General features: G+C 36.1%; 9 protein-coding genes and 2 long non-coding RNA genes across 13 annotated transcripts; 8 read left to right on the top strand and 3 right to left on the bottom strand.

Moving 5' to 3' along the window:
- The first annotated feature begins 1155 nt into the window (after positions 1–1155).
- LOC116205571 (fasciclin-like arabinogalactan protein 10) lies at positions 1156–2690 on the top strand. Its single transcript, XM_031538202.1, has one exon. It carries the CDS (start codon positions 1235–1237, stop codon positions 2501–2503), a length of 1269 nt encoding a protein of 422 aa, XP_031394062.1. The 5' UTR covers positions 1156–1234; the 3' UTR covers positions 2504–2690.
- Positions 2691–11477: 8787 nt separating this feature from the next.
- On the top strand, positions 11478–13611 carry LOC116205489. 2 transcript variants are annotated; one of them, XR_004156515.1, is made up of 4 exons: positions 11478–11619; positions 11813–11910; positions 12016–12117; positions 13216–13611. It is a non-coding gene; the product is annotated as an uncharacterized LOC116205489 (long non-coding RNA). The 2 variants fall into 2 exon arrangements; XR_004156516.1 differs by having other exon boundaries at positions 11706–11910.
- Positions 13612–15610: 1999 nt separating this feature from the next.
- On the top strand, positions 15611–18212 carry LOC116202242 (peptidyl-prolyl cis-trans isomerase CYP18-1). Its single transcript, XM_031533702.1, has 5 exons — positions 15611–15851; positions 15952–16026; positions 16535–16696; positions 17276–17434; positions 17864–18212. Exons 1-5 carry the CDS (start codon positions 15849–15851, stop codon positions 17945–17947), a joined length of 483 nt encoding a protein of 160 aa, XP_031389562.1. The 5' UTR covers positions 15611–15848; the 3' UTR covers positions 17948–18212.
- A 4631-nt stretch (positions 18213–22843) lies between these two features.
- On the top strand, positions 22844–25165 carry LOC116202936. The gene is made up of 3 exons (XR_004156171.1): positions 22844–23636; positions 23741–23894; positions 24274–25165. It is a non-coding gene; the product is annotated as an uncharacterized LOC116202936 (long non-coding RNA).
- A 1220-nt stretch (positions 25166–26385) lies between these two features.
- Positions 26386–33323, top strand: LOC116204460 (myosin-11). Of its 2 annotated transcripts, none has more exons than XM_031536553.1 (13): positions 26386–26839; positions 27054–27202; positions 27287–27390; positions 28093–28173; positions 28821–28924; positions 29022–29108; positions 29550–29752; positions 30118–30319; positions 30415–30465; positions 30567–30665; positions 30774–30833; positions 31086–31207; positions 31696–33323. In XM_031536553.1, the coding sequence occupies exons 1-13, from the start codon at positions 26543–26545 to the stop codon at positions 33089–33091; spliced, it is 2955 nt and encodes a 984-aa protein (XP_031392413.1). In that variant the 5' UTR covers positions 26386–26542; the 3' UTR covers positions 33092–33323. The 2 variants fall into 2 exon arrangements, with proteins under 2 accessions (XP_031392413.1, XP_031392412.1); XM_031536552.1 differs by having other exon boundaries at positions 31083–31207.
- A 4750-nt stretch (positions 33324–38073) lies between these two features.
- Positions 38074–41006, bottom strand: LOC116205412 (4-hydroxy-tetrahydrodipicolinate synthase, chloroplastic-like). The gene is made up of 3 exons (XM_031538022.1): positions 40525–41006; positions 39417–39500; positions 38074–39186 (listed from the first exon to the last, which is right to left on the bottom strand). The coding sequence occupies exons 1-3, from the start codon at positions 40608–40610 to the stop codon at positions 38259–38261; spliced, it is 1098 nt and encodes a 365-aa protein (XP_031393882.1). The 5' UTR covers positions 40611–41006; the 3' UTR covers positions 38074–38258.
- Positions 41007–43980: 2974 nt separating this feature from the next.
- Positions 43981–52934, bottom strand: LOC116206278 (brefeldin A-inhibited guanine nucleotide-exchange protein 2-like). The gene is made up of 11 exons (XM_031539106.1): positions 51760–52934; positions 50539–50856; positions 50090–50435; positions 49576–49998; positions 49195–49481; positions 48464–48737; positions 47727–48232; positions 47299–47620; positions 46502–46880; positions 45551–46233; positions 43981–44873 (listed from the first exon to the last, which is right to left on the bottom strand). Exons 1-11 carry the CDS (start codon positions 52932–52934, stop codon positions 44256–44258), a joined length of 5331 nt encoding a protein of 1776 aa, XP_031394966.1. The 3' UTR covers positions 43981–44255.
- A 9198-nt stretch (positions 52935–62132) lies between these two features.
- On the top strand, positions 62133–64795 carry LOC116202238 (pentatricopeptide repeat-containing protein At1g01970). The gene is made up of 2 exons (XM_031533700.1): positions 62133–62760; positions 63895–64795. The coding sequence occupies exons 1-2, from the start codon at positions 62335–62337 to the stop codon at positions 64687–64689; spliced, it is 1221 nt and encodes a 406-aa protein (XP_031389560.1). The 5' UTR covers positions 62133–62334; the 3' UTR covers positions 64690–64795.
- A 24855-nt stretch (positions 64796–89650) lies between these two features.
- LOC116205822 (LOB domain-containing protein 18) lies at positions 89651–94186 on the top strand. Its single transcript, XM_031538496.1, has 2 exons — positions 89651–90264; positions 93554–94186. The coding sequence occupies exons 1-2, from the start codon at positions 89896–89898 to the stop codon at positions 93956–93958; spliced, it is 774 nt and encodes a 257-aa protein (XP_031394356.1). The 5' UTR covers positions 89651–89895; the 3' UTR covers positions 93959–94186.
- Positions 94187–104051: 9865 nt separating this feature from the next.
- LOC116205825 (LOB domain-containing protein 19) lies at positions 104052–109888 on the top strand. The gene is made up of 2 exons (XM_031538498.1): positions 104052–104521; positions 109358–109888. Exons 1-2 carry the CDS (start codon positions 104204–104206, stop codon positions 109718–109720), a joined length of 681 nt encoding a protein of 226 aa, XP_031394358.1. The 5' UTR covers positions 104052–104203; the 3' UTR covers positions 109721–109888.
- A 132-nt stretch (positions 109889–110020) lies between these two features.
- Positions 110021–112613, bottom strand: LOC116205823. Its single transcript, XM_031538497.1, has 7 exons — positions 112347–112613; positions 112189–112245; positions 111529–111654; positions 110723–110795; positions 110516–110608; positions 110297–110410; positions 110021–110209 (listed from the first exon to the last, which is right to left on the bottom strand). Exons 1-7 carry the CDS (start codon positions 112523–112525, stop codon positions 110156–110158), a joined length of 696 nt encoding a protein of 231 aa, XP_031394357.1. The 5' UTR covers positions 112526–112613; the 3' UTR covers positions 110021–110155.
- Between the last annotated feature and the right edge of the window lie 9283 nt (positions 112614–121896).

Genomic DNA, 121896 nt, shown 5'->3' with positions numbered 1-121896 from the left:
AAAATTATTCGAAAGTGCACACTGTGACTGACTGAGCAGTGGCCATTCCATTCCCTGCATGCATCTCATCTTTTGCACCCGTATCATATCATATGATCTCATGACTACTTGGGAGAACAAATTTCCTCTCTCCAATGTCAATCAATACATAACTTGGCCCAACGGCTCTGCCAATTACATCTTGATGTAACAACACTCTAGAATACCGGATCATCGAACGACCCGTTAGATTGAGAATGCAACCCCGATTATCAGAACAGTTCGTGAATGATTAAATTGTGCCCCCAACTCGATCTGTGATTGAGCTCGTCGAAATTCTTGGAATGTTCTAAACCACCTAATATATAACTTTCAATCATTAATGAGGCAGGGGTGCACCAATTAACAAGACAGAAACGAAAGTAGCATGATTGCAGCTCGGGTAAAAGAAGACAGACAGAAACGGGAGGATGAGACGAAGAAAAGGGCAAAAGGGAGAAAGCAGACAAGTACACGCTGGGGGAGCATCAGTCAACATAAAAACAACCACTAAATTAACAATTTGCCCATGAATATTGACGTAATATCAAATCAGATCTCAAAATTTTTTTTATATTAAATCGGATATAAATAGATTAAGCATACATCACATGACTCATTCAAACATTTAGTGACATTATTTTTTATATTTTTATATCAATTTTGATTTTGACTTATTAAATGTACATTATATTATCCTTTTCCATCAAAAGATTCTATCGAGTTTTTCACGACAGACGGACGGAATGAACAATATGATATACATTAAATAGATTAAAATTAAAATTGATGTAAAAAAGTTTTTGAAATAAAATTTGATATAATATCAATATCTCGAGAGGTAAATTATTAGTTTGCTAAAAAAACAATAATAAAGAAGCTTGGCATCAATGGCGAATTGAATGGTGGAAGATGGAGATGATGAAGAAGCCATTTATACGTACGTACCAAAACGAACCAAAGTCTTTTCATTTCCAGCTGTGTCCCAAACCAAAACACCACTAGGCCACAGCCTTCGATGCCACCTCACGTGGGACCGACCCATCATCCTTGACCATAGTTAACGTTCTTAACCTAACCATGGATAGGTTAAGCCCTCGTACGTACCCTTCTCCTTCTTTCCCTTAATAACTCCCCCACTCACGGTCTTGAGCATCACTTCACTGTCTTCTTCTTTCAGCTCTGCTTCCTTCTCAGCCTCCATTAACGCCCGACAATGGCCTCGGCTCACCTCGTCGCCGTCACCTTCGCCCTCCTGGCCACCGCTATTTCGGCCCACAACATTACCGACATACTCGATGGCTTCCCCGAGTACTCCCTCTTCAACTCCTACCTCAGCCAGACGAAGCTCGCCGACGAGATCAACAGCCGCCAGACCCTCACCGTCCTCGCCCTCGACAACGCCGCCATGTCGGCGCTCGCTGGCAAGAAGCCCCTCTCAGTCATCAAGAATGAGCTCGAGATCCACGTCGTCCTCGACTACTTCGACCCCCAGAAGCTCCACCAGATCCCCGACGGTTCCACCCTCTCCACCACCCTCTACCAGACCACCGGCAATGCCCCCGGCAACATCGGCTTCGTCAACATTACCGTCCTGCAGGGAGGCAAGGTCGGGTTTGGCCCCGCCGCCCCCGGCTCCAAGCTCGACTCCACTTATACCAAGTCAGTGAAGCAGATCCCGTACAACATCTCCATCATCCAGATCAGTGCCCCCATCGTCGTGCCGCAGATCGTGAACGCCCCGGCCCCGACTGCCTCGGGCTCCAACATCACCGCCCTCCTCGAGAAGGCCGGCTGCAAGACGTTCGCGAGCCTGCTCATCTCCAGCGGCGTCATCAAGACGTATGAGTCGGCCATTGACAAAGGCCTGACGGTTTTCGCCCCCAATGACGAGGCGTTCAAGGCCAAGGGCGTGCCGGATCTCGGCAAGCTCACCAATGCCGAGCTCGTCTCCCTCCTACAGTACCACGCCGTTCCCTCGTACACTCCGATTGGCTCCCTGAAGAGCAGCAAGGACCCGATCAGCACTCTCGCGACTAATGGAGCCGCCAAGTATGACTTCACTGTGAAGACCGCCGGCGACTCGGTGACACTCGACACCGGGGTTGGCTCCTCCAGGGTGGCGAGCACCATCATCGACTCCACGCCGTTCGCCATCTTCGCCGTAGACAACGTCCTCCTCCCGACCGAGCTGTTCGGGAACTCGCCATCATCTGCGCCAGCGCCCGAGCCCGTCAGCGCGCCATCCCCGGCGCCGGTCGCCTCGGCTCCAGGCCCAGCAGTGGAGGCTTCCTCGCCGCTGGCAGCCTCGCCTCCTGCACCGCCAATGGACACGCCGGAGGGATCGCCCGCCGGCGCACCCGCGGCGAAGTCGGAGAACAGCACCTCGGATAACGCCGCGGTTCACGTGAAGGCACCTGCAATGCTCGCAGTGCTTCTTCTCACAGTGTCTGCCACTGTTATTTCCTCTCTTTTCTTGTCCTGAATGGTAATTTTACCACGAGATTTTTCTTGCCTTAATTAATTATTATTGTCATTAATTATCTCATTTTGTATCTTGATTTTTGTTTTTGTTGGAGAGAGATTCTAATTTTTATTTCGTTTTATTTATTTAATTCATATATTGTGGTTCGAGCTGCGTATTATTTATGGCCACCACCCCTTTTGGAGTATGCGACTGTTGTCGGTGCCTTTCTTAATTTTTGTATTGAATTTATAAATTTTTTTGTTTATCGAATTTTTTTTTTCTGGGCGAATACAGTTATTGAACTGACATCTTAACTCATGTTATAAATAGATGAAATAGATAATAATTCAAAGAGTAATTTGACAAATTGGTCCTTCACATATGCATGTGACGTTAAATTTGATCTCAAGAAATTTTTATATCCAATTGAACCGTAAAATATTAAGTGTAACATCAAATTCGATTTCAAAATTTTTTTTATATCAAATTAAATCTCGAGAGATTAAGTGCATATTAAATTGAACATTGAGAGATTGAGTGTACATTAAATTTGACCTTTCGTTAGAATGCTGTAAAAAAATAGATGGAAAAATATGATATGACATTTAATAGTTGATGTGGTATTATTTGATTGTTTTTTTTCATTTTTTTATATCAAATTAAACCTTCAGAGATTAAGTGTATATTAAATTGATCATTGAGAGATTAAGTGTACATTAAATTTGACTTTCCGTTAGAATGCTGTCAAAAAATGGATGAAAAAATGACATTTAATAGCTGATGTGATATTATTTGATTGTTTTCTTCCATTTTTTTCTTATTTCTCATTTTTATTTGACTTAAAAAAAATATTTCCTACAGTTCTCTCACTTTTTAGTCGAAGGTGAGAAAAACTTCCTCATCTCGGCGCGTCCTCCTCAATCGCTAGTGTTCTCGGCGTATACTCGCCAATTGCTATCGCCGTAATCTCTCAGTCACCCTTTCTCTCCTTGACTCTAACTCTCTATACTTGCCCAGCCTGACTGTATCGTGTGTCCCTACACGCCTTTTCGTTGCACCTCTAACTCTCTATGTTTGTAGGGACACACGATATAGTAAGGCAGGGCAAAGCATAGAGAGCTAGAGGCAAGGAGATAGAGAGTGACGGAGTGATTACGGCGGCAGCAATTGGCGAGTCTACGTCGAAAGCACCGGCGATTGAGGAGGACACGCAGAGAGGAGAAAATTTTTCCTGCCTCTGACTGAAAAGTGAAGAAACTGTAGGAAATACTTTTTTAAGCCAGATGTAAATGGGAAATAAGAAAAAAAAATGGAAGAAAACAATAAAACAATGCCACATCAGCTGTTAAATGCCAAATCAGATTTTTCAATACATTTTTTGATGGTATTCTGATGAAAATGTCGGATTTGATGTACACTTAATCTCTCAATGTTCAATTTGATGTAAAAAAAAATTTTGACGTTAGATTTGATATATATTTAATCTCTCAAAGTTCAATTTGATGTAAAAAAAATTTTGAGGTCGAATTTGATATATACTTAATCTCTCAAGGTTTAATTTGATGTAAAAAATTTCTTGAGTTCAGATTTGATAATTTTTTAAAGAATCAATTTGTCAATTTACTCTAACATATATATATATATATATATATATAATGTTGTAGTTAATGCATTGAATAAGAATGAAAATAAAAATGTTAAAATAATATAAGAATAAAGTAGTAAAATCTTGATTAATTTATATGTTAATATACTATATGCCTGGTAATTTCGGACACGACACGATAACATGCAAAATTAAACAGGTTTGGTTTTGCTTAAATAGATTTTTGGTCTAAACGGGTCGAATTACCTAACCAGTTTAAATAATTGTGTCTTAACGGATTAAACTTTCGTAACCTGTATAGACATGATTAGAGACGTATGAGTAAGCGTGTTTCATGTTAATTTGAATTTTGAAGTCATGTAAGTTATGAACTTGTCTGAGTTGTGTTTGGAGAATATTTAGTTAATGATGGCTTATGAATAGCTTACCCCAAGTATGATGTAATATTTTCATCGGATAATGGATTCTGGATGTTTTTTGTTATGCTTAATTTACTTTGAATGTAGTCTTGTTTATCGTATTTGTCATGTTTAATCGTGTGGGTATATACATTGTACACAATTAGACACGTTTAATTATACAGGTTAAGCAAGTTAATCGTGTTAACATAGATGTAAATGGATCATGTTCGTGTTTATGAAATCTGACACATATAATAATCGTGTTTTATCTGGGTTTAGACTTCTGTGACAAGAGACTATTTAGACACGACACGTTTAAACACGATACGATACGAATTGCAAAATCTAATATACTATATATAGTATAAAAATAATTTTCATCACTTATCACCATGTCAAATAAATATATTTATCGTTTTAAAATGATAAATAATAATTTATATTTATATAAATTTAAAATAAATTTTGAATTATTTAAGCATTATAGCTAATGTTATAAAAGCTTAATTAAGCAAAATCCTTATTCAATTGATTGGGTCATTTTATTTAAAAATGTTCAAATTTTTAAAACTCAATATCTAAGATATCAATTAGAATAAAAGTGCACATGTAAATAATGAAATTTAAAAATTTTAGTAGACTCTAAAGTTCGTATTCTTTTATTAAATAAAATTAACGATTATATATTTAAAAATATTTAAATTTTAAATTAATTTGATAATTGCAATTATGTATATATTACGTGAATTCCTTATTTAAGAACTTTTAATATTTAATATATATTCAATATATATTTTTCTATTATAAGTTTAAATTTACTATATAACTTTTTACATGCTAATAAATTATAAATTCTAACTAATGATTGTTTATATATTTAAATTTTTTCAATATTTTTTTTTACGAAATTCGTCCAATATATGGGCCGAATAAACTTATAAGTAATAATAATTTGGCAAAAATTTGATGGGGGTAAATAGGTGAAACTAAACGGTAACTATGAGATGTTATGCGATGTACCAAGATTTTGTCGGTGAGTGGAATGATGAGGATTGAGGTCCTGAGGATCGCCTTGTTGGATACTAAATTAACGGAGAGGCCACGTGGATGGATGCCCGCATGGACGAGGGATGAAATTTGGGCCCCATAGAAAGTGAGTGCGTCTAATCCTCATAGTCCAACTTCAGATTTTGGATGTCTCCAGAAACGAGATCTTTTCGTTGATGTTGTTCTGTATGTGAAGCAAAGTTGGTTAATAATCGGGGTGGGCACGAGACGGGACGTTTCCATTATCAGCGCTAATTGTAATCATTTCAAATTTTCGAGAATAAGATTTTTCTAATCGAAGCTAATCTCGAAACCATATTAAAATTATAAAATTATTCTGAAAATAAATTATTTTTCGGTTCAATTAATTGAATTGTCTCAAATTGGCAATGAGACTTCTTGCTTCTTGGTGCTACTTGGTGCCCAACAAGTTTCTTCAATTTTTTTTTTGGTTGGATCGATGAGTTTCTTCATTTCTCAGAAAGCAGACAAGAAGAGAGGCAAGTTATGTCGAAGGGAGTCGAGAGGAACGAAGAAGAAGAGGGACTAGGGTTTATATATTTGTAATTCTAATGTCATGTTTGGATTCAGAGTTTTTTTATTTTAATTTTAACTTTAATTTTAATTCAACACACTACACATTAAAAATACACATTTTTCAATTTAAAAATTTTAACTTTAACTTTAACTTTAACTCAAGACACTACACAATAAAAACACACGTTTCCCAAGTTAAATTTATAATCACATCTCATCTGTCATTTTTCATAATCAAAATTAAAATCAAAATAACTTTAATTATAAATTCAAACAGTCCCTAAATTTCTTTCAATTTTTTATTTAAAAAAGGGAAAGTGCCGGAGATTAGAGTTTCTGCCTTACTGGAGTGCACATTTTTTGCCGCACTTATGTACACAGCAAATTATATATTATATATATTTAGAACGGGACCCATGATTGATCGTAATTTTTGGAATTTGAAAACAATAACCGTCCTGAAACCGAATTAACTGAAAATCTAGAAACCGAATTTTTCTGAAACCAAAAATTCAGTTATTTTTTGATAATGGAAGGGACGATTATCGGGACAGTTTGGTTATCACTTTTTTTTCACACCTTAGTTAATAGTCTTGATCAAGTAATAAGTTGGGGATACAATCCCATAAAAAAGAATATAAGGAACCATTTGGTTCGCCGATTGTTAGATTACTGAGAACGTCAAGATTATTAGAAAAATTGACCCGTTTAGAATTTTACTTGGAATATAGGTCGTATTTGAAGATTGTTGTGTTTAGCAAGTATATTAGATTACTGGAAATATGAACGGCAATATAATATTTTGGTGTTTGGTAAACAAATTGAAGGGAAAGGAATGCCAATTTACAATAATATCTCTGCTTGCTAACAAAAGACAAATTAAATGTAATATGTTGGTGATGCTGATACCCAATGAGAATGGATCTGACACGAAGCGGAACCGAATTTGGTGATGGGATTGGTGAAGAACTTCGAACAACTCAGAGGATGGGGATAAAGAAGACGAACTTAGACAGAAACGAACGGCTCGAGGCACGGAGGGAACTCTTACTTAGTGACCATTTTCAAAGAATAAAATAATTACCCATACAATCTACTGCACCAGGTGACTGTCAACGGATTCTATACCAGAAATAAAACGAATCTCATACATGAAATTAGGAAGAAAAATATCCTAATTAGCACAAAAAACGAATCACATACAAGAATTTAGGAAGAAAAATACAATAAATCACTAATCAATATTCCTTTCCATAATTTTGCTAATGCTAACACTTTCATATTAGAATTCTATATATTTTGGCAATGGTCCAACTAACCCCAAATCAAATCCCTTAAAAATTTTTTCTTTTAAATTTCACATCACAGCCTACAAACAATTATCAATGTTGAATTACAAAACAAGACTTTCAAAATGATGATAGAGGCAAGAAATAGCACAATATCATGACAATTGAAGCTAATAATGAGTGGATTACAATGATAATAGATCGAGTATCAAAGGAAACGAATCCTACAAATAGAAGAAATAGAACAAGAATCATAACAAAGAGCCAAATTTTCAAAAGAAAGCAAGTCGGAGACATACCTGATGACGAATTGAGTGAGAGACGAGAAGTTGTCGACCAAGCTGAGGGCAATGGAGGAATAGAAGAAATGTGGAGATGGATGAGTAATTGGGAAAGCAAGGTTTGAGTGGTAAAAGATGAGACGTGAGATGAGGCAATGGAGTATATTGGAAAAGAACATAGATTTTTTACTTTACAATGGTGGAGTTCAATTTGGTAATTGAAAAATACCATGTGTGAGGGTGGGAAAGTTTTTCCCTGGACTCGCACGTTATTTTTACAGAGGAAAACCCGTGAAGCCAAACACTTTCCTAACAAACATTGTATTTTAGGATGTAAAGTTGGAGGATTCCCGGGAAAATTCAAACTTTACATTAATCCAAACAGCCCGTGAGGGAAATTCTACCATATGGCACGATTTTCACTTCATTTATAGCACAGTTTGATTTAATATCACTCTAGGTGTACTTGCACTATGTACAAAGTAATAAATAAAACTTGATATTTAACTGTAAATTTCAGAATATAAGCGATAGCTATGTTATCTCAAGTAATTGACAATTGAAATTTAATCAAAATAACATAATTTATTATTCATACAAATATGGTGAAAGTTGTTCTCTATGTGCTTTTATTTTTCCATTGTAATAAGGAAATGAAAAGGTAAGCGTGTGAGAAACTGCACCTATATGGCTACATATGACTACGAGGGCTGTCTCAAAATCATAAATTGAGTGTAACCGAAAATGAAAAATCATGAATTGTGATGAATTGAGATTATTGTAGGAAAAAACATAATTTTTTTTATTGTGGAGAGCAATAAGATGAAGTATCACAGGAAAAAGGAAAACAGAAAAATGAAAAAAAGCTTCAAGATTAGCAACTCATAATTGCGAAAATTTTATTTTTCGAAGGGCGGGTCCGTCTCGAATCAATCGGTCAAAGTCTATTGAAATTTTCAAATATTAGATTTTTTTAATTAAAAAAAAGCTCTGCCGTGGTATGGTGCGCCAGTTCACGTGGGGTCCTCCAATTGAGGTTTGTGACTGGTGCTGAGTTGGGAATGGCCCTCATGTGGTTGCACTTTCAAAGCCTCCACAATCAATTTTCTTTTTTAATATTTTTATTCCTTGGAAATCAATTCATTTGCAAATAAGATTTTATTTTTAATTCGATTTTATTTTTTATTAATTTTTTTTCTAATCATGTGCATTGGACATGCTATTTTTGTCAATTTTAACTACATAAGTAACCATAGGAGGGACATTTTCATTGGGCCTTCCTCGGTAGTAAAAAATGTGCACAAAATACTTCAGGAGGCAAAAGTGCCCCAAATTGATACTTGAGACTATATTCATTTATTGTCTTTAATTTAAGTCTCTAAAGTGGCACATCTTAACCACATAATCATCATATCATTTAAAAATACATTCAATAAAAGAATAAACTCATTGTCCCGACAATCGTCTTTATTTTTTAATCACTTTATGGGTCCATGTACATATTAAATAAAAAAAAAGCCAATGACCCATTTTTCAAGATTCTTTTTAAAATAAAATAAAATAAGGGAAAGGGTGGGGGCAAAAACAGCTTTTCCTTGCATCTCTCATTTGAGAGACGCCTCGGCCGGACGGCATCTCCACCCCAATGAATTTAGTCTTAGGGTTGAAAGATATTTTTCCCTTAAGGTTAAAATGGAATATTTGTCACAATTAAAAGAGTTGCATGTGAAATTTTTATTTTCACTTCTCTCCTCCTTCCTAATATTTTAAAGCTTGAAAGCTCCATTTCACTTTCGTCTTCCGAAATTGCCCGTACCTAATCTATATAAGGTTAATCATGTATAAAGACGCAATATTTGTTCAAATTTTCAATTCAAGCACGACCTTGCGGAGATTGCATAGAAATGCAGAATTTTCGTTTTAATCACAAATCTAGTACGACCTTTGCTTAAATTCCTAATTCTACTAGGACCTTTCAGAAATAGTATAGAAAGGCACGACCGTTCGTTTTAGTCTAAAATTTTACATGATCTTTTATTTTAGTCTCAAATCTAGCATGATAAGAAGACCCCATATATTTTTATTTAATTCCACATATCATCAAATAATGTTACGACGCGTGACATCATTAATGCCTAGTCAGCCACCACCTTTAAAATTGATGAAAAATTTAACGTCGTGCTAGATTTGAGACTAAAACGAAAGGTCGTGCATTTCTAGACTATTTTTGAAAGGTCATGCTAGAATTAAAAATTCAAGTAAATGTCATGTATTTTTACGTGATTAACCTAATATATATATGTATGTATAATAATTTATAGAGTACTCTCATTAAATTCTCTCATTTGTACAATAAAGTGAATCCACATAAATGTATTGGACAAACTCTCAACTTGTAGTCAAACTTTTTTTCAGAGTTTTTCTATTAATATATACTCGAAAATTTATTTTTTGATCCTTGATAATATATTCATACAATTTTATTAAATGTTTTCAAGGAAATAAATTACCAAATTTTAATAATAATGAATTTATGCTTACACAAACCGAGGGATTTCCATTCTCCTACCCAAGGCATCGCCATGCCACCCCCGATATCCTTCATATATATTATATGGTTAATCACCTAAAAAAACACAAACATTTATATTTTTTCCTAAATACAACACAATCTTTAGAAAATACGACATAAATGCACGACGTCTGTATTTTTTCCTAAATATAGAACATGACCTTTCGAGAGTATGGCGGCTCAGTCTAGTATATATTACCTTTAATGCATACCTGTGGTGTGACTTGATATCTCTAAATCCATGACCCATGAGACTTGGTCATCAATCATCACCACACTGGTCTTGCTGCGTTACCGTCGTCCTTCTCAACGATAATACTTCGACCAGGGGGCGTTTGGATATAGTGCTAATCATTGATAGGATCTCACAATTCAATCATACTTGATGTCTATCGAACCTATTATTACAAGGATGTTATCGTTTAAAATGATAGTCTAACCACTCGATAACAACAATGCCTCATGGTATATTAATGTCATAATATAGAATCGATGACATAATACCTTTAGGACACGTATCAATCCCAACATATTTCTCAAAGGGTTAATCTATACTAAATTCCTCCTCCTTCACATTTTTACCCCCAAATTACTCTCCACAATATTCCTACATTCCGTCTATGCCCTTCCTTCCATTTTGAATGCGCCACTCCTCTCGGGCATTACCAATGATGGTCGAACTGATTCTTCCGACCGCCACGTCCTGCTGCTCCCACATGAGAGATATATAAGTCAACTTCTCCCCCCAAAATCAGTTAAAAAGCAACGCAATTGCATTACAACTTCATTTTAAGATTAAATTTACATCACAATTTACTTCAATATTGATAAAGAAATAAAAATCGTAGAAGATAATTTCTAAATATCCTTGTAACTAATAGTTGTTAATATCCTTCGATTATTAGCAGCTTCACCTATTATTTCCTTGTGTTCGTTTAGAACTTGCGCCCATTTAGACTCGTGCCTTCCTTCAAGACCCTAATTGATACCCCTGTGCCTCTCGGACACTAATAGTGCGTTTAGTTTTAAAATTAAAGTAATTTTGATTTTAATTGTGAAAAATAACAAATGTTGTGTAGTGTGTTGAGTTAAAGTTAAAGTTAAAATTTTTGATTTGGAAAATGTGTATTTTTGTTGTGTAATGGATTGAGTTAAAGTTAAACTTAAAATTTTTGTGATTTTAACCTTGAAAACAAACGGGACATAACTGATGCTGTTGAGTTAACACTTTCTCGCCCTCCTTCGCCAACCTTATCAGCATCTTCTTCCCCAACGCCAACTGCCCCTTCCGAGTGGAATTAGTCCCTTCAATCTCCCGGATAACGCTTCCCTTTGCTGTCTCTTCCTTTCGCCTATCTTGATTTTTGCCCGATGTCAATGCCCTGCTTTGTTCTTCCATTGGTAGTTTCCTCCTTTCTTCTTGATTTTGCATATCATGCTCGCCTCTTATGTATTTTTCGCCTTTTGGTTTCTGCTATGGCAATTAGACTACTCTGCCATCATGGTCCTTTTACTCCACCAAACGACAACATGCCCGACTTGTCCCGTGAGCCTCACGATGTGCCCTAACCACCGACTTACTTCCATTGCCCAGTGATCAGGCCCTAAGATGGAGACAGGCTAAGATGCTTCAATCAACACAGTTAGCCACTTTCACTTCCCCAAGCAGCAGTACTTTTGTTGCAATACTTGGTAATACCATGGCTTAACTTTTGTTGCAATAAATTTTCCTTTTTTTTTTTTGAATGCATTAGCTTCTCCTTGATTCCTTGAAATAACTTCTATCAACTATTGTAGGTCGTCAATATAATGATAATGGAGGTTCTTGAAGCTGCTAAAGATATGTGAATGGATAGTCTACTGGTCCAATTAACAAGAAAGCCATAGCTATGTTATTCGGTACTTATTTTGTCTGCGTTTTGGCATGGTCTTAAAGTTGAGAAAATTTTCTTAAAAATTAATTGAGAAGCGATGGGAATGACGGAACTTATGAATATAAAAGATTCTATTGAAAAATGAATCCTAATAATTCATTGGGTGGGATGGCGGAACGAACTGGGGCCAATTCATTTATTCTGAATGGAAGTTCAACTATTCTAACACGAAGAGGAGTTATCATTAGATGATTGCTGCCCTTCGTGATAGGCATTTCAAGATGACCTAGAAGAAGTTAAACCTTCTGTTACATAAAGCAATAAGATAAATCTCTTGAATCAAAGTATTTTCACGAGTACTCTGACAGGTATGTAAAATCCATTTTCTTGTGTGTTGAATGGGTTAGCCATTACACTTTCGGGCACAGCTGAAACGAGAACGAAGGGCTATAATTGGTTTGTGTTGGAATTGCATGTCTCGGGTGTTGCTTGGTAACATTTTTCGCTCGGGGTAATTATAATCAGCTTACTTAAGAATTGAATTTCCATATCAATCAACCATAATCTTTCAGTCAAATAACTGCAAATGTTATCTATGTTGAAATCTCAAATTGGTGTATGGCTTAACTAATGCTCACATTGCAGTTTTAATTCTGAATTAGCTCGAACACTTTTCTTCATATATTTTAGTTTTAAGTTACGTTTAGCTCACTTGGTGAGAATAAGACTTGTTTTGTTATTCTATTGATCAATGTAACATTTTTATACTGAGAATCAAAATTGTTCGCTATATATCAATTAGGCCAGAAGAAATTTTTCTAGAGATTAATGTCTTGTGGGACCATTGGAAAATATAATGAGTAGGTCATAACTCTTGATTTAACTTTGCATTTATATCAGCAATATATTATTAGGTCGATAGTATATTTAAAGATTAAAACACATGACTCCGTGGGGGTAAATGCAGAATACCATATTTCTATTCACCAACCAAAAATAAAATAAAAATAAAAATAAAAGCCCATATTTCTACTCTTTCCTGAAAATGGCCATTGCACTCTACATGTATGTGTTCCTTCTTGATTATTTTGGAAGAATTTGACGCCAAGTTTTAATCTTGCAGAGCTTTGATTATGATATATACCTTAGGGGGAGCTATCATTGTATGATACCAAGGCAATAAGCTTCAGTTAATCTTTCAAAGTGCCTTCATCACCGTCCTTCCCATTGGTTGTTGCCTTCTTCTTCTTTTTTTCCCCCCCTGTGTATCTTCGAAGTGTTTTTGCAAGAGTATTCACCTTTCCTTTGCTTAAGACATGAAGATAAGTGTGATTAAGACCATGGATGATTCCACCTCACCCCTATAAATGTACACTTTTTTTTATTTGTCCAGTGTCTGTCGCTCAGATTTTTTTTTCTCCTTTATGCTCTTGTTAATTTAATTACTAGAAAGTTCATCCGAGAGCTAGAAGAACAGCTTATTGAAGACCAGGATAAATTAAGTGTCATAGAAACTTTATTCGCCTTTTTATAGAGTTTATTTATTATATTTATACTTATAATTATATATAATTCTTATTGTTTGTTTATGATAAAAAAATGTAGCAATATTTATTTCAATGAATTTTTTGTTCTTTTTATCAATCGTCAATGATATATCTAAGCCCCGTCAGCAGAGATTACAGAGGGGGAGAGAGAGAGAGAGGGTGGATGGGCTGCGCAAATTTCAAAAGATGAAAAAGATTTGGGCCATTTTGAAATTGTCGTGGAAAATGCTAGCTAACTTGACAAAATTTAACGATTGCATCAGCAATTAGTGGCGGTTTCTTGACGGATTATAATGGTAGGGTAGATTTGGGACAATTTTGAAATGTTGTGATTTTACATAAATTTTTTAAAATACGTGCAAGATTTAGAAAAAATTTTATGGTATGTCCCTTTTTAAGTATTTAATCCAATATTTATTCATAATATACACAAGAAAATTGGAAAAATCTAATGATTATTGTGCTTTATGCATTGTCAAAAACATATGCTTGACTTTAAATAAAATAAATGGATGTATTAGATAATTGTGTATAATGAGATTGTGTGTTTGAATAGGATATGAGACCCACCAGTTTGACTTTTTAAATGTGTATTTTGTTATGTAGTGTAGAGTTAAAGTTAAAGTTAAAATCATGATGATTTTAACTTCGAATCCAAACAGGGCTTAAGTTTGCCCATGGATTTAGTTTGTTAGAAAATTTCATTTTTCTTGTTCGGTTGCTTTAGTCTCGACTCTCGGGCCAATTAGTTGAATAAATTATTTGAGAGATGCAATAAATATCAAATTTGAAAATTATGTTACTTTTCCGATTCTAATTAATATCACTTAACCAAGAATCATCATTTATATATTATCAATATCAACTTTAAAAAATTACTTATATAAATTATTTGAGAAATGTAATAAAATGAATCAACTATGCGTATATACGAAATGTACCATTCACACCACTAGATTGTGCAAGTTCTGTCAATGAATTTCATATCACTAGATCATTGACTTCAGGAACAAGGAAAATCTCAAGGTATACTACTACCAGTAATAGGTTTGGATTAATTAACATGTCCCTATATATACTCTTGAATTTTCAATTTTCTGATCTTGTATTATGTACCCGAACTTCTTATCCGTATCTATATATTGTAAAACATCTATATATAACGCATACATAAGCCTTAAATTTAAATTTTAAGAGCAAAATGAAATGAAAATTTGAACAAAGATGATTTTCAACCGCAACGTGCGTGCATATATACTAGTTGCCTTAAAAAACTCAAACTTTTCACATTTTTATCAATTTTAACACGAACTTTTTTTTCTTGACTTAAAAATGCATAAACTATCAATTTGATAATAGCATGCATCGATTTTTCCATTAATTTAAATGAGAATTGCTGGTCATCACCTTTCGCTCAGGATAGCCAGCGACCCTGCAAGAGTGGTGGCGGCAGCCTCTGGTGGGGCTCGCCCATAATTTGAAAAAACAAAGTAAATTTGAGAAAGGAAGGAAGAGGGAGGTCAACGGTAGGAGCCTCATCGGCGGTCACCATCCCCCATCGGGATCGTTAACGACTTTTGTCGTCATAGGCGACCCCGATTGTGGGGTTGCGGCCGCCGTTGAAACCCCATCAAAAAAAAAATGACGCTGTGCTAACATTAATATCAAATTAGTAATTTGTTCATTTTTAAATTAAGAAAAAAAATCATACTAAATTAATAATTAATAAAATGTGAAAAATTTGACTACTTTTCAAAACCCGGACTGACCCGCAGACTTGGTTATGTAGGATCCACTTCTTCAAAAGATTGTGTTGTGGGTCTTTAGCCCAACTTCCTATATGTCAAAGCCCAAATTCTTAGCCATCTACACGAAATCCCGTCCCTTGATTAAGTTGACCCCTGCACCTTGATCCGACGGTATAAGTCATACCTACCCTTACTCCTAAACGCCGACATTTCCGTCTCCCCCACCGGCTTCCGGAGCTGTCTTCTTCTCTCTCGTCCCTTTCTTCCTCATCTCCTTCTTTGCTTCCAGAGAGTCTCAGCTCTCCCTTCCAGTTCTCTTCTGTGAAGTTTCCTCAGCTCTGCTATAAATATTTCTGCTCCCCTCATTTCAACGGAAGCTTCTGGACCTCTTCAGTAAGAAGCAGCGGTAGCTCGGTCTCTCTCTCTCTCTCTGGGTGCGACCCATCACAGGCGCGACGGACATGGCAAGTTTTCGAGAAGCTTCTCTTACCACCTCTTGTTTCCTCTCTCTTACTCCGCCTCTTTCTCCATTTCGCTCAATTATTTGCTTTCTTCTTTCCGCAGTCGGTCACCCTTCACACCAATCTGGGCGACATCAAGTGCGAGATCGCCTGCGACGAGGCCCCCAAAACTGCCGAGGCAAGTATCCCGATAGTCCTATTCATGTATTCCGACAATTATGCTATGGCTGATATAAGTAAATGTCCTTTGAAGCCTTTAACTGGTGGAGGAGCTCTTATTGTCCCCTTATACCTCCATTTGATGCTTTCGCTCTCGTTAGTTTTGAGTTTGGCGGGTTAGTTTTGCCTTTGATTGTCGGCCTTTGCATCTACCGGAAGATCTAGAGTTTGGGAGAGTTGAGGTTCAGTATCAAATTGTTGCGATTAAGAAAATTGTATACTGCAGTGAGTTCTTCCACGAAGTGTTTCGTAAGCGTTTTGCGAGTATTCGGCATTATGAAGACAATTTTGCTGATATTTCTGTTACTTTGAGATTGCGGCGACTGTGCCGGTGCATAAAAATCTATGGTTGTGTTTGTAGAATGCTCATATTGTGTTGGAAAATATTAAGTGAGGCTGAATTTGAAAGCTTTTCAACTCATTGAGTAATAAGATAAAGTTGGATTGCTTGCTTTGTTTGGATGCAGAACTTTTTGGCCCTATGTGCAAGTGGTTATTATGATGGAACCGTATTCCACCGGAATATAAAAGGTTTTATGATTCAAGGTGGAGACCCAACAGGAACGGGAAAAGGGGGAACGAGTATTTGGGGCAAGAAATTCAATGATGAGATAAGAGAGTCTCTTAAGGTATGTGGTATTTACTCGAGACTGGAAGCATTGTTAGGCCAGATTTACTTCACCATTGCCTCCTCATAGTCATCCTGCTTCCTGAAAGCCTCTATAGTTTGCTCTGTGCCCCTTCACCTCATTCAGGATGTTCTCTTATTTAATAGGTTTTTTTCTACGTTTTTAAATGGGATGGGGGAGAAAAATAGGACCTTGTTGTGGGACCATGAGCAGGGGCTTCAATTTTGTACGATATGACGCCTATGCTTGCAGTAATATTCAGTCTTTGGGATGCTATGCTTCAATGCACTATGTTCTTCTAAACGACTTTCCCACGTTCTTATTAGCTAGGCAAAAGCTACCATTATATTTCGGTGGATTATTCTTGTTGCTTGATTGTGCCTGCTTCAATAGATGTCATGCTTTGCTGGCCCAACAACTTGGGGCCTTTTTTCTTATTAATACCTGAGCTCTTTGAATTGCATGTAATTTAATAAAATGAGCTGGATGGAGCTGGATGGTAGTACTGATAAAGTTTTCAGTATAATGATATTATGTTCAAGGATCCTTTGTGTTCACTGAATTTTCTTTTTGGTCCAGCACAATGCAAGGGGAATATTATCGATGGCAAATAGTGGGCCCAACACCAATGGGAGCCAGTTTTTCATAACCTATGCGAAGCAGCCACATCTCAATGGACTGTACACGGTGTTTGGAAGAGTGATTCATGGCTTTGAGGTCCTTGATCTCATGGAGAAGGTATGCACTACTAGCTGTCAGCTGTACTGGGTATTATTCGTTTCAGCAATCTGGAAAGAAAAATATCCCAATTTAGAATCCAATTATGCATATAACTTCATGCAAGCACATTGTTACTCGGCAAATTTAAACTATTGGAAACACTTGGGACTAAATTGGTGGAAACACTTTGGACTGCTCTGCATATGGTCCAACGTCCTGGTTCTGTAGAGTCCTTGCGATTTCCTTTCCTTTCGCAGCTACTGCTTGAGGTGTCTTCACAAGTAGCAAAATCATGTCACTGTTAATCCGTTAAACTGACTGAAAATAGGCTCCGCTTTATGGTTCTGATCCAAATGTAGAACCAATAGTGCTCTTTGTGCTGCTTCCCTACTTTCTTATTGTGTCTAGTGAACATCATGATTCATCAACTTCTTCATCTTCTCACAGACTCAAACAGGACCAGGAGATCGGCCGCTTGCTGAGATCAGGCTTAATCGGGTTACAATACACGCCAACCCCCTCGCAGGATAGTCAGTGGTGCTGCCTCAATGTATTACATTGCTGAACCAGGGTCTGTTGTATGGCAGCGTAATTATTAAGACGAAAGTAATCTTACATCTGAACGTCGAAATACCAATGGTATTTAGGTACGGACAGCATGAACATACTGCTCTCGTTCTGCAGATCTTTGTATAGAAATATCTTGATTGAGGATTGTGCCATTTTGACCCGCACCTTTATATAATCCCAGGGAAAACATCAGCAGCAGCAGCAAAACAATTGATTGTTCATCAAATTACATAGTATTGACTCTTTGCCTAGCGAGTAACATCAAGTTATATGGTGCTAGCACATTGTATAGAATGCGCCATTAAATTGTTAGGTCCTCAATTATGGAGGAAAGGCCCAACTCAGGCCATTGGGTCTACGGCACAGCTTCCTATAGGTCAAAGCCCAAACTAAAGCCGATCGACATGAAATCCCTTGCTCTTGATTAAGTTGAGCTCGATCGAATTGCCCCGTTTGGATTGCAAGAAATTCGATTTTAACTTTAACTTTAACTCAACACACTACACAACAAAAATATACATTTCCCAAGTTAAATTTATAATTACATCTCATTTGTCTTTTTCCACAATCAAAATCAAAATTAAAATCAAAGTAACTTTGAGCTTATGTTAACTATTGCCATTTCCATCTCCCCCGCCCTTCTACAGCTGTCTTCCTCTCTTGATTAGGTAGTGTTGTGGCTTATGAGAAAGTATTGACCAACTAATGTTGCAGAATAGATGCTAATCTTTATCAAATATATAAAAGCAGAGGATGAAATACATCTCTGATGGCATAATCTTTCGAGTAAATACAAATAACAAAGATGTGATAAATGTTTCTTTATTGTGTTATCACCTCGCTTGTGGAAAATGAAATGTGCTCTTTCAAAGATGTAACTAACATGTATAAGTATTTTAAGTAGCGATTTTTGGACTTACGAAGAAATAACTTCACTTCGGAAAACGACATAATGAAAGTTGAGGAAGAATCAACAAAAGTTGTGGAAGAGTAAAGATTGTGTTGAGTTTGGAGGTGAGTAGTGATTGGGCGGCTTAAATTACTAAGATTTGATCATTCGTCCATTTATCAATAAAGTATTGGTTGAGTAATAAAAATGTCTAACTTTGTAAGGAGAATAACACAAGTTTAAGTTCGGGAAGCGCACTTGATGAAAGGAAAAATAACCTCTAATACTCGATCTCTCGGAATTTGGAGAGCAACGTCTCCCATAATTTCAATTAGATGGGGTTCATGTGTCCTTGAAAATAGACCCCACAACAAGAATACAAGAAAAGTTTCCAATATTAGACCCATATTCAAAACATCATTTTTTCAATTACAGGCCGGGAGGTTTATGAACATAGTATAAGGAAGTAAAAAATAAGTACAAATCTAAATCTAAACAAAAGGAAATATATAGTCTCATTAGTGAGAATTATATTTGAAATTTCTTAATTCATAGGCGAGAATACGTCCCATTAGACTATGTTCTCTTGCTCGTTTTACAACTTTAAATACCAGTATTGCTTTTATTAATGAAAATTATTTTATCAACCTAATAACTTCATCCCGTACTCATTCTCGAGCCTTTTCTCTACTTTATATAAATTGTAGAATCTTTTGGCAAATCAACATTAGAAAGTGTTGAATCTGATGAAAGAACGTACGAGATGTTTGGCAAAGTTATAACAGAGTTACAATGGCAGCGAAGTTGCGCTTGAGCGCCAATTGAATGAAATAAAATTTTATCAACTTATACATTTTTCCACACTTATACAAGAAATTTATTTATACATGTAATAATAAGTAGAAATAAATATATAAAAATTAGGTAGCATTACGAGGATTAGTGCATTTGTCCATAATGATACTTGTTACCTATGCTCACTACAATGATTTGGCTTTTTAGCGACTAAATATTTAGCAACTTACAAGACTTAGTTACTAAATGTTATCATATAACAACTAATAATTAGATTGTGTGCAAAAAGTAAGACCGGTATCAACCATTATTTAAATGTTACCAGTGTTGTTTCGACCACTAAACTCATATATGGTTGCTAGAAATTGTAAAATTGTCGACTAGCTGATCAAGTTAGTAGATAGATCTTATATTTAACAACAAAACATTGGTTCTAGCTGTTAAAAATGATAAACGTATAAAGACTAATGCATTTCTAGTTGCTAAAGATACATTTTAATTTTTTCTTCGCTAATTTGAACCTGCGGCCGCTAATAAGTGGAAGCATGAGTAGGTATTTCATAGATTTGGCAACGAACTATTAGCAACTAAAATTAACTAAAGTTAGTTGTTGAAAGCTTTAATTTGAGATCTTTCTCGTTAGGGTAATTTCTATCTTCACTTGCTTCTTTCTTCAAAGCAGCAGCTTCATGAGATCCTTCTTCCGCCGGTTGAGATTTTTCCTCGGTTTGGTTTTATTTTCTTCTTCCGCTAACACTTCTTCAACTGCCGTAACTTCCGTTCGAGGTTGGATAGCTTCTGCTCAGCTCCTATAAATGTCTACAACCTCCTGAATTTCTTCTCCGCAGCAGCTGTTTGCCTGTTAAACCTAATATTCACACATTTCCAACAAAAACTGTAAATCAAACAGTATGGAGGTTTCCAGCTGATGCTAGGACTATTGGAAAATTGATCAATGTAGCTTGGATAGGGTTTAATACCAGAATTTTAATTATATTATTATCAACCCTAAGGGGTTTAATTGCACTACTAAAAGCAGACAATATGGACCTGTATAAAAATGAATATACAAATGGAGAAACAAAAGAATCATTCTCAATGATTATTTTTTTCGATATCTAATAAAATGTCATTTGACTAAATCTTATGAACTTATATCCTGTTATGATACACACACACACACACATATATATATATATATATTGCATGTTTTTTGTTGGATCTTACATGTGGATTACTTTTAGGCTGGGGTCGATATTGAGTGGGAGTTGCAGCATATTAAGGATTGTGTCGATGATATGATGTCTGACCGTTACAAGGAGTTTGGGTCTCGCTGCCACGCATACTATAGAAAGTGTGGTGGAGGACAAGCTGGCAGGAAGAACCCAATCAAGCATCTTGTTTATATGGCTTGTTAGTTTCACAATATTATTTTAAAATCACAACTTTAATATAATTCTACTCACAACAAAATAAAATAATTCATACAAAGTCAAAGAGTGGGTCCCATTTATATAACTTTTTTTCAATAACAAAACAAAATAACTTATACAAAGTCAAATAGTGGGCTCCATTTATATCACTCTTTTTCAAAATCTGATTTTAAAATCTTATTTTCAAATCAAATGTAGTAGTAATGATTATGTTATTGAATTATAAAAAAAATCTGAAAAAAGTAATAAATAATTAAGAGAAAACAATAATTGTGTTATTAAATTGTGAAATAAGTAATAAATAATCGAGAAAAAAAAATAATTGCGTAAAATTGTGAAAAAAAAGTAATAAATAGTTGATAGAATTTATTAAAAATTGAATTGAATAGTTAAAATATTGAATAAAAAAGGAGAAATAATAATTGTATTGTTGAATTGAAGATAAGTAAAATGAAGTGAGGTAGAGTAAAAAAATATTTTAAAATCAAACCCAGACTCTCTCTCTCTCTCTCTTTTCCTTTTCTTCTCTCTTTTTTCTCCTTATGCTGAACTCTCTTAATGAAGACATCTTATTTTTGATATTTTCGTGTCAGTCTTTTTCCTTTCCTCCCGAAAGTTAGGATTCTCCACTGCAAAGCTTCGGAACTTTGAATGAGCTGATGAAAGACCTTGGTTGCTGCCATTGTTCCTTTAAGTCGGAGTAATATATAAAAGTCAGAGCGCGAATTATGAATGCTCCGTTTAGATAATCTCAATGCTCTCAATTCTTTCATTTTTTAAAAATATTTTATATTATTCTCAATAAAATTATGACACTTGATTATTATATTAAAAACTGAGATGAAATAATTAATTTCTTAAAAGATAAGAAATTTATTAGTTTATGGACAAACATTAAATATATTCTTGAAAAATGAAAAATATTCTCGACAGCTCCATTCATCCATGTAAATTAATTTCATAGTAAATTTAACAATTTTTTGTAAATTAATTTTCTTATATTGCCACGTGTCCGCATGCTTGCACCTGATTTATTATATGATAAATATGAAACAATTAATTTTTTTGGATGAAATGAGTCAATTTATATTTACGTAATTCATAAAGTTTCTAACATGAATTATCATGTATATCCGTTTATAAAAATAAATTATGATAATTTATTCTTTTAAATAATTTTTATATTTTTTTAGATGTGTACTCTGGGCATCTAGAAACTCAACGGACCCTGACTAATTCAGTTCAAGTCAGGTCGGCTCACCAATGATAAATCTCTCCCAATTTAAGAATTTTTTCCATTCCTAATACTCGAACTTGAGATCATGATACATATAAGAAGTGTTAAACCGGTTGAATCAGTTATTCTTGATTAATTTTATATTTTTGGACATTGGCCATTTCAAATATTTCTAATTAATTCACAAAATCCTTCTAGTCAACGAGTTTGTTAACACACACACACACACACACACGCGAGAGAGAAGTCAAACTCAAAGTGGGGACGTCCACGAGAACAAAGTCCTTCTTGAACTTCTATGTCGTCTCCTTCTTGCTTTCCAGGGGAATCTCAGCTCTCTTTCTCTTTCTCAAGGCTCCAGCTTGGTCTCTCTATCTCTCTATCTGTGCAGCCCATCACCGGCCCGATGGACATGGCAAGTGTTTCTTGCTCGAAGCGTAGCTTCTCACCTCCTGCCTCCTTATATCTCTCACTCTTCTTTCTCCATTTCTGGTTCCCGCAGGTGGTCACTCTGCACACCAATCTTGGCGACATCGAGCGCGAGATGGCCGTGGCGAGGTCCCCAAGACCGCCTCGGCAAGTACTTTACTAATCCTGTCTATATATTTCAACAACTACGTTCGTGAGACGAAATATGTAATCTGATGCAATATACAGAAGATGCTACGGCTTGAGTAAATGTTCTTTCAAGCCTTTTTAATTGGTCGGGGGCTTCTCGTGGCTCGTGTACTTAGTTTGATGCATTCTCTCTTGTTAGTTTTGCCTTTGATTATTAGCTTCAGCATCTGCTGGAGGATCATGAGTTTCGGAGAGTTGGGGTTCAATGTCTGATTGTCAAAATTCACAAAAATTATATACCCAATAAGTCACTGCATTTCGGAAATTCTGTTTGGTTGTTAAGATCGGGGGTGTATGCACCTCGAGTGGCTCTTTTGTTATCACTATCATCTCTTTTACTGTGCACTCATTCGGTTGGGACTGTGGCGCCTGTGCAAAAAACATATATGGTTATGTACGTAGAATGCTCGTGCTTTGGCTTCTTCATTTTCGGAAAATTATATTCACTAAGGCTAAATCTGAATGTTTACAACTGATCGAATAAAAGCTGGATAGCTCTCCTCTGTCTGAATGCAGAACTTTTTGCTGTTATGTGCAAGTGTTTACTACAACAGGACTATAATCCACCGGGATGTCAAGGGTTTTACCATTCAAGGTGGAGGGCCGACGGGAACAGGAGAAGGGGGAACAAGACTTTGGGGCAAGAAATTTGATGCTGAGATAACGGAGTCTCTCAAGGTAAAAAATGAACTCGATGGTCGTAATGACATCGAGTTTGAAGTATAAATACTGTTATTTTGTTAGGGTGTCCTTTTAGTTCACTGAATCTCTTTCTGATCCAGCGCAAGAGGAATATTATCAATGGCAAATAATGGGCCCAATGCCAATGGGTGTCAGTTTTTCATTACTTGTGTGGAACAGCTGCATCTCGACAGGCTGCACACTGTGTTTGGAAGAGTCATTCGTGGCTTCGAGGTCCTTGATCTCATGGAGAGGGTAAGCGCCATTAGCCGTCAGCTGCACTGGATATTATTCGTTTCAGCCACTTGCAAAGCAAATCCCACTTCAGAATCCAATTATGCAAATAACTTCGTGCAATACAGTGAACTCAGTTTAACACTTGGACCGCATTGCGTATGGTCCGAAGGCCTGGTTCCATAGAGTCCTCGCAATCTCCTTTCCATCCGCATTGAGCTATTTCTTCAAGAAGCAAAATCATGTCACAGATATTCCCCTAAACTGAAAGAAAAAAGGCTCCAATTTATGGTTTCCGGGCAAATGTTCAACCAATTAGAGCCTCTTTGTGCTACTTTACTACTTCTTAATGTGGATATGTGATTTACCAACCTCTTTTTCGTCTGGCATACTCACACAGGATCGGGAGACTGGCCACATGCTGAAATTAGGCTTACTCGAGTTACTCCACATGCTACCCCTTTTGCCGGATAGTGGGCCATGTTGCCTTGATGTATTACTGTTTACACTCATTTTCTGCATTTCGCGGTAAATGGGCTTAGGGTTGTAAGGTCCATGTGACCGGCTCAACTAGGAGCGGACCATGATCAAAGACTCGAGGACCCGAGTCGAGGATCCACGGCACTACCCGATTTGGACAGTTGCTGGCGGGAAGGTAATTCAAGAAAGAAGTCATGAAATGCTCTAACTGGGCTGATCAGATCAGTTAGCCGAGAGCTAGCTATTAGCTCGTATTAAGGGAGGAATTCTGATTTTTTCTTGAACGGCATTATCGCACGAATTTGGACGTGCACAAGGACAAGTACGTGATTCTACATGACAACGGGAGTTATTTCCTTGGCTTGCACACCAGACATGGAGAGTTAGCGCGACACACAAGGTCATTAGCCTAATATGGAAATTAGTTCGATCTTTTTTCCTTTTTGGGGTTGATGCATGCGAATCAAGGCAGAGGCACGGCCGATACCCTAAATCTGACGTGTAGGGAGTCTTTCCTTAGAGGAAGATTGCGTTTACGGAGATTGCTTAGAGGTTTAGCAAGTAAATTATTTTAGCTAGGCAATTTCATTATCATTAACTAGGTAGAATATTTTGTTTTCTTGTTTAGCTGGCTGCTTGGGCAGCATGAATTTTATTACTTCATGTTGCTTATTTCCTTAGAATAAGGCCGATATTTGCTCTTCAGGGTTTCCTAAGTCCGCCCTATAAGACTGAGAGGTGCCATTCGATGTAAACAACCCGACATTAATCACAAAACGGCTCTGCGCCACCTACTTTTATCTTTATCTTTACTTCATTGCACTCGCACCTCACATATATATTTTTCATGCATCATTTCCTTATCATGCAATATCCTTCCGAGGCAATCTCGTTGATCCGTCAGCATATCCCTTCTACCTTACTTGGTTCTCGATCAATGGGGTTTTCATGAGCCAAGGTTCCGGTCTCAACTCATCCTTTTCAGCTAATCTAGCCAGACCCAGCGCTTCATTAAATTTTCGGCTAATTCAGTCGCGAAGCCACACAACTCTCTCATGAGCCAATCCCCGCTGTGAGCTACCAGATTCAAGATCGACTTCTAGCCGTCTCTCGACGTCATCTTATTGTTAACACTCATTTATATTTGGGGAGAATCCTAGTGGCTAAATCCTTGAGCCGCGTAATCGTCTACGCTTCATTCGTCATCCACTGCTTCCACGATATTTCTCATAAACCCAGATACTAACTAGACCTACGGACTTCCGAGCCGTGGCGCTACGTTTTAGCATGGTGAGGTCGGCTGGTGGTTTCGCTATCAATCATTGGGACTGCACTTTGGCATGTTTGGCAACGCTCTGATCTAGCGATAGATCCACCAAGCGCGTACGCCAAAAGTGGAATTGCGTGATTCTATGCTAAACAACTACCAATTAGTTGTACTTGGGTCAATGGGTTTTTCTGAACATCGATGGGCGCGTGATCTGAACAGTCAGATGGAATTCATCCGACGTTTCATCAGCGGACTACCAACTGTATTTGGGCCGTTGAAAGCATCATGAACAAACACTGGTTTTAGATTTGCACGTTTTTGTATAGAAACATCTCGACGAGGATTATGACATTTCAAGGAACATCTATTATCTCACGCAAAACATGAGCGGAGCAGGAAACTCATCATGTTTCATCAAACTACTTGATATATATCTCTTCACTCATAAGAGAGGGACTATACAAAGGACGTATTTGATCAATATACGATCACGTACTAAGAAATGTAAGTATGAGCGCGATTCTTTTTGCATAGGATTTTCGTAGGGCATAGCGATATTAAAAACAAAACTTCGGAGCGGAAATTGGCAGCGAACTGGACTCCTCTTAGCATCATGTTTCCTAGGAATTGTCTTGAAATCGCAACAATGGAGTCGGGAACATGTAAACTTTAGGGTGTAAAATGCAGTAACCCTCAAAGTTGAGGGTCCAAATGACAATTTTCTCAAAGCTTCCATTGAAAGCAAACGGCAGAGGACAAAACATCCACGTGAGGAACGGCAGAGGACAAAACATCAGTCGGAACTCTCACTGCTCGGCCATGGCCGCTTCCTTCCCTCGCGATCGCTACCTCAGCCTGAGCTGAGCTGAGTGACCTTAGCATCTCCTCCCTCCTACGAGCTCTCCCCACTGCTCTCACAATGGCGGCAGAAGCGCAAGGAAGCAGCCAGTCAGGGCCCAGCCCTAGAGCAGACGCCTCGCAGCCTGGCTCCCCCGGAGACAAGCCGGCAGGGCCGGGCGTTGCAGCGGCCGCCTCGAGGGTTGGCTCCTCCGGTGATCCCGCCGCAAGCAAGCCCCCGGCGGCCCCGGCGCTTAGCCGCCAGGAGTCCGTCAAGAATGTCGCCTTCAAAATCGCCTCCGAGCCCCTCCAGGACCCCGACCCCAGCGTCTGGGGCGTTCTCACCGCTATCAACACCAAAGCCCGTGAGCGAAAGCAGGTTCCAATCTTAGTCCTCTTTGATTGCTTGTAGTTTCTCGCCCATTGTTGCATTTTGGTTCGAATTTGAGGTAGCTGTATAGGATTTGAATGGAATTCATGCATACAATTGAGTGAGGTTGTTGATCATTCCTATGATTACGCTCTTCGTTTATTTGCTGTGTTCCTTTATGTAGTGAAGGGAAGCTTATTCTACTGAGCTTGTTGTAATCCAGGGCTTGAATATGTATCTTAATGCGAATGTGCATTATATCGGCCGTCTGGTAAAGGATGTCCTGTTTCGAATCGACTCGGGTATGGTTAGTGGAGAGCATTGCAGAATATTCAAGGAGGGCACAAGTAGAGTGGTCTTGAAAGACACCAGGTTTTTTTCTATTATCTGCATAGCTCTCGCTCTGGCTTTCTTCGTTCTTGCTCTCCATTTCCTAATATGCCACATCTTGATCAGCTCAAATGGCACTTTCGTTAATTGGACAAAGCTGGGGAAGAACAGCGCTGAAGTAGAAATTCATCATGGTGATATTATATCGTTTGTCGGCGCTCCTCACAGTGGTAATATATTTGCTTCATGTTTTCGGGGTTTTAGAATTTCTGGATATTATTTATACTTGTAAAAGTTGGTGCTTCTTATGTGTCATTGCTGAGGGTTAAGAATGATTGATGGATAGATGAGACTGAAAATTCATGTGAAATTCTGTAGTCTGCTGCTATGCTGGTTGTGTTAACTAGTTTAGTGGGGTGAAGGTGCATTGATTTTCTCAATTCAAAAATACATATAAGAGTGCTGTCATGCTTGAAAGTGTGCTACTTCCAACCAAGAGTTTGATCTTACTTTAAGAGTGAGATCCTTGGAATTGTCAAAATAAAGTTCAAATGGGGTTAAAAGAAATATGTGTACTATTGCCAAAAGAAAGTTAATCGAGCATTATTAGATGTTGCAGCAGGTTTACCTTGGATTATTGACTGAGTTCAAAATTTTCACTTTTCTGCTTCTCTGGATAAATTTATGTTTCTTTTTTTATTCAGTATCTCCAGATCAAATCTTATGGCCATGACATTATTTCACCTATCTAAGGCCTATCATATTCTGCTCCCTTGGCAACTATTTTCTCTTGTGGTTTATGGATTTTTTTTGCTGCGACTTAATTTGCATAAGATTCTTTTGCTGCATGGGAAATGCCAAGCCAGTGTCCTCTAAAAGATCTCAACTATGTTAAGATTTTCTGATTTTCTAGATCTCTCTTCTTATTGCAGACCATGCATTCGCATTTGTATTTCGGGAAGTTGTGAAATCAACTCCAGCGACAGATGATAAAGTTACCAAAAGGAAAGCAAGTAAGCACATGGATGTGTAAATATTGATTTTCTTCTCTCTTGTTTCAAATTCTTCTCCCTTGTATTTTTTTCTCACCATGAACCAATATGGACGATGGGCTAAAGCTTTTTGAATATTGGGACATATGGAATTATTTTAGGAGACCTTTGTTGTTATGGTTAGACGAGGGAATCTTCACTTGGATGAAAGCCACTGTATGGTCTTGCTCTAAATTAGTTTGGTTAAACGTTGGCTTAATTCTATGTTCAAGGAATGATTAAATTTTGCTATCAGATTGGACAAATATCAAATTGGGTAATGAATGCTTAGCAGAGTATAAGTCCAGAAGAATAAGTTATTTGGCAAATGTTACTAAAGCAGCTAGGACTGAGAAGGCTCAGTCAATGTGGCTAGAGATGGAAAAGGTTTAAGTGGTGACCGATAACTGGTTGTAGATTGGATGCATCTGTAGCTCTTTTAGTATAATCACTTGAAAAAGTGTAATTCATAATTGCTTCATATGAATTATAGTGATTGCGCCATTGCTTTCCATCCAAATTTTGATATAGCTATTTTGTTTTTCCTTCTTTTGCCAACTCAGTTTCCTCTTTTTTGATTAAAGATGTCTCAATGACAAAAAGACAAAATGTTTGGTTTTACTTTGCAGATGAGCTTGCTCCCCAAAAGAAAAGGCTTAAAGGCATTGGCCTTGGTGCTCCAGAAGGTCCTATTTCTCTTGATGATTTCCGTAGCTTGCAACGATCAAACACGGTATCTGCCCCTTCCACACACATTTCAGACGTGACAGATGACTATACCTGTCAAACTTAGTTTGAATTCGCATATGTTTGGGATTCATTTTCTGTAGGAACTAAGGGAGCAGTTGGAGAAACAGGTTCTGACCATTGATGCGCTAAATAATGAGAATCGTGCATCTGCAGAGCATCATGAGAAAGTATGTGCATTTACTTGTTTATTATATCTTTTTTTTCAATTCATTGTATTGGGATGAAGCACATGTATTGCTCCATGCCTATATATTTCTGGCTTGCTGGCAATGACTAAGTGAAAGATTTTCGATGAACTTCTGTCAAGTTCTTCTGATGGAAGTTACTGATGAAAAAGATTTATTATCTATATTTAATTTATCCCTCGGATACCTATTTGAGGGGTTTCCTCATATTTCTTGTAAAAGAGTCCATTACCGACTTTGATATTTTTCTAAAGGAATTGTAAGATAGCATTAAATAAATAGAATTTCTTTGGTTTTTTTTTAATCAGGATGGAACTTGAGTCATTGCTTGAGGTTGATGGCATCTTTTATGTTTCTTGTGGTAATCTGTTCCATTAACCTAACCTCTGTCATTCACCAAGTCTTTATTAATTAATGCACCAGGAAATCAAGGTTCTCAAAGAATCAATCTCGAATTCTTACCTTCAACAAATGAAGGACTTGAAAGATATGCTAAATGGAAAGCAAAATGAGCTGGTGGAGTTATCGAAGTTATCTGCTGAACAAAAGCAAGTAATAGAAGATCTCAATGCAAGGCTGAGAGCTTCTGTGCAATCTTGTAGAGAAGCAGATGAAATAATGAAGAGGTATTAGATTACACTCAGTCTCTCATTTCCTTTCTCTTTTTTGGGGATATTTCTCTTTTAATTTTCTTTTTACCTGAGCAATAGGAAGCTGTATATGGTCCTTCATCTCTCCATATTGATGTTAAATGGAGTACGAACACAATTCAATTCTGTCCTTAATTCTCCAGTTTTATAACTCAAATATGTAAGATCCAATTCCTGAGTTTAATTTCAGCCTTAGAGTTCCATGTTTTTCATGGTGTTACCTTTGTTTTACTTATTAGACTATAATGCCTTGCCTGTAGATTACTTTTCTAATGATTCCTATGAAAGAGCAATCTTGATAAAACTTGAGAAGATAACAGTGCCTGATTACTTCGTTCTAGTCAGAAGGCATCTATAGTTGAGCTGAAGTCTAGGTTGGAAGAAGAGCGAGACCTACGAAGAGAAGAACGTGAGAAGGCTACAGCAGATTTGAAAGAGGCCGTCCAGAGAGCTCATTCAGAGGCTCAGGCAGAATTGAAACGTTGGTCAGATGCTGCGCTCAGACGAGAAAAGGAGCAACAGGAAGTACTTGATAAACTTCAGGTATAAAAGGGTTGAAATGCTATCTGCTTCTGTAGAACAAATTAAACGAATAATGAATTTTGCTGCTAGTTGATGACCTATAACCAAATCCTCAGGAACTGGAGAAAGAAAGATGTGCATTGCTAGAGAATATGAGGTGCAAACTGGTATGCAGTTGGCCCTTTTTTCTATTTATTTTTTGCATTACTTAAATTAAAATATCTCAGGATATCCTTCTAATTATTGTTTTTTCTTCATTATTTTGTAGGAAGATGCGAGACACAACTTGGTTATCTCTGAAAATAAAGTACGGCAATTAGAAGCTCAAATTCATGAAGAGCAGCAAGTCTCTGCTAAAGGAAGAAATGTAATGAAATATGTTTTTATAGGTTTTTTTTTATGTTTGTAAGGAAATTTGCAAGTTTAACTCAAGCATTGATTTTTTGCTTATTTCCCAATGCATATGTTGGATCAGAAAGTGGAAGAACTTGAGCAAGAACTAAGGAGATTAACAAAGGATCTTGAGAATGAAAAGGTATATACAAGAATCTTTCCTTCATTCTTCTCGGCATTCTCTTACCGTTACCAGATGACTCTTAAGGCCTACCTCCTTCCATAAAAGGGAGACAGATATAATCTTTTGAGTGAAATTTGAATCTAAGGATTATGGTGCACATAATTAGATTTATTCTTTTAGATGGATAAATCTGGATGATGATTGAGTTTGTACTTTCACTTCTAAAGATATAAAATCTTGAGCTGAGTTTTCTCTTTGTTTGCTTAGCAGGCTGCTCGAGAAGAAGCCTGCGCTAGGGTTTCTACCCTCGAGCTTGAGATAAGTGCCGCAATCAGGGATCTTGATTATGAGAGGAGGAGGTTGAAAGCTGCTCGGGAGAGAATAATGCTTCGGTGAGTGAAATTGAAGCTTATGGTAACTCATAGAGGATATTGCCTTTAAAAAATATTTCCATCTGAAAGAGCTAGGCAATTCTTCTGATTTGGCACTTGTGGACAGGAAAGAAAATGCTTTACTAGATTTAATCTATGGAAGAGTGCGAGGGACCAATACAACTAAGAGAAGCTCAGAGAGTCTCGGTTCAATTTGACCCCAAAAAAAAAAAATGTTGAGACTGCATTGGTCCCTAGTGGAAAATAGAGGATCCAAATAGGGCAAACTTTCCTACATTATGCTGGTTTAATCAATTCAGATAAGACGAGGCAGATTTCTTCTTTTACTTTATTAAAACATGGGTAATGACTCTAAATTCACATCTATCTTCATGTTTTCCCTTCTGTGTATGGTAGTGAGAGAGTAGGTGATTCCAAGTTAGCTTATTCGAATAATTTTCATGTTATACGAGCTTACCGGTAATAGTTTCTCTCCTTCGGCCATGCAGGGAAACACAGTTACGTGCTTTCTATTCCACTACTGAAGAAATCTCAGCATTATTCAGTAAGCAGCAGGAACAGTTAAAGGCAATGCAGAGGACTCTTGAGGACGAGGAAAATTATGAGAATGCCTCAGTCGACATTGATCTCAATGTTCCATATGATGATGCTACTAATAATCCTGTTGACGCAGAGACAGTGGAGCGGAATACTCAGGAACGTGCTAAGGCAACTTCAGTTACTTCAGCCCCGAGGTTTGACGTGAATCAGGTGGTAAGTTCTAGTGATGAGGCCAGTGCTACTGAGGGGCATGAATGTGATATAAGGACTGAACAAGAAGGCCAAAACACGCAAGAGGTGGAATTCATGAATGGTGACCATAATGCAAAGGGTGGCTTCGGGTCTGATATAGATGTTGTAACAGGAACAGTTCCTGAGGGAGAAGCTATGGAGACTGAACAAGTACGAGAAGTTGTTGAAACCGAAAGAGAAGCGGATGCTATCGGGACTGAACAGGACAGAGTCCCTATTGGAACTGAACAGGGAGGAGATCCAATTGGAACTGAACGAGGGGACCTTATTGGGACTGAACAGGCAGGAGAGCAGGTAGGAACTGAACAAGAAGACCCTATTGGGACTGAAATGGAAGGTGACCATGTTGGAACCGAAAAGGGAGATCAATATGGAGCAGAGCGAGTCCTTGAAACTGAAAGCCAAAGAAACTCGAGCGAACAAAATATGAGGCTTAATGATGACTCTATAGCTGTTCGAGACACAATGGAGCTTGATGATGGAGGCGACTCTCATTCTCAGGAAAATACGAACCATTTCCAGTCGAAGATTTCTGCTCAGGCTTTGAAAGACGCAGAGGATACTGAGGCAGATATTGGGGACTCCATCAGAACAGGGGACCTCTTAGCTTCTGAGGTTGCAGGGAGCTGGGCTTGTAGCACTGCTCCATCTGCCCACGGAGAGAATGAATCACCAAGAAGTAGAACTGAGAAGGATGATGTTTCTCCTCCACCTAATAATTTCATTGGCACGGTTGCTGAGAGCCAGAGCAATCCATCTCCTGAGGCTGCTGTCATAAAACAGAACCGGGAACATCGAGCGTTGACCAAGATGATTGGGATCGTTGCACCTGATCTGAAGAAAAAGTTTTCAGGCTCCATGGGTTGTGATTCGGACCGAGAGGGTGAGACCCGGGGATCTGCTTCTGATTCTGGTGGCGATAGCGAGACTGAGAGTGATGACGGTGATGGCGATGGGAAGAAGAATGATCATGGTGGGTCTGATTCGGATGCAGAGACTGAAGGGAGCAATCGAGCTGATGTTGGGGATCGGTTATCAGAAGATCCAATGGATGAGGACAATGAAGCTACTCAGGCAGACTCTTTCGGGTGAAGAGACATGTAAATACTGTACATACTAATTTTATGTTGATTGGGTAAAATTTTGCGCGTGCGTACTGCTCTAATGGGTAATTTTTTTGGTTTTTCGTAGTTTCAGTAGAAGCATAAATTATTGTCTCTTTTGTTCTGAATCTCAATTGGATTATGCATCCTCAAAAAAGAACAAAAGTCTCATTGAGGATGAGTAATGTAGTTGCATAATTATTATTTACTGTTCTAAAGCTCATTAATTTTTTCATCAGAAAAACAAAAAGCTCATTAATTTTTTTTTTTTTGAGATATGCGTTTAATTTAATGAATGCACTGTCGGTTTAAAAAACCACCTGATGTAATCCTTAAGGGGTCCGGCTTGGCAGTAAGGTGGACGGAACCACCTAAGATAAACCCGATATATCAAGCGTTTGGTTGAGAAATCTTCTTCATATTTTCTCTTTTATTTGAAAGAGATCTGAAATGATCATAAACCCTCTAGTAGTAATTAGTTGCTGTGACTTCAAGTGATGCTTTTAACGTTCACATCTATATATAATAGGGAAAATTACACCATGTATTCTAACATTTACATTTACATGCGGTCATAGTTTTATTCTAATCTCGATTTTTTTTTAGGTATCTTAACGTTATTACGTGGGTTTCACGTCTATCATGGCATCAAAATGCAGTCCAAAATTGATTGAATTTCATACATGGCACATTAAAGTGGTAGTGGTAATGGTGCTGATGTGTATCACTTTGTGGGCTCCAATTAACACGTTGGACCATCACCATCTTCTTTTCTCTCCTTGCCATCTCCGGCTACCTCCTCAACCTAACGCCACAATCACCATCTTCTTTTTCTTTGCAGAACAACAGACACACAACACCTTCATCTCTTCCTCTCCTCCTCTCTTGGCCCTCCCTCTGCTTGTTCCTCTCGAGACCAATGCCTCTTATTAGCACCATCATCTTCATCTTTGCTCCGCTGCTCCTGCTCTCTCTCGGCCTTCATCATAGCCACCATAACCACCTTCTTCGTCTCAGCATCATCATCACATTGCCCTCACCATCACCTTTCCTCCTCTCTTTTCCCCTCTCTCACTCTCGGCCATAGACGTAGCAGCACAGGCACACAGAGGAAGAAGGATAGGAAGGCTATGATTTGGTGATGGTGATGAGCAGAAGGTGAAGATGGTGATGACAATGGAGATGGATGGTGATGGAGTAGAGGAGGCAATGGTGAAAATGGAGATGTCTTTGATGAAAGTGGAGACGGCCACGGTGAAGGTGGAGATGGCTATGGTGAAGGCAGGGACTGCGAGAGGAAAACAAAGGAGAGGGGAGGCGGAGAGAGAGAGAGAGGGCAGAAAGTTGTGGTGGTGGAGTGAAAATGGTGAGGGCTGTGGAGTGATGGTGATGCATATGGTGATGGTGTGAGGAGATGAAGGAGATGAAGGAGATGGATGCTGTGTTTTGCGTCTATGTATGATGTTGCTGCTGTGCCGAGAGAGAGAGAGAGGCCAAGATGGAAAGATGGTCTGCCATCTCTCTGTTCCGTGTTTGCCTAACCAAGAGAGCGAGAGAGAGAGAGAGAGAGACAAAGAGAGGAGATGGAGGGAAGAAGAGGCAGAGGATCAACGTGATAGTGAGGTGTCACTGCCGAAATCGAGAGAGAGAGACAGAGAGAAGACGGTTAAATAAGTGTTAGCCAAGCTTCGTCCTTCTGCAAAGCCACCTCGAGTTCATCCTCACGACCTCGGCGAGTTCATCCCGAGCTCCTCGAGCTTCCTTCCCTGAACTCAGAGCTAAGTTCCCCATCTCTCTCCCTTTTTGGTACCTATACCTCTGTCTCTTTATGTGTTGTTGTCTCTCTCTCTCTCTCTCTCTCAATCTCTGCCCCGTCTTTTCCTTTGTTAGCTCACTTGAGCTCGGCCTTAACAACGAAAACTGCCTCGATGACTAACTTTGCCACTTTCCAGCTCACCGCAGCTCCTGTGTAGTCTCTCCCTTTCATCAGCGACGCCTAATAGCTCCACCCAAGTCTCAGCTGCCTTACCACCTCTTCACCGTAGCAAGAGAGTCGAGCCTCATCTCTCCTTTCCCATCCTCCTATCCGCTGCATTGTCCAGGGTAATGGTGAGGTTCTAAACTCCACGACTTGTTGCTTGTGCCTGATTGAGAAAAAGGGAAAGGGTCATTGCCGGAATTGGAGTTGGGCGGCCTCGAGGGATGGAGCCGGGTATGAACTGGCATGGCCGGATCCTGCCTATACTTCATGGAATGGTGGGGCTGCTGCGGGGGAGGAACAAGGGAGACTATAGAGATGGGGTCGGGAAAGGAGGCGAAGTTTGGGCAGGTGCTGTGCTTGAGGTGCTCGGAGGTGGTGCGGTAGGGGTTGGAGGCGGAGAAGATATAGTCGCAGAGGGGGCACCGGAGCCTCACGGCCTTGGGGAGGCCGGTGTCGGTGGAGAGAGAGAAAGAGAAGGAGAGATAAAGGAGAAGATGAACAAGACAACTGAGGTGGCAATGTGGGAATGGTCCATGGTGTCAAGCGGGGTCCCACACAGCTACCCACATCGGCATCTTTACGGCCACGTCATGTTTTATGTCAAAAATGAACGGAAACATCACGGTAGGATACATGGCAAGCCAAACCAAAAACGTTTGGCTATCTTAGAAAAAATTGATGTTGGAAGAAAATTAAGACGAAGTGTATATGTTGGGATATCCGATGTTATTTTCCCTATATAATGTATGATAGCAAAACGAAAAAACAAGTTCAATGAGGTTATGCCATGTATCATCCTGGGATTAATAATATGATACCATGTGTTAAGCTCTTAACTTTTTGTTGTATGGCTTCACTCGCAAGGAAGCTTCATTTCTAATTAACAATATAAATAATCCCTATAAAATATTACATGACGTTTGGTAACGAAGTTAAATTTGATTTAATTTGATTTAGTTTGATTTGAGGAGATTAAAATAAAAATAGTTGGGAAAATTATGTTTGAGAATTTGAAAAATGAGATAAAAAAATAATGATTGTATTGTTTAATTGAGGAAAAAAATGTTGAATAGTTTAGAGAATTTAGTATGAAAAAATTAATTTAAATAATAGATAACAAAACGTATGAGATAAAATCTGAAGAAAAAGATAAAAAGTTAATGATTGTGTTGTTGAATTATGAAAAATATAAAATTAAGTTAAATTAAATAAAATTGAATTTTGTTACCAAACATAACATCATTACTTTTTTATCTCACATTTCTTGAGGCTTCACCCACAAGGAAGTTTCATTTTAATTATATATTAAAATATACAATTTTCACGTATGTTATACCATATTCACTTTCCTCCATACACCATTACCAATATCAATATGTCGACTCTCTGTTTTTTTCAACTTCGCTCCATCTTCTTTTACATCGACCAAATTACAGAGCTCCTTCAAAATGGCTTTACGAGATCGGATCCTTAAGTATGATGGAGGACAAAAGGCGAAATTCAATTGCCTTGCTCCATTATGTGATATAATTCGGATTAAGGATCTGCCTGTCCATAATTACATGCGTATCAATATGTTCTAATTTTGAAAATGTAAAGATTCTGTTGAGGTTGCTAATTAGAGAAGACTGAAACAAAAGGGGCTAAGTTGAGATTGGTCCAAAATTCTTGCAGCAAATTAAGATTAACCCCTATAACATTTTACATATACATTTCAGTTTTGCTGCACAATTTTAAATTTATATTATAATTTAAACTTACTCCCTTAATTTTGATTAAAATAATTTTATTAATTTGATTATGTTAATATTATTAATAAAATATAATTTTCGGTATGAATCCTGATATCGGAAAATTCAATTGGGCCAAAACTAATTCAGTTGAGCCGAGTCGGTCCACTAAGGGATAAAGCTCTTTCAGGACGGATTTTCTCCATTCACAAGACTCGAACTCGAGACATTACTTAAGGGGAACGTTACTCCAGTTGATTCAATATATAAATATATAAATGATTCTTTTGTGTGAATAAAGTACTTATTTATGTTAATAAAGTAACTAATTTTGAATAAAAAAAAATATTCATTTCATTTCATTGTCAATTTAAAATCTATCGAAATTTTGGGTTGCTTGTCATTTAGCTAAAAAGCTGCGTACTTTACTTTAATTAGTAGGTACAAGTGAACTGAAGCCATTTATTGCCTTTAGTTAGGGATTCAAACAAGTATTTGAGTGAGATTGTAAATGGTTCTTCCTCAGCTTAATACATTCCATTTGATACGACACTGATCTTAATATGTGTTAACAGTGAACTCTGGTAAATAAATATTTACATCTTTTCTATTTCCTACGGTGACTTGTAATAATATCTCATCATCCTTGATATATAGAATTATGAATAAATTACCAAAAAAAAAGTGCTTTTTCGAAATTGTCCATTTAATCATATGGTTTATGTTTTGTCCAATAAAACGCATGGTTTAGTTATCGATCACAAAATGTCACGACGTCCATTTCTACTGTTGGTATATTTTCAAATAGGCCGGATATTTCTTTAATCTTTAGAAATTCATCGCCAATCTTCTTTATCTTTAGAAATTTGCCCTACACCCCCGCCATCTCTCTCTCCCCTCGCATCGTCCAACCTCACCTCGGGTTTCCCCTGAGGACGACGACCTCGACTCCACCGTTCCCTTCTCTCTTCTCGGAACGATGATGACCAGTAAATGATAGCCTGCATTTTTTATTTTCTGTAGGCAAACAACCTTTTCATTGGTAATGCAAACAAAGAAATTGCTGTGAGCATTTTGTTCTCTACTCCGATGAGTCTGGAATGAGGCAAAGAGCTAATGCTCTGGAAGTTTTCTGACGTTATGTTATATTAGTGAGTATCGTCACAATCATCTCGTATCTTAATTGTCGCAAAGCTTCAGCGATGAAAAGCAGTTCATTCGTGAGCATGCAGCTAAAGTGTAACAGAACATTTCAGGACAGAAACAAAATAGGCAACTTTATCTTCCATCCAGCATGAATCAAACAAACAAGGTCTGGTTTATAACGCTCCAGCACGACTGTGTCATGAAAGCGACGATAAGACCTTAACTTATTATTAATTCAGGCCGGAGAATAGAACAAGCATATGGGGAAAAATATAGAAGTTTACTGAGAGACACAGGGATTAGTACCTATCAACCAAAACAAAGTCGTCGTCATCAAGAACTTGAACGTCTTTATCTCCCACAAAGTACTCCCTTCCGATCTCCTTCACCAAATTTACAAACTCTATCCTCTTTTCAAGAGGCAGCGGCACATAAGGAAGCCTGAAGACTGGCCTCACAACTCCCAGCTGAGCAAGGGCTGTGTTTAACCCAATAGGGTTCGGCTCCTCGAATAGCCAATTGATCAGAGGCATGAGCTTCGAGTTTAAGGAAGGATATTTCCCACCAAACATCAATTCCCGCATCAAACCTGGGACTAGGTTGCTAGTGACAGATATGACTCCTGTGGCTGCATAGTTCCACCTTGCGTCGTGGCACTGGTCATCGTTTCCACTCCAAACCACAATCCCCTTGTCCGTGTACTCCTTGATTCGATCATTTCCTACACACTCTTTTATCCCAGCAAGGTTACTATTATCTGACAAGGAGTGAATAACCCTGGGAGGGATATCTTGCCCTGTCCTTGAAGGTACATTGTATATGATTGTAGGGCCCATCGAAAGGACACTATTGAAGTGCTGAACCAAACCTTCCATTGAAGTTTTCCCATAGTACGGATTGATATGAAGGGCAGCATGCATTCCCACAGCAAATCCCTGTTCAGAGGCATGAATTGCTTCCCTTGTAGAGTTGCTTCCGGTGTTTCCAATCACCTTTATTGATGCACCGAAGCAATTCACTGTGTGGCCGATTAGCATAATGTGCTCGTCCCAGCTCATCAGCTGGCCCTCTCCAGTGGTCCCACCAACGATTATGCCTTCCGCACCCTGTACGATCTGCATGTTCACCAAGTCATCATATGCTTCAAGATCAAACCTACCATCAGGTAAGTACGGGGTTTTGATGGCTGTTATCAGCCTGAGAGACTTTATGTCGTCCACAGATGTCCTGCAAGCGATAATTGACAATTCAGAAATTATCAATAGCAAGAGCTCTTTTGAAGTAAAAGAGATTCAACAACTGGTTCTTAATTCAACTCATTGCCTGACAAGTTTTCTTTCAAGTATAACACTAAATAGATTACTAGCCTTGGTCCCTCTACAATCAACCTTCACGTGAAGCAAGAGATAATGGAAAAATGCACAAAAATTGGTTCACCTAAAGTTAGAATAGAATACCTGTTTTTAACTTCAAGGCTTCGCATGGGCAGATGAAAATTAGGTATCACAGCAGCTTGAGGAGATCTCCATTTACCATTCCTCCTGCCGCAAAGAAGAAATCTCATTAACAAAAAGAACTATAGAAGAGCAGCAAGAAGTATTGAGACAGGCATTCACGTACATCAAATCAGGAAAATTTCTGCTAAAGAGACATTCTCCAACAGATCACCTGACAACCTAAAGCTAGTTGTTTTAAACTGAAAATTTCCCATTAAGCAAAAATTCTCAATATTGTACGAAATACCAAATAAAGGTGTCTGTCCTTAGCAATATATATAGAGACACGCTTGCACATATACATATAGTGTGTGTGTGTGTGTGTGTGTAGATATATTATATATATGTGTGTGTGTGTGTATGTACAATAGCATATTATTTCTGCAGGAAAATACTTCTATCAAGAGATTTTGGGATTTCGAAACTAAAACTGCTATATAATCTCTATCACATCTTATGTCAATTCATAATTGGAAAAAAAGCATCCTGCAGAAGTAAAATGCCTCTAAACCTCTCCCGTTTCAGTTACACGATTAATTCGTTTTAGTGCAAGTGCTTCTGATCAAAATAGGATTATTATCCACCCATCCGAAGTTTCTTTAACTGATTAATAAATGCACCGCAACATCACAAAACTCTTCGCAACATCATACAAGGAAAGAAAACTTCAACAGGGCTCACAGCCCGCGCCAGTCTCATTGTCAGCATAGACAACTTCATGCCCGAAAGAGTCCAGTTTCAAGTTTCTTTCAAGCCAGCAAGCAAATTGCTCTGCCGCCCCCACAAAGTTCGTATTTTTACAGAGTAATGGCAGCAAGAGCACTTGTTGCTTCTGTATAATCAATCACACCTGAAACTCATCTAATCTTCTCGCGACATTATCAATAAGACAACATAAAATGGCAAAATCATTAAGAATGGCATAAAGAAATGAAGTTGGTCTCCCTCAAGCAAAGAAAACAAGTCGAGCATGACTAATTCCAATCTCTATCGTCGTATATTAAAAAAATCAAACTCCAATAAGACAGAAAACAAAAACAATACAACGACAGGACAGCGTATTAAATACCTCTTGTAGCTGTCGCCGCTCTTAGGGCTCGGGAGCTGGAGCGCTGATCCTCTCAAGCACGCGCCGTAGCTCTTCAATGTAGCCATAAACTCTAACAGACACAGACAACACGGACTCGGTTATTCCTTCAATACCGGCACAGCTAGCTCAAAAATCGAGAGAGCGGCGGAGGCGGAGCTCAGGATCAGTGAATGATAATGGCGGCAGGAATGGTGGTCAACGCTGCAGTAATAATAATCGGGGTGCAGAATGTCTCGGGAGAGGAGGAGAGCATGGAGCAGGCGAGGGCGGCGGAGGAGAAGCTGAAGCTGAAGCTGCGGTGGCACATGGCGTCGGGGTTCCGGCGAGCAGTCAGGAGCGACGGCTTTGGCAATGCGGGGTGAGGGTCAAAGTCGCCGGTGGAGCATTATGAGACTTGTGAATTAGGGTTTATAAAGGGAAGGGGAAGGGAAGGGAAGGGATAGGGAGGGTTAGGTGATCTATTGGCTAATGCTTGTAGAGATGGGTGTTGCAGTGGAGGGGGGAACGGTGGGCCCCACGCTAAGACATCCGATTGAATATGGTGATGACATCTGGCATGTAACTTGTGGGCCCATTATCATCGTCTCCTCTTGAGGTTGAGGTGCGTGCCCTAAGCAAGTAGAATTCTTTTTTGGGTAAAAACAATTAGGTTTGGTTTGTCGTTTTCAATCAGAGGGTATAGCAGGTTTGGATCAAAGTTTAGAATAATGACCAATTTCCCGTTACCCGTTAATTAAGAGATTTCAAATTCACAATTATCCGATTTATGCATGTTCTTTTAGGGTTTTATTAGTTATCAGCATTTTAATTTTTCATATGGACTCCTTTGTAATTAAAGAAAAAATATCTCAATTTCGAATTCCGTGAATAGAAAAAATTCATACTAGAAAGTTTACTCATCGAGTTGGTCGACATGGTTCCAACTATGATTCAAGGAAAATAAAGAAAATAAGAGTAGTTATATTATGATCGTAGCATGTGAATCATGGGGTATTGGTGCCTCATTGGATACACCGATGACGATATATACTTGAAGGCACTACTACATAGGGTCGATAAATTCGGCCCAGCAGAGAGTCGAGAGAAACCAGTAAAAGCCCAAGATCAACTCAGAGAAATTGGCGGGAGCAGTTATGATTCGTTCAAAAAGAGGTAACTGTTAAACCACGAAGGGGAACCTCTTTGGGTCTACATAAAGGACAGAGAACAGAACATAAATGGGGCAGTTTTTAAGAGATTACTTCGAGTACTGTAAGCCAAAGTGGAGTGATTTTATGAGAATAGATCATTGGCGTCATCTGTGAAAACTTACGAGTACAAGTGAACACCACATGAGCGTGTTCTTTAAATTACCACATTTCACCCGCATCGTGTTCTGATAACACAACATGGTTTTCACATCATCAATACTACTCGGGGTGGATCTTCTTATGTCTTTAGACTTATGAGTAGATGGTCACATCCAATTCAAAATTAAACGTGATGTGAGACAAGTGAGTAGTAGACTATACTTATTCTACGGTTCAAGGAAAATAAAAGATAATAAGAAAAAGTTATATTATGATCGTAGCATGTGAATCATGTGGCATTTGTGCCTAATCAGATAAACTAATGATAGTACACGCTACTCATAATGGATATTCTTATATTAAGACCTATCCAAAAAATTTATAATTTTCATCTAATTTTGATATTAAACTCTAGTAGTATATTGCATTATCATTTTCTCCAATATTAAGAATCCAAACGATACATATTTTGATATTGAACTTACTTCACAAATGATATCCTCATTTATCAATAGTGTAGGCGATTGCGCGAGAGGCTAGTAAAAGAATTTATTATTACTTAGAGAAAAAAAAGAGAGTTTATTATTATATACTTATATAGATTTATATTTAGGTTTCCTCAGTAATCCACCTCATAAATTAAACATGATTGATGGTGGTACCCTATAGTGATCGACTCAAAATTTGGATCAAGCAGGGCGAGGTCCTTGAAAGGCAAATATAGAGCCAAATTTTTCTGGGTTAACAGGTCAAAATTTATAGTTAAATCAAAAGTGCAAAATTATATGTAATCTTTTCCGATAGTAAGACAGTGGGCCCTAGGCCCAATACAAAATAAAAATTAAGAAAAATAAAGACAGAACATGAAAACTCTAATAATATCGCTAAATAATAGCGCTCATAGGTCAATCGGTGTCTAATGAAAAAGGCATATGCTTAAAAGACATTTGTAAGGAACTTCATGTCAACCAATCTCCATATGAATTTCCTACTCTATATTAAGGGGTGACTGTCTATCAATCCCCTCTCGATTTATCCTTATACCTTATTTCTTGTATTTTTAAGTTTCTCTTTTTTATGTTTCTAATATAGGGTCCTTTACACCTACCCAGACATGTAGCTGAATGTAAGCGAGATGAGAAGCTGTGGCTTATGGTACATTTCTTAAGATATATATCCCAACTTTACATCGAACCAAAATCAAAATCTCCACGGTAATCTATCTTTCATATTACGATATAACTTTTTATTTATTATTTTATTTATTTTTGGACCAAATATTTAGTTCTAGCTGCCCCCACTGACACACCTAATTGAATATGGTTTGCCTTCTGGCATGAAATTTGTGGCCTATTAATTATATCTTCTCGTGAAGGGCGTGCAGCAAATGTGATTACCACAAGAAAAGAAAAGAGAGAAGTATATAGTTGGAACATTTTGTCCTAAACCCTGAGATAAGTTGAAATGATATGTGAATCATGTGATGGTGGCGTCCAATTAGACGTGTATGATGAGATGATGGATAAGTTACTGGCCGGTAGGAAGTAACTATATATTTCCACCGGATAGCGCGATGAACTATCCGTCGATTATAAACATATATTGTTCAATTTGGCTATGATTAAACCTAGAGGGAAAGGAAGGGACATGAAAGTTGAGCGTATGGCATATCACCGGAGCGAACGAACACACCGCATTTGCCTTTGCCCTTGCCCAAAACCCTAGATGTGTCCATGCTGCCTTATCTCGACATGATCGGGTCGCATTACATATGTATATATATTAAGGGTATAAACGATCGGCAATCCCGGTCGGTTTGCAGGGTCCGAGCCTCCACAACGATATAGACGGAGGCATCACTTGCATTGTCAGCTCCCACAGACACGGTGGTAGGTATAGTCGGAAGGGTGACTGTCAGATTGACTGCACGTAGGTAGGAATAGGATGTCGTATCACCGAAATATCACACCCATCCTTCAAATGCCATCCTCATTGCTTAAGTAAAGACTGAAATTACAATTATCTCATGTTTCAAAAATTGGTAACTATACTGATTATTGTACGTTCATGTAAATTCCCGGCACATCAACCCAACCATCGATTCGTTGATGCTATATTTCCGAAGATGAATGCCGAGCGAGACCCAGACCCTGAATGCATCATTGTGAATTCTTAATTAACAGCATATGAAAAATCAAGAGCCCCGTCCAGTACAACAGAATGACCTCCCTCTCTTCATCATGTCCCTATAAAAACTATATTTCCTTCCGGACCCCCAAAAAAGGAAAAAAGAAGAAATATTAAAGATATAAAAAGAACTATTACAGGCAAATTACCCTCAAAGAAACATAAACTAAGTCGAAACAAAAATATCATACAAATCTAAATATGAAGACAAACATACTACCCCCAACCCAACCATCAACAGGATCTGAGCAAAACAGGTCCCACCGACGACTTGAGCATCTCACTGAGAGCTGCCTGAACTTCGTTAGACCCGTGCTCGCAGGTTACCAAGCCCGACAGTAGAGGAAAGAACCGACTCAAGTTCTTCTTGAACGACCCCTCCCCCAGGCTGCAAATTGCCTGTAGAGTGGCCACAATTAGAGGGGCGCGTGCTGCTAGTTCCCTCCGTTTCCCTGAGCCCAGAGGAACATTCCACCGCAGGCTATCCCCTGATGAAGATGATGACTCCGTCCTCTGTCCAAACTGAGCCGTGTTGATATAGAACTCTAGGACTTCCTGGCAGAGTTCGACCAGGTGGACCTCCACCTCTGCCTCATCGTAAGATGGTGGCCCGTCAAGTATCAGATTCTGCAGTAATTGGAGGCACAGCTGGAAGGACTCGTTCTCAAGGCGGAGTAAAGGGGGATCCTGCATTTGGGTCATCGAGCCAAATTCCTGCAGCTTCGATCGGAGGGTTGCATCAGTGTTGACCTTGTGGGCATGGGAACCAATGTCGTGCATCGCATCGAAGAGGACTAGTGTGTTATCTGGGGAGAGGTTTGATCGATACATGCTGTAGATCTCCACCACCGCCTGCAAATTTAGTGAAGGAACTCGTCATCTCTTAGTTGACGAGAAAAAAATCACTGAATATTAAAATGAACAATCCTGACATATTTTTCCAATTCAAGTTGCAAACTAGTTTTTACAGGTTTCAACTGCGAGTATTCAAAGCTCTCACAAGTTGAAACAAGGAACTCTTTATCTAAAAAGGTCTACGCAATCACAAGCATATCCAGCATGTCAATTATGCGATTTCTCACAAGGACATGTGAGTTCAGAAAGAGCCCCATTCTTATTTTAGCAAGGTCTTCAATTAAGAAAAATTGGTTCAGTACATGAGTTAGGAAATTTAGATCTATCAACTGCATTTGAAGAAGAAATTTTAGCCCCAGATAGACTAGTGTATGCATGTAACCCAAATCTTTAATGCCCAAAATAAAACCCGTCATATAATAAGGTAAAAGACCAGTGAAGGAGACCAGGATTGACTGATGACTCATGTTTCCTATCTACTGAAAAAGTGGGTATAGCCAGTGGTTGATCAACTCAGGCTTACACACCTAATTATCCTAAAATTTCTGCTTTAAGGAAACTGAAGAACTATAAAAATGATCACAAGGTAACTGATTTGAAGGGGCTAGTGGCCTGCTATCTTAGAAGAGAAATGCAAAGGGCATCTAAAATCATTGAGGAAATGAAGAAACTACCTGAATCAGTAGTAGTTGAACAGCAGCTCGGCACTTTGCATCAGAAATGGAATTATACAAATGCTGCATCTGAAGGTTCTCTGCCTCAGCATCCGGCATTCTCGGGTCGGCAGACTCACCATTACTGAGTCTATTTACAGGTAGTTGTTCATGGCTGTGAACAGTGCTCTCTCCAATGAAAGCGAAATCAGGAAGCGTAACATTAGCAGCTTCTTTCAATGATAGAACCACTTCTAGCCACTTCTCATCAGAGAATAGATCCCCACAATTGCTCATCAACCGGACAAATGCAGCGATCCCAATCCCAGCGAGGCTCTGGTGAGGCCGCTTGATGAAACTCACAAGAAGCATGAGGACTTTCTTCAAGAGGGGGTTCACTGTGCTATAGAACTTGACGAAGAGATCCACCACTAATTGGAGGGCTAGGGTGCAAGTCTCATAGAGCCATGCATCCTGATCAAGTTCGCTAGAATCTCCATCAGTCTCCTGTCCTGGGGAGTTTCCTCCTGAGGGATCAATAGCATGACGTACATAGTCGAAGATTGGGAAGAGGACTGATTCGAATACTCTCTCCCACAAGGATAGAGAGAAGAGGTGACCATGATTCCTAAGGGTCTCGAACAGTACTTGCAGAGCACTCTTCCTGATCTCAGGCCTTGGATCAAAGCTAAGCTCTGATAAACCTGCAGAAATGAGAATTCCTTAATAATTAGCTTGGAGAATATTCTAATCAAAAGATGAATGCATCAATAAATTCTCGAGCGCGTGTTTCTTGCTAGCTAGATGGTGTGAGAAAGAACACTCATTGTAGTTCTAGCCAAAGAGTTGGATATGGTCCCAAAAAGTACAGTCAGAGCGGGTAATCTCATTGTGAGGAACCATTTATATTTTCTTTTCCACATGAAGGACAAAGCAGAGTCATTTGGCAAAGTCACCAAATTGTTTCATTACCAGCCAACAGCGGGAACCAAAAATAGAGATGATCCTCCTTGTCTGCAATCTCCCCATTCTCGAGCTTTACATCCTTGCCCCTTTGCGGAGATGGAGAAACCTTCGCAAAAGTCTCCTTTTCTTTATTCCTTGCTGAGGACCCGAGATCACCTTCTGCTAGTTTCGTTGCACAAAATCTGAGAAAAGCAATTGCATTAAGACTGATCTCCTTGTTGAATCTACTGTTGGTGAATGCAATCAAGCAGTTCACACAATCAGTGAAAGTGGTTGTTTCGGTCTCTGTGATGTATGGGAAATAGTCTCGTATGATCTTCTCAATTAATTCGAAAGCCAAGAGCACGATGTTCTTGTGATCATCGTACGCAGCTGTTGTAAAGACCTGACAAATTTGGCAATGAGAAGATTATCAGAAAACATAATTAACAATTTAAATTCCCAAGCATCAATGCACGTATGCACCAGAAGCAACTGACAGACCTCTCTTTTTCAGGACTAAATGGAGGAATACAAGAGTATTCAAATTTTACCGAAGATCATTTTGAATAGAGCTACATTAAGATCATGATTCCTGGTATAGCGGATGGCAAAGATGGACGCGCCTAGACATTATGGACTAGTTTTGGCTGATGACATTGCTGACCCCACATTATGCTCTTAAAGCTTTGGTTTCTGCCCATTTTAATTCTTCTTTTTACAGGTACACAAGATTGGACTCCCTTTGGTGCAACCTCCTATGTACTTTCCATATTCTACATCACAAAATAATTATATGCATAAATAAAATAAAGCTCACATACCATGAACATGCTCTTCCATCCTGATTTGACATTATTGACTCGAGAAAGAACCATCTGGGATACACATCTGATAATCAACTCTCTGATTTCAACGGCGCTGCTCTTACGCATAACGACAACGAAAGGTTTCATGAATTCATTCTGGAAATTATAATTTGCCAGCTCTTCCCGCTCCAGGAATTTCATTGATAACTGTCGTAAAGAATCCATCGCAAAGATTGCAACTGAAAGGTTCTCAGAGCAGCCAATGGTCACAAAGAAATCAGAAAGAACATGCCATATGCTTGACCACACTAGCCGGATGCGATTCATGTTGTAGTGCCTGTTAAAGAGAGATTATCTTCATTAATCAAGAAGCACCTTACAGCAGTATAGTAAAAGGAGAGATGAAAAGGAAACGAATAAAGAGCATAAGGAATGTTTCATACGCTATCTCTACAATCTTTGTGAGGCTGAAGACCCGGGGATCAGATTGGGATCTCAACTCATCCATGGAAACCTTGCAGAGAGCCTTAACAAAGTCTATTATTGCCTCACTGTTCAACTTCTGACTCCGTGTGAATATACGGTTCATTTCAGAGCTTCCAACCTGTTCTAACATGTTTAGATTGGAAACTAAACTGTTCATCTGTTCAGAAGTGACTGCCCCAGAAGCAGTGCCACCAATACTAGCACTATCATATGAACCTCTCAGCACAGAAGCAGCTGCATAATGGATTCTTCCAGGTCCCTTCTTTTTCAGAACAGGAAGGATATTTGTCTTGGGTTGTTTTGACTTTTCAGACTCATTTTGAGGAAAACCAAAGAAAGTGGCATCAGGTGGAGCGCCCTCACCCAAGAGATGTAGGTGCTCGAACCTGGATACACAAGTCAATACATGCTCCCAAGCTTCCTGCAGGTAGTTCCCATCTTCGTCGGCAATTGCGACTATAGCCTGTTATGAAATAGATTAAAAGATCAAAACCACAAGATGATCCCCAGCATCTAAATTACCAAACCTGAGAAGATTTAAAGCGCCTGAATTACCCAAAAGGAAATAGATCAATGATCCTAAATAATAGAGATCTCTACAAGAAACATGCATGTTCGCGCTAAGAAATAAATATATTCAAAAGGAATAAATAAAACGTTTAGGAACTATGGTCAAAACAAACAGAAGACTAACCTTGATAGCTTCTATATTTTTCTGTTTTATATCAGCCGGCGAGTGAAGAGAAGTAAATTTGGCTAATGAAGTCACAAAAGCATCTCTGTGAGTCTTCATGGACATAGCGGCTGTGACGTGAATAGCATGGCGGAAGCCTTCAAGACAGAAAGCTAAGACTACTTCGTCGTCACTTTGGTCGAGTGGGACGCTGAAAGCAGCCAACATAGGAGCCCAACATACCTCTATCATAAATCTCAAAATCACCACATCTGTAGCTGCATAATAAACTGACCTACAGACCGAAAGATGAAATATATCAGATAACTGCCCCTTCATATCTTCTTCAGCAAAAGAATTGAGTATCACACTTAGGATTCATCTAAACACTTAAGGACTACTCTAGAGAGAATAGACTCGTGCTAAAGAAGTAAAGAACCCGTGAATTTATCATAAATCATATTCTACCAACAGAGAAGCATCCAACCATATTCAGCTGCATACAAGACTGATGTACTAACAACACAGTCTCTATAGGAAGTCAGAGGTGTACTAGGAGATAAAACTTTTTGGGGGAGTTTGTGCTACAACACAGTCAAGGCACAATATTTGGAGCATCTTCCACAAGCAAATTGTAATATCAATTAGTATATTGCGAACTGTACATTTTTTTACTTAAAAGGCTCATATTAACAAGGAATATATAACAGTCAGATGATCAAATAATATATCGTCAAGATAATTTGTCTTACTCAGACTTGCGAGCCTTCTCTTTGAATTGTTCCTGCATGTGTCTAATAAGATCATCACTAGTTTCCATATGCTCCCCTCTCTTACGGATCACAATATTTAAGATACTATCCAGTCCCGAAATCCGGTTTGTGTTCAAAGACTGCCTTTGTTGAGAAGCCAGATCATCATCTTTCATTTTGATCTCATTTCTTGATATTCTTTCGAACAATGATCTCAGATACTCCTCAGGTAAATCTTTGCCATCATCAATGCCTCGATTATTCCTTATAAAATCATCAGCTGACATCTGCACAGCTTAACAGATATTGCAATACAAAATGATCAGAATATGAATCATCATTCAACCTCACATATCCACCAAATCCATGAAGGGATCGTACCTTATTTTTCACCATAGGATTATGAGCATCGGTATTTAGCATTATCACAGAGTATGCAAGAACGTAAGCCGTATCAGCACTTGTAAATGCTTTTGGATTGCACTTGCAATAGCGCTCAGCAAACTTCTCCATGATTCGATCAATCTTCTGTGCTTCACCAGGCAATCTGAAGCCTTGTAGAAAAGCCCTAATAGCCTCATCAAATTCCATGCCTTGAAAGTCAAAGGAATCCACATAGGCATGCATGACTTTAAGTGATAAGTCTTCTCTTTCTCCTAAGTAATCTCCAATCAGTGTCTTGTTTAACCCAGATGCATTTTTCAGAAAACTCGCTATTTCCTCAGGTGAATTTCCCACTTTATTTGCATTGATGAGAAATTCAATCCCTTTCTTAGGTTTCCTATTGAAAAGAGAAATACCTTCCTGCCACAAATTGCAATGCATTCAATGAACAATGTTTGACCAGAACATTACAGAGGGGGAAAGAGAGAGCCAGAAAGCATCCATAAACTACCTGGAGTTCAAGCTTGTAAGCCCGACGCTGCTCGATTGTTGAGACGTCAGAGGCTTCAGTAGAGGCCTCAGAGTGGGTATCTGACCCTTCAACTGGCTCATCTCCATTCCCGTTTTCCAAGGGAAGATTGGCTGATTCAGGACTGTTTTCTGCTGGTTCAATTTGCTTTGCAGAATGGCGATCTGGAATCCTTAACTGTTTGTTCATCCAGTCTCCCATTGATTTTAGGATTTCTACCAAGCACTTCATAGCTTCAAGTTTCATAGTGACCTCTTGAGGAGGCAAAAGAGTTGTAACAGTACCCGGAGGAACACCTTGAGCAGTTTTAAGAAGTCCATTCACCATTCTGAAAGACAGATAAATGAAACAAATTACAAAAATAAATTTGACAACAAAACCCACTTAAAGAAGGTTGAAATATTCAAAAGATACATAGACATGGGAAATACCTCTCAAAGATGTTAGATGAATTAACATCACAATCATAATTGATGAAAATGTCCACTAGAATCTGGGAATCAACACACAGCTTCTCCAGGAACTTAAGGACAATCATCTTCTGCTGAAAGTTAGGCTGCGCAACATTTTCTAGTACTCGAAGTACAATCATAGGGAAAAACACTCCAATCTCCGCTTTCAGTCCAGCCCTGAATCTAGATACAAGGCTGATGAAAATGGAGCAAGAGAGCTGAAAAACAATCATTAAGGTTGACGCACTGTTCTTTAATAGTGATAGACATAGGTATTGCTTTATGGCACCCAAAAACCTGATTCACCAAAAGAAATCGTCAGACTTACTACGAGAGCTTTGCAGTGGCAAGAAATAACATGCGTGAAAAGAACAGAAGACTAAGACCACGCCTGAAGATCGAGTGCAGGCTAGTTTAGTGATTGATGTAAACAAAAATAACATGACAATTGGACTTCAAAACATTAATGATCAGACAATTGCATCGCTGGACTTTTTCAAATAGATTGTTCGAATGGAGAAATTCCGAGGTATTAGAAGGGGAACATTTTCCTTCCTCCATTTCAAAGAATTGGGGATTTGGAGGGAAAGGAACTTCTCATAGTGAAAGAAGACTAGTTATACTATCTTGTCTTTCCACACCACAGGCCTTGAAGGAAGGAACCTTGTAGTAATGCCAATCCATCTTCTCCTCCCCTCCCCCCTCCTTGGTTGACATCATCCAGAAAATGGTAAGCATTTTCCTTTCTCTTTCTCTCTTAACAAACTTCAGGTAAAGAATAAAAAGAACACGACTAAAAGGCTTTTCCATACTATGCAGGGATTCACTATGGGACTCGAATTTAGGCATTGATCCTTCAACGGCAGTAACAATCCAAGCTGGGGGACAGAAAGTATGTTACAGTGAAAAAGTCTACTCGCTGAACCTTCCCCATCATATAGTAGCTAATAAAGCCATTTCCCACGATTTAACATAGATAGTCTAACATAAATTAACTTCATCATTGCGATGAGCAGACGCTGAAATCCAAAACAGGAGGACCACCACATCACCAGTAGTCCTTTACCTAGAGGAACTTAAAATGATCGATATCCCGACGATACTTTCAGATCCACAATGAATATATTGGGTGTACTCTTCAATTGAATGCTAGAATAAAGGAATGCCAACAACTTCTTGCCGATGGAAACGGGAATATACCTGTCGCTTGTCCTGAAGACAGCCCCAGCATTCTCCAGCAGGATCTTCAACAGCTCCAAAGCCACAATCTTGCCCTTCATCAGTTGCGGATCCGCCACGGCCTCCTTCGGTGGCGTCTTCATGGACAACTTACAGAGGGCTCTAAACACTAAGAACGCATCTCTCCTCAACTTATTCCCAATCTGTACCTCCAAATCATCCTCCCTCTCCACTTCCCCATCAACCAACTCCCCTTTCCTCCCCTCCAACGCAGTCTTATACATACTAATCTCCCAATACTTAGCATCCAACATATCCTTATCGGTTGAATCTAACAAATCCGCAGGATTCGTGGTCTCCACAGTGGTGGTCTCAAATGCCCCATCATGACCAGCAAGTGGGCCCTTCCCCGGTGTTGCCGGATTCAAGACCACATCAATGTCCTGCATAATCTTCGTAATGAACCCCTGCACAAACTGGGTCATCGAATTGTCAGGGTCGGACTTCTCAACTGGCTCCATCAACTCAGCCACTACAATGGGCTGAATCGGGACGGTGGAAGAATCCGCCTCCATTCTCCGAAACACAATCACCAGCATTTGTACCAAAGACGCCTTCGCCGTGGTTTGATTAACCACATTCTTACTCTCTAGATAGATATCGTAACAGGTCCTCACTATCATTAGCAAGCAATCACCATGGATTCGGATTGATATCGAAGTCACAGCAGACAAGAGAGTCTTCAGAATCAACAGCTCCACCGCCTCATCCCCTAACTCGCGGCACTTGCACACTGACTCAATCAACTTGGAGAGCAGCTTTGCCTCTGGCCCGCCGCTGGGGTCCGCCTCACCGCGGAGGTACCCATGGGCGATGAGCTTCTGCACGCAATCTACAGAAGGATCGGCGATCTTGAGATTCCCGGAGTTGCAGGCGTTGATGAGGGGGCTGAGGAAGGACTCCGAGTCAGCAAGGGAGAGCTCGGTCGGGCCATCGCAGAGGGGGCCGGGGACGGAGGACTCCGGCTCGGAATCGGGCGTGGAGGGGAGGGGCTTGGTGAGCTTCTCGAGGACGGACTTGCACTCGTGGGCGAGCTTCGAGTGCTTGCGCCAGGAGGCGTTCTTCACAATCTTCTCAAGGGCAGGGGCGAGCACCTGAGCCAGGCGGGAACGGGAATCGGCTTCCTCGGAAGCCATTCCCGGGTCGCCGGAGGAGTTGACTAAGCCTACTCAGATCCGGAGCGAGGCACGAGAGGGAAGAGGTGGGGTTTGTGCAGGCGGGCTGATCTCCTCGACGGAGCGGCTGATTGCGGCCGATTCGGCTCAATGAGCCGAGCTCCCGATCCTGCCCAGGGAAGAAGGGATATAGTGAGGAGGAGCAGGAGGGAGAGAGAGGGAGAGGGTGAGTGAGCTTTTCGGTGTTCGGCTTCAATGGAGTATTAAGCCATTGAAATGAGCTTCGGAGAAGTCCGAGATTCAGATCGCGTTGGTCCAAGTTAAAAAGCTGAATTGACCGGAATGCCCTCGCCCCCTTGTGGGCGGATCGTGATATCGGGCTCCAGTCGGGGCTATTTCGGGAAAGTACTATCCGGGCAGCGCAGTGGAGCTGGTGGGATTAGCTGGAACGGGGCGGGTTGACCCGCAGACGGTGGAGCGGTTCCCGGGCGGTCTCCGGCTTTCGGTTCAGACGCAGGTGGGGTTTGGGGTTCTCTTCTTTCTCGGACGTTACCGATTTTTGATTAATAATAAATAAATTATAATTATAATTAATTAATTAATTGTCCATAATATATTAATTGACTGTCTTATCAACTGTAACAATTTTTAGACAGCACACAAGAAAAACGTACGGTCACGAGGCTTTTAAGTGAAAGGTACAGCTTTTAAGAAATTCAATGCGATTTCTTAAATGTGGAACATTTGATGATCGATCAGGTTTTTTACTAAGCAAATAAAGGTTTGTTTTGGCGAGGCGTGCGAGGATATACCAGAAGAGAAAAAGGGTTATAATGTAAGGATAATTTGAAATGACCAGAACTCATAGTCTTAAGCCTAGAACTCTTTAAGAGTCTTAAGAGATCTTTTTTTATAATACCTGACGTTGATCCATTCTACGCATGAGAATTATTGTGAAATTACTTTATTAAAATAAAAATGATGTCATAATATAGCTTTTTTTGGCATCTAATAATAGGTACTAAATACTTATCCTCGAAAGCGCGGTTTTCCATAATTATTTTTATATACCTCGAAGATTTTATCATAAATTCAGTTATAGTTATACTACACCGTTTCTCATACTGTTTCTTTAGCCTTTTCTTTTAGAAATTAAGACAAAATTTTAAATTCAGAAATTTTAAATTCAGAATGGAAATATAAAATTTAATACAGGAAAAATAAAATAAGTTGGCAGGAAGTTGTGTCGGGCGAGAAGAGAGAGGAAGAGAGGAGACAAAAGAGAAAGAGAGAATGGTCATTATAAGTCAGGCATAATGTGCTATGGGTAATTTGAGAAAATGAAAGTTACACCATAAGGATCATTCTCAAATAATAATAATAATAATAACAACAACAACAATAATAATAATAATATAGATAATAGCAAAAAGTAGCCAACAAATTCTTTTATCTATATTATGAGGTATGTTTGGGTTGAGGGATTGGGAGGGGCGGGGAAGAGTAGAATTAATCAATCCATATTTAGGTATTTGTTTTTGAAATTGGGGAAGGGCTATAATGGTTGATCTCTTCTGTCTGCATCAAGCTATGATTAGTAATCAATCAATCTTGGGGCAGAGGTCTCTTGTACGTAGGATATGAGATTCAGACTTTTCTTTTTACTGCTAATTTAGAAGTTGTTTCCTCTCACTCGTCTAATTATCTGATTTAGTCCATCAACCTGAGCAATGAAGAAAACAATAAAGCTATCTATTCAATTTCTTTAATTAAAAGAAAGAAGTAAAGAAAAGTTTATGTTTAAATTAATATTACAAAGAAATACTGATAACACGCAAAGAGTTAACGGATTTTGATAACTAATTGATTGAATCGCAGTTCGTAGAACACCTAAAAAGAAATATTTATTATTTGATGATTTTGATCCATATCCTGACATAAGAAGTTCATAGGATTAGTTATCCATCTGAACACTACAAAAGTACATTCCACCAAAATGGTAGAATAAGGAGGGATAACATTTTAAAATTATTTTATTAATTTATAAAAAAGACTAATTTTTTCCATCTTTTTCCATCCGCTTTATAAAAATACTAGCCGTGGTTGCACAGGCTGCAACATGATTCATTTTTTCGTTTTTGTAATTTTGTTATGTATTATATACGTGTTTTTAAACTATTATAAATCACAATTTACTATCAGCAAAAATAAATATATTATATTATATATATATATATATATGATTGTTAGTAATTGAATTTTACCAATATAATAAGTAAAAAACTATATTTAAGATCGTTTGCAGCATCTTATATTATCAAAAGAAATATATATACTTGTTTTGGTATATTTATACCCATTATTTCAAAATAATTAAAATTAAAAATTTTAAAAATTGTTTTTTAGAAGTAGCTTAATAAATCGAGAATATAATGACTATTTCACAAATCTATATTTTATACGTTATACATATAAAGAAAATAGGCCCATTGGAACCTCAGGAGGACACTGCTCTCCACTTTCTTTTAAAATTTCGTAAATTTTTTTATATCTTCAAATTTTTAATAAACTGATATAATCTTACATTATATTTGGATACGATCTTGAAATGTTTTTCTCCTACCTTTTTAGGGCCAGCTTCCTTAAAATTAATTTAGAAACAAGCACATGTTATTGTATTGTAAAAAAATTAATTGTTACTATTGGAGATGTCTCGCATTAAGCCCGAAAAACCCGAAGAATTGAAAATCCAATAGACGGCGACAAGATTGGTCGAAAAGAGGAATGGATGATATATTTCATATTTCTTAGGGATTTCGTTGTATCTTTTGAATATTTAAAGAGTGAAATATTCCTTGGAGATATTATAGATATTTCTAGGATGTCTTTAGATTATTTAAAAGATGAAATATCTATATCTCAAATGGAATAATATTCTAGAGGAATTTAAGATATCTTTGAGATATAAGAGGTCTTGTATCTATATATAGAGAGCGAGTCTTGCACTCAAGGGTACAATGTTGCAAGGGATGGTGAATGTTGGGTGAGATCTTTCGAAAATTTTCTCGAGAATATTTTATCTATAACTCTAGGATTTTAGAGTGACAAAGGTAAGAGAATTGAGAGGTTTTAAAAGACTCTTCTCAGTGAGGTTCGGGTTGGTAAGGGGGCTTAGGAAACACGAGTAATATCTCGGTTATAATCTCCAGTTTCTCGATCTAGTTGATACTTTTGCTCTGTCCGTTGATGTTTCCCTCCATTTGAGGGTTTTACCATGTATATTTGGTGTCGTTATTTTTCTTAATGCTCTTGGTTACAAGTACATGGGCTAAGGTGGAGTTTTGAAGGTCTCGAAGGGAGCTCTCGTGGTAATCGAGGAGGTGTTGCGGGACGGGTTATATATTATGCAAGGTAAAGTCTATACTACGACAACATTTGAGAGGTCAACTTTAGAAGAAAGTACTTGGGTGCTCTCGGCATTGACAATGTGGATGGGTGCAGGTCATTGCACTCGATCAGTAAGTCCTCAGAATTCCTTATCAATCGAATTATTGCTTTTAATGAAGTTGCTTTGGTGGAGCAGTATAAGAGCGGGACAGGTGCAGAAACTTGTGAAGAAGGTGGAGTTCGTGGTGGAAAACCCGAAAACTCACGAGACTCAGCTTGTGGTAGTATAGGATGTTCATATAGAAAGGTCCGAGGGAAGACAACATTCTCTATGGAACAATTCGTGAACAAGGGACAGGCAGAGGGAGATGTGAGATAGCGGGATCGTTTGAGGCTTGTAGAGTTGGTGGTCTCAAGTAATGAAGTAGGGTATACGACTAGTAGACGAGTCAGTTTTGGAGTGCGCACAAAAGGAAGCTGAGGAAGTTCGGCACCTCAAAGGAGTCCAAGGATGGCTTGGACTAGAGCGGTACACATGCAAGGAGAAGTGGAGCTCGATAGGGGCTGTGACAGAGCAATCAAGTAGGAGGTTGATCGTGCTTGGCTAAATGCTAGATAAGGTGGAGATTACAAGACCCACATTTCTATTATCATATATATACTCTAAATATTCCCAAGAATTTATCATAGAATATTTACATCTAAGAATATCTACAAGACCACCTTGGAATATTTCTCCTTTAAATGGATTTTGAGTTGTAACGAAATTGTACCGAAATGGAAATCAAATCTCGAGATTCTCTGGTTCTCAGCCAATACCCGAAGCAACTCACAAAATATATATGCTATTGAAATTTTTTTAAATACTTCCATCTAGCCAATATAATCATTTATTTTGAAATAGTATATCGTCTGTCAAGCAACTCTTAAAAAAATTAAATTGATCCAATTTCAACTATAACAAATTAAATTGAATCTAAATTTCATATATGACTTTTCAAGAAAATTAATTTTATGTTTACATCCTTTTATAGAAAATTCATTTTATGAAAGTACCATTTAATTAAACAATCATATTTGATAAGAGGGCATCATTTAACTTCATTTGTCAAGAACTTTTTAAATGTATAATTTTTTCAAAAAGTATTGCTATAATATAACGTGAATCATACAAAAAAAAGTGTCACTTAATATTTGAAAAGGTACCATTAAATTAAATAGTCATATTTGATTAAAAAAATACCATTTAATTAAAGGGTTATGTTTTATTATGATGAAGAGGTGTTAAATAAAACATTATCAACGTTGGGACTGAATGACCATGTTTTATTAAAAATAATAATAATCAAGAGGTGTTAAATAGAATCTTGTCTAGGGTGAAACTAATAATTATTAGTGGGGCCCACACGCATACAAGGGCACAATGGAAATTATGGAAAGTTGATAATCACAGAAATGAACTACACACTTATATATATATATATATATATGTGTGTAGATATAAATATATATATATTATGTATATATGTAATGTAATATGTAATATAGACTAATTGAATAGTCCATGCAATACAAGGGTTTTATTTTTGAATACTAAATGTAACAATATTTTTCAAGCGATATCTCAACTTAATCATTTTGATCTTTCATATACTTCAACAATAAGAATGTTATTCTATTTTTGCAATTTTTGTTTCATTATATAGTATTAATTTTTATTAAGTAAAGTGTTATATTTGGATAAAAAAATAAAACTTCTTATAAGTTATAAAATAGTCTCTGAAACTCATTAATTATCGCTCTTTGAATCCCCAATACTAATTGTACTATTTTATTCTATTTTGATACTAGTATAATATCTATATAACTTCTAGGTATAATAATTATTTATTATATATTTTGCAACAAACAGTTTGACTATTTTTGTACGGTTTAATATATATTTTGCAACAAACAGTCCCAATTGGTAGGCATTATATTATATATTTATTTAACATTAAGTATATTAGAGAGATTTGTTGTAAATGTCTAGTTGACATCCTTATAATAAGTTCACATATATTTACCTCATTACCCATTTTTTAAAAATGAAAATTTTGTGTCATTCTTGTTTAATTTTTTATATTATCATAAGCTCATAAATAACTTCAACAATTTTAATCTTATAATAGAAATTAGGAAAACATAATTAAATAAATAAAATTCACATGATTAAAGTAAACTCCCTTAAACTTTTTAAATTTTTGTTCACTAATGAGATATCATTTTTTAATATAAGAGGCAATTTTAGTTATGACAATATGTTCGTAAAATTAGTGATTTTTTATTATTTTATTGGAAAATTTTTATATGAAAAACTATTTTTTTAGTATTATATCTTTGTATTATATGTGGTTTCATCTTTGCATAAATTTATTTCATTAATATAATAATTATACATATTTTTTAAAACAATTTGCTTATGAAGAATCATATAAATATTTAAAAATAGTTTAAAATTTCACACAATAATCCTTGAATAAAAACCTTCAATGAAGTTGGACTTAACTTACTCAGTTTTTTTTTCGAAATTTCTCTTACAAATTTGATTCATATGTTTTTATGCTCAATTTCATATATTTAATTTCTTTCACATGGGAATTTTTTATAGTTTAGTCTTATATATAATAAATTAATTGTTTTTCGATAGAAGTTATATAATAATATCCAATTAAATATTTCATTGTTATGTAATTATAAATTGACCAATTTAATCCTCCTAAATAAGACCCTATTTAATGCAAAGTGGAGTCAGCTTTACTATACATAAATATTTGTATTTACAATAGGAAAGTTATATTTTTAAGGTTTTTTTTGTAATTTATAAAATTGAAAATTAATTTCTTCCATTTTCAATTGCATTAACTCGAGCATTTATTACTTCTCAAATGAATCTTACTTATATATATATATATATATATATAGAGAGAGAGAGAGAGAGAGAGAGAGAGAGAGAGAGAGAGAGAGATAGATATAGGTATAGATATAGAGATAGATGGAGTAGGTATTATTTAGACAAACCAGGTTTGTGTATTTTACCCAAACACAAATTAAATGCTGGAAATTTATTATCAACACTTGTGCGAGTAATCAAAAGCTACTTCAACAAGAGAAAACCATTTGCAGAACAATTCCGACTTACCAATGTATGTAGCTATGAATCTATTCTGATATGCATCAATGTATTATAAGGAATGGACAATATAATGGCCAAAAAAGGGGGGACAATATATGCCAATCGACGCCCTAGCCTTGGTGCAGGACTAAGGAGTCAAGCTAGCTAATTCATTCATTCCCAAGTTTAATCGAGTTATGGAGGGTGCACCCAACTTATATACATTATGAGTTCTCAAACATTAAACAAAACACATATATAAGCCTTACAGTATAACATACTAAGAAGCGGGAGGAATCCAAGGACAACCAAATATCATTCAAGACATAATTTGAAGAAAAAAGGAAAAAAAAAGGATTCATGAAATAATTCCATTTCTTATATAGATATAGATATGTTTCAAATCGAATTAGAAGAGCAACTTAACCTAATCAGAAATTTTTTTATCCTTATTATAACCTTAATAATTAGTATAAGCCAGTTGGATGAAAATGCCTCGTATCGTGCACTTCCTTGAAAAAAAAAGAAAAAAAAGGACAGTATCATCGTGTGTTGTCCATGTTATGTCCATGTTAACCCTTAAAATTGTTGACAATGGGTGGACTATTATGGAGTCTGTAAGAGTGGCTCTTTTAGGTTGCGTTTGGTAGTTGGTAACCTATGTGGATTATCGGCTATCTTTTTTAAAATTCTCAGGGCCCACTCGATTATCATTTTTGGCTGGAAAAAATTACCAGGAATCCGGATTACCATGGTAATCCATATTACTAACAAAGTAGCTATCTAGTGAAAGGTATCTATTTAGATTACCAGATAAGTGAAAATCTTTTTTTTTTTTTTTTAATTTTTCTAACAAGAATACCCCCTCCAATTCAGGTGCTTTTCGATCTCCAAATTTTGTAGCTCAAATAATTGAAAGTGATTGGGAATACTTCCGAATGAACGATTTGTTTCTTTCACTTGCAAGGCTATGTTCTTCTTACAAAGTTTATTTCTGGGAATGTTTATGCTGATTTCGTTGGTCTAATTATAGAGTTTGGATTTATGAAGACAAACTCAGATCTGCCGAGTGGAAAAGAAAATTAGAAAAGTGCGTGAGGTTATGGTACCGACATGAGGAACATTGGGAAAACAAAAATTGTTCTCTTTCTTCTGCAAAGAATGGACAATCTTTCATCATGTATTATGAAGAGGCAAAAGCAATAATATCTGTCAATTTTGGTTTATTTAATTTCATTTGAGAGTAATGCTTCTGCCTTCATTAGATCGATGCAACATAGATTCAATTTTCTATTTAGTACATTCAATGCCTTTAGTGGACAGTTCAATGCAGAGTCTGTCCTCCTTTGCTATGAGATATTACTGAAGAAACCAGAGTTTGTACTGGAAAATTCAACTGACCACAGATGGAAGTGGTTTAAGGTACATTTAATTATTGGTTTAGGTACTTCTATAATATTATTATAAGTAAGTAAGCACTATATTAATTATATATGGTTTGTTGTTTTAGAATCGTCCAGGCGCTTTAGATGGAACATATATTAGGTGCATTGTCCCAGATGTTGACAAGCCTAGATACAGGACAAGGAAAGGTGAAATAGCGATGAATGTCATAGGAGTTTATCTAGCAGGAGTAATGTGAGATGAATCCAGAGCTTGAATACATGTTATTTGTACTTTGTATCTTAACTGCTATATTAATGCTTGTAGAATTGTTTAATTTGATAATTTTCTTTTAACTTTAATGTTGTGGACCTATGTAATGTAATTGGAACCTTGTTTTGGTACTGTTTTAATGTGATGGAATTTTTGTTTTTATTATTTGGTAAAAGTATGTTATTTGGTCTTTTCTGTAAGGGCTTTCGCCCTCCACTGTCACCGGAAAAAAAAAAAAGTATGTTATTTGGTAATATCTAATTTACTGTGGTTGTATATATAGCAATATGGATGCTAGTGAAGGTGAAAGAGAAACTCAAAACTGGAATCGAGGGAAGAAGCATCAATGGACAACGGACCAAGATGCTTTACTCATTGACTGCATGCTGCAGCTGAAACCGGTAAATTTATGTTAGTTGGTCAGTAGAAATAAACAATTGATCCGCAAATGTAACAAACAATAGGTTTGCTTTGTTTAAACAAAAACAATAGGTTCAGACTAGCGTTTCGACTTTCTCTGTTGGATGCTCGGGTTCGATCTGTAATGTCAAGTAGCTCCGCTCTTGTTATTTCTCTTGAGGGTATTTTTGTAAAAAGAAAAAGTTTGCCTGGTAATCCTTTTGTTATAACAAATAAGGTAATGTGGATTATCAGTGAGATTACATGTGCCTACTAAATATTGCAATATAATATTATCGCCATTTAAAAGGTGGTAATCTATCTGGGTGGTAATCCAGATTGCTAGGTAATCTGAAAGGCAATCCGATTGTTGACGGCAGGTGGACTATCATGGGGTTCGTAAGAGTGGCTCTTTTAAGACCATCCTGTCGGGAGAAATTATTGGGTGGTCAAAAACACCACTGCATCAGGTTATTTTTCGATTATAAGAGAGATCGTGAATTAAAACGACGTAAAAAATATCACTGCTAAGAATCGAACTCAATCGGAACTGGGAGCTATCACCGGTATACGTCCTGGGCCTATTTCAACTGAAGGACCCAAGCCCAAAGCCCATCTTTCCGCTGGCTTTCCGTCTTCTCTCTTCTCAGTTCATCTCCTGAACTTTGAACGATGTTTCTCCCTGCTGATGATAGCGCTCACTCTCTTTGCTTGTTTCTCATCTGCAATGCAAGCTAGTCAATTTTCATTCCACGGTTTTGCTACTTGTCGGGTTATGATTCCTCATAGTCGCTAGATTTGTCCCCTACATCGATTCCATCCTTCATGGATAATTCCACTTGCACGTTGCTCTATTTCACCTGCCCATTCCCGGCTATCACCCCCAGAACCTCATCCTCCCTCAGACCCATCACTCGTTTCCCCACCAAGGTCCCTTCTTGTCGGGCTTCATTGGCTCTGTCGGATGCAGAAGGGGCGGAGAAGGTGACACTCAGTGAGGGGAGACCCAAGTTCAAGTGGGTCGAGGCGGGCCGGCGTGCTACGGAAGCGCAGAAGGAGGCGATTGCCAAACTCCCCTGGAAAATGACCAAGAGATGCAAGGCCCTCATGAGGCAGATCATATGCTTCTCCGGAGAAGGGGAGTTGGCGGATTTGTTGGGTGCTTGGGTGAGGATTATGAAGCCCAAGAGGGCTGATTGGCTCGCCGTGCTGAAGGAGCTAAAGTTGTCGAACCACCCACTTTATCTCGAGGTAACTTCTTGTCTCTTGTCGGTTCAGCTTTTCCTTGGCTGTAAATTGTTGTTTAGTGCAGTGGTTCATGTTCTGTCGGTTGTGCTCATGTCATTGTGCTAAATCTAGAGACTGCATTAGATTGGTCTCTTATCAGTTCAGCTGTTGTGAATGATTTTACTTGTTGGGCACTCCTCTCTGGTGAGGAAGCCGGTGGCAAGTTGAGGCTTTCTGTGGAATTCTATGTCACTGAGAGTGTATTTGTGAATAGATGTTCATCAGGCCCATACAAGTGGCTATTTCTGCTGGCAAGCTAGCAACTAGCTAGTTATTTGGGATTTCGACATCTACTTCTCACATCGATCCACCTCACAGACTCTGCATTAGTGAATGATTTACATAAACTAGCCATCAGGCAGTTTTTTTACTACTTTTGATCATTGTCTGTTATAGTAGTTTATGAGGTTCTCTGATCTCTGCCTGATAGCCGCCACAATCAAAAACAAGTATTATACACTACATTGCTGAATTTGTGACATTTGATGTACCCCAGTAACACACTTGAAGTGCTAGGATTTCTCTGTGCATTAAGGTCTAGTTATCTGAAGTATTATAGAGAACAGCTTCTTTTGCTAATTCGTGGACATTTGAAGTGGTTCTTCAGATCCATTTCTATGAAAACAGGTTTCTTCTTTCTGACGGAAACATGAAATTTATTTCCTTGACGATAAGATGTGCTAACACGTGTCATTCGTTCACATGCGCATCTGCTTTCATGGAAAGGGAGAGTGAAGAGAGAGCCACTTGACTTATAGCCACAACATTGGTGCCTTTTTGTTCTTCACTTCTTATGTTCTGAACATCATCCTTTTTCCCCACATTTTTAATCCTTTCAGCTTCTGTTAGATATTTCTGCCTTCCTGTTTATGCCAGCCAATTCCTTTTATTTCTTCATCTTCTGAGGTTCATAACCATTATTTCTGGCATCACAATACAATGTATCATATGATTCAGTCGAAGATATTGTAATCTAAAAATGATCAAGTTGCTCAATATATAATTAAATTTTAATATATATAGTAAGATTGATTTTCAGTTGAGTAGTTGATAAGTATATATGGTCATTAACTTGTGTTTTTATCTTGTTTTGTGCAGGTAGCAGAGCTCGCTCTTCCAGAAAAATCCTTCGAGGCCAATGTTCGTGACTACACAAAACTAATCCACAGTTACGGTAAACAAAACCAACTAACAGATGCAGAGAAGACTCTTTTCACCCTGAAAGAGCGAGGCTTTACTTGTGACCAAGTAGCCTTAACTGCTCTGCTTGACATGTACAGCAAAGCAGGGGACTTTAGTAAGGCCAAGGAAACCTTTGAAGAGATCAAATTGCTTGATGAACCACCTGATAAGCGATCATACGGCGCAATGATTATGGCCTGCATCAGGGCAGGGAAGCTCGAGGAGGGAGAGGCGCTGCTCCAAGAAATGTCAGATCAAGAAATTACTGCTGGAAGCGAAGTCTACAAGGCTCTCCTGAGGGCCTATTCTGTTATGGGACATGCCAAAGGGGCCCAGCGTGCTTTTGATGCTATACAGCTCGCAGGCATCGTCCCTGACTCTCGGATCTGTGGGCTGCTCATAAACGCGTACTCAATTGCAGGCCTGAGTGAGAGGGCCCATTCTGCTTTTGAGAACATGAGGAGAGTGGGGATCAAGCCTAACGACAAGTGTGTTGCCCTTGTGGTAGGTGCTTACGAGAAGGAAGGAAAGCTGAGTAGTGCATTGAAGTTTTTAATGTGTTTGGAGAGGGACGGGATTAGTTTAGGGAGAGAAGCGAGTGAAAGGCTCGCTGCCTGGTTTCGGAGGCTCGGGGTGGTGCAGGAGGTGGAGCTCGTGTTGAGAGAGTTTGCCTCGGTAGAGGCAGGGGCCAATGAGCATTGTATTCTGTAATTGTTTTAATTCTTTTTTTATTTTTAAGTTTTGTATGTATAGATATAGTGATGGTTTTGAAGAAATTGATAGCAATCAGAGTGGAAAAAATTAGTTTGATGTTTAACATCTTTCAAGTTCATTAGGGGTGACCAATATTCCAGCTGGTTCTTTGGTTCGGTAATTGGTCCGAATCTCTGCAAATTCGTTCGGGGAGCCACTAATTTGTTTACCACAAGAACGGACGTCACGGTATATGTGCGGTGGCCCCATGCTAACCACCGATCTTATATGTGGGATCGGCGAGACCTTATTTAGGCTGAGGGTAGAAGGCTTGAAATTGTGGCCACCATGACTACATACAGAGGGTACTATGGAGCTACTCTATTTAGGTTCGGGGTGGCTTGACATAGCTATTGGCGACCAACCGTCTGGATGAGCTTGTCTACAGTTGAGATGGTCCGCTTGACCTGCTCCGACTTGATGTCCCTGATCACCGTCCAATCTCTGGCTACTTCGACCCTAAACAATGTCATTAACGAGGTCAATCATCACTGTTGAACCTTCTCAAGGGTGAGAGGAGCGTCTGGGACAAACGCAATGAAAAGAAAAAACACAAACCATTCCTCTGCACCTAATTGCAACACTTTTAAGTGGATATATATATATATATATATATATATAAAGTTCCGATCCGAATTTTCACGCTGTGACATCATCAAAAATATAAAATGGAGTTCTTTCATGTTACCACATCATCGTTTATAGTAAAAAAAATTTATTTAATAATTAAATAAATTTTATTAATTAATTTAGTAGCAAATATACATTTTTATATACAAGGCACAATGAAATATATTCAAGGGAACAAAATATGCAATACAATATATAGATTATATATACATCATCCAATATTTAGATTATATATAACAGAATATAGCTCAATAAGGGCATTATAATAATTTGCATTGCAATCTATATATATATATATATATATTAGATATAGTTGTCGCACCAAAGTATATATAGAGTGCATATATATAAAAATAAAAATAAAAATAAATATAGTTACTGTATCAAATTAAATATATATAGATTATAATGGTCAGTATATATATATATATTAAGTATATATACATTAAATATATTAAATATATAATTATTTTTTTTGATAATTCAACATCAGTGTATACATATAGTCCTCTACTTAATAGAGTATCTTTTAAAGAAGAATATTTTATATATAATTCTAAATCTTATTTTTCTCGTCTTCCTTAAATTCTCCTTAAATTCTTTTTTCTTGGTTGAACTTTGATTTGTTGAATGAATTTTTTAATTTCAAAATTGAAATTAATTGTCTCCATATTAATTGTTTTGGTGGGATCTCTATTCAATTCCATTATGGGTGTCTCTTCAGCAACGGTAAGACTATTCTAATTTCTCTGCCTTGAATATTTATTTCTTATTGTTTTTTATAATTTAATGGAAAATTTTCTCCATGGACTTCGAGCTTGGTAGCTTTATTTATTTATTTATTCATATTCTTTGGTTGAGTTTTAATTCATAAAATGAATTTTTTAGTGTAAATTTCAAACTAATTGCTTCAATATCTTGATTGTTTTAATAATCTTCTCCAAATTTTTTTCTTGATTGAAATTTGATTTGTTCAATGAATTTTTAATGCAAATACGAGTTTGATTATTTTGATATTAATTGTTTTGACAAAATCTCTATTTCAGTTCCATTATGAACGTCACTTCAATAACTGTAAGATTTTTCTGATTTATATACCTTGAATATTTTTTTTATTCTTATTTCATAATTTAAGTGAAATCTTTTCTCCTTGAACTTCAAGTTCAGTAGTTTTATTCATTTTATTCTTACTCTTTAGGGAAAAGAGCACCGTACAATATGGTTTTTTTGACTTTTCTCATGCTATAGCACAAATTCAAGTCATTTCCTTATACAACCAGAATTTGTTTTTGCACTGCACATCACGCCGTCGATTTTTCATCGAAAATTGGATGGAATGCTGACGTGACGGCCTTTTTGGGGTACTTTCGCACAAAATATAACTTAAGGGATCTAAATTTAATTAAATAAATATAAAATTATTATTAAAAAAAAGATAAAGGTTGGATCGGAGGGGATCAGGGCCTCCCCAACCGGCCACTGACCCTCTGATTGGGGCACCGACCTTGTCTAAGAAGCCGGCGACCCTAATTGGAAGGTCAATGGCCCGCGAGGGAGCCCCCGACTCCCAATTAGGGTCATTGGCATTGTCTGATAGGATCCCCCAAATTGAGAGGGTCAGGGCCCCCTCGGCCGGCCACCGACCCCTCGAAATAATTAAATTTTGTTCCTTTTCCTTGATTCTATGATCCAATCTTTTCCTTTTATTGATGATTTTTTTATATTTTATTTAATTAAATTTAGGTCCAATAAATTATATTTTGTGCTAAAGTACCTCGAGAAAAGCGACACGTCGGTATTCCGTCCAATTTTCAACGAAAAACTGACCGCGTACTGTGTGGTGCACAAATTGTTTTCCTATTGTACAAGGAAATGATTTGAATTTGTACTGCAATGTGAAAAAAGTAAAAAAACCTTGTAATAAGGTGCTATTTTCCCTCTTCTTTAATTGAATTTGGATTTGTAGAATGAATTTTTAATGCAAATTTCAAACAAATTTCTTCAATATTGATTGTTTAATAAAATTTTTAGTCAAGTTTTACTATGGTGGTTGCTTTAGTAATTGAAAAATCCTTCAATATTGCTTTTTTATATTTTATAATTCAATTGAGATCTTTCTTTAATCAACTTTGAGTTCAATATTCATTTATTTTTTTATAAAATTTGATTTGAATAGTCATGACAATGATGACATTAATATTGATTTATGAGTATATATTTTGAGTTTTGCCACCCTTTATCTCATACATGATCAAATATACAGTAATTCGATCCTATGAGACCTTTTTTTAACATTTCACTTATTTTATTTTTATAGGATAATTATCTTAGATAGTACAATATAATATTGAAGAATGATATTTCGTATATTTTTGCTTTAAATATTTTTGCATATGTATATCAGTAAAAGTAATAAGGGAACATACTTATATCTCAAAATTGTATTCGGGCATTCTTACTTTATAAGAATTAAAACTTAACATTTTTAAATATTCTTATCATAAGTCATTTTTCATGCTTGTTTTACATATTATAATGAAACCAACAGACAATACTAAATTAATTTATGTAGTTTTAGATTTTTTTTGAATTCCTAATTTTCCATAAAACTCAATCATTTACATATATATATACATATAAATAATTACTTTTTACATTGTTTAACAATACAAATAAGTTTTGATATTTTAAGATTTTTGTTTTCAAATTTCTTAGTAATCGTCCACGCAACGTGCGGTTCTTCATCTAGTTATTACTAAACCTCGTCGTATGTTTCTAATTCCACTTTCTATTCCCTATAGGGCCTATAGTCTAAAATCTTCTTTCCTTTTAATTGTTTTCTGGGTGAATTTACTTTTCTAATCCCTAAGGTGTGTATAATTAATTTTTCGTAGTGAAAAATTACATATATAGTGTTAGCAATATTCAAGAGACGAATCAAAATACAAAACTGAAAAAGCACACAATCAAAACTGGGAAAAAAAAAAAGAAGAGAGAAGAAGTTAGAATTGGTCTAAATTGAACTTTGGGTCAACTGAAGATTTTAAAAAGCAAAACACAAATATGTAAAGAAAGAGCAACTTTTTTAAGGAAAATTTTCAATAAGAATAGTTAAACAGTAATATAGGTCGGAGACTAATATATGTGTATATATATATGTTGTAGGTCAAATAGCAGATTGGATTGTTAAAGGAGAGTAAAAAATAATAATGCTTTTCATGCAAATTTTCAAACTGTATGAAATATTCAAATAGAAAATAAAATTTGTAATTCTTATAAAATTTTCTAGAAAATCATCCTCCAAATTAATAACACTAGACATCTCACTGGCGCATTACATGTAGCGATTATGTTATAATTTCCTCCTCTCTTTTCCATTGTATTGCTCTTCCATGTTGAAATAGAACTTGAAAAACAAACATCTTAATAAGAGCAGAATGCCACTTACAGAGAACAATAAATTTGGCGACAAAAGTTTTCTTATAATTTTATAACCATATTTTTTGTTATTTAATAGATGTTTTTTTGGGTAACTGAAAGGCCGATGGCGAGGGATCGAGCATTATAAAATACACTAACTCTTGTTTACATTAGGCTTAAGCTATATTTAACTCGTGTCCTTTTTCCCTTTTTTCATTCTAACCTTTTCTTTTTCTTCTTTTTAATGTTTACCCACATAGTTTGATTATTTTACGTTCATTCTAAAAAATATTTTAAATTAACATGTCTTCACTATCTATACATTAATTAAATAAAATAGTTCACATCCTAGAAAAGTGAAATAGAGTATCATAAAATCATAAAATATACTAATATTCTTGTTTACATTAGGCTTAAGCTATATTTGACGCGTCTCCTTATTCTAACACTTTCTTTATCTTCTTTTTACTGTTTACCCACATATTTTTATTTTTTTTACGTTTTGTCCCTTTTTATTTCTTCTTACATTATCAAAAAAATATTTTAAATTAACGTGTCTTAACTATCTATACATTAATAACTAAAATAATTCACATCTTTTTTTTTTCTTGCTAACTCAGCATGTTCGAGATTCGCCCGACTAATTCTCGAGGTTTTGTAAATCCCCGGCGGCACATAGAGCTCAAGTGGCTCCAAGGGATTTCGAACCCAGGATCGGGTGGATACATGAGCTCCTCCTTAACCACTAGACCAAACCCCTTGGAGTTAAAATAGTTCACATCTTAGAAAAGTGAAATAGAGTGTCATTTTATCTCTATAAATTTGTGGACAAATAACAATGAAGTATGTGCTATTAAGGTGTTATAATTTTTTTTCCATCATGATTTATGTGGTTCTAAACGATACCTCGATTCTCTTTAGTAGATAGTTAAAAGGAAAGAATAACAGGCTTACTACTTAATCAATCGTTACTCGATCATAACACCAACATTGTCATCGAAACCTAGCCACTCGAATTGATGATCGAACAACCGATGCCCTTTCCAACAGCTCACTAAGTAGGCCGATCATGAGCCACCATCCAGATCCTGTGGGAGTAGCCCTTGATCAGAACAACCGGGAACAGTGGGCAGACCGCCCTAGTAGCAAACGGAAGTCTCTTGCAATCCGTAGCTGGCTAATGGCCGGAGAGATCGCCAGCTACAACTACCGGATGTAACTTGAGGTTGTTGAACACCACCTTCTAGAGTTAACTCGACCATCTCCTTCGAGGTAGCTGTTAGGCCCGCCCTTGCACGTTTCATCCGAGCTGCCTCAGTCTCCTTAACGGAGTAAACTGACACGAGCTCCCCAATGGCGGTGCCAAAAAACCCTCCAAGGAATGTCGACAATCGGCTTCCAGTCTGTCTTGATAGCCTCGACACCCATAACGATTACAGCCATCGCCAAGAGTCCACGGTTGGCCCCATGAATGGCATCTGTGGGCTGTTGACGTGCAATGCTTGCCACGTAGGAGCCATTTGCCACATACATTGCCATATTAGTGAAAATGGACAGAAAAATGAAGGGATGGTCGATGTAGAATTGAAGTAATAGTTGATAACTTATAACTGAACTATAATTGAACTATTTTATATGAGATAAATCATATGCGTATTATTGCTAAATCGAATACCTATTAATAGTGTGTATAACACCATAACAGTAACAAATACGCAAATATGTAAAATACATATATGTATATACATATATGTAAATATGTATCCTCACACTATTTTTAGAAGTAATTATCTGGAAATATATTATATTGAATCAAAAGAAACTAGGGTCAGCTTCCATTGCCACAATAAAATGCATACCTTTTAGGTGAAAATGGGGCTGAACACGTATAGATCCAATGGAATTTCAGTAAAATTGATGCTTTCCCCAGCATCGCACTGAGCACTCCAACTCCGAGCAAGGAGGTGGTTGTCGCTCCTATTACTACTAACATCCTCACATAGTATCTCTTGATCAGAAAGGCCGAGAACAGGGGCACAATGATCGCCGAAGCAAAAGCGAGGGCCTTAGTCCCTGTTGCTAGCCAAGGTCATCTGCGCATCAGCTTCTTCCTCTCCATCTGCGTGGAGTACGTGTTCACCAGCTCATCGAGTGCAGTGCCGACGCTCCTGCGAAGAACCCAATGACACCCGTCATTGCCATGGTCCTTCTGGCACGAATTTTTTAATTAAAAGAATTTTAAATTATGAAATTTTTATCATGTTTAGCGTGTCATCAATTTCCTGTCAATTCTAACGGATTTTCTAATATGGCACTAACATTATAGACATGGCACATGAAAATCTACAAAGTGGACCCCGTAAGTATTTAAATATTAAATTAAAAATAAAAATTGGTAAAGGAAACTAATAAACAAAAATATTTCATTTAATCTAATAATAAAATAAATAAACAATATTAAATTCAATGGAAGAACATATGTGTATATATATTAATGATAGTATTTACATATAGGTAACATAAAAAGGTATGTACAAAATTAACATACTAATGACAAATCACTATATCTAAATATATGTATCAGTTTTTGTACAATTTTACGAAATTATAGCCATTGTTTTTTACTCTATTGAAGAAAAGTAAAACTGAAGGCAAGAATAAAACTATAAAACGGCTCAAATTTTAAACTCATATATCATATCTCGCTCCTTCATCGATTCATACGTGATCATCTTCCACTCTACTTTTTAATTGTTCCACTCTATCACCATCTCAACCTAATTTTCTTTTCTTTCACTAAAAAAATTATTCTTTTCAAATTTCATCGCAATTTTTTAAATTTTTTAATAATAGGACAACTATGCAGAATTACAAATGGTATATAATGATAAAAATACTGAGATAATGTTTTAAACTATGTTTTTTTAATACTGCGCATAGCGTTGGTGCAGAATAATAAAAATTTGATTAGTATGATTAAAATATTGGAAATTATTTTTAAAAAATGAAACTAATGCAATTTAAAAATAATTGATTTTAAGAAAAAAATTTCAGCTGATAAATTTTTCTAAATTGATCTTTCATTTTAATAGAATATTATCCTAAAGAAAAAATAAAGAAATGAATTTAAATTTTTAATAAAAGTTCACAAAATAATTAATATAAATATTATTTTCATGAATAGTCTTGCAATGACACCTATAACTCGAAAAATCAGAAAATTAAAGAACTTAAGAGTCCGGTTTAAGGTTTAAAGAAAGAAAATTGGAAGGAAGTTGATCGAACCCGATTTTATGTATATATAAATTTATTTTAGTAATTCATATTATAGTTTATAGTTTATACTTAACAAATAAAATTAAAGAAAAAAACAAACAATGCACTTTAGATCCCATACAAGGTAGAAGAGTAAATTTAATTTCAGTTACAAGCTGATAAGTTACGTTGATAATCGATATTAGATTTATATTGGAAGCAACTTATAATCTCCCTTTTTACACACGTATTCTTAAGGAGTAAGAACGAAAATGCAACTAGAGCTCATGAAAGAGAACACTGACAGCATGAGGATCTTAAGCTTGTGTAACATTGTTAGTAAGTGGCGGTGGCATGCACTAAAATGGCAATGGATAAAATGATAGTCAATGTCTGTGGACATAAGAAAACGAAGAGAATAAGAATAGGGAGAGAAGAAAAATCAGAGATAAGAGAAAACAAAATTAAATAAAAAAGAAATCACGATATGGTATCTCTTTTCTTTGAAACTCTTATTCTCTTTCTTCTTTTCTTTAAAACTTTTGTATCATAGAATCCCATAAAAAATTTGATCGGGTCTTTGAAAACAAATTACCGATGACGTAATGTTTTAAGTAATTTTTAAAATAAAAAATATAAATTTTGAAAAATTCATAAAAAATATAATTTTTTAATCACAGGATGTATGTCAATAATTCATCAAAAAATATCCATCTATAAAATAAATTTTAAAAATCCTTAATATAAATTTTAAAAATTCATCGATACAAATGTAAATAGGAAATAAGAGAGAGGAACTGTAAGTGTTGAATAGAGAAGTTATTTCATATTTGATACATTTGTCAGAGCAAATAATTATGAGAAAGAACATGCTATGTAGTTTTTATAGTGAAAACGTATGAAGGGGTGCCTTAAAATTGAAAGGTCGTGAGAAATAATAAGTATAAGTTAGCTTTTGAAACTTGAAAAAAATAAAGGGATCATGGTCGAAGAAAGAGAATACGGAATTTTTTTCCTACGATTAACAAAGTTGAAAAATAAGAATAATTAAAAACCAAAAGAAAAAATAGAAAAGATACAAATGTAAATAGGAAAGGGGAGAGAGGAACCGTAAGCATTAAACGGATAAGTTATTTAGTGTTTGATGGGTTCATCAAAATAAATAGTTATGAAAAAAACATGTTCGGTGGTTTTATAGTGAAAAAGTATGAAAGTGTGCCTTGAAGTCGAAAGTTCATAAGAAAGATTACGTCAAACTTAGTTTTTCTATTAAAACGAATGAAAGGATGCCATGCTATTGAAAAGATGTGATGTTTAGTAGTATTCGTATTATTTGAGTAAATGGTAAAATAGTAATATCATTAATTTACTCGGGGAAAAAAGGAAAAAAATGTTGGAGAAACACTTTAGAAAGAAATCATACTTTAGAAGAGATATACAAAGTTTAACTCGGCTGAGCCAATATATGATAGAACATGTGAGACAACAAATATTGAGAATGAGCAATGAATAGAGAGTTGAAAGTGTAAGAAAAAGTTATACTAACAAAGCGCACAGAAAGTGCGGGAGTAAAAGGTATGAAAAGAAACATAGAAACTTACGAATGATACGCGTATTTTTTGGAATAAACATTGGGAAAACAGGAAATTTGAAAACAACCACGTGAGTTATAGCCATGAGACAAATAAAGTATGAACCTATTAGGAAAACAGATGTTGAAAACGACATGTGGTGCAACGAAATTTTAAAACTATAAATTGTTATAAAATAATAATAGAACAAACATACATGTGATGAAGGGTTAACTCGGTAGAGAAAGATGCAAGACAATAAACCGTCGAAAATGAGCAATGAATAGAAAGAACTAATTTGTATATATAGTAAAAACATGCGACTAACAGTCACTGGCCGAAAGGGAGCGGGGAAAAGTCATGAGAGTGTAAGGGAATTTTTGGAATATTAAAAATTAGAGAAACTTATCATACTTTTACATATAATATAGATTAAATATTTTTCTTTTTCTTTTTTCATATTTATAGAATATATTTTAATCAACGGGAGCTTTTAGAGCAATATTATAAAGGAACATTTAGTATTTTTCTTTTACATATTGCGAGGATATCTTTTAATCAACACGAGTTTTTAGACCAATAATCTTTTTAATTTATATTTCATATATTTCCATTTTATAATAATATAGAAGAGATTCCTCGTGCAAATAATTTATGGCAAAGAAAAAATAGAATAATATAAGGAAATAGATAAAGTGGAAAATAAAATATATAATTTACTAGCACGTTGAAAAATATGAAAGTAAGAAGATTAGATTTTAATACTGTTCAATTTCAACATTTTCTTCAACATATTCTCCCGTCGCTTGCACATCTTTATATTTGATTGTAAGATACTTTAGTATATATTCCACTAGTGAATACTTTTCACCGGCAATCAATATTTGATACGTAGTAGTAAGTTTAAAATTGTTCCCCATTACTATTCTAAAATTCACGCCATCTATAATTACTATAAAATTTATAAAACCAATGTACAAATTATTAACTAAAATAATAAAAAAAGTAAAATTACTTAGTAAAAAATTCACGAATGTAATTGATAAAATATCAATAAATAAATAAATTACAAATCGCCGTTCCATTACATTTCTAAGTATATTTTACAAAAAATTAACCAATATATATAAGAGCTGCGCGGGCAAGTAGAGCAGTTCAATGTATTTTACAATAATGCGCACCGGCTTACACGGCCTTTCCAATGCAAAAAAAAAAAGGCTTTGACTGCTGAGTGAGGATTGGAAAATGGCCCAAGTTGGGGGCAGACAGAATGGGCCTTTGACTAATCTAAAGCTCTTGTCATTAGCTTGGGCTGTAACCTTTCACAGCTTAACTTTTCCCCAAGAGGGAAAAAATGGATTCCATTTTTTTAAAAAGAAATTCTGAATGGGAAGAACATTGACTTATGGTACGCATATTAGCGAAAATAATTTATATGGTTCCAATAGAAAAATTAATTTCAATCTTCTGTTCCAAAAAAAAAAAAACAGCTTAAGACATGATACATTTTGCATTCTTCTTTCTGGACATAAGAGTTGTTCGAACCTCTGTAGTGTCTATAGTAGGGAGGATTTACAATACATAAATCGATACTAAGAGTTCGGTGCGAATTATAGCCATTGAGATCGTAATTATTTGGTCCAAGTCCATGGACTTGAAATAAGTCCACAAGTACTAATCAGCACTACTGCAACTTGAAAATTCGTCATATATATATATATATATATATATATATTCTTGATAAAATAGAGGGGGAGAGGCTAGGACTGAGCTGTAGATTGTTTGACCGTAGATTAGGTTTACTGATGTTGTATATCTTACTATTAATGTAATCCTTTTTATGCGATGGTTAGACTGGTCTAAGTTCTTTGCTAATTTGGTCCCTTTTTCTAAGCATCAATTTGCAATCTTATTAAATAATTATTGTATAAATTCTTCTTAATTGTGATTTCTTTACTAATAAATTGCACTTCGACAGCGATTTCTGCCTCTTCTTTATGTGACATCTTTTATTTTAGATCGCCTTTTTTTTAAGGAGAAAAACAGATAATTCCACAGCTAAAGCTAAGCTAGAAAATCATAATCCCCGGGCAGGTGTTGACCGCACGAGTGGGGGAGAATTCGTGGACCCTACTATCCCATTTCGGATGAAACATCTGACAACCATTCCGCCGCACCAGAAAGAAAGAGATTTTTACCATTTCTTTTTTTCCTAACACAAAAAAGTCCATACCTTTACTAAAACGAAATAAAAATCTAAATAAAGGGACATAACAAGGTTGATTGGCTAACACTTGTATCCGAAAGTATACTATTGCACCACAATCCTTTTCTCATTAGATTTTCACTAATTCTTTAAATGAAATCGATGATAAAAAAAACTCATGAATTTATAAACCCAAAAAAAAAATCATGAGTTTATAAGAAATTGAGTAAGTGTAACTTATCGATTTGAATTTTTGAATTGGAGATGTGCCTAATTTATTATAGGTCCAATAAAATAAAGACATATTATATTAGTAGTGTGATAGGGTTCAAGCCGACGACTATACTCATAAACATGCAGCGCATGGCACACCGAGTGCTTATCTCGGAATTTTAGGTCTCCTATATAAATATACAGTTATGAATTTTGCGTGCTATATTGCAATTCATTCTTCCCGAAAACACTGAGGATCATCGAAGCGTTGTCACAAATGGGACAATATGATAACAAAATCGACCTCTGTGATCACAAGAGTACTATGCAAATCCAACACTCATGATTCATCCACCCAAAAGTGATATAATTCATTCAGCGGCTTTCTTTATCATTTTCATTAATGTAGTGTTAAATTATGGTCAATTTCCACGCTGTACTACTGAAAATTGTGGGCCCAATTCTTTTCCAAAAGTTTGAGGAAAGACTAGGAATTAAACAAGAGCAAGAAAATAAGGTCTAAGGAACATGGAAAAGCAAACAATGATGAATACAAACATGCATACAGATGCAAGTGGGCCCGTCAAGAAATATGGATTTAGGGGGGCTTGTTTCTTGAACACCCAACATGAATGAAGAATTACTATAAAAATGGAATTTGTGATTATTTTATGAGAAGATGTTTTTGTTTCTGCTGAGTCTTAACACACTTGTGGGGTTGCTTCTGTTACTATGCTAAGCTCTTGTTGGCCTTGAGGACATGTAATGACAAGACACCATTCAATCAAGAAGTGAAGCTGACGCTTTCGTAGATGTACTCCGAACATTCAATAAAAATAGACATTTTTTCTTGTAGATGTAGATAGGGAAAGCCGATAATCTTTTAATTTCCATGAAGTATTTAATGTGCCACTCTCTTTGAAGATATTATAAGCACAAATGCTAATATGGTATGCTTCTGGGTGTGAAAGCAAAAGAGAACGGATTTTCTAATTAAAACTAAGGACCTTTCTTCTTTTTAATTCTAAAACGGTTGCGGTGCTGGCGGTAAATTGCACTCTCAATGGGTAGATTTTATTTGCAGTATAGGAGTTTAAAATTTAGTAAAAATATCACATGATCACGACGTCAGAATGAAAATTAATATCAAATAATGTGCTGCGAATGCGTCATATATCACCAAAGAAAAAGTCATTTATATTCTTCTTTTTAAAAAAAAAATGTATTCGGTACGATTGGAGAAAGAAAATATTAAAAAAGAGGCAAAACCACATCCATGTCAATTAAGTAGAGGTTTTATTTCGATGTCGATGCAAATTCTTCAATTTCTTAATTCCAATCTATATTTCCGAATTGACAGATATTTAAACAGTTGAACAGCTTGAGCTGCACATGCCGACGCTTTTTCTCCAACATGAAGCATCTCTTAATATCCTCTTTATGGATTTGCACCCTGGAATATCCTATTGTTTCTAATTGTTGCTAATATGGAAATTTTATCAATTTTTGTTGTCAAATTTTTTACCTCTTTTTTTTTTCCGGTGGACTAGGGAACTGAAGTAAAAAATAAATTTAACAATACATAAGACATGGGATAACAATGTTAACTTTTATCTTTATTTTCGCCATTGCAATGAGATGGGATTACATATGTAAAGAAAATGAGGAAACTCTTATTTATTTTTATAGGGATGATTCTAAATAAAATCCCAACATTTTCACCAACAATGATTGATTCAAGTGTTTGACTTTTATTCTCCTTAAGGAAAATATAGATTTGAGTCTTGCGAATGAAAAAAAATTCTTGATTGAGAGAATTTCACCCTTTAGTGAGTCGACTAGGTTCGAATTGGTTTAAGTCCATTTGATGTGCCCCAGAATGCAGTTCAAGACGAGATTGGATCTAATTCGAGTCCTATCACGCATTCCAAGGCTAAGAAGCCTACTGCAAGGTGGATGGTGAGTTCAACTATTTTCATTTAAACTTTATCTTTTTCATGCTTGGGAATTAGTTGTCTTTACTTTTCATTGCTATCATCATGTCAAGCTCTATTCTTATCAATGAGAAGATGATGAATATTTTGAATGAAAATGTCTAGAACATTTCCTCTCTTTTATTATCTAAACAAGTTCTTGTTTAGTGACGAAAACCCTGATTCCTATCGTTCATTCTTAAGTGTGGCAAATCAAAATGACTTTTCTTACTCATTGCGAATTATTTTATTGAGTGAGTTTAGTTGGTTATACCATCCACTATTCTTTCTTATCTATTTCTGGTCTGTGAGCTCATTATGTGGTATCAAAGCGCATCACCCTTGGATTTCCCGATGCCACGGTACACATAAAAAAAATCCCAACGTTTTCTACGAATGAAAAATCTCAATGTTTCAATTATTGCAAAAAAAAACTTTTAGTTTTAAAACTTTACTAAAATACGACCCTCATATATCATTTATTTTTCTTGACCCTATATGTTAAATTCATATATTTTAGTGACTTGTCTATGACTATTTCAATTTCTGTGGAGCCGTGGAGGTCACTATCAAGATTTACTGCCTTCAGATTCCTCTTCCCCATGTCAAGTGGTTAGTTTTGTTATACAATCGATCTCTTAATTGTACGATCCTTTATTGCTGAAAAAAATTGAGAAAAGCGGTAAAAGTTTGATAGAGGATTGACACAGACCCATGTTTGCAAAAATTCTGAACCACAAGCCACTTTTTGCAATGTATGAGACATCACGATAGATGTTCAATTAAGACCAAATGTTAGGACTTTTTATGCAATGATTCGTGTTTTAACTAGTCGATGGGCCTACACATATGATTGGGCTAGAGTTATTGAGTCCAGTCATTTATTTTTTTAATATTATTTAAATATAACCGTTAATATCGTGAATTGGGAGATACTTGAAAAGTGATATTTATATATGGCGACTTAAACAAAATATGTTAAGACTGAATTTTTTTTATTGTCTTAATGTATTATAATTTTATTTTGGATAAAATACACTCCCATCCCTTGAGTTTTTGTCTAATGACACTCAAACCCAGTCTTAATCGAAATAGACACTCCACCCCCATTCTTAATAGTAAAATTGATAATCTACCCCGTTGTCGATGTTGACCTAATTGAAAAAAATTCATTTAGTCCTTAATCTTTAGCTTATTTTTCAATTTTTTCCTAATTCTTATTATTTTTCAATATTGTCTCAAGGTGACATTGCTAGTCTACTTTTGGGTCATATTATTTAAATTTTCAATAAATCTGTTAACATACAAATTTTTTGTGGATGAAAATTTTTTGAAAATAAAAAAATACATTAGAAAAATAATGCATTTAACTACTCTGTTCGAGATCATCGGTGATCATTAGGGTCTTTGATTACCTATGGTGGAGTATTTTCCATTGGCGAGGCTCTACTTCTAACATTGACATCTTAAATTATGACTTCCAAAATCTCAGTATTGGGCCGATATTAATAAACCGTGAAAATAGCCGTCCGTAACTTCATGGGAGTATTAGTGACATTTACTGCAAAACATGAGTATTCACTATGGACATGATCTTTCAGTGTCAAATGTAGTGATCCTAGATATCGATATCGAGGAGTGGATGTTTGGTTATCAGACATCCTTGCCTTATTTTTATGATGAATGAACACCCTTGCCTTATACTGTTGAGAGCTCTAATGACTGTTGACGAATTGTTCTCTTCTCTTTTTTTATTTCAAAATATTTTTTATTTTTAAAAATATTACAAATTAATAAGTTTATCGAAAATTCAAATAGTATAACCGAAAGTGAATAAACTGTGTAATATCAAATATCGGAATAATTCAAAAGAACAAAAATAGGATGAAAGTGAAAAAAAATAAAAGTTAAGGGTCTAAAGAAGTTTATCTTATTAAATCACCAAGGTCAATGGGGAGGAGTATCTAAATGTGGTGGAGTGTTGTTACCCAAAACCTCAAAGGATGAGAGTGCATTTACCATTTTATTTTTTGGTGTGTACTTTGATATCCGAAAGCCCAACGAGCTTCCACTGATTATGTTCAAGCTTGGTTGGCCCACTAATGGGGTAAAACTCTTTCAGTATCGATTTTTTCTATTTACAAGACTCGACCTAGTATTTAAGGAGAATAAGCACTGAATTGCTTAACCAACCCATATTGGTTGTTATGAATTTATTAGAAGATCTTGCAATATATTCAGAAGCTGAAATTATTCAATACTTTCCTGCTTTTCTTAAATTCCTATCAGTGTCTAAGTGCGCATAATTTCAAAGGATTGATATGGCCCAACCTGCGATCTTGCGGATAGTTCAATGAATAGATATTACTCGAACTTATATAATCAAAAGGACTAATACGACACCTAGGAAGGATGATATTCTTTCCATAATCGTAAAAAAAATTTGTCAACTCTCAAGTTAAAATTATAGTATGATCATGTTATGAAAAATGACTTCTACTCTCAACCTGACAAAAATTTTTAAAAAAGAAGAAGAAGAAAAATGTAAAACATATTTATGAGAAGCAAGTGGCTTCTGCTTCTGAGAAACCTCTCAAGTAAATATTATGAAAAATAAAGTGGTTCCACGTTATAATTTAATGGATTTTTATAAATTAGTCTCATTACAATAAAATATTGGATTTATCAACCACAACTTCCGACGAGATGCTGTTCAAAATTTTGTTTCAAATTTCTGATAAGACTCTGCATCGGAAAGGATTATTAAAGAATTTTGAACGAGGATGATCGTCGATAATTACTGACGAAAACCTTTGTAGGAATACTTTGCAACCAAGGTTTTTCCGAAGTGAAACTATTCGTCGAAAATTTGTTAAAAAATTCACTTTTCCTACAAACTATAAATAACTTTCCACTACTATGGTGGTCTGAAATCACCCAATTTCTTGTAGTGTCTCTTCGTTTTCCATGATACAGATTATTTTGATTTTGAGAAGTAAAGTGACATCATAATATTGTGCCCCTTGTTGTATTGTTATTAACGATTACACGAGGAGAAACTTTCTCAGTCCTACATAACGCTTCTTAACTCATTGTCCCGCTTTTAATGTTGTATATATGTATGTGTATGTCATTTCGGTAAAGAGAGTTGTTAACTGACTTGCTAACCGGATAAGTGTATCTCAAGATCGGTAGAGGTTTTAAAATCCAATGGCGATCTCGACTAAGGTTAGAGTCATTATCACATAGTCCTATTAATGAGAACTAAATACAGAATCTCTTGGCTTCGGGCAAGGATGTGCTCCAATGTACCTTATTTTGCTGTAGTAAATGGCGTCTTTGATGAACGAAAAATGGGTAGTTGTCTAGTCTAGTTGACAATATGGGTGATATGGGAACTGCTTCGACGCAAGCAGGCAGTCACCAAAAATCAAAAGGCAGCTTTTTGTTTGACACGTGTCACTCATTTGGTGGGGCTCAAACTCTTGTCATTGCTTCCTCTTCACAGCACAAGCAAGGGACAGGAGCCGGACGGCGCGGTAAAGCGCCGTTACAAACTGTTACGGATCTAACCCCTTTTTTCTTTTCTTTTTGTGCCATTTTAATTCAATTAATTAAATTGCTTACATAAATAATAGAAGTGACATCTAATAATTAAATAAATAAATGAAATTATGTTTCTCCTGAATAAATAATTAAATGAATTAACCCAATAAAACTGGTCTGAGGTTAGAAAAAATTATTTTTTGAAAATATTTCGGTTTAACTCGCATAAAAAATCGCGTAGAAGATTATTTCCTATAGAACCACCTGCATAGCCTATATGAGCAGATTGATTGTTTTGTGACTCGCAAGATATTTATGTGGACAATGAAAATAGTGTGGGAAGTCCGGAGCCTTAGTTAAAAAAAGTAAATGAATTATATTTCATCCAAATTTCCTTTTTTTTCTTTGTGACTTGAAGATATTCACGTGGAAAGTGAAAATTAGAATAAATTATTAGTTGATCCTACTTCGCCATGTGGCGTGAAGAAACATCAATCAAATTGCATGAAACTAAAGACTTGGTGCTAATTACTCGAATAATTGTTATAATTATTATTCATTAAAGAATTCTTATTAATTTTTTCTCATCACAACATTTGAGATGAGATGATATAAAATTTTCTCGAAAATTAGTGTGAGAAGTCCGGAGTTCTCGTTAAAAAAAAAAGTAAATAGATTATATTTCATGCAAATGTTCTTTTTCAAATGTTCTTTTTTTTGGAGACCGGGAAGGAAAAGGACTCGAGACGTTATTTTCTTCATAAGTGAAACGGCGTCGGGGCCCACGTTGGCGGTGAGGTTGAACCTAGAACCTCACCGGGCGGTTATGTAAAGAGTTACAGCCAGACACGTGGCGCAAATGTATTGGGCTCTGATGCTACACGTGGCCAACTATGTTGGGGGACCCCCCCCTCTTTTTTTCGATAGGTATGTTGGGGGACTTTTGTTGACCTCTAGATAACAGATGGGATTAGTTGGCAGTGGCACGGAATAGAATGTTTCGATATTCTTCCAATAATAATAACACAATAAATTCATCAACGAGCTTTGATTCCCCAAAACCCACCCACCCCACCCTCATTGTGTGAAAAAAAAAAAGATAATTTTTTGATAGCTACTGTGACAAAAAATCCAATGAAGAGCTCATAGCAATTGCCAGGACAAGACTATTTTACTATTCAACTTACATGTCTTGGGATCAATACACGTTATTACACTAAAAATTTTCGAAAATTTGTGTATTTCATTGTATCGTGCATTACATTACAGTTGGACTTTAACTAAGAAGTTACGTTCACTTGTAACATGTAAAAGATATTAGGAGGCTCATAGGTGGTGATATGTACATCTTAAAAGGTGACGAGAGATTTTGACTGAATTGGAACTCAAGTGAAAATCAAAGGTTTACCCTATGTTTGGATAGAAGGGAAAGGGGGAAAACCAAAAGGAAGGGGAGAGGAGAAAAAGTTGCATAGAATTTTCAAGAACTTTGAAATAATTTTTCCTCCCATCCCTTTCCTTTCCCTCCGTTTCCATCAATTCAAATGGAGGGTAGTATTACATTAATTCTCATTTACACTATTTGTTCTAAGGTTATTGAGTAAATAAGAAAGGCATTGACAATCATGAATAAAAAGATTCTTTTTTATAAGTAAAAGAGAAAACATTAGTAATATTTAATTCGCTACGTCACTGTGTAACTGATAAAGATGTGCATGTTTACACCATTCATGCATGCACATGCGCATTTGCAGACTCGTGGACATCCACTTTATGCGGCATGCATGACATGATCAACACGTGAAACATTAACTACAGGGAGTAATTAGAAGAAACCGCATCATTTTCATTATTTAATTTTTCCTTTTCAATAAGACTATCTTTTCCCCTCGTTAGTTCAAGTGACTACATATATTAATTATTATTCATGCCGAATTTATATATCGACACCATTATAAAAGAAGGATTTTTTTGGTCTAACTTTCAGTTTATAATTTTACCCTTATAATTTATGTTTTATTTTTTAATCATCATTAAATTAAGGGCTTAATCGTAATTTCAACCATATAACCAACCACCAACTCCCCCATTTTTTTCTCCATTCCTCTCCCTTCTCCCCCCTCCCTCTTCTCTCTCTTATCAGATCAACTGTTCTTCTTATTGATTTTTCAACTATTCAGATTAGTCAAAATTTTTAAAATTCATTTTCTTTTATTGTGAAGGATCTCATAAATATAATTGAGATTAGAGAATAAAAGTAAACGAGTACAATAAACCATAAAGACGAGACTAATACCAAATGCCTAGCGAATGGATAGATTTCTCCTAAAATTAATTTCAAATCACACGCCCGGGATGCACATGTAACTTTCCAGTCTCTATATAATATATAATTAGTGGATCAATCATCGGATCTCCCATTTATGCCCAATCAGCCAAATGGAAACATTGGAAAGTCCTTATGCATTCATAACCATTAATATTGATTAATTCTATGAATTATTAACCGTGTAAATCAAATATACCTAGAAATTCAAATAATCTCATTTTAATATAAAGTTTATGCTTAATTATATCAGTCACATATATTTATATTTATCGGTCTCCAATTTCGCTGCGTATAGCAAAATAATGAATTTTGTTTAAATTTCAAAATAATGTCCTGTGGACAAATTATACCTATTTCTATATACATAAAATTATAGTGGCTGAATCACTGACAAATACTCCGTAAAAAGTTCTTGATTTTCAAATCCTTAACTCCGCCTTTGCTCTACTGATATAATTAATTCATTAGTTCTTCAAAATATAAAATAACTTTTAAAAATCAAAATAATCTACACAATTTCGATTTTAACGATAAATATACCTAGAAATACAAAATACTATAATTAGTAATTTATATTTAATATTTAAATTAATTTAATGTAAATTTTATTACTGCAATACATATTTATAAATAAATATATTGTTTTTTACTTTACTTTCTATAATAAAATAAAAATTTCGTTTAACATAAAATAAGTATCTCCAAATGAATTGTGTGAATTATGAAATCAACAATACGTCTATATCTTGATATTTGGTCATTGTCCTATAAGCTCAGATTTAGGTTCAACTTGATAAAATAAAGCCACCGTTATGTGGGAGAGACTCAATATTCATCTGATATATGTTTTATCAAGTAAATTATCAAAGAATAATGCAATTGGGCTTTGCCTCCTAATTCATCCAAAAAAATTATCACTAAGAACCGTAAACATTAATCTAGTAGTATAATTTTGTTAAATTATATATGGAAAATTTTGTTAAAGTTAAATTAAGTTATTTGTTTTAGTTCATTTATATATAATTTGTCTTTATTCTTAAGATAACTCACTTTCATCATGAAAAATAACTATATCATTGTTGTAAGTTTTCATACTTAAAAATAAAATTTATACCAAATCAAAGTATAATAAAAAGATGATGGTTGTCTCATCTTTAAGACGCCTTTTGACCTAGTCGAGGTAAATGATCGTATCATCCACAACTATTTTAGTCAAAAAGTAACAATAACTTGCTAATTTTGGGTTATACCTCTAAAAGTTTGGTTCAGTTTACTAATTAATTGTTTTTTTATGGGGCTACATATCTTTATTTTGACATCACTAACCTGATTTTGTTTCTAACATTAAAATATAAAAAATGAATAAGTAAACATATCATTTTCTAACAAATTCTTTGCGTAGCTTGGTCTCAATCTAGTTGTCGACTTTTGAATTTGTTGCTATATATGCTAATTAATTAATATAAACGTGCCACTGGGGAGCCAGCCTAATGTATCTTCATTTTATACAGTAATCCAAGTATATTTTTCAGTTTTACATTTCAACAAACGTTAGAATTTGAGCATTTAATGTTAAATCGATTAGTTGGAATAAGAGGAGCACTAGTAAATTTATATCGGCGCATCGCTTCACTAATTAGACCACTCAAGTGATGTAGATGGTCCCTCGTCACCATATATTTTTCTAATCTCAGATTAGGACGGGGAGAAATTCTCTTTAGAGAACATAACCGAGCTCCGGTGCAATAGTATATCAACTGTTACTTAGAAGTTTGAGTTTCCACTTATTTTGGGCTTAGTGTGATTTGTTATAACAAGGAATCCTAAATATGCACTCAACATTTCTTTTTTTTTTTTTGTAAGTAAACTCAACATTTCTTCAACGTTCAACCGGTTGAAAGAATATTGTCATTCATCTCAGAAGAGAGTCAATTCTCCATTTTTTCAAATCAATCCATCAATAATCTCATACTAAGGGGTATATATATAATGGGAAACCAAACATTTGATACATTCTTCATGATTTTTTTTCCAGTTATAAAGGAGGCACAATGCCTAGTACAATGAAAGAAAAATTCTAAATAACAAATAAAGGGACATGAGTAATCCCACTAGGTATCGAACATGCAATTTCTAGATCAACATGAGAGAGTGTATGACATTGCGCTGCACCCTGTTTTGATTTTAAGTTCATAAAAAAGAATGTAAAATACTGAGGTAGCTAAGACCAAAGAAATTACCGTATCTACTTTCTTTCTACAGAAAAATGAAAAAAAGAAGTTATTCTATCTACTTAATAGCTCTGGGCCTTTCAGTTGAAAATTCATTGCTCTTGCTCAAACCAGTATTTTAATTCAAATCATATCTAAATTCGTAAAATGTTATAAAGATGACATAGACTAAAAGATATATCTGGATGATATTAGCTAGAGATACATAAAATCATATATTATGATAAAAAAAAAGAGAAAATGACCCAAATAATCACAAATTTTATGCTTTTTCAACGTTTTATCACAAACTAATTTTTTCTATAGAAAATACACAAACTATCAATCCTTTATAATCTTTACCATGTCGTTACAATCTCCGTCAATTCTAACCGAACGTGCTGAAATGACATTGACGGTGACACGTGACGCATGAAGATTGGCTACATCGGCCCACATAAATTTTACTATTAAAAAACATTATAAAAATAATAATAATCAAAGAACTCTATGCACCACCATCCTCATCTTCTTCTCCCCTCCATCTCCTTCGATCAACCACATGCCTCTCCACCTCCGAAAATCCTCCACTTCTAGCAAGTCTCTGCACCTACTCCCCTTATTGTAGTAACAACTCAACAACAAGCAAGGGGATGGCAGGAGCCACGTGAACCTCGGAAACCCCTCAAAACGATCTCGTTGCGGGCTATCCAAGGGCACCATAGTAGTAGGAAGTGGAGTGGCAGTAACAACTTCGGGAGACAGCAGCACAGAGAGTTCGGAGGAGGCAGCAACAGCTCGGGAAGGAGCTAGTTGGGAGCTGCAGTAATGTGAAGGTGGCGGGAGGAGCAACAATAGCAGAGCGGAAGGGTTGATAGAGTAGAATGAAGGTGATGATAGTGATGGTGTAAAGCAGAGGAAAACGAAGATGATGGCGATGGAAGTGGACAGTGGTGGAAGGAAAGATTAGCGGCAACATAGGAACAATAGCTCGGCAAGCTCCGAGAAGAGGAAGGTGGTGAAAAGGATGATGGTTGGTATTGGTGGTAGTGGGCAGAGGAAGGTGATGAAGAGGAAAGAAAAGAGAAAGTTATGGAAGGGTGGTGATGGAACGAGGCTGTGAGTAGAGGGTGAACTGAAAAGGGGAAAGGAAGAGGATGATGGTGATGCAGATGGAAAACGGGAGAGGAGATGGAGATGGTTGTGATGGTGGTGATAGAGCGGCTTTGATGTGGTGAGGAAGGAGGGAAGTCGAGGAAGATGGTGGTGATGGAAAGGAAAAGCAAAGAATGGAGGAGGGGATGGTCGAGGCTGTGGTGATGGAGGTGGCAGAGGCGAAGGAAGGTTGTAGAGAAGGTATGTGCAGAGACATGCTAGAAGTGGAGGTCAGAGGTGGAGGGGCGTGCAGTCGAACAGAGGAGATGGAGAAGAGAAGAAGAGGAGGATGGTTGTGTGTGCAAAGACTTCTCCTCCCCCCCTACCCCACCCCTCCCCCTTTCTCTTTTTAATTTTTATAATGATTAGAGGTGTGGTTGCCTACGTAGTCAATCTCCATGCACCACGTGTCACCGTCAATGCCAAGTCAGCACGCCCAATAAGAATTGACGGGGATCGTAACGGCATGATAAAACTTATAACGGATCGTTCTGTGCATTTTTCATTAAAAAATTAGTTTGTGATAAAACGTAGAAAAAGTATAAAGTTTGTAATTATTGGGGTCATTTTTGCTAAAAAATATTATCATAAAAATACATGGATAATTATGAGGAAATAGAGGTAATAGGAATTAATGGAGAGTAAGTGGTACTATCTCGACTGACACGAGGTTAGTAACACGATTACTAATAAAATGATAATTCAGATTTGCATGGCCCTATTAAACTGTGAAAATCTAAGTCAGTGATACCCACAGCAAGTGGTAAGTAATATCCGTCCGTCGTTCCAATAGTCATTCGATATTTATCAATCAACGTAAGATGCGGAGAACTCCTAGAAATCATCATTATATATCAATTTCGAGTTAAACGTGTTCTTGTCAAATTTCGGGCATGGAAAGAATTTACTCAAGGCTATTCGTGCTGGACACCTCCTATAGTACACGGCAGTATCCTAGACTCTCGACTCGGTGGGTCCGATATTAATATACCAATCAATTAATAAATTGGATGCCTCCATTCCAAGTAATTTGAATTAATGTTCTAGGTTTCTTTTTTCCTCTTATTTTCCTATTGGGGACTGAATTCTAAGTGTGAAATACCATGGGATTATTAGACACTGTCTAAAATGGATATATATGTTCAGAGAGATTATTGGATTAAGAAGGAAGGAAGAAAAGAAAAGCCTCGAGGAATTATTAATGTCGTTTTCAAGTCCCACTAGCGTTTATTATTTGAACAAAAAGGCTGAGTCATTTTCAACGTTGGGATGGCATCTTTTGCCTTCCACGCAGCTCGAAACACGCAGTGATAAAAGTTTTATATGTGTATACGAGACGCTTTAACACGTTTTTTATTTGTGAAATATCCGTCTCACTCGTTCTTTTGTTCGAGATTTAGACCAAGGCAGTCGATTTCAGCCAAGGGAAGTTATTTATTTATTTATTATTATAAGAGATATTTATAATTCAGTATAATAAAATAGAAATCATAATATCTAATAAAGGGATAAGGGTAGTCCCATAAAATATCGAACTTGGAAACATCTTGATTACCAGCGAAGGTATGCGTCACTGCACTATATTCTTTTTGATCTGCCACGGAAATTTGATACACAATGTATGTATATTATTGTGGGGTTTATTATTTTCCGGGTAAAGTTACAGTATACAGAAATCGTGGTAATATTCAAAAATCTTAAAATTGTTGTTAGTAGGGAGAAAGATACCTTGGTTTTTTTGCTTTCTACTAACAAATTCATGTGACAAATGCATGGTAAGCTACTACACATGAACAAATTTCCAGATAGTCAAATATAGGGTTCGCATGAATTCTAAACTACAATTAGTTTAAAATTTTTTTATAGATGATTACAACAATCCCGGAAATACATATTCCTCTCACATAGAGAAAACGCATACGTAGACAATAGATACTGGAGTTTTCAAGCATACTTCGAACCTAGGTATAAAAGCCATTTACATAATTTCTACACAGTGCGGTCAACTTGGCGTGCTGAATACACAGAACAGATTTATAGTATTGCAATCCTTCTCCATTACACGTATGTAACTGTTGATAGTTTGAGAATGGATAGGCACGAGTTTTGCTATGGGGAAGAAATTTAATTCACGAGATAGGATATGGAGTGGGATAATTAATTAATATATAAAAAAGGGAAAATAGAAATTAAAATAAAAATAAAAACGAAAAAGCAGTTGAGAAGAGCTAGACTTATCGCATGTTTGCTTCACGCAAGCAGCTAAATGGGGGTGGAGGGTGTTTGCTGTATCGCGTGGCTTTAAAGACTTTCTTCTCTCTATATATCAATCTGTTTTATATCCTTTCCCCCCTCCCCTCTCCCGTTCATCTCAATCCCCCCCCCCCCCCTTTCCCCACTTCATATTTTTTTTTTCGTTAGGGAAAAAAAAAAACCAACATCCTCTGATCATCACAAACCCATCAAAGAGACAAAACCAAAAAACCCCAAAACCAAACAAACCTTAAAAATCTATTTTCCTCTCTCCCTATTTATCTCTCTTTGCCCTCCTCTTCTCTTCATTTACCCTCGCAAACCCTAACCATGTGATGATCACCATCTTCACCAGCTCTCTTCCCATAACCATCATCCTCAACAAGGCTAGCTAGCGAGAAAGATGAGTTCCAACGCGAGTTCCAGCGGCGGATCGAGCAGTGGCGCCGGCGGCAGCAGCGGCGCAGGAGGAAGCGGCAGTGGGTGCGGAGGGACTGCTGGAGGTGGTGGGCCTTGCGGTGCATGCAAGTTCCTCAGGAGGAAGTGCGTGCCCGGGTGCATATTTGCCCCGTACTTCGACTCTGAGCAAGGGGCGGCCCACTTCGCGGCGGTCCACAAGGTCTTCGGGGCTAGCAACGTGTCGAAACTCCTCCTCCACATTCCCATCCATAAGCGGCTTGACGCGGTCGTGACGATTTGTTATGAAGCTCAGGCCAGGCTCCGGGACCCGGTCTACGGTTGCGTGGCCCACATATTCGCTCTCCAGCAGCAGGTACGCACCCGATCGTGAACTAATTAATTGTCTTTCTATTGGGGAAATGACTTCTGCGGGTCATCTTCCCACTGTTTTCGCTTCTTCATTTCCATGTGTAAACCTGGATTAATCAAAGGGAGAGAGATCGACGGTAGAAAGAAGAAAGATATATGATTACGAAACCAAGTTGGATTTTTCCGATCGATAATCACATAAGATGGTTTTCGATAAAATCGAGGGTAGACCCAGACCAGGGCTGGTCCGATAAACCGATTCCCAACCCTTGAGACCTTTCGTGCGATGCGTCGTCGTTTTACATTGTTTGATCAATCGCATTGTAATGATCCGTAAAACTAAACTCTTAACGATTACGTCACGATATTCGGATAATCTGGTCAGTCTTAGATCGAAGCATTTACCTGCGCATATATATAGAGTAAATGCCCTACCGCGCGTTAAGAGAAACAAAATCTGTGGTCAGAAAAAAATCATCATGAAAATAAAGGTTTACAAAAAGAATGTGTAGTGCAGTAGCGCACATTTTCACATGTTGATGTAAACGTAAACGTCACATGTTCGATATTTAATATGACTATCCGTACTTTCTTATTAGTTATTTAAGATTTATTTTTTATTTTATTAGGCATCGGTAATGTTTACACTTGGAAAAAAAAATAAAGATAAAAATAATGAATTAAATGAATATTATTATTTAGGGTATGACGTGCTTTTTGAGGGCAGTCTCATACTTTACTGAAATCTAGAAAGTCTTCTGATTATCATATGATGGAAGGGGTCCGGCGGTTACTACAGTGGCTGCACAGCCGTTGTGTACTGTCTTTTTTATCGTCTTAAATCATGGTTTTAGCTGTTATTAAGGAAATGGTCGGGTTGCTCAGTGTCCTTTTCCTTTTTCTATATATGTATTAGTAATCACTAATTTAATTTTTATTAAACACGTGGAAAAAATAAATAAATTTCCATTAATTATATTCCCATCCCTAGCTTTCTTCAAATAACTAAAGAAAAAATTTAAGAAGTTGATTATTTTCCAATAGCTGGCACATTCCGGAAAAGGAAAATTTGTGGGTGGGGGTGTTCTTGTCATTTAATCAGTTTAAGCAGAGAAAGAGATTGATGTGAGTGCTTGCTCTCTATGTCTTTCGTAAGAATTAATTCCCTATTCTTCTTTTTTTTTTGGGGGTAAAATATATAGTGAATGGAATTGATAGATATGTCCATTGTGTGTTGTGAGTGTGTGGATGCTGAGTAAATTCTTGGTCATACATGCTACCTAGTTGTAGGATTAACCAAACATAGAAACATGTTGGAGACAACTCAACTCTATTTGTGTATTTAAGAAAAAAATTAGGAATATTTAATCATACGATCAAGTGTGGAAGCTGGCTGCATTTATTGTCGCGAGTAGTTTTATCTTTATATAGAGTAATGACTTGACATATAGCCATAAAAATAAACAATCATGAATTTTGAAATATAATGCGTAATATGTGATTTTACGAAAAATTATAATAAATGTAACAATTTTTTTTTTTAACCACAAACTAATGAAATTCTTCTAAGTAAAAAAGAGAATTGATACGAGTAAATGTTCTTCGACTAGCTCCAGTTTCATATAGTTTAGCACTGTATGTATGGCTCTATTTTTCATCTTTGCATTTGAAATTCCTTCTCTCATTATTTATAGACTCTGGATAATATACCTAATTATGAAGTTTCAGATCCATAGGATGCCAAGTTTTCATCTGGTTAAATAATTTTGTAATTTGTCATATTATAGTCTAATTTCAAATTAATTATAGGGATCCCTTAATATTTGCATATTGTGCAATATTAAATATTCATCAAAAGAAAATGTTTGTGGTGCAATATTCATTAAATACCTTAGCTGTATATGTTAATTTATTATGATCATTACATAGAAATTGGCTTAACAATTTTTACTGGTTCTATCGATTAAGTTTGCGCACATCTCTTCTAATTAGTAGAAAACCATGATCTTTTCTTGGGTGAGCATCTTCAAAATGATTTTCAATAGATATAAATATAGATATATAGAGAGATTTAATACAAAAAAAAATGATTCTTTTCTTTAATAAATATATCTTACATTTGAACAACATTTAGATATGTAATTTGAGTGTAGAATAATCAATGTAGCATGTGATTGATAAATTGCTATTATCTTATATACAATTCCACAAAAGGACTCAATTATTAGACAAATGCACATTACTAAACCAACCATTAATTTCTAGTTTTTCCAGATTGACTACTTTATAAGAGCTCAACTACCTTCTTCTAGCTAGGGTTTTCACCTCTCTCAATGGAAGTCATGAAAATCATACGACTTCCTAATTAATAGCTCTAGGGATTGCCCTTTTTTAAAACGATAAAAATAATACTAATTAATATTGTTATTATTAATCAATCATAATCATCATCATGATCATCGTTGTTATCAAGATATTATTTTATATGGCTAGAAACCTTCCTTTGTTAACAAACAAACTCCATGTTCCCTAGCACATTGTCCAAGCACACACAACCTTTGAAGCTCAAGCACCAAGAACAAGAAACCTAATTTACCATTTTGTCAAATCTTTCACACCTCAACTTGTTTTCGGTGTCTTCTTTGTTTTATTTGTATGCTGAAAATAGTTTCTGTTTATAGTTTCTGTAAGCCAAATAAATACGTTAATAGGAACCATCGGAAAATGAAGAGCAATTACGAATAGCATTTTATTTCTCAATCGATTTGATCTATTTGGTTTTCCTTCATTTAGTAATTCATGATCTTGTGTGAACTCAAAAATTGCTTCTTATTGCGGACATCTGCTAATTTAAATAGCTCTCTTGCAAGAAATGCCAAAATTGCGTAGCTTGAAGTCGTGATTACTTAGTTCAACTCAAAATGCCTAATGCCTTTAATACACGCACCAAAATGGACAATAATATGTTCTCGGGATAGTGTTAAGAAATCCTTACGTGTAGTATTTCAGTTTTGTTTTTGGATTCATTTGATTATTAAGAGGTCATAAGTTCACTGTACGTTTCGATAACTGAAACCCCGTTTTTCGAATTTGAATCCACGTTGTGGACTCGGTTTGTAGCCTTGATGCACGCATATGCGCTACTTGGAAAGATGCTTGTTCATGAATATTCGTTAAATAGAATGAATGCGACTTCTCAGCTTTTGCTAAATTTTGTTAATTAGGAGATATCACTTTTTAACACAAATTGCTCCCTTCCTTTTATTTTTGGTTGCCGAATTTCTATTGAGCAGGTTGTGAGCCTGCAAACGGAGCTGTCCTACTTGCAAGCCCATCTTGCAGCTCTGGAGGTGCCAACACCGCCGCCGCCTCCGCCGCCACCGCAACTGCTCATGCCGCCACCTCTCTCTATCGCTGACCTCCCAATGGCCTCCTCTGTCCCTGCCACCTATGATTTGTCAACGCTCTTTGATCCGATGGTGCAGCCTTCATGGGCCATGCAGCAGCAGCGCCACATCGATCCCCGTCACTTCGTAGGCAGTGGCACTGGAGTCTCCTCCGCAGCTGCAGTAGGCAGCAGTGAACTTCAAGCGCTCGCTCGTGAGCTCCTGCACCGGCATGGGTCTCCACCACAGCCTCAGGGCGGCTCTCTCCCATGCCCTGATGCTTCATCGTCACCATCCCCTTCTTCGAAATGAGACTGACCCAATTAATGGATCGATCGTAGTGGTTTGCCCCAGAAATTTCATGTTCATTTGATACTATAGAAGAGGGAGCTGATGAGTTAAATTTCTTGATATTCCAGAGGGAATTAAGTAGTTTTAACTAATTAAAGGGTATTATATTATATATATTTGTAGTTTCTCCGACTTCATTTTGCGTATTCTCATAATATCAGACATACTAATTGAACAAGTAGTTTTATATTTTGGTTCCTCATCTCTATAGTTCCTCTTAAATATCACTTCATCATTAGGTCGTAGTAATTTTTAGAATTCCTGAAATTTATTTCCAAACTTAATCAGAAGCGAATGAATCTGACTATGGTTTTGTACTGGACCAGGGTTTCGGGTTTAAAGTTAATAATAACTGAAAATCACACCGATATTTAACAAAATTTCCCATAAATTGTTTCCTAGGGGATATTGGTGAAGCAGATTCCCGATTATGCTACATAATTTTAATGAATTACTTTCTAATAAGAAAACAACTCAATAATATACCTTTACAATGATTTCGTTTTGCACGTTATTTTAACATTTCGTGACCGGAAGTTTTTTTTTTTTTTTCCTTCAGTTGGATCATTGATTGATCAATACAGTAAATGTGCAAAGAATGGGGTGACTGCCCACAGTCCAAACCACATCTTCAAATGAGCTTAACATGCTCGTAAACCCTCAAAATTAAGCAAATTCACTAATAGAACGCAACTTTGTAATTAGATATCCAGCTTGCTTCAAACCTCCGTCTCGGGTATAATAAACAATCTACAAAATGGCCATTAGTGTCCAGCGAAGAAATAGACTTGGAGCTCAAAGGCTTAATTCCACTTATTCAAGGTTTGTACATATTGCTACGCAAAAGAAGTGGAAGAGAGCCAAAAAACATAGAAATAGTCCCAGCTACTTGGTAAGTTTAGCTAACCAAATATACAAAAATAACATAGGAACCAGAATTGATCTTGAACGAGAGCTTTAGCGAAGATGTTGGCAGGTTGTAGTCGAGTGGAGATGCGTGCGATAGTTGGGACTTAGGACTTAATGTGCTCTCAAATGAAATGATAATCAATCTCAATGGGTTCCGTGTGCTCATGAAAAACAGGATTAACTACAATTTATAATATCGCCTGGTTATCACAAAATAAAGGTCATGAAATAATAATCACTAAGTAATGAGTGAAGGTTGTGTAGCCCTAAGATCTTGCTAGCAGCGACAACCATAGCATGGTACTCTGCTTTGGCACGCGAGCGAGAAAATAAAAAATTGAAAAAGAAAAGAAAAAACATAAAGTTTTGAGAAGAAAGAAACAACGGAGGAGCAGCGGTAGTGGTGACCCACGCCGACCACCACATCCTCGGCGTGGGCTACCGCTGCCCCTCTCTGTGGTATATATTGAGATTTAGACTACTATTACCCATTATATAGGCGCCATATATATTATATAGCGGAACTTAAACTATTATTTCATGAGATAAAAATTTCATTATATTGACACTTTTATATTTGATAGGAAATTTCCATATTAATCTATGTGATGTTTGCACTAAATACACTATGCATGTTTATTCGATATACTACCACTTATATCTTATATCAATTTGGTCGATTCGCAAGACTTCACTGGTATTTCATTGGGTTTCGTCACAAAATCCATGATCGACAAATTCATTTTTTCTGTAAAAGTAATTTTTTAGGATGTTATTCGGATGTTAGCTTGTTTTGTGCGTATATTGCACGAAATTTTTCTTTTTTAATCTATACCTTAATAGATTACGGGGTGGTACAACAAGTTACCATATATTAAAAGAACTAGGACCGAAAGAAGTAACGAAATTATCAATTTTGATATAGGCTCTGTTTGGTTTCAGAGTTATATTTTAGAATCACAATTCTAACTTAATTCTATCCACTACAAAACAAAATAACTCATACAAAGTCAAAGAGTGGGTCCCATTTATATTACTTTTTTCCACAACAAAACAACATAACTCTTACAAAGTCAAAGGGTGGACCCCATTTATACCACTCAAAATCAAAATCAAAATCACAATTCTAAAATCCTACTATGAAACCAAATACCACCATAATTTTCTTTGATAAAGAGGTATGTTTTGTACATTTGACCAAGTATATTATTTTATTAATCAAAATTAAATTTTTAGTAATTTATTATTTCTAATGAAATTAGGATTCATTTATGCATGTAAGAATAAGAAAGTCTTAGATTGATCTATTTCGGACCTTACTTCTAAAAAACGTTTATACATAATTAATAATTTCAAGATACTTATACTCTCACCGAAGAATCAACTAGTTGATGTTCAAGTAAAGATCGCTTTTGCTTAGTAGATATGAATGATTTTTTGTATTGTTGATATCTTTAACATAATTCATTCGGTTTTAACTAAATTATATATATGCATAACGCATAAAACTATTTAGATTAGTTGTAACAAAAATTATTCAATTGCCTTCACATAATGCGCGAATTATCAACTAGTTTAAGTTCATTAAAATATGTGAGAAAACTGAGATGTGAAAAAATATAATTTGACTTGAAATTTGTGTATATATTTAAATGCAGGATTGTGAAGGGACGCTATATAGATAGGGTTTTACGAAAAAAATTGACATGTAAGGATCTCGCGATAGTAGCTCCAATTACATTATATATAGATAGACAGATATAGATTGTTTCCTTACTCGATCGGTGGAAAATCACACTACTCAAGCGGCTCACGGGAAAGATAGCTTGAAGGGAAAAGAAGAAAGAAGTGGGCTGAAGTGGGCCTAGGCAAGTGAAAGTGGGCCAGGCTAGCGGAAGTGAGCCTTAGTGGGCCTAGCCTAGTAAAAGTGGTTCTAAATCTAGTGATCCTTTTGTGCTTTCTTTTGCATTATCGTAAACCAATTTGTTTAAGTGTGCCCGCGACTCAATTTTGTGGTCTTTTTCAATTTTTCGGGAATTAGCTCTACTCTTAACTGATTAACCTAGGTTCCAACTCATATTATTCGTTATCCTACATGCTTCCTCGTGATTTTTCACTTGACGGGATGTCACTGGATTTAAGCACAACGACGATTGATCTGGCATTCGAATATTGGTCCCTGTGGGGTTGGTGAAAAAGTAAAAAAAACACCTTTGAAAATAAACCGATTGAATCAAGACTAATACCCGTTTAAATAAACTAAGCGTTTGGATTCTTCACCAGGTAAAGATCCGACATTCCGATGTCCATTTAACCATATGTAAGGTTCCATTTTTTAGACCAAACTGTTAGTAACACTAAAACAAAATTATTATCGATATTATCATGTGCCTTAATTGAGATCGGTTGACTCAAGAAGTGAAAAACTTGAAAGAGAGAGAGGCGTGATCCAAATATTGATGACACGATATCTGGAAGGACCCTTGTTAGGAAAATGCAATCTCTAATTTCCTGTACAAATACGCGTTGAGGTGAAATGGAAGTGACGAGTGAGAAGCCTTGACAAGATTGGATATGACTTCCGCCCCCACGTGAGGTTTTCGCACGTGGCTGCGACAGTTGCGGTTGGATGAACAGAGGCGGAGGCACTGTCTCCCGCAGGGGCAGGCATACGTATGTACGTATGTATGCATATAATGTGAATTGATGGATGTCCGCTTGCTTCACGCAAGATTTGCTCTCCTCGCCCCATTTGATTGTTTGTTGCGACTTTAAAGTTATGACCTAATAGATATACAAAATTCCCCCTCTTCTTTGTTAGGTTAGATATTTACTTATATATTGTCCGTCTAACATGATAAGGATCACATTTGGTACTTTGAGTTCAAGAGTTTAGTAATTCAGTTCAAGTACTTACTATTTCTATTATTCAAATGAATTAGTACTTCTATTCAAGTGTATAACTAGATGTAAGACTCGAGCATACGCACGGATTACAACCCTTAGACGTATCAAAAAGGCAAGTGACCACTTTCATAATAGATTATAGGTGTATAAATTATCAGTGATAAGCTTAGTAGAGGTTCTTCTACAACCACCTTGCTCGAGGTTTCTCCTTAATTTTTTTTTTATTTTGTGACAAATATTTGATTAAAATTGATCTCTTCTTGATTATATTTTGATTAATTTTGTTTTAGTTATGTTCATACAAGATGATAGTGTCTTGCAAAACTTTCGACTTTTAGTATAAGAGCTTCTTGCTTTGGTCTTGTGAAAATGACGAGGACATGTATGCAATATTAAAAATTGAAATGACCTTTGAATTCTATGAGCATTGTGGCACAATAATAAGATGATATTTGTCATGTTGTGATTTGTGATAATTTCAAAAGCCACTTAACAACGGACTATCTCTGTCCTACGTGGCATTGTCCGAGATATTGCTTCAGCTTTTATAATTATATATAGATACTTCTATATGCGAATGAAATAATAGAAGTGATAAATACTTGAAGTGAAAATATCAAGGGTTAATTACCAAAAAAATACGATATTTTATAAAATAGCACAAAAATACACCATATTTACATTTTTTTCTTATAGCACGACCTTTTGAGAGTAGCACAGAATGTACAACATTTGCTTCTTCTTTTTTTCCCTAAATATGGCATGATCTTTAAAAATAGCACAGAAAGGTACGGCTTTCAAGTTTAACTGTGATTTTGGCACTACGTCAATTATTCATCAAATTTAATGGTAACAGCTAATGACACCTCATGACACAATATGATTGGACGAGTGGATCATACATATTTTTATTTAATTAAAAAATAATTCTAAAAATTTAAAAAATTTAAAAAGAAGATTTTTTTTTTTTAAAAGAGCGGATTGTAGATTGTGTGGGGCATAATTGAGGCCCCTACCACCGAAATGAAAATGTGCTAATTTTAGGGCTCTTTTGATTCAGGCAGAGGGTGCCTCGATTATGGCCACCACCCATATAATTGGAGTTCTATTGTGGTCAGCGACCTCAATTGGGAGATGGTAGTCACCGGTGTAGTCACCAACGTCGACCCCCTCCCCCTTTTCCTCTTATTAAGCGAAATCCCCCTCGATATTTTTACTTTTCATAATTATTTTTAATTAAATAAAAACCTGTGGAGTCTACTCATCCAATTACATTATGCCACGTAGCATCGTTAGGTCCACATTAGCCATTATCATTATAATTTGACAAATTAATTAACGTCGTGTTAGATACGCAATTAAACCTAAAGGTCGTGCCTATCTGTATTATTTTTCAAATGTCGTGCTATACTTAGAAAAAAAGTGCAAAAATCGTGTATTTTTGTGCTACTCTCCAAAGATTGTGCTATATTTAGGAAAAAAATATATAGGTCGTGTCTTTCCATGTTATTTTTCAAGATCGTATTATATTTAAAAAAAAGTGTAAAGGTCCTACTTTTCTAGGTAATTAACCCAAATATCAAGTGTCACCTGGACTTTTTATCAAGTTAGAATTGTTACATAATATATAGATGGGCAAATTACAAAAAAAACTAAAATTTTTTAAAAAGTCTCAGTTTTGTCATAAATTTTATTTTGTAACAAAAAAAACCATAAGTTTTTTAAAATGTCTAAAAAATGACATCCGTTATAACTTCCGTCAATTTTTGCCTACATGTGACCTACGTGGACTGTTAAAGGGACCCACCAGCCTACATGTGACCTACGTGGACTGTTAAAGGGACCCACCAGCCTACATGTGACCTACGTGGACTGTTAAAGGGACCCACCATCAACAGCAAAAATTGACGGAAGTTATAACGGAGGTCATTTTTTAGACATTTTAAAAAACTTATGATTTTTTCCGTTACAAAACAAAATTTAGGACAAAATTGAGACATTTTACAAAATTTTGATTTTTTTTTATAATTTACCCTATATAGATTTAGAAGTGATTGTTTTTTTTTTTCGGGTTCAATAGAAGTGAACGCTTATATTAGCCTGAAAACCCGACTCACATCTTTATGGGGATCCGTCACTAACAGCTAAGAAATAAATATGTGAACTCTACTCTATCTGTAAATTAAATCCGTAAAAGCAAATTATTAGTTATGAATTGTCTAGTCAACAAAAAAAAAATTATGATAATCTCAAAATTTCACTTGATATCATGACACAAGTTTGAAAAATCATGCAAGCATATACTATCCAATTAATTAAGACTACCGAACGCCGTGTTCGTGTTCCGCCAAATTAAATAAGCAGATAATCAGAAAAATATATTCATATTCTGAAAGAATAATTAGGCTATATGAAATTTATTAAAGCAAATAACAACATAATAAAATGCAAAAGTGGGAAATGGAACTATCAAATATACTCTCTTATACCATATATGTAATAATTGATTTTCTAATGGTCATCAAACGGAGATCTTATTATTTTTTGTTGAAAGAATTTCTATTTTGTAAATTTCTTTTTGCCTTTTTTTTTTTGAGAAGTTACGGGGAACTCGAGGGGAGTTACTCCCACCCTTTTTTTTTTCTTTTTTTTTTATATGGGTAGGAGAGTTACTCCACCTTGGGATGGGGAGGCCATGCCCAAGTACATAACTTTTTGAAAATTATTATTTTTTATATAATATTGCTATATTATTTATAAAATCAAACTTAAATTAACTTAATGTAACCTTACTTTACTTTTCTCATAATTTAATAAAATAATCATTACTTTTTATTTTTCATGCTATTTCTTAACTATTATTTAAATTAATTATTTAATACTAAATTCTCTAAACTATTTAACATTTTTTTCAACTTCAACACATTTTCCTCAATTTCAACATTTTTTTCTCAATTCAATAAGACAACTATTACTTTTTATCTTCTTCTTCAAATTCTCTCACATACTTTTTCCCACTATTTTTGTCTTCATCTTCTAAAATCAAATTTAATCAAATTTAATTTAATTTAATTTCGTTACAAAACGTTATGTAAATATTGATTTGTTTTATATATTATCTATATATATAGTAAAATTGACTCCTATAAGCAACTAATAGGCATATATTTAATATGGATAAGAAATATCAATTTGCTTTATTTATCATTTGATTATCATAAAATTTTCTTATTAAATTTGAAAAATAAATATGAAAAACCTATATGTTTCCATTGCTTTAGCCACTGCACTTATTTTTTCAATTAAGGTCATAGTTATGATATGATTTGAGATTATTTATATAATTATAAAATATATTTTAATTATAGTATTCATATATACATTTATATGTATATATAGTAAAATACATATGAGAGAGCTCCTCGTATTAATATAATTTAGAAAATTATCTTATAATAAGTAATAATAAACTTAAAAATCGGTTTCTAAATAGAGCATAATATGTAGATTACATATATATATATATATGAGTTAGAAGTTAATTATATAAATGACAACTACATAATTTCATAAATATAAAAAAAAATTCAAATTTAAATTGTTAAAACTATCAAATGGATAATTATTTAGTTAATTAAATGACCTAAAAGCAATTTTTTATTTAAAAAAACCTAAATAAATCATGTAACTTTATGATAACAAAGATAGGATACCAAAATAAACAATTAATTGTTATTTATGTAATATTCAAAAAAGATAAAGATTATCACAAGCCACTAATTTAATTGAATTAAAGTTATTTGAAAATTTTAAATTTATCACAAATTCTATGAGCTTATGATTCATTAAAAAAAATCTAACATTTGAAAATTGGACTCTCACAAAAACTTAATGGCGAAACCACTAAGTTAACACTATTCTTATAGCAAACTGGCCTTGCATCCTCCAATTTGCCCCTAAGAGTTGGCCCAACCCAAACCTAAAATCATGTGACTTGACTCGAACCAAAGCCAAAATAAGTCAACTCGATCTGAACCCATAATCGTACTACCCGACTGACCCTAGGAACTGCGTTACATGTCAGGATTTGCTCAAATTAGGGCTAATTGACATCCGTTAGATTTGGGTTCTCTATGTGCTGGGGAAGGGGAAGAAGCCCGATATAGGCTTGATTTGGATGAAACACGCATGATCGAGTGCGGTTTAGATCGACATAAAGAGAGAGGAGGGGGGCAGCGGCTCAGTAGACCATCAAAAAGGAGGAGGTGACTTACACAGATGTTAGAGGCCAAAATCAACATCGGGCACTGCAGATTGACACGGTCGTCGGACCATTAATGTTTTAGGCGAGGAAGACTTTCACAACGAACCACTATTAGTCCAAGAGGCGAGATGAAAGGTTAGAAGGAGGAAGGGCCGCTTGAAGCGCCCAGCCGGAGTTGGACGAGCCAGCGATAGCGGTGGAGACGCAGTGGAGTTTTAGAGAGAGAGGGTTAGAGAGAGAACATTAGTTTCATAAATCTTCAAAACTGTTCCAACAACACATAAAATTAAGCTTTTAGAGTAGACGTCATAATAATTTGGGATGAGAATGAGTTTACGTGAATGGGTTTTCGAGTAGTCTCAAACTCTAATGAGTTTACGTTAATGGATTTTGCCTTTTAGATCAGGAATGGGGTTTATGGACTTTTTGTCAAAACTTTTTAGGGTTTGAAAAAAAATCTGTATCTTGTATATTGTCTCGAATCCGCCAAGGCGTAAAGTAGGGAAATATCCCGGCATTTATTACATTTACGAAATAGCCCGTCCAATTGGGATTCTCTCTCAGCCTCTTCTCGTCTGTAGCCTCCTCTCGGTGTTATAAAACAATTCTGAGACTTATGCTAATTTTGCTCTTATTTTTACTCCTAAAATACGTGTAATAAAATACCCAATTTCTTATTACTGCTTTTTCAGGTTTTCAAATTTTAAGTTAATCATCTGTATGTTAAATAATCACTAGTAATAAATTAATTAAATTCCTCGTAATGGATGAAATAATTATAGATTTTGAACTCAGTAATATAAATTTTAAATAATTTGACTTAGTTTTATAGTTGATTACATATATGTCGAAAATTTTTACTTAAATTTTTGGTAATGTATTTGATTGTATCATATAGTTACTTTTTTTAATTGTACTATACAATTTCCAATAAAATTGAGAAATAGTCGATCCCTTATTGGAAATGCTAAGAAATTATCCAAGCTCACATGCATGGATTAATGATTACTACGGTTAGTTTATTCTCCTTGTTAGGTTGATTATTATGATGATATAACAACACTATTTTATAATACTTATATATATATTAGTCCTTTGATCTACGCGTTGTTCGACTACCTATATTTTTTGGAGATGATAAATTTGATGGAAAATTAATTCATTGACGATGTTACTTCATGTACATTCTAAAGAAAGGAAGAGATTGGTATAAAAATTAGAAAAGTCAACACGAAAAATGTGAATGAATGATAAACTTTTAGCTCTTTATTTATCAAAAATGTTTACGAAAAAGCCCCTTAATAAGCTAATAGAAAGCTTTTTATTGATAGTATTTTAAATTAAATATATATATATATATATATAGATTCTGCATTTGTCGTATTGTGTGCTGCTCTTTTTTATAATTTTCCCTGTGACAGTTGCATTATTGCTTCTTGGAAGAAGTAAAACTCAAATTCATTCAGATGCACTTGAGTGACTTTTGATTGCTTGTTTCTTTCTTCTTTGACTCGCTCGTAGCTTCCGAGCATCATCCACCAATTTGTCTATTTGTAGTGGCTTAGGGGAGATCATTAATTTCCACATGTAAACATGATATAATGTGCTTATAATATAAGTAAATTCATGTATCATTTTGTGGTGTAATTATTTTCTGAATCATTGGACTATCGGTCATCATTTATTTATTTATCGGTGATCGCAAGTTCTCAATTCAACGATCTAAAAAGGTAATTGTACTAGCAGGTGATCAGATTATAAAATTTCCCACCGATATAAGATCTCCAACTAGCTCCAATCGAGGCTCATCAACTGTGGAACATAGATCAAACACGCAGTGAAATTTAATAGAGAGAATGATCCGGTCAATTGGTTCTAACATCAAATGTTATAAATTTTGCAGCCGATTGCAACAGATCATAAAATATGAATATTTACAGAGAGATTAGGATAGACTCATCAGAAGTCAAGTCTCTCAGGAAACAAACCCTAGAATTCTTCCCAAGGTCTATATATGAACAGCAAACTATCACACAAGCCCTTGTCTCTGTTCTCTCTCTCTCTCTGCAATCTTTCTCCCTCATTCTCGACTCACTCATCTCCTAACCCATCAAATTTGAGATCAGATGCAGAAAACAGAAAGGAGTAATAATAGAGGTGGAGGAGGAGGAGGTGCCAGCGGGCCCTGCGGGGCGTGCAAGTTCCTGAGGAGGAAGTGCGTGAACGGGTGCGTGTTCGCTCCCTACTTCGATTCCGAGCAGGGTGCCACTCACTTCGCCGCCGTCCATAAGGTTTTCGGTGCCAGCAACGCCTCCAAGCTCCTCCTCTGTCTCCCGCCTCACCGCCGACTCGACGCCGTCCTCACCCTCTGCTACGAGGCCATTGCCCGGGTTCGTGACCCCGTCTACGGCTGCGTCGCCCACATCTTCACCCTCCAACAACAGGTCCCATTATTTATCCATTCATTAAAATATATAATTATATATATACCTATATGGCTGCATGAATTATCTCTTCTCCATCATATGACCTAGCTTAAATAAACGTACTCTCATATGTGATTGGCTTTAACTCACTCTAATCACTACTATTTTTTTTCCCGAGCAAAATATGAAACTGTACATATTTTGTCAGCGAGACCACGGCTATTCTTAATTTACCGTTCGGCCATTAGGCTGAGACTGGTGTCGCTGTACATTAGAAATCCGAGACCAAAGCTCAGTTCTTCATATGAAAATTGAAAAACGCTATGATATAAAGCGAGAAGAATCACGAAGAATTTCTTATTTCTTCCATCCGCCCACCCCTCTTCTCCTTTTTGATGCATTGCATGAGATCGCAGTGAATATGGCACTGGCAACGCTTGAAGCAGTACCCTTGTTTTCCAACCAAAAGAAAAGCAATCCCATATAGTAGTTGAAGGCTGTTTATTGGGTTTCCTTACAGAAGTAAATTTAGAAGGACTTATTTCTTTTTAGAAATTAATTGGATTTGGTGATACATTGGAAAAGAAATTAACTCGGTTTACAGATATTGGAAAGATAGGCTTATTAACCCTTCTTTTGCTTATTTAATTTGCAACTGTTTAGATAATAATTATATATGCCTTCACCGGGAAAAAAAGAAAGAAATATATATATATATATATATATATATTATATACATTAACTCCTACAAAAAAAATCATTTACCAGGAAAAAAGAAACATGCAAATTTTTTTTTCCCGGTTACAGGTTGTCGGCAGGGAAACATTTGTGACGTGTATAAATGAGAAAACTGTTTCTCTCCATGTATACATATGTTTACTGTAAAAACCCTTTTCAAAAGTAAAATAGAAAATCAAAATTAACTGACAGCACAGCTACGTGCTGGCACTCAATTAGTAGCGCTGGCACGTCAAAATACTTTACTAGCACCCGCATATATATAGTAAATCAACATAGTTACCTCTTCATCTGTAACTTGTTTCTTTTTATGATTTTTATTGTTTTTATTTTTGGTAAGTTCTTTTATGATTTTTATTAGATTGCTTAAAGAGAGTTGAAAAAAACCTTATAATTAACAATAAGATTTGTGTGATTCATTCATTGGTTTTTAATATTTTCTTTCATTTGTAGGTAAATCACTTCTTTTTCTCGGAAGTAATGATGATTTATTCATTATTGAAAAAGGTACATGACAAAACGCTCAAGTTTTGGGTAAATCACCATGTGACTTATACTCTTTACATATTTGTGCTTTTTTTTTGAATTAGGATTATGAAAAATATTTTCGAAATTAGAAAAAAAAATTATTTAAAATGAGGTAAATTGATTATCCTCTATATATCTGCGTGTGTGTACGTGGGTGTCCTTTGTATGTGTGCATACAATTGAAATCAGTTGGTCAAAGTAATTCGTATAGATTGAAGAACCTATAAGCATGGGTTATAGGAGCCACATACTAGCTTCGCTGTAGCTTGCTGCAATTAGCAAGGGTATGTATCTAGTCTTGCCCTTTAATTTAAGATAGATATCACAATATCATATCATATCTCTGCTAATTGTATTATAAACCTCTTCATCGAAATGCATAATTCACCGTACGTTGGACCCAACTTTGCTTCTTTGACCTTTTCTTTTGTTTCTTTTATAAGCAAACTATATTTCAATGACTTGAATGAGGACAAAGCAAAAGATAAAGAGTAAGTGTTATTGCATTAAATTTTTCTCATGTAAGTAGTCAATTTAATTAGATTTGATCAGGAGACACACGTAATGTAATGTGCCTTTTTTTCTTTTGCAAAGGAGATCCATATCCTAATAAATTATGAATTAAAGAATGGAAATAAAGGATTACGAAAAGTTTTTTTGACGATAATCGAATCATAAATTTCTAAGTTCGGAGCAAAAACATGTACCATTATTACATAACAACTCATTATATCACTGATCTGCCTTTTTCTTTTTCTCTTTTTTTTTCCTTTTGGAGTCTCGGGAAAATTTAATTTAACAGTTCGAGACTAATGTGTTGCGTATTATCTTCGAGCAGTTTGTAGTTTTTTGACTTCCTCAGTCTTCTTTTGGCTTAATGTCATTGATGATGAATTAGGTTTGACTTTCTTCTTGCATTCACATTATCCTTTGGCTTGGGCTACGTAAGGGAATGGAAATCAATCATTCAAGGCATGTAATTAATGATTCATCAAAAAAAAAAGAGGCATGTAATTAATGATGCTTCTCACCGAAAGAAACGAGACTGTGTAGCCCCAATACCCGGCTGGGAATATATTAAAATAGAAATCACGGCCTTGAAAATCTATTTTGAATATTTTTTATTTTATCATCATTTTATGATGATGATCCTCGTGGGCCAGTTCCTCATGGGGACCTCTCTTGTGCAAAGATCTAGCACTACATATATATTCACGAATGAGAGACAGACTCACAATTTGGAGGAGACTGTTATGGGCAAATGGGTGGTCAATTTCATGAAGTTAGAGGAGAGTGAAATTTTCTTTGGGATTTAAATCGTATAGTAGAAGGGCATATCCTTTCTAAAGTAAATGGTTGCAATAAATATAAATGAAAATAAAAAATTTAGAGTCAGTAACTTTTGTTGATCCCCGTGTTCATACTCACAAACCAACCAAGGGCGACCAAGGTTGTATTTGATAACACAAATGAAGCGTTGAAATTAAATTTTCAGAACTTAATTGCATTCAACTTGTTTGATAAACAATAAAATAAATTATTTAACTTAATAGATTTAAGTGAAAAAGGCACTTAATGATTGAGTAGGTACATAATAATTCAACCATTTTTTTACTTATTCGCTAAGCATGAGGCATTTCCTCATTTATTACAGTAGTGCCCCTAAACTTTTACAATTTAACAAATCCATCCATTTCGAACCAAAGGCAGAAGAAGGGGAAAAGAGAGAGGAAATGACAACTGAGGAAGAGGGGTGGTGGTAGCCCGAATCAGGCCACCACTGCCCCTTAATTGTCACTCTCTCACTTCAGGTCGTCGGCGAACTCCTCTATGACGGTGGGTGCCGAAGCCCCAACTGCTTTGACTACATCATTTTCTCTCTTCGAGTCACCGTCGACCTCGCCTGGATAGTGGTGGCGAGATTGGAGCCACCACCACCCCTCTCCCCCTTCTCAGTTAGATCCCGATCTAGCACCTTTTCTTATAATTTTTAATTTTTTTGTTTATGGATTAAAATTTAAATAATATTAATGTATAGGGGCATGAGTTAGAAAAATGAAGTTTTGTGGCAGAAATAAAAATATCCTCAATGTTTTTAGTATCTAAACTTTTTCCTTTCACCAAACAAAATCAACTTATTTTGTTAAGCACTTATTTTAGTAAGTGCTTAAAATTTTAACACTTAAAAGTATATCTCTTTATCAAGGGAAATCATATCAAAATTAATAATTTCCTTACTTCTTTCTGGCCCAATTCTTTTGGTAAGTGATAAGCCATTGTACCACATTAAAATCTATAATGTATAAATTTAAAAATAAATGATAAAGAAAAATTTTCATGCAAATATAGTAATTCTAAAAACGCGCCATATAAATTAACATCCAATTAAGAAGATAACATTCTAAAAAAATTACTTTTATAGAAAAAAATACTTGAATTTAACAATCATGGATCTCGACAAATCCTTATGAAACCTAGTGCAATATTGGTGGTCCTGTGAATTGACCAAACTGGTGTGAGATATTGATGTTAGTATAATAAACATATACATTTTATATAGTGCAAATGTCATACAAATTAATAATGAAATTTACTATCAAATGTAAAAGTTTCTATATAGTGAAATTTTTATCTCAGAAAATAATAGTCTAAATTTCACTATAAGATACAACGACATATATATAATCGGTAACAATAGTCTAAGTCTTAATATATGATATATATTGCAAATATATATATATATATATTTCTAAAATGGAGAAGATATAATCTATATATTCTATTATATATATTAAATAAGAAAATATTATGAATATATTTTCTTGGTGAATAAATTGTTCTTGATAATAGAATGTAAAAATTTCTTTACTATATAAATATGACGTAGCATCGCGAGAAAATTTCATTTTATATTTTCATAATGTGGCGGCGTGATAATTTAACTCGGGACTTTATTTTCATGTATATATATATATATATATATATATAATCTTTATATTGGATTATAATAAAATCTTCTTATTCATCTCCTCCTAGGCCTTGCCCCGTTAGGTTCCAATCATGCGTCGGTCTGTGTCCACCCTCGTATAGAATTGATCCCAAAAGGAGCCGCTTAAGCTTTATTGCCCAAAAGAAAATGACTACGATGGAGAAAAGGGGTTTGTAGTACTGCCTCATGCACTTGCCTCCAGAAATAAGAGATTCTACGTTGGTTGTAAACTTACTCTAACCCATTGTTTTTCCTATCCTGTCAGTGACCTCTCTTGCAATCGGAAAATGATTACGATTCGTCGAACACATTGATTTTGATAATCTTCTTCGCAAATGTCCAAGTAGTATGCTCATTTCATACATCTGGTGTTCACGAAAATCTTGACTAATGCTTGAAGAGCTTTACAAATCAAGGAAGCTATATGTGAACAGCTACAGATTCGACCCTGAACTTGCAAATTATGTGAGAATAATTCATACATGAGATGGCATGAATATGTTTTAACCTGAGACCATAGCCTTTGGTTTTACCTCTGATCTTTTAACCACATTTTGGCTGCAGTATTTGTACTTGTTTTCAGTTTACTTTTCTTGCAGGTGGTGAATTTACAATCAGAGTTGGCCTACGTACAGGCTCGTCTATCTACATTCCGGAGTTTTCCTTCGCCACCTTCTCTTCTGAACTCTCAGCCTTCTCTTCAAGCTACTTCCTCTGATCATATGGCATTGGTATTGGACAATAACATTTCATCTTACCCGAACCTCCCAGTGCCTCCCGCTCTTGATCCCATAGAGCTATTGCAGCAAGCAACAGGAGAGATGGTGGATTCCTCCGATACACCCAGCACTCAACAGCTAGCTGATGCCCAGCTACAGGCAATAGCTCGGGAGTTCATATCTCGATACTTGCCCGGAGTAAAGATCGAGCCTCCAGGTCCACCAAAAGGTTTCCAGCAATAGCATGAGAAAAACATTCACGCTACATATCACCTTTTGTTATGGAGCAGAGAGCGCTATATATCACCTTTTGTTATGGAACACACAGCGCATGTTGTGGGCAAACTTGTATAAGTATTTTTAAATCTAACATGATAGCTCTTTTCTGGTCTCACTTTACTACTGACTTTGTTGTGCTAGTTTAGCCTGATGATTGAATTTATCCAGTTTTATAAATTTTGGGGAGCATTCAGAATGTAGATTCCGTTTGTGTCCATAGACAGCAGGTGATAATTTGCACTTAACAAAGTAATTACAGTAGTATGAGAGGTTCTACCGAAAAAAATTTTATTAGAGAGTCGTCATTACACTGTTGAGTCCCACAAAGAATCACGAACAACATCACAACCTTTGATGATGAAGTCGCACAAATATGGACTAGCCATTCGCCAGGCTCCCTTAGAAGCTGTCTTCAGAAGCCCATCCTTTCTTTTCCAATTCTTCTCTCAAAGCCTGCGAAAAAATGTAAAATGATTAATTTATCAAAGTTTCTTCTTTCATTTACATCAGCTGAATTGAATATGATTAACTGACGTTCACCTTGATTCTCTTCCGGTTGTAATCGAAGTCGAAGTTCCCGACCCTCGACGCAGATCGGTATTCCACGATCGGGTTCTTCCCAGGTGGGAACCAGAACTCCACATCATCCACAAGCTATACACAGATAACAGCACAAGATGCATTGAGAAACAATCCGGTCCCTTTAATCGAGCCAATGACATGTTCTTTGTTACACTTGATCAATCAGAAGAGGCTTACCCCAAGTATTGGACTTTGATATTCGACCCTCACATAATCGTCCCTGTCTTCCACGATTTGGGGCGTGAACTTGCCTGGTTTCGTCGATTTTATCTGGAACATTCAGTGCAATTTGTCAAGCATCTTGATCAGGGAACTGATCATTTGCTTTTCGAATTATAGTCATAAAGCAGTAACAAATACAAGAGATTCGATTTGATGTTCTACCACATCTAGAAGCTCTTTCTTGGCCTCTTCCCTGCTTATTGGCTGTTTTCTACCGCGACCTCCATTATAGTTCCTATAACATGCAGATTAAACAAGCAAACAATTAAATAAATAAAATAGATAAATAAATAAATCAATTAATTAATTATACCAAACTTTCTTGGTGGATAGTCCAGGAAGGCTCCACCAAGAGCACAAACGCATATATTTTATATTGGAGGCACATTTTGAATGTGCTGTCTGCCATAAAATAATAATAGTGATAACCACAATAATGATAACCCAGATCAATATGTGGCGCACTCCTTGCCAAGTCAGCCTTCCTAAAGTCAACAAAATACCATTCAAAAGCTACGAAGACTTTCTTAGGATTGCTGCAGATGAGAAGCTACCATAACTCTTGTAAAAATTCCAGCTTTTGATTTGAACAATCTCTGACCCTCAAGTGGAGCATAAGAAGTCATCAGATTGAATCCCAGCCGTTGAACTGCAAAGACCCCATTAAAGCCTACAATTTCCCGTGGTTGTGATTGATGAGATCTGAACGTATCGGAGTTGGATACAATTATTTTCCTAACAAATTCGAGGTTTCAACTCCTCCTACAAAGGTGTAAGCCACTACACACACAACCATCTGGTCCATGTGAAAGGGGCGGACACAGATCTTAGATGGCATTAGCAATCAGCGTGACTCACACAATAGATTCGAGATTCAATTCGAGAAGTGCAACTTGTCTGGGGAAAGATCGGCTCGATTCATGCTAAACAGATTTGGGTGAAAATTGGGAATTGGTTTATGAACATACCAAGGAGGAGCATAGTGGGTGAGATCAGTGATGCTCTCTGAAGTAGAGATGCAGTTCTTGGTAGCAGGGCAGAGTGCCAGTGAAGGAGGGTTCTTCTGAACCCCGAGGTACTCCGGCTTCTTCCCACTGCAGAAACATCAACCCCATTAATTGCACTCGTTCATTCGATCATTTCATTTATTCATTCATCAGAAAAGCTTACTTTCTTTCACATCGAACAAGCTAACTAACGATATCGAAAAAATCCCTCAAGATATCCCAACCCATAATAAAGTGGTGAAGAAGAATCAACAGAATTCCTTAGTTAAAAAACATTACCAGAGCTTATCATTGCGCAATGAGGTATGATGGCACAAGAATATGCATTGCATCCCACATGAACACCCGAAGTCCTTCAATAAGGATTTGGTAAGACAAATCTAATCGAATCTAATCTTAATTGGCCTAGACACAACACACCAAAATCGGGGAAGCAGTGCAGACTAATCTCCCACAGGCTCTGGAGACAGGCTAATCCACCACGAGAAGCAATCGGCATGAACAAAATTGAATCTTTTTTGCAGTGAATTGTGAGTATCAATTCTTGCGACGGATTCTATTTGAGAACTAATCTAGCTGTCGGCATAAGCATAGTGTAGAGAGCAGGAGCAGACGATGTACCTCAAGTTGAAAATGGCCCCAACTACCGCCAATTCGCTGCTCCTCAGTACAATTTCCCTTATCAATCCAAAGCCATAGCAAGAGCGTCAGAACCCAAGCAGCGAGAGGTTTCCACGTAAAGAGGGAGACAGAGACAGAGACAGAGAAAAGGAAAGTACCTTCTGGGGATGGGATTTGGGGCTTCTTCGGGTTCCGGGCTCTGCTGCTGATTCTCAGAAAGGGATATCCGGGGAAGGAAGAAGACCCTGCTTCTGGGGAGTCTCCTACTAGCAGTACTGTAGTTTCGGCTGCAGAAATAGAGATGGGAGCTCGGAGAAGCCATTGAAGATGAAGCCATTGTCGTCGGCTTCCGTTCTCTTCTTGTCCGGTTGATTGGGCCTTTTTTCAAATGGCAGACGTCCGTTCTCTTCTATTCTATCGTCTATTTTGTCATCATCGGAAGCAGTCGCACGCGGGTCACAAGGTCAACGACAATTCAAGTCCAAAGAGGGGGGCAAGCAAATGCAAGTATAAGGAAGGAAGGGGAAAAAAAAAAAACTCCAATTATTATGTTGACACCACGTTGATACCTTAATTAAATTTGCCAGAGATTTGACCCTCCAATTCCAATTCCGTCTAGCATCTAGGTTCAAGCGTTACTGCCTCGACGGAAACCTAATGTGGAAGTTGACTAGATACTCACCGAGTCAAATGTATTATTTTCTAACATTAATGGTCAAAACGACGTTATTCAGTAAAAAAATTTAAAAATTATTATATTTCTTTAACATAGAGAGGAAGGAGATCAGCTGGGGATTCCACGGCCCGCCACCTTCCCCTCATGCGAGGTCACCGCAGACATCACTTGTCGCTGGCTACCTCGCCCCAACGGGAGGTGGCTGGCTGGTAGACCCCAACCTGTCTCCTCCACGCCTCTTACTCTCTCTTTTACGACAGAGAGAGAGGAAGGGGGGAGGTGACTAGTTGATGCCCTCGACGACCTCATCCGAGGGCGAGGTTGCGGGTGGCAAATGATGCCCTTGGTGGTGAGGTGGCCGGTTGGGTGAGCCCGTAACCAAATTGCGACAATGATATGATCAATATATCATATCTTGACTGGTTTTTTGTATCCTTTTTATATAGGGCGACGAGCAATGACATGAAATGTGCGGCGTGGTGAAAAAAATATGAGTTCGTATATTTCTAAACAAACCAAGTCTCTTTCACCCCCTCTCTTTCTCTATTGAAAAACATAGTGTGAGGAGGGGGAGGTGGCTAACAGCATAGGGGAGGTAGCCAGTTGAGGAAGCCCCTAGCCGGTCTCTCTTCTCTCAAAGTTAAAATAAAAAAATTAAATTGGGTTTAAAAAAATTCCACTAAAACGACGTCGTTTGGGACAATATCGTTAAAAAATAATATATTTGACATCGTGAGTGCCAAGTCAATGTCCATGTTAGATTTTCATCTAGTCAACTAACGGCATGACCTATGTGTTAGATGGAATCGAAATTTGAGGGTTGAATCGCTGGCAAATTTACTGACTGGCAATTAAATAATTCAAGGACAAAGTGTTAATGCAATAAAAAAAAAAGAATTTCACTCCCTAAACTACTGGCTTGGGGCACTTTTGGCCCCTAAACTATCTTTTGGGAATGTTTACATCATTAACTGTTGTTAGGAAAATGTACCATGGTGTCACAAAATCTGTCAATTGTGATATAAAAGTCATGTGCAATGCCCAAAAAAATGAAGAAAATGGAAAAATAAAAAATAAATGAACTGACGGTGAGGGAGCACCCACCTCCTCCGTGCTCCACCTAGTCGGTAGTCAATGCACCACACTTGTGTGTTCATTGAAGTTACCCTTCAACTCCCTAGCATAATCCCACAATTTTCACTGTTTCTCCTCAAAGTTTGGTAAAATATTGCGTGTCTTTTAAATCTCCAAGGTTTCATTCTATTATTGCTTGCTTTGAAAACATCAAGTCGATGAGTAAATGACTTTATTGACCAATTTAGATCAGCTTGCAAATGGTTAATGTATGAATCTACTATCCACTTATATGTCACGTATTTGTTAGGCAATTCTTTTTTACAAGTATGCTGATCTTTGAAATTTTTCACTAGGATAGCATTCTTGTTCATGGATGCCTTTAATAACTACCCATCACAATCGCAACAATTTGTGGGGATGCATTTACTTGATTTTTGTTATTCCTCATACGACAACCAAACCTTGTTTTTGTTGGGTGAATTACGGGGCCAAAGCCTAATTAAAATATTGACATTGTTTATTATGACATATTGCTTCACAACCTTTTCAGAAATTGAGTTGTTGCAAATAGCATATCCTGGAATACTAGGTTCTTCATGTGTGTTGATACATTGAACTCAAGCGATCTCCCCCTTGTTTCTTCCTCATCATTGGAACGTATGCTTAAAAATCCATCAAATTCATGAGCACGATTGTTACTATCACCCTGTGTTTCATTCAATTTATACTCCTCAGAAACCGTGACTATTGGCTCTTCTCTTGTTGACCTAGTTCATGGTCTTCTCGTTTTCCTTCATCTAAAACTCTCATTGTTTAGGGCAACTTGAGGAGTCCTATATGCGATATCTGAATCCTCCTTCTGTGATCACATCAATCTCAAATAAATTCATAACATCTTCCAAATCTTCATCATTGTCATTAAACTCCCACTTGGATGGATTTTCACTATCTTTGTCCTCTTTTCCTTCTGGAGCATCCTCTACATGGCCTTCAACCTCATCATTATTGGCCTTTTGTAGCAGTTGTACCATCCTCAAGATCTTTTAGGGCAAATGAAAATTCTCCACCAAGATCAATCCTGACCTAAGCCGCTTCAGCCATAAAATTAGTCTCATGTCCAACAGCATTTTCACCCTCATTCTCACCGACCATATTATCATATTATTGCCTACTTGTGGTGGTGGTGGTGCTTCTGGTGTTGGCGGATATCTATCGGTGGTTCCACTATTGTAGTTCTGTTGCTGGTTGATTTGGTGCTAGTAGTTGCGGTGTTATCATTTGTGGTGCCTCATCCTCCAACTTCTTGATCACAACTGAAGAACGCTTAGAAAACTTCTACAGTTCTATGTCTTTCTCAATAACAAAACCTGATTTTTGAACTATGTATATAGGTATATACTAACCACTGTCTCCTGCAACATTGACCATCTCTAACACATATGTTTCAATCTTAAGTATCTCTGCATTCTCCTTTATGTTATCCATATCAAAGCTCCAATAGTAGTCCATGAGTTCTTTGTCCACAAGCGGAACGTGTTGCCTTTTGTTGGAATGGAAATGTCATGCATTTGTAACCGTTAAATTATAACCATTATATATTTAATATTCATTAATGATTATTTTAATCTATTAATCAATATATTTATTAATGACTATATTTAAACTGTTAATTGTTATTTTTTATTAATTATATTTACATATAATATACAAGTTCTTTGTCCATGTACTCTCATTTGGCAAAACGGGAGCATTCCATGCATTCGTGACCATTAAATTACAATTATCATTTTATATTTAATATTCCATGATAACTATATTTTGTTATTTCATATTGCTTAATTACTATATTTACCTTGTTATTTCATATCTCCTAATGACTATATTTAAGTACTACTTTGGCATTATGGATCTTCTATGTTTTATTTATTTGTTTCAATGTCACACAATCTATAAAACTATAAATGGTGTATTTTTGAGTCCAAAATCATATTTTGCCATGTATGTCCATTCGGTAAACTGGAAGCTCTTGATGCACTCGTGACTACTAATGTTAATGGATTATATGCAATCATTATCTATTAAATGTCTTTTCCAGCAAAAGAAAAAATGCACAGACAAATTTTATTGTCATGACAAATTAAGCTAATATATGCCTCCTTCCATGTATAAGAGTGAGAACAAAAGAAAGACGACACGACTTTTATTGCCAATATGGTGGTGTGCATTACAAATGACAAAAATGTCTTTTACATTGTGAATTACATAAATGTCTATTGCACAAACTAAATTCGCGCAACACGGGCCCATGACTAGTTCTTTTAATTCATAGAATGAGAAGATGGATGGAGAGAAGCTTCGACATTGGAATATCATGCCCTTTATTGCCTACGAGGAAGATAATAATAACAATCTACGAAAGCATCCCTAGCAATCTTATTGTAAAGTAACAACTTAATTTCTACTCTATATGAGGGGATATTAAGCCTCAAAATATTTTGCTCACAAAGTTTGCACAATGACTGATTGTGAATGTTCACACAACTTCATATTTTTATTATTTCCATTATCTCATGTTTTCAGTAATTGACTAAAGCATTCCAATCGTGTAGATTCATAGGATTTTTGGGACCCTTTTAAGGGATGGCGAGACAAATTTCAGCAATTCTACAAGGGGCTATTATGTCCCTGAATTGGATACATGTATGAATTTTGTATGTTAATTCATCAAATAATGCATTCTTTAGAGTATTTTAAGGATTTTTATATATTTGCCTTTGCTAGGTTTGTCGCTGATTGAGAAATTAGATTTTTTTAGTTTCGGGATAGTAATAATTCAAATAGTAATAATTCAACTACTATCTTGAAACTTGGACCTAGAGAGGCAAGTGAAAGAGGCGAAAAAAATGCATTGCCGGAGTAGGCAAACATCTGATCAAAAAAGACTTGGATAACACATGGTTCACAATAACTTCATGTCCCCTGGATCTTGTGCTAGTGAGGACACTTCTTTAATTTCTTTTGACTTTGACAGAGCAATGAATCATTGTACGAAGAGATGCCCTTAAGGTCGTCCCAGCCTGAATGTAGTGATAGAATGCTCAATGATCTCATCTGAAGGTTGTTACAAATAATTTCCAAAATTGTCATATATCCCGCAAGTTACATGGCGTACAAGAGTGCAAACGAAAGAAATACAACATGACTTTTATTGTCAATATGATTGTGTGCATTATGAATGAAAAAAATGTCTTTTGCATTGTGAATGACATAAATGTCGCTTGTACAAACTAAATCCGCGGGCACATGACTAGTTCTTTTAATTCATAGAATGAGAAGATGGATGGAGAGAAGTTTCGACATTGGAATATCATGCCCTTAATTGCCTACGAGGAAGATAATAATAACATGACTAGTTCCTTTAATTCATAGATTGTTACAAATAATTTTCAAAATCATCATATATCCCGCACGTTACGTGGTGTAGAAGAGTGAGAACGAAAGAAAAATAACATGACTTTTATTGCGATTATGATTGTGTGCATTATGAATGACAAAAATGTCTTTTGCATTGTGAATGACATAAATGTCTCTTGCACAAACTAAATCCACGCAACACGGGCACATGTTTAGTTCTTTTAATTCATAGAATGAGAATATGGATGGAGAGAAGCTTCGACATTAGAATATCATGCCCTTTCTTGCTTATGGTGAAGATAATAATAAAAATATACAAAAACATCCCTAGCAATCTTGTTGTGAACTAACAACTTAATTTCTACTCTATATAAGGGGATATTAAGCCTCAAAATATTTTGCTCACAAAGTTTGCACAATGATTGATTATGAATGTTCACATAACCTCATTTTTATTATGTCCATTATCTCATGTTTTCAGTAATTGATTAGAGCATTCCAATTGTGTAAATTCATAGGATTTTTGGGACCCTCTTAAGGAATGGCGGGAGAAATTTCAGCAATTCTACAAAGGGCTATTATGTCCCTGAATTGGAGACATGTATGCATTGTGTATGTTAATTCATCAAATAATGCATTCTTCACAGTATTTTAATATTTATAAGGATTTTTATTTATTTTGCCTTCGCTAGGTTTGTCGCTGATGGAAAAATTAGATTTTTTTAGTTTCGGGATAGTAATAATTCAACTACTATCTTGAAACTTGGACCTAGAGAGGCAAGTGAAAGAGGCGAAAAAAAGGCATTGCCAGAGTAGGCAAACATCTGATAAAAAAAGACTTGGATAACACATGGTTCATAATAACTTCATGTCCCTGGATCTTGTGCTAGTGATGACACTTCTTTAACTTCTTTTGACTTTGACAGAGCAATGAATCATTGCACGAAGAGATGCCCTTAAGGTCGTCCCAGCCTGAATGTAGTGATAGAATGCTCAATGATCTCATTCAAATATTGTTACAAATAATTTCCAAAATTGTCATATATCCCGCAAGTTACGTGGCGTATAAGAGTGCGAACGAAAGAAATACAACGTTTTTCATTGCGAATATGATTGTGTGCATTATGAATGACAAAAATGTCTTTTGCATTGTGAAATGACAAAAATGTCTTTTGCATTGTGAATGACATAAATGTCGCTTGTACAAACTAAATCCGCCGGCATATGACTAGTTCTTTTAATTCATAGAATGAGAAGATGGATGGAAAGAAGTTTCGACATTAGAATATCATGCCCTTAATTGCCTACGGGGAAGATAATAATAATGACTAGTTCTTTTAATTCATAGGTAGTTACAAATAATTTCCAAAATCGTCATATATCTCGCACGTTACGTAGCGTAGATGAGTGAGAACGAAAGAAAAATAACATGACTTTTATTGCGATTATGATTATGTGCATTATGAATGATATAAATGTCTCTTGCACAAACTAAATCAGCGCAACACGGGCACATGTCTAGTCTTTTAATTCATAGAATGAGAAGATGGATGGAGAGAAGCTTCGACATTAGAATATCATGCCCTTTATTGCCTATGGGGAAGATAATAATAACAATATACGAAAGCATCCCTAGCAATCTTGTTGTGAACTAACAACTTACTTTCTACTCTATATAAGGGGATATTAAGCCTCAAAATATTTTACTCACAAAGTTTGCACAATGATTGATTATGAATGTTCACACAACCTCATATTTTTATTATGTAAATTATCTCATGTTTTCAGTAATTGATTAGAGCATTCTAATTGTGTAAATTCATAGGATTTTTGGGACCCTCTTAAGGGATGGCGGGAGAAATTTCAGCAATTTTACAAGGGGCTATTATGTCCCTGAATTGGATACATGTATGCATTGTGTATATTAATTCATCAAATAATGCATTCTCTACAGTATTTTAATATTTATAAGGATTTTTATTTATTTTGCCTTTGCTTGGTTTGTCGCTGATGGAAAAATTAGATTTTTTTAGTTTCGGGATAATAATAATTCAACTACTATCTTGAAAATTGGACCTAGAGAGGCAAGTGAAAGAGGCAAAGAAAAGGCATTGCCGGAGTAGGCAAACATCTGATCAAAAAAGACTTGGATAACACATGGTTCACAATAACTTCATGTCTCTTGAATCTTGTGCTAGTGATGACACTTCTTTAACTTCTTTTGACTTTGACAGAGCTAGGAATTATTGTACGAAGAGATGCCCTTAAGGTCGTCCCAACCTGAATGTAGTGATAGAATGCTCAATGATCTCATCCGAAGGTTGTTACAAATAATTTCCAAAATTTTCATATATCCCGCACGTTACGTGGCGTATGCTATTATTATTTTTATTTAATATTGTATAAATTGAATCCTTAAAATCAATGGGATGAAATTTTGTAATCATAATCGAGATCGTAGGAATGGTTTTGCACATACGAATACTATTTCATAAGAATTTTCACCTCTTATCCAAAAACCAAAAAATTCCACCGCCTATCAAAAATTTATAAGAATTTGGGCTTTGGGGAAAAAAAAACCCATAAAACAATTAATGGATGACCACAAGAAAGACAACTCATTTAGCTCTCACATCTTCTAATGAATTCTTTGAGAGTGAATACTGCAGCTACATCCTCGATCTTGATCCACCTAATTAAGCAACATAAGCGATGCAAACAACCTAGACTAAACTACCCAAATGAAAGTATATGAATGATATGAAGGCTAAAATAAGGGTTAATAAACGAAAAAAATTCTAAAATTTTCACATTTTAATGATTTTAGCACGATTTTTTTAGCCAATTAAATCATAAACTACCGATTTGATAACAATGTCAGTACACCGTCAAAAATATCTCCGTTAATTTTAACTGGAATTGATGAAGTGTACATGATGGTGCCATGTGACACACGGTGATTGGCCAAGTGAGTCCCACAATTAAAACAAAATAAAATAAAATATTCTGAAAAAAGAAAAAAAGAAAAAAAAGTCGTAAGGCTGATTGTGAAGAGGAGAAGAGAAGGCCGGCGGTGGGGGCCTCGACGCCTCACTTGCAAGCTTTTTTTTGTTATTTTTTTATTTTTCACAATATTTTTTATTTAAAAAAATGTGGGATCCACTTAGCCAATCATCATGTGCCACGTGGCACCGTTATGTACACATCATCAATTTCAGTTAAAATTAACGGAGATATTGACAGTGTGCTAACATCGTTATCAAATCGGTAATTTATGATTTAATTGGCTAAAGAAAAAAATTCGTGTTAAAATCGTTAAAATGTGAAAAGTTTGAAATTTTTTTATTAATTTAATAAATTATCAAGAATGAATTGCTTACTCAAGGGGTCTTACAAACTATAATGATTATTAATGAAGACTTGGAGTGATCTTTCTTGGACAATCAATAAATTTTCAACCTCTGAAAAAAGAAGAAAGGAACATGATCTCCATTTTTTGGGCAAATTACAAAAAAAAATCCAAATTTTGTAAAAAATCTCAGTTTTGTCGTAAATTTTGTTTTGTAACAAAAAAAACCATAAGTTTTCTAAAATGTCTAAAAAATAACCTCCGTTATAACTTCCGTCAATTTTTGCCTACGTGTGACCTACGTGGACTGTTAAAGGAACCCACCAGCCTACGTGTGACCTACGTGGATTGTTAAAGGGACCCACCATCAACATCAAAAATTGACGGAAGTTATAACGGATGTCATTTTTGAGACATTTTAGAAAACTTATGGTTTTTTCTGTTACAAAACAAAAGTTAGGACAAAATTGAGACATTTTACAAAACTTGGGTTTTTTTTTTGTAATTTACCCCCATTTTTTTAAAAAAACTCATAATTGTATATCAATACGTACAAATAATATGGACATATACTAAAAATTCGTTGAATATGATATATCAAATAAAGTACAACAAAGATTCATTTAATCGGAATTTGAAAAGGGTAAATACATGAATTTTCCCATGATAAATTAAACTTTCTGAGCAGCCCAAAATTAATTAATCATGAGTCGTTTTCAAAAGATGACGTCTTATAATTGTTTGTTGGTTTTTATATATCATAATAGATAGACTGATTCAAACAATCTAATATTTAGATCAAAATTCTTTTTCTTTGGAAAAGAAAGGACGAGATGCTCATTGACACAATTCCTCCATCCACCACTCTTGGATGGATCATTTCCATTCTCTCTCTCTTTCCGAATTCCATCCGCACCAACACCTTCGGATTCAGGCAAACCAGCATCGAGATGGTGATATTGGGGCGCTTTACCAATATTGTATGGACTGATTTTGTAAGGTAAATTCTCTTTATTATAAACAATTATTTCTTAATAATTTTACTTGTCCCATTATATCTATCTATTCTAATTTTTCTGTATTACAACAATGAGATTCCCCAAAAAAAAAAGAAAAAAAGGTAAGTTGCCTACAAATTGGAGGAAAGAACAATTGTAGTACCAGCAAAATCTGCAGTACTTATGGTAATATA

Source organism: Punica granatum, chromosome 4 (assembly GCF_007655135.1).
Source record: "Punica granatum isolate Tunisia-2019 chromosome 4, ASM765513v2, whole genome shotgun sequence".
NCBI classification, from domain to species: Eukaryota; Viridiplantae; Streptophyta; class Magnoliopsida; order Myrtales; family Lythraceae; genus Punica; species Punica granatum.
Note: the sequence above shows the minus strand (reverse complement) of the source record. Positions and strands in the feature narration are given on the sequence as shown.

Bases quoted from the DNA above. Each gene is read 5' to 3' on its own strand.
- LOC116205571 (XM_031538202.1), top strand. From the start codon at position 1,235: ATGGCCTCGGCTCACCTCGTCGCCGTCACCTTCGCCCTCCTGGCCACC.
- LOC116202242 (XM_031533702.1), top strand. The intron at 16,027-16,534 runs GCAAGTATCCCG...GTTTGGATGCAG, and splicing joins AGGCCCCCAAAACTGCCGAG to AACTTTTTGGCCCTATGTGC. The intron at 17,435-17,863 runs GTATGCACTACT...ATCTTCTCACAG, and splicing joins TCCTTGATCTCATGGAGAAG to ACTCAAACAGGACCAGGAGA.
- LOC116204460 (XM_031536552.1), top strand. From the start codon at position 26,543: ATGGCGGCAGAAGCGCAAGGAAGCAGCCAGTCAGGGCCCAGCCCTAGA. The intron at 26,840-27,053 runs GTTCCAATCTTA...GTTGTAATCCAG, and splicing joins AAGCCCGTGAGCGAAAGCAG to GGCTTGAATATGTATCTTAA. The intron at 29,753-30,117 runs GTATTAGATTAC...ACTTCGTTCTAG, and splicing joins GCAGATGAAATAATGAAGAG to TCAGAAGGCATCTATAGTTG.
- LOC116205412 (XM_031538022.1), bottom strand. From the start codon at position 40,610: ATGGCTACATTGAAGAGCTACGGCGCGTGCTTGAGAGGATCAGCGCTC. The intron at 39,501-40,524 runs GTATTTAATACG...TCTTTGCGGCAG, and splicing joins AGCGGCGACAGCTACAAGAG to GAGGAATGGTAAATGGAGAT. The intron at 39,187-39,416 runs GTATTCTATTCT...TATCGCTTGCAG, and splicing joins AGCCTTGAAGTTAAAAACAG to GACATCTGTGGACGACATAA.
- LOC116206278 (XM_031539106.1), bottom strand. From the start codon at position 52,934: ATGGCTTCCGAGGAAGCCGATTCCCGTTCCCGCCTGGCTCAGGTGCTC. The intron at 49,999-50,089 runs GTAGTTTATGGA...AATTTGTGGCAG, and splicing joins CTTACAAGCTTGAACTCCAG to GAAGGTATTTCTCTTTTCAA. The intron at 48,738-49,194 runs GTAAGACAAATT...TTCGGTCTGTAG, and splicing joins GAGAAGGCTCGCAAGTCTGA to GTCAGTTTATTATGCAGCTA.
- LOC116202238 (XM_031533700.1), top strand. From the start codon at position 62,335: ATGGATAATTCCACTTGCACGTTGCTCTATTTCACCTGCCCATTCCCG. The intron at 62,761-63,894 runs GTAACTTCTTGT...TGTTTTGTGCAG, and splicing joins ACCACCCACTTTATCTCGAG to GTAGCAGAGCTCGCTCTTCC.
- LOC116205822 (XM_031538496.1), top strand. From the start codon at position 89,896: ATGAGTTCCAACGCGAGTTCCAGCGGCGGATCGAGCAGTGGCGCCGGC. The intron at 90,265-93,553 runs GTACGCACCCGA...TCTATTGAGCAG, and splicing joins TATTCGCTCTCCAGCAGCAG to GTTGTGAGCCTGCAAACGGA.
- LOC116205825 (XM_031538498.1), top strand. From the start codon at position 104,204: ATGCAGAAAACAGAAAGGAGTAATAATAGAGGTGGAGGAGGAGGAGGT. The intron at 104,522-109,357 runs GTCCCATTATTT...CTTTTCTTGCAG, and splicing joins TCTTCACCCTCCAACAACAG to GTGGTGAATTTACAATCAGA.
- LOC116205823 (XM_031538497.1), bottom strand. From the start codon at position 112,525: ATGGCTTCATCTTCAATGGCTTCTCCGAGCTCCCATCTCTATTTCTGC. The intron at 112,246-112,346 runs GTACTTTCCTTT...TGGATTGATAAG, and splicing joins CCAAATCCCATCCCCAGAAG to GGAAATTGTACTGAGGAGCA. The intron at 110,411-110,515 runs GTAAGCCTCTTC...ATCTGTGTATAG, and splicing joins ATCAAAGTCCAATACTTGGG to CTTGTGGATGATGTGGAGTT.